The 107,735-nt window shown below is 37.6% G+C and overlaps 10 protein-coding genes across 13 annotated transcripts in view; 6 read left to right on the top strand and 4 right to left on the bottom strand.

Annotated features, from left to right (window-relative positions):
- Positions 1-4,732: 4,732 nt before the first annotated feature.
- On the top strand, positions 4,733-9,352 carry LOC132116727 (neuronal PAS domain-containing protein 4B-like). Of its 2 annotated transcripts, XM_059525600.1 has the most exons (8): positions 4,733-4,941; positions 5,363-5,517; positions 5,615-5,717; positions 5,815-6,106; positions 6,185-6,294; positions 6,405-6,540; positions 7,077-8,473; positions 8,567-9,352. In XM_059525600.1, the coding sequence occupies exons 1-8, from the start codon at positions 4,767-4,769 to the stop codon at positions 8,590-8,592; spliced, it is 2,394 nt and encodes a 797-aa protein (XP_059381583.1). In that variant the 5' UTR covers positions 4,733-4,766; the 3' UTR covers positions 8,593-9,352. The 2 variants fall into 2 exon arrangements, with proteins under 2 accessions (XP_059381583.1, XP_059381582.1); XM_059525599.1 differs by having other exon boundaries at positions 4,754-4,941; positions 7,077-9,352.
- Positions 9,353-12,072: 2,720 nt separating this feature from the next.
- Positions 12,073-12,949, top strand: LOC132117247 (small ribosomal subunit protein uS12m-like). Of its 2 annotated transcripts, none has more exons than XM_059526411.1 (3): positions 12,073-12,231; positions 12,331-12,398; positions 12,490-12,949. In XM_059526411.1, exons 2-3 carry the CDS (start codon positions 12,350-12,352, stop codon positions 12,870-12,872), a joined length of 432 nt encoding a protein of 143 aa, XP_059382394.1. In that variant the 5' UTR covers positions 12,073-12,231; positions 12,331-12,349; the 3' UTR covers positions 12,873-12,949. The 2 variants fall into 2 exon arrangements, with proteins under 2 accessions (XP_059382394.1, XP_059382395.1); XM_059526412.1 differs by having other exon boundaries at positions 12,074-12,231; positions 12,325-12,398.
- Positions 12,950-13,083: 134 nt separating this feature from the next.
- On the top strand, positions 13,084-18,637 carry si:dkey-17e16.9 (hydroperoxide isomerase ALOXE3). Its single transcript, XM_059526410.1, has 15 exons — positions 13,084-13,638; positions 14,101-14,254; positions 14,378-14,582; positions 14,984-15,065; positions 15,159-15,281; positions 15,369-15,472; positions 15,592-15,764; positions 15,853-15,996; positions 16,628-16,825; positions 17,010-17,096; positions 17,168-17,337; positions 17,514-17,635; positions 17,723-17,823; positions 17,919-18,089; positions 18,184-18,637. The coding sequence occupies exons 2-15, from the start codon at positions 14,105-14,107 to the stop codon at positions 18,361-18,363; spliced, it is 2,010 nt and encodes a 669-aa protein (XP_059382393.1). The 5' UTR covers positions 13,084-13,638; positions 14,101-14,104; the 3' UTR covers positions 18,364-18,637.
- A 277-nt stretch (positions 18,638-18,914) lies between these two features.
- Positions 18,915-22,868, bottom strand: LOC132117245 (protein NLRC3-like). Its single transcript, XM_059526409.1, has 6 exons — positions 22,408-22,868; positions 22,082-22,183; positions 21,734-21,829; positions 21,074-21,200; positions 20,745-20,985; positions 18,915-20,666 (listed from the first exon to the last, which is right to left on the bottom strand). The coding sequence occupies exons 1-6, from the start codon at positions 22,554-22,556 to the stop codon at positions 19,084-19,086; spliced, it is 2,298 nt and encodes a 765-aa protein (XP_059382392.1). The 5' UTR covers positions 22,557-22,868; the 3' UTR covers positions 18,915-19,083.
- Positions 22,869-25,863: 2,995 nt separating this feature from the next.
- Positions 25,864-67,861, top strand: LOC132117244 (connector enhancer of kinase suppressor of ras 2-like). 2 transcript variants are annotated; one of them, XM_059526408.1, is made up of 22 exons: positions 25,864-26,358; positions 37,535-37,698; positions 41,424-41,626; positions 44,137-44,224; positions 45,816-45,857; positions 46,477-46,596; positions 47,397-47,456; positions 47,597-47,665; positions 48,586-48,732; positions 50,626-50,759; positions 55,414-55,604; positions 55,827-55,916; positions 56,516-56,721; positions 56,840-56,891; positions 57,685-57,860; positions 57,986-58,059; positions 58,167-58,238; positions 58,458-58,525; positions 58,859-58,962; positions 59,577-60,099; positions 62,377-62,576; positions 66,882-67,861. In XM_059526408.1, exons 1-22 carry the CDS (start codon positions 26,295-26,297, stop codon positions 66,930-66,932), a joined length of 2,898 nt encoding a protein of 965 aa, XP_059382391.1. In that variant the 5' UTR covers positions 25,864-26,294; the 3' UTR covers positions 66,933-67,861. The 2 variants fall into 2 exon arrangements, with proteins under 2 accessions (XP_059382391.1, XP_059382390.1); XM_059526407.1 differs by having other exon boundaries at positions 44,119-44,224.
- A 1,609-nt stretch (positions 67,862-69,470) lies between these two features.
- Positions 69,471-75,805, top strand: LOC132117243 (spermine synthase-like). Its single transcript, XM_059526406.1, has 11 exons — positions 69,471-69,662; positions 70,903-71,023; positions 71,605-71,692; positions 72,927-72,991; positions 73,106-73,281; positions 73,375-73,529; positions 73,622-73,711; positions 74,772-74,886; positions 74,969-75,048; positions 75,125-75,240; positions 75,552-75,805. Exons 1-11 carry the CDS (start codon positions 69,527-69,529, stop codon positions 75,580-75,582), a joined length of 1,173 nt encoding a protein of 390 aa, XP_059382389.1. The 5' UTR covers positions 69,471-69,526; the 3' UTR covers positions 75,583-75,805.
- Positions 75,806-81,142: 5,337 nt separating this feature from the next.
- LOC132117242 (protein phosphatase methylesterase 1-like) lies at positions 81,143-86,478 on the top strand. Its single transcript, XM_059526405.1, has 14 exons — positions 81,143-81,437; positions 82,779-82,872; positions 82,967-83,059; positions 83,540-83,597; positions 83,701-83,752; positions 83,833-83,987; positions 84,235-84,325; positions 84,988-85,053; positions 85,167-85,299; positions 85,423-85,546; positions 85,625-85,669; positions 85,765-85,829; positions 85,901-85,967; positions 86,085-86,478. Exons 1-14 carry the CDS (start codon positions 81,349-81,351, stop codon positions 86,093-86,095), a joined length of 1,143 nt encoding a protein of 380 aa, XP_059382388.1. The 5' UTR covers positions 81,143-81,348; the 3' UTR covers positions 86,096-86,478.
- Positions 86,479-101,418: 14,940 nt separating this feature from the next.
- Positions 101,419-102,605, bottom strand: LOC132116726 (odorant receptor 131-2-like). Its single transcript, XM_059525598.1, has 2 exons — positions 102,399-102,605; positions 101,419-102,135 (listed from the first exon to the last, which is right to left on the bottom strand). Exons 1-2 carry the CDS (start codon positions 102,603-102,605, stop codon positions 101,419-101,421), a joined length of 924 nt encoding a protein of 307 aa, XP_059381581.1.
- A 1,657-nt stretch (positions 102,606-104,262) lies between these two features.
- Positions 104,263-105,246, bottom strand: LOC132116725 (odorant receptor 131-2-like). The gene has a single exon (XM_059525597.1). The coding sequence runs from the start codon at positions 105,235-105,237 to the stop codon at positions 104,263-104,265; it is 975 nt and encodes a 324-aa protein (XP_059381580.1). The 5' UTR covers positions 105,238-105,246.
- Positions 105,247-107,351: 2,105 nt separating this feature from the next.
- LOC132116724 (odorant receptor 131-2-like) overlaps positions 107,352-107,735 on the bottom strand; it is a 972-nt gene continuing 588 nt past the window's right edge. The window contains exon 1 of the mRNA XM_059525594.1: positions 107,352-107,735. This exon is cut by the window's right edge and continues 588 nt beyond it. Within this exon, the coding sequence (XP_059381577.1) occupies positions 107,352-107,735 (384 nt within the window).

Below are 107,735 nucleotides of genomic sequence, written 5' to 3'. Positions count from 1 at the left end.
TTTCAAATATCTTGTATTGTGTTTGGCAGAAGTAAGACATGCATACTTTTTTAAATTTGACTTTTTGTTGTGACTATGACCGCTTTCAATGAAAACTGAATTAATATATGTTACATTTACATTTACATTTGTTTAAAATTAAACAAATGCTCATATGCCTGTCTATAAAAAGCTGAATTTCCTCTAACAATAAACAAGGTTAGCTATTTTCATTAGCAGAGAGGAAAATCAGGGCTTTGGAGCTATTTTTGTGGTTTCGAAGAGTAATGTTCCTGTCCACCCCCTCAAATACACATCACAATCGGGCCATTAAAACATATTATTCTCTGATCACCACGAATGACTGAAACAACACATGTACACTCTTGTCGTGAAATTCAAAATATTACCTTTCCCCTCATTTTTGCTGGTAATTTGAACTCATTTCCATCCCACACATCAGGTTTACAAGATGACAAGGTGAAAAATGTTTTGTGAAATTGTGAAATGACCTCCCAAGTAATTTAATGTGCTATAAAGGTGTGAAAGAAATGACAAGGTGAGTTAGTTTTGTGTCAAAGAAGCTTGTTATATTGCCAACGTGTGACTTTTTAAACATATAGGATGATTCCCCTTTACTTTTAGTTTTAGGATATTAATAAAAGCCATTTAATTGATGGAGGTTAAATGTTGCGACTTCTTCAGTTCGATTCAAATTGCTGGTGTGTTTGAGAACAACCATCATTTCGCATCTCTTACAATGTGCAAATTTTGTTACTAAGTTACTGCAGGTCCGTTGCCATGGATGCAGAGATACAGAGATGGTCAAGTATCAGCTTCTAGTATAAACCCCTAATTAAATAAAAAAAAGAATAGAAAAAGACAGGAATACTACAAGTGAAACACACTGTGCAAGTCGTTATCAAAATTCGGTTTTGATAACATTCTGTGGCAACATATTGTCCTGAATATGGAGTCCAAATTAGGATGGATTTTTTTGTGTGTGTGCCATACTTAACATAAGCCAAAAAGACCTTGAGATTTTTCCTGGAAAGCTGAGATTTCTTCGTGGATTCAGTGTGAGATGATTACCCAAGTGTTCTTTCAATTCTTAAAAAAATGACCAAAGTTCAATGCATATTAAAAGATGTCCATGTGAACAGATTATGAGCATTACACATCTTCTCCAAGAAACCCCATCTTTCTGATTTCAGCAGATGGCTGTGCCACCCACGTAATAAACAAAAACGTCCAGTGGGAGCTCAATGGTTAGGGTGACAGTTCCCTCTCTGCAGAGATCTGTCTCCCAAGGGCCAGGTCCACATCATCCAGCAAAGGTTTCATCAGTATTGATAGCATATGTTCTGAGCGACGTAAAATGCTGTGGCTGTGCAACAGTCCTATATCATCCAGCTTCCTATGTACATCCATTATAGTTCAAAGGCTAAAAGATTTTGTTATTTGATCAGTAATAGCCATAATCATATGGACATAAATCTGTTCACATGGACATAAAAAAGAGGAAAAATACAGTATTGATGCAGATAATGGCAGTCAGATACCACATCGGATGTGAAATATTAGAAACAGGAAGTGTGACTCATTTAACCTCAGGACAAAAAAACAAAACAAAAAACTGACACATCACCTCTAGAGGGGATGGATGGATGCCAGAACCAAAATACAAGCAGGCATCTGATACCCCATAGTATTCTCAATTTAAAAGTTGCAGAAGACCATCGAACACATATGGATATGTCTGTTCTTGAGCAGTATATTTAGAATCTGATAGAAAACTGAGAGCGATTTGAAATAAATGAGCACTGTTGCTAGGTGTTAAAAATAGCCTGAGCGACGACTAAGTAGAAAGAAAAAAAACAAGCGCAGTTACAAGGTTGCAGTTTGAACAGGCTTCATCAACCGTAGGAGATGTGTAGGCGAGAACTTAGCTCACGTACGATCGCTGTTCGATGTTTAAAACTTTTATAAACACACCAAATGTATGCATACACTTCTCTACAAATAAAGAAGCCATAAAAACATCTTTGGTTCCCCAAATCATTTTTCAATGAGCAGTTCTTAAAAGATTTTAAGAAAAAAAAAATATTTGCTGAAAATATTCTCATCCTCAGGTCATCCAAGACATAGATGAGTTTGTTTCTTTATCAGAACAGATTTGGAGAAACTTTGCATCACTTGCTCACCAGTGGATCCTCTGCAGTGAATGGGTGCCGTCAGAATTAAAGTTATTATATAAGAACAGATAAAAGCATTTAAATAATCCTCAGGACAGACATAAGAAATTCATCAAGTTAGTAACTTTTTTTTTTCTTTTAGCCATAATATTTCTTTCTGTAGTTAAAAAGTGTCCCATCTGAATCAGGTGATGCACTGTTTATAAGATAAGCACTGTTTATAAATGAAGAAACACAGCTTTTCACATCACAAGATATTAACTGTTAGACTGGAGTCATGTGGATTACTTGTGGATTATTATTATGTTTTTATCAGCTGTTTGGACTCTCATTCTGATGGCACCCATTCAGCATTTTATTTTTTATTTTTGAGTGAAATCATACATACATATATATATATATATATATATACACACACATATATATATATATATATATATACATATATATATATATATATATATATATATATATACAGTATATTCTTTGTAGCATGAGGGACATTTTAAATATCTAAAGAACCTTATTTGACTTTTAATGTGATTGAAAGGTTTCATGTTCTAAATGAAATCCATGGATGCCAAAAAAGAGCCTTTATTTTTCGAAGTGTATGGAACTAAAGTCTTAATAAGCTCTTAACTACAGTAAAATGCATTCTTGTTATGAATCAATGGGCTAGGTCATGATGTCACAGATGAATGATCAAAGCACATAGGGATGAAAATAGAATAATTTGGCCATATAAAGGGCTCAGCAGATAAGATCCCACTTTATCACAATATATTGTTTACAAGTGATATGGCACGTGCCTTTTAGTACATGTTACTTTAGATAAACAAAGTTTGTTGAGTTCGAGCTCCAGATTATGAATTAAAAAATAATTTTAAAAGAAGTGTTGCCAAGCAACAGATTATCCCTGTTCTTTACAATAAAAGAGTGAGGACCTTGACTCTTCTGGTTTTAAAATAAACATGAACACAAAGAAGAAACTGTAAAACCAGACAAGTGTCCTTCAAACTGTTCATTCACTGATTTCTCTTTATCTTCCCCTTCCTCTCTCTCTCTCTCTCTCTCTCTCTCTCTTTCTCTTTCTCTCTTTCCAGTGCAAGCTATTTTCTGTTTTGTTTCGTTATTCACATGCAAGTTTACTAAGAAAAATGAAAAAAGGAAATAGAAACACTGAATATGAGTTATATTGAATTTTCAAATGTAAAATGATTTTCTCAAGAGATTTAAACTCCTAGTATAAAATTTGATTTGTTAATAATCAGTAGGCTAATACTGTTAATGATATCAACTTAATGCTTAACCATGTGCATGACTTAGCCTACATTTTGTGGCCTGTTTATTAAAAGTATAAATATGTTTAAATATATTACAATTATTTGTATCTCTCTTATTATTTCTAACATTTATTTTATTAAACAATTTTTTCATGTTATCAAGTATTCGAAAAACATAGTTTTAATATGTTTTGACAGTAGGGGGCGATCTTACCATTATTTTCTGTAGTTAAATTATATATTTTTTTTTAAATGCTATTTTGAAAAAATATCAAAACAAAAATCGAACGTGATCTTAAAAATGAATCGTATTTTTAATATAACAATATACTACTACATGGCTTGTTTAAACTTAAAAGTATATTACAACATATAATACAGTATATATATATATATATATACAGTATATTTACCAATAAATTTTCTCTTATAATCATACAAGAAATCGTTTTCAGAACTGTAAACCTGTTTGATGGAATGACCCACCACAGCCAATATTCATGATCCGTCTCTTGATTTAACTGCAGTTTGCTGTAAAATTGTAATTCAACGATCATTTTGTGTGTGGGGGCAGTCGTAGGATAAAACACTTATTTTCTTAATCGTGGTTATTGTTTGCTTTCTATTTTCATCGCATGGGTGGCATGATGTAGCTAATTGCTGTTTGTGAGTTATCAGCTACTACTACTACACCTACTAATTAGATACTTTGATGAAGAAGCAATAACCACAGTTTTCAATTAACATATCACTGAAATGCATTGACATGAGATAGCCTATAAATTCTTACTCTTAACCCTGTCCTCAAATAACAGCATTTAGCAACAAAATTCTGTTTTTGCACCTGCTCTGAGCGCGCAACAGGGTGGAGAGTTTGGACAACTGCCTTCGTCTAGATTTGTCCAAATCTGGCTTTATGCGTTGAAAGGGATCCCATATTTATCCTACGTCACTATCACAGCAGCAAAATGCAGAGATACTTGGAGAACAGATTTAAATCCATTTACGCACGCCCCCTCCCAACATTTCTTCAGGCGCCTCTATATAAAGGATCTGGGGGCAATGTTGCCTCAGAAGCTTCACGCGAAAGTGATAGAGATCCATAGCATACAACTAAAGAGAGGACAGAGGATATATGGGCAAAGAAAAAATGTTTTTCTCAATTATTGGGTAGTTTTTTTTTTAAAGATATTATCCGACACTTACAAGAAGTGGCGTCTGCCCCAAATGATGGCTGAGTAGCTCTAACCGCAGGCAGTTTTTACTCAGATTATTCATCCTTTCCAACGGTTTTTTTGGTGGCGACAAAATGTACCGGTCCACTAAAGGAGCATCAAAGGCTCGGAGGGATCAAATCAACGCAGAAATTCGCAACTTGAAAGATCTTCTGCCCATCTCAGATGCCGACAAAGCTCGTCTTTCCTACCTTCACATCATGTCCCTAGCCTGCATTTACATAAGAAAGTCCGTCTTTTTCTCTCAAGGTACGGTTAACTTAACAAAGGGTTTTGAAAATGATACTGAGAGATCATACAGAGTTCATGAGTTGCCATTCGAATATAAAGTTATGGATGTTGTGTTAGCTCTTCAGTGTATTTGCTTTCTTGAAAGGTTAAAAAGTTATTGACCATTACACGGTTTTCTAAAGAACATAAAAAGCTGAATCGAAATCATTTTAAAACCTTTATTTATTTATCTTACAAGCATAAAGCAGACATGTCATTTCTGAGGAATCTCTGTCTCTGTCCAGAGTTCTGAAAGTTGCTGGTCTCTGTCTATGGTGCTGATTTTGAACCATTTGTGTGGATGTTGCTTTAGATTACTTCCTTATTTCTTGAGACAAAGAATTTGTACTATGTACATGCAGATCTTTATTTTGAGATTTCCATGTTTTGTCTTGTTCAGTGGCAGCAGGTCATGACGTGAGCGGAAGCGTCCTGTCTTTGCCAGAACTCTCGGATCTGCTGCACACACTACCAGGGTTTCTCCTAGTGCTGACGAGTGAAGGAAAACTCCTGTATCTATCGGACAATGTCGCAGAGCACCTTGGCCATTCCATGGTAAGAAACAAATTGTAAAATAAACATTTCATCTAACTTTGTAGTACTTTGTTAGGTACTGGGGCATGCTAAAAATAATTATTTGGGCTTTGTTCAGGTGGACCTGGTGGCTCAGGGTGACAGCGTGTATGATATAATAGACCCAGCCGACCACTTCATCATGAGAGGCAACCTTGTGCCAATCACCACACCTGACACAGGTCATTTACACTGTTGGTTTGACACTAAATACTTTGAGGTATATTGTACATGATGTAAAAAATTATCCCATAATTTGTTACTCTTTTTTTTAAATAGACCGTCTGTTTCGCTGCCGCTTCAGCACTTCAAAGTTTGTAAGGAGACAGGGATCAGGCAACAAACTGACATTGGTTCGGGCATGCTGTCTGACACCTCCATACCACACATCTTCCTACTGGACCTCCAATCCAGTATGGGTGTGTTTTTGCTCCCCGCTGGAGTCCAGTGTCCCTCAAGTTTCGTCAGCTAGGAATCCTCTCCCCACCCCTCCTGCGGAGCAGTCTTTCCTCCTGTCCTGTTTCCAGTCTCAACACAGCCGGGACATGAGAATCCATGCTGCTCAGGACAGGTACCGTATGATGTCCCTGTCGGTATTTGATTATGTATTTGAGAGTGAGGGAATAATCCTGTTGTCTCCCTCTGACAGTGTAAGCCTGTACCTCGGCTATGACATAGAGACTCTACGTTCTCACTCATGGTACAGTCTGATTCATCCTCGTGATCTCTCTCACGCTTCTGCACAACACTGCACCCTGTGTGAGTACACAACTTTATTCATTTATTTTCATTTTTAAATTTGAAACCATATATCAAAAATCTGGTCTAGTACATGTGGTTTGTTAATTGGCCAATGTGTCCTATTTCAGTGCATGAAGGTGGAGAGAGGCAGGTGGAGATGGTGGTCCAGGTAGAGGCAGCAGATCATTCATGGGTCTGGCTTTACATTGTTCTTCAGCTGGAGAATGGAGAATATCCCATCAACAGCCACAACTATGTTATAAGGTATAAAGGCTACCAGCTTTTAAGCTTAATATACTGTAAAATAAAAACAATTATATTTACAATTGTAGTAAAATTATTAAATAATTTGATTTTTAATTTGATTAAACATACTTTCATACATTATTATTATTAATGTTATTATTATTAATAATAATTGTAAAATAATAATCATTTTTATTGTATATAATATTATTATTATATTAATAATAGTGACATCATTGTTTATGTTTCTAATAAATTTTCAATAATGGTAATATAAAGTATTATTATTATTCAATTAAAAATAGTTTAAATTTTTACTGTCTTTCATAAAATTAATAATAGTAATATTAAGTGTTGTTGTTGTTAATATAATAATAATAAAAATAATAATTTATTATTAATACAATTTAATATTATTATTGAGAATTTTTATTATAGTTAATATATTTAAATCCTATAATTTATAATAATAGTATTTATTTTTCAAAAAAATCTATCTTAAACACATTTATAAAATAATTAACAATCTGTGATTTTCTCTACCCTTCTCTCAGTGAGTCTGAAGCCTGGTCGGTGCGTCAGCAGTTGTATTCAGAGCAGAACCAGCTGGCTCTCCTGTACCAGGAGACACGCCAGAGCTCCGACTCCCTGTCCAGCCCGGACCAGGTCTTCACACCCAGCAGCGGTGGCCTGTCCTCCCAGTCCTTCGACTTCAGCTTCACCACTTCTTGCCGGAGCTCCTCCGAGGAGCTCCCTAGCACCTCTGCAACCAGCATGGCACTCGACCCTCTTCAGGGCTTTTCTCACGATGAAGAGAGCCATCCACAACTTCATGGCGGTCACCAGATGTGGAGATCAGCCATGACTGTTTCCCCTGAACATCAAAGCAACATCCCGAGTCTTTCTGCAGTTCCCCAAACTCATGTCGCCCCTCCGCCCCTTCCTCCGTTCAAACCTCCTCCTAAGTGCCAAAGCTCAGAGGAGTTCATTTGCACACCTCCTTACACCCCAAGACTCGGAGGGGGGAGTTTCATGTTTGGTGATGAGACCTTTAAATCAGACCATAGCAATGTAGTCAAAATGAGGCAGTTTATAACCTCAGTGCCCCTTCCTGCAAGCATCGGCCCTACTCAACACTGCCGCAAACGCCTATACGAAACACTACCGCCCACTCCAGACAGCCCAGGCAGTGATGAATGCATTCTCATGGTGCTGCCGGAGATCAGAGGACCTCTGTATATCGACGTCCCCCATTTCCCATTCCACAATCACCCCGAAGGCCTTTTAACCCCCGAGGCCTCACCGACTAAAAAACCCTGTTTGAGTTTCTTCCCTCGGGAAGATGATTCAGAAAGAGAACGAATGGAGATCTCACTCCTGGCTCAGTACATTAGCACTTTAGCTGAAGGTTTCTGTCACAGCCACCCACAAAACACATCGGCTCCCCCTCATCACGCATCGTTTGAGGGCCCAAACTCCTCGCTGGCTCACATTGATGTCTTTATGTTTGAGGAGAAAGCAGTAGATGGCATCCCTCTTCCAAATCTGCCATCCACCTCCCCCGTACCTCCCTCGCCTTACTCATCAGCGCCATCCTACACTCAGTGCTCTCCGAGCCGCAGCTCCCCTGTCCATGCGCAGGAGGAGATGGCGACTCTGAATGTTGTAAACCACCTCTGTAGCGTCCAGCCGACGCACTGTAATCGCATGGCCAGGGGTGGGCTGCAGGAAGCCGAGAGACCTGACGAGGATGAGGAGACGATGTCCACCCCAGGGTCCCCTGCACTTCCTGCCCTCACTCCTGCTCTGCCTTGTGCTCAGTCCCTGCTAGAGGAGCTGGTCACCATGGAACCTGTGTTTGGGGCAGCCGCCCCGATGACTCCTGCCGAGAGGCAGCAAGATGAGTTGTATCAACTCCCTCATCAAAGCGGGCAACAGATCTTCTACCAAGGTGAGAAACGGTGGCATTTTTTGGAATTATAGCATGTCAGTATCTCAAAGTTTTTTTGTCTAAACTGTGCTTTTTCTCTCTCCTTTCCTACAGATGGAACCAGTGATCACATGTTTTAACATAAGTCTGTGACTTAATCAATGAAGTATGGCATATTGTCATCTTTTACAAAGCTATTTTTCTGGGATAATGTGGTAGATTTAAAACAAAGTGTGTAAAAAAGGATTATTTATGTTTATATTTCAATATCATGAAGTCACATGAACATGCATCCTATTCATATTGGACTGTCACTTTGGGGAAACGTACTTAAAGTAACATTAAGGCAATTGCCACTTTGTATTCACTTATAGTGAAGTCTGTGTTTTACTGAATGAATATGTTTATGAATCACAAGTGTATCTTTAAACCATCGTAGAGTTCTACGATCAAGTAGAGGATTGATTCCTACCTACAATACTCTCTTTCTATTTGCTCTTCATTGTGCCATTGCATGAAAACCATAGAGAAAACTTAATAATAAACAATATTCCTTTATGTTTTGTCCTTTGTTTGTAGAACAATATAGGATTTGCTTACAGTCTTAAAATTAAAGGTTACTGACATTAATGGTTCCTTGAAGAACCTTAGACACTTCAAATTGCATGAAAGGTAGATATATCTAGTAGATATACAAATTTTCTTGAAATTAAAAAAAGTTTGACTGAAAATTCTTTGAGGAACCCAAAGTGGTTCTTCTATGCATTGCTGTGAAAACCTTTCTTTTTAAGAGTGCATTCAATGTATTATTTGTTCTTGTCCACAAAGAATATCCTTGAATTTGATGTGCTCTTGTTTTCCAAATATGTATATGAGAGTCAATTAAATGCATCAAAGCAAGGTTCATCGGTGTGTGTTCATTGTTGCTGCCCCCTCCATTGTTGCCTTTCATTCACTGCCTTTTTAGTGTGTCTCCATGGTTTCCTAGGACCGACTGACGCAGATGATGAGGTGCTATCTATTTTTCCTGACGTATGCTCTTGACTCAGAGGCACATTGGAGACAATTAGACTCCTACACACACACACACACACACACACACACACACACACACACACACACATGCGTATGTCCACAAACTCATGCTGTACAGTGAATAGTCAGCCCACACTTTCCTATTATACCTGGAAGCTCACGATAATACCCTATATGGCCTTTCCTGTCTTTCCATTTTTTCCTCTTGTTGCTGGGGAAGCGAGATCTTCCTTTCGCAATCTCCACCTCTGGTGCCCCTAAATCATTGTTTGCTTTTCAGTTATCCAGTTACGCACCTTTTTTATCGAGTCAGCTGTGCTGACCATGCCCAGAAATACCCCACGAGTTTCATCTGAATAAAACTCTCTTATGTCCTCACTTGCTGTCCTTGTGAGAATGATGCGCTTTCAGCAATGAAGAGGAATAAAAATAGACGGGAGTGAAAAGAGGAGGAAAAGAGGGAATGGGGAGCGCTTGGAAGGTGCACAAGCACTTTTATGTGCTTATTCATCCTGCTTTCCTCCCAATCCTCCAATCAGTCAGCTGAATTTCTTTTCATCCTCCCTCTTTTACACATCTGTGCTTTCTCACTGATACCATCCCATTCATTAGGACCCTCTCTCCTTATGACTCACCCTTACCTCTTTAACTCGTCTCTCCCTTCTCTGCTCTCTCGCTCTTCATCATCCTCCAGATATGTTCACACAAACAGGCCGTGCCCACTTAAATCATAATAGAAATGCAAAAATTAAGATGCGCTCATTTTATTTTCTTTAAGGTATGATGAAAACAACTACCTACATTGTCTGTATACTATTCAAACTTACAAAACATTTTTATTCTTAAGCTCTAATGCCAGGGTGCAACATCAAAAGAACAATTTTCTCAACAAATAAATTATATTGGCAGATAAACTTAAAAACAAACCTTTGAAATAAGTAGGCAAGCTGTCTTTATCCTGGGGCTTGAGAAGATGTCCTCAGTTCTCCTCCACTCACGAAGGCCTGCAGTGCACCAACATGAAACTTTATTCATTGTCTTCACTTTTGATTTGTCAGTATATACAATAAAGACTGCTCAGTGCTGACGTTCAGTGGTCAATAATGGAAATTGTATAGAATGCTTGTGAAAAAAAGAGTATTTATTATCAAAATATTGTACTTTAAAAGAATACGGTTTAGTGCAAACTGAATGTAATGTTTAGGTAGGATGCTTAATTGCATGTGTTCAACACAACGTGTAGGTCACCTTTAATTTTACATTATTAAATTTAATTTTACATTATTAAATATAATTTTATGGTAAAGTGCACTTTTTGTGCTTTAAGTGTTAGTTCACCCAAAATGAAAATTCTGTCATTAATTACTCACCCTTATGTCACTCCAAACCTGTAAGACCTTCATTCATCTTCAGAACACAAATTAAGATATTTTTGATTAAATCTGAGAGCTTTCTGACCCTACATAGACAGCAATGTAACTGACATCTTAAAGGCCCATAAAGATAGTAAGGACATACTTAAAATAGTCCATGTGACATCAGTGGTTCAACCTTAATATTATGCCATAATTTTCATTTTTGGATGAACTAACCTTTAAGTGTGTTAGGAAACACAGCCATGAAAGTATACACACTTAAGTGTCCTTTTAAGTCATAAAAGGGAAAGTTCACCCAAAAATAAAAAAGTTAAGATTTAGACCTACGCAAAAAATTTTCAAACTTGTATGAATTCCTTTATGTGAACACAAAAGGAGATATTTTGAAGAACATGTGTAGCTAAACAGTTGATTGTCGCTATTGAAATCCATATATATATATATATATATATATATATATATATATATATATATATATATATATGGAAGTAAATTCAGACTATCAACAGTTTGTTTTCCCATATTCTTCAGAATATCTTTGTCTGTGTTGAACAGAAAAAACTCATACAAGTTTAGAACAACTTGAAAGTGAGTAAATAATGACAGAATTTTCATTCTTGAATAAACTTGTCATACAACTTCCAGAAAGTTACACCACAGAAATATTTTCTTCAAGCCCCACAAAAATATCTAAATAATTCCTAATTCATATTTTAAGACGTGTTCATCACAAAAGAAGTGTATTCAAATCTTTTTTTTTTTATTATTATTAATTGTATTAATGGCAATTTATATAAATGGTAAATGGACTGCATTTATATAGCGCTTTCAACAGACCCCTTGGCCATCCAAAGCGCTTTACAAGTTGCCTCACATTCACCCATTCACTCACTCAGCATACACCGACTGTGGTGTCAGCCATTCACGTCGGGAGCAGCTGGGATTAGGTGTCTTGCTCAAGGACTTGGTCAGGTGGAGGTGGGGATTGAACCACCAACCTTTGTTGTTGTAGACTTTGTTTGTTTGTTGGGGTTGTAGACAACCTACATGAACCACCACTGCCGCCCAAGAATATAAGAAATACTTAAAATCACCTCTTGATTTATTTGTAAAAAACCGTTTAACATTTAGTACTAGATTTACCATTTACCAGTGATTCACTAGATGGCGGTATTAAGCAGTTCTGTCTTTCACTGGTCCAGGATCGAGGAAGATTCCTCAGGTTCAATGCATTTTCAATATGGCGACGCGCATGTCGGTAACATAACAGTGAGGGTGAAAGAGTTAGTCCTGTTTTCCTTGGACTGAAAACTAAAGGCAGCACTTAAGAAACCTTTTACACTTTGTTTTAACATAACGTACATACAGGTAAATTAAAGGAAAGGAATAATTTTACACTAGCGCAATGTGTTTCACCATCATTCATAGTGACCCTGTACACATCTTATGATTTGATTGTAGTTACAGTTCCTACAGGTGAATTCAAATGTCTTTTCTTGGAAGTCTGAAACCAGTGCTGTCGTCTGTTTTACAGGGTAAGCCTCAGCAACAGAATTTTGATTAATGTCCTATTAAAATAAATGACTGAAATCAATGATGCTACTTTACATTGTGTCGTTTTGGCAGCATCACACTCTGCACCTTTCTGGTCTGGACCTGTGTTCACCAGGACCATGGCCACTCTCAATCAGATGCACCGTAAGGGCAGACCTCCCCCACCTCTTCCAAAGATCAGTGCCACTTATGGGCATCCACAGCTCAAAGCAGTAGTGCTGAAGACCATGATCAGGAAACCCAAGAAGCCCAACTCAGCCAACCGCAAGTGTGCACGAGTCCGTCTGTCCAACGGTCAAGAAGCTGTGGCGTACATCCCTGGGGAAGGACACAACCTCCAGGAGCACAATGTGGTGCTGATACAAGGAGGGAGAACACAGGACTTACCAGGGGTCAAAATCACTGTGGTCAGGGGCAAATATGACTGTGCACATGTTGTGAAGAAGAAACAGTAATTACTAGAACTGTGTATAACTGCATATATGACTGTAATAACTTGGATGCCAACAAATAAACTCGATCTGAAATGTAAGTAATGATGGTCAAGCTTAATTCATACAGATATCCCAATCCAACAGTGATCTGATTCTGTAGTGTTATTTTCACTGAGTTTGTTCAAGGAGTATTTCTGGTTCTGTGTCTTGTTTTGCAAGAAATGTTATCTTTGCTGATCAACTTTGCTGATTTGGCAGATGTAAGAGGTGTTTGTCTCAACTTTTACTATTTCCGGACATGTTAAATAACTTGTGTTTAACAGCCGATTATGAGTTGGTTTGTCGTTTTGTACAAAATGTCATCTGCATGCCTGATATAACATGCCGTGCAAACAATGCCAAAAATGATTGAATTCTAAAGAAATCATGTTCACAAGAAACAGTTGTCTTCAGAGAAGTCGTCCGTTCCTGCTGTAAAAGAACTTGTAAAAATTATTTAAAACCCTGTTAGTAAGTGCAACTAAAACAACTACATGTAAGTTGTACATGTACATGTTTTAACGGGCCAAAAGTCATTGATGGGGGAAATACTTACTGTAGGAATGTCACGTTATGATAGGCTACAACTCGTAGTATTATCAGCAGTTTGTTTTGCGTAATACTGGTCTGAGCTTTTCACTATTGGAAAGCCAGAAACCAGTTTGGCAGGGTCCTGTTACTACTAGGCTTTAGATTTTCCTCATTTGACTTCAACAACTCTCAGGCTGTGATTCAACATCAACCCCAGGTATTTTTTTCTTCGAAAGTGCATGATAAAATACGTTTGTATGTTCTGTAATTTTACATGTAACTATATTTAGCGAGGGTTATGCTTACAATAATATCACCAGCATATACTAAACAATTATGTCATACAGAACGCATTGTAAAAAAAAAAAAAAACATCTTTAGCAAGTTTGCTTTGCAAGTATTTTGTTGTTCTTGTTGTTGTTAAAGTGGCAGTTCACCCCAAAATAAAAACGTTATTGTTCCAAACCTGTGTGACTTTCTTCTGAGGAACACGAAAGACATTTTGGTATCTTTTATTCTATGGATAAAAGCAAGTTTCTTCATGTTCCGCAGAAAAAAAGAAAGTATTACAGGATGTAATTGGTGAATTATACTTTTACAAAATACTTTCACAATTTATAAACTGGATATTTAGATATTTCTACTAGCAAACAAGACATAATCTTGTATTGATTCTCAGAGCAATGGAGGCCATATATGATGTAGAGGTGACCACAGGCTCCATGACCCATGCAGGCACTTTTGACAATATATTCATTACTTTGATTGGCACACAAGGAGTGAGTGAGCGGACCAAGCTTAACGGCTATGGAAGAGACTTTAAGACTGGAATGGTAAGATATTTTTTTACATCTTATATTAATTTTTACATTTTCAAAAATTCTAATGTGCTCAGGAAAGTCATGACTGAAATAAGCCATCAATTTCTCTAACTGTGGCATTTTTATTAAATCTAGAGAGTGAAGTATAAAGTGATTACCAGTTTCACTCTTGCCAACCTGCTGCTCATCAGACTCGAGAAAAATCATTTCATGTTCTTGCCAGAGAATGACTGGTTCTGCTCTCTGGTGAATGTAAGAACCCCTGAGAAAGATGTGATCCACTTCCCATGCTATCGCTGGATGGGAGAGGGGGAAGTGATTGAGCTGCGAGAGGCCAAAGGTTTGTATACGTATCTGTTATTGCATTGTCTTTTTTTTTTTTTTTTTAATATATATAAAGTCATGTTTATCATAAAACTATTAACATGGCTGTTTTTGATAATAAGAAATTTTACTTAAGCAGCAAATCAGTATTAGAATGATTTCTGAAGGAACGTGACACTGAAGACTGAAGTAACGGCTGCTGAAAATTCAGCTTTGTTATCAAAGTAATAATTGCATTTTCAAACATTAAATTAGAAAACTGTTGTTTTAAATTGTAAAGATATTTCACTTTATTACTGGATTTTAACAGGATTTTTTTATTCAAATGAGTATAGCCTTGGTGAGCATAAGACACTTCTTCAAAAATGTTCTATTTGTCTACATACATTTCAGTAACTCTTTTAAATTGTCTGACAGCTACACACATCTATGAAGAAAAATATTCACAACTGAAAGAGCATAGAAGAAATGAGCTAAAGCTTAACAAACAAGTGTACCAGTAAGTTTGCACCAGTAAGATGTGTATTTGCATCATTTTGTGGCCTCTTCATTGGTTTAGTGTAACTCTTTGCATACCTTCTTCTTCCTCGAGGTGGACTGAGTTTAAAACAGGTCTTCCGCAGCATGCATTTTTTCAGGAGCCCCTGTCTCTTCCCTCAGTGGTCCGCTTCTCTTTCACTAAAGACATGGACTTAGCTTTCAACTGCTCCACTGCGTGAGTTTTACCTAACATGTATTAGTATAAGTGTTAGTAAATCCTGTCTGGTCATTTCTTTACACCAATGATGAATGTGTCTTCTAGGCTTGGTGAGATCAAAATGAAGAAACTAGTGAAAAAAACGGATCAAAGGGTTCAAATGGAAGACATGAAGAGTGCCTTCTGGTCATCCAGAACTGCTGTCTCGGGTAAGATGGCTGCTAAAGTCATCTGTTTCACAGATGTGTTGACACTAGAAGATGTGTTTGATGTGAAACGAGTGAAGTTAAACTGTGACAATTTTGTTATTGCAACCTTTTAATAATAGAATATGTGCAGAAGCACTGGATGGATGATGATTTTTTTGGATATCAGCTCCTAAATGGCTCCAATCCAATGATGCTCCGTCGATGCACTGAGCTTCCTCTGAACTTTGCCGTTACTAATGGCATGGTGCAGCCTTTTCTAGAGAGTGGAACTTCCCTTACTCTGGAGATGAAGGTAAAACAATATCAAATTTGCTCTTTTGAACTCTCCATGCTCTCAAAATATGTATGCAATTATCTGTTTATTTTTTTAAACTCAACAGCAAGGAAACATTTTCTTATGTGACTATAAAAGGCTGGCAGATTTATCAACTCAGTTCATCAATGGGAAGCAGCAGTATGTTGCGGCTCCACTTTGCCTTCTGTACAAGAACCAAGTGGGCAAACTTCTGACTATTGCCATCCAGGTACAGTAGATTTGATGGGTTTCATTAACTTAAACTTATAAAATATGTACATTAATACTGGCATTTGTACATTGCATTGCATTGCATAAATTGCATAATATATTAAGAATTGTATATCTGAATAAAGTATTTTTAATTATAAAATATTAATCTTAACCCACTGGCTATTTCTTATTTTTACATATAAATCTAACAAAATTATTTTTTAAGCTTGAAATAAAAATAAAAATAAATAAATAAAAAACTTTTATAAAATAAATAAAATAAAAACATAAGAACGAAATGGGGTAAATTCATTTAATTCAGTTTATTATTTTATTTTATTTATTTAAATTTTTGTTATGTTTTTATATTTGCCAAAACATTACCAAAAGCTTATTACAAACGGCAATTTTTTTAACCCCACATTAACCACTTTCATAAAAAAAAAAAAAAAAAAAAAACTTAACAAACAAATAGATACAATGTAACATAAATATACAAATTTGAATACAAAAATATTCAAAAAATACAAAAATCAATCCAAAACTTATGTGTGGCTGACATGGTCAGTAACATAATAAACAAAAAACAATCCTTGTATAATTAATTTTACAGATAATGATTAATTATTTCCCATTCTGTGTTTCAGTTGCAGCAACAGGCATCAGAGGACAATCCAGTTTTCCTGCCTAGCGACTCAGAGTATGACTGGCAGCTCGCCAAACTCTATGTGAGGAACGCCGACTGTCTTGAGCATCAGTCATCTTTCTATCTGCGCACCCATCTGGCTGAGACCTTTACAGTGTCATTAATGAGAAACCTCCCGGCAGCTCACGCTATACATAAGGTACTCAAGATACGAGTGGTATACTGTTTGTTGTGGCTATACTTCTTTAATACGTCTGCAAAAACATATATGGGCCAAATAAATAAGTCCAGTCCATCAGTAAACATCTGAACAATGCATAACATTTTGCATTAAACTGGATCATAATCATCACTCACAACTCATGTATGTGTTTCTCTCAAAGTTGCTGGTGCCACACACACGTTATACCCTGCAGATAAACACTCTTATTCGGAATAGACTTCTCGGTCCTGAGGGAGCTGTCACTCAGGTATTGATTCAGGATTGCTTTTATTTCATTTTTGAACTTAAAGACGATTTTTTAAATAATCTTCGCTTCAGAATACTAGTATTGGAGATGAAGGGATGACCAATCTCATGAGGAAGGCACTTTCGGACCTGACTTACAGTTCTCTCTGCTTGCCTGAAGACATCAATGACCGTGGACTAGAATCTATTCCCAACTTCTTTTACAGAGAGGATGGATTTCGGCTCTGGAGCTTCATAAATGAGTAACATGATTTTTTTTATCTATATGTGCACCAGAAAAAATATATAAAAAAATAGAATAATAACTCAGAGTTGCATCAAATCACTCGTTATGTTTATTTAATGGCTTCTTGAAGGCTTTCTTTAATGTATGCAATACAAATCAGTTGCCTTTGTTGCTTTTGGTATGGGTTGGTAGTTTTGTAAGAAGCATGGTGGAGTTGTATTACCAGAATGACAGTGATGTGCAGCAGGACACTGAACTCCAGGACTGGATCAAGGAGATCTTTATCCATGGGTTTCTTGAGCAGAGCAGCACAGGTGAATCAGATGATATAGCTTTGGTTATCACAGCTGTGATGTCATAATAGTTTTTTAATCATCAGTGTTCCTTTTCTTCTCATTTAGGAATACCTCAGTGTTTTAGCACAGTAGAGGAGGTCATTAAATTTGTGACCATGGTGATCTTTACAGTTTCAGCTCAACATTCAGCTCTCAGAGCAGGACAGGTAAGTTAAAATTGAACTTAAAATGATTCTACTTATTCTTAAATGTATTATATGTTGCATACATTCTATTTTGTTCTCCACATATTTGCACTTAGTTTGACTATGGTAGTTGGTTTCCCAATTCCCCTGGCTCTTTAAAACAACCACCTCCTACGTCTAAGGGACGCTCTGACAAAAACACCCTGTTGGACACCCTCCCTGACATGAACACCTCTGCATATCTAGTATCAGTCTTTTGGCTCCTGAGCAAACCCTCATCAGATTTAGTGAGTGTTTCCTACTCGACTGATTGGATTATCCCATGTTTTGCATATATTGTACATGAAAATCTTTACAAATCATCTCTAATCTTTTATGCAGGTTCCACTCGGGCAATACCCGGAAGATTACTTTTGCCAGATGGCTCTCCAAAAAAGGATCAGAGATTTTCAAGCAGAACTGTCCTTTCTTAGTGAGTCCATCAATGATAGAAACAAAGGGCTCCAAGTGCCTTACACATACATGTGTCCTGGTAACATCAGCAACAGTGTCAGCATTTGATTTGACTGAAGACTTCTAAAACATCATGTTTTAATATACTTATACTGAATATACTGTAAACCAAATGTAGAATCATTTTTATATTTAAATGTTGGATATTTACTTGCTATATACTGTAATATTCAGATAAATATAACTTTTTTTTAACTTTGAGTTCACTGTAGATTGTCTCAGTTGTCAATATTGATTTGAAACATCTAAAATTTCTAAATGATTCAAGATTAAATTTTGAACAAATATATTTTTAAAACTACTTTGTTTTAATTCTCACTTGTCAATACTAATGTTTAAAAAAATAAACATATTAAAAGAAAAGCAGCAACACAGATTTTTAAAAAGGTCTTTATTTTACAGGCATGTGTGTTTTAGATCTGATAATTCCCTTTAATGCTATCACTTCAAATGTATATACTTTCACAGCACTGTTCTTTTTAGAATTTAAAGTAATGTAAACTGTGTCAAGTAATCTACATTTTATTTTGATAATGAATAAGTATTGAATACAAAAGCTGCATTACCAATATCCCAATGCAATCACACACAAGAAACATTGGTGAACATTATAGTTTATTTGTATACAGAATTTGTTTGAAAAAAGTGCATCCTGAAGACAATACAAGACCTGGATGGTAAGCATTCATCACAGATGATATTTCTACCACCTCACACTTATAGCACGAGCCAATGCAACAGCATCACTCTCAGAAGTTCATCCCAGTGTTATTGTGGGTTAAGTTCATCAATGCACCGCCAAAGGTTTTCAGTCTTTTCCAGAAAGTGGCCTTCTTTGATTTTCTTACTAATGTAGCGAGTTGTCTCGTCTCGTGCATTCTGGCTAGAGCTGCAGGAGGTCTGCAGGATGTTCTTGAGCAGCTCCTGGTTGGCCTCCACAGACAAACCCAGCAGAAAGCGGAGAAAGATATCATAGTTGCTATTCTTGGAGCTTAATGCTTTGTCAACCGCACTCTTGAGTAAGTCTGTCAAGGAAACCTTTAATACTTTGCTTAGCTTGCTCTGCTCAAGGGCATTCCTTCCATGTTTCTTGAAACAATAGAAAACATGAAGAGCTGCAAGGTATTCCTGAATGGTCGGATGAGCGAAGCAGCTCACCTTCTCTGTGTAGATCATGTACTTCTCTCTGTAAAACTCTGTGCAGAGTCCAGTGCAGGCCATGGCAGGGTAGGAATCCGGCAATCTAACTTCGTCCCAGTGCTCTTTCTCAATCTGAAACTTATTCTTCTCAAGCATGCTGTAGGACAGTTTTGCGAGCTTAATGAGCAGCTGATCAGCAGTAAGATCCTTGGTCTCTTCGGTGGGGTCGTTCTTCAGCTTCTCAACGGATATTAGAGTGTGACCATGGAGCATAATAGTATACAGATTGGTGAGAGTTCTGGGCAGCTGTGCCAAGGATCGAAGAGACTGGAACTGCTGCTGCAACACTTTAGATGCCACCCAGCAGAACAGCGGCAAGTGGCACATAATAAACAGCGTCTTGGAAGACTTGATGTGAGCAATTACCTTCTCAGCGAGGTCTCGATCTGCGATCGTCCTTCTGAAATAGGCCTCTTTCTGATCATCGGTGAAGCCACGGACCTCCAGAAGCTGATGGACGTGTTGTGCTGGGATCACATCCAGAGCTCCTGCCCTAGAAATGATCCACACGTAGGCGTCATAGAGCAGGTTGCCCCTGATGAGGTTGGTCATCAACACTTGCACAGTCGCAGGCCTGGTCGCATCACACCAATACACCGTTTTCCGGAAATTAAATGGGATTTGGGTGTCATCTAGGCCATCGCATATGAACATTACCAGGCAGCCTTCGAATTCGAGAGTGTCTACTTCCTTCATCTCTGGATAGAGGGTGCTGACTAGACTCATGAGACTATACTCTCCTTCCAGCATCTTATTCAGCTCCTTGAACTGCAGAGGAATAAGAAAGAAAACATCTGGGTGGACTTTTCCATCCGCCCAGTCGAGGATGAAGCGCTGCACTGCAAATGATTTGCCACATCCTGGGACTCCTCTGGATAACACCGACCTCACGGGCCTTGACCTGACATTCTGCTGGATATATAGGTCATTTCCTGTTAATGGCGTCCTGTTGACTCTGCCAGTCTCTTCGAGCACTTCTATCTTTGATCTGAACTCGTGCTCACTGTTGATTGATGCATTAACACCATCGGTAATGTAAAGGTCTGTATAGACCGACTCAAAGGGGACGGGTTGTCCTTGTTGATTAAAACCCTCATATACCATCTCATACTTCCTCTTCAGAGTCAATTTCAGTTCATAGCGCACTTCGTCTGCGGAACATCAAAAGGAGAGATTTTTAAGTCAACGGTTAGAAAATGTTTTGGTGAGGACAAAATAATACAACTTACTTCTTTTGCATAGTCCTAGCAGATATTCAGCCAGCTTCTTAAAGTTCATGATATTAAAGAGCGCCAGCGTGATCTTCAGAGAGATCTCAATATTGCAAAGCTCGAGCATCTTATCCACCAGATCCACAAGATCAAGTCCATCCAGCGGATCACGGAAGCGCTCTGGATAGCGATCCCACAGCAGTTTTTTAAAGTACTTTAATTCGTCCTCTGCAAGTTTCTTTAAGCAGCTTGTGAGGGCCTGTGATATAGCCAGAATGTTACAGAAAGGTACTTATTGGAAATATTGTTATTGCTTTGAATGAATGATCACTGGTTATAGGCCTCACTTTAAATGCAAATTCCACTGTCATTGCTGGATGCCTTTTCTCATTTGGATCTACTACCAACTCTGGTTTTACAGGAACAGGAACATGCTGTTTCACACCACCTTCCTTCTTGCTCTTCTTCCTTGTGCTTAATTTAAAAAGGAAAGAATATTTTAGAATATTTAGATGACAATAAATGAAAAACTACACTACTGTTCAAAATGTTGGGGTCGTGAGTTTTTTTATGTTTTTGAAAGAATGCTAGTACAATTTAAAATAACGCTTTTCTGTTTTTTTAAATGTAACATTCCTGTGAAGGGTCGCTGAATTTTCAGCAGCCATTACTCCAGAAATCATTCTAATATCCTGATTTATATATTACTTAATGAATGTTTTCAAAGAATGAAAATTATGTATTATATATGATTCTCTATAATTACTATTTTAATGAAAATGTAAGCATCTTACAGTAACTAATTATGTGAATATGGTGAAATATTATAGGCCTGGATTAAAATTCAATTAACTTTTTTTTTTACAATATGTATCATCTGCCCATCAAAGAGTGGTCAACACCCATGCCTAACACAGTATTTATTATGACCTCTAAATTGTATACCGATGTATTGTATGACCATGGACATGGTAATGGATTGGATGCATCATGTAACTTTTACTCACCTTTCTTCAGCATTGCCCTCCATATTGACATCCTCATCATCACTATTAAACTCTTCACTGCTAGAAGCAGATGAGTCCCGTCTGTACAACTGAACCCTGTAGAAAGTCAATAGTTGACTTACAAGAATGACACCTTTAAGCACACAGAGAGCAAAGTCTCTTTCAATCTTTCAAATAAGTATCATTTTCACTCTTACAGTATGCTACTAATAAAAGCCTTTCTTTAAAATGATAGGCAAAGACAAATACAATATATAAAACCTGTCCCAAAGCATATGTTATATAATCTAAAATAAATAAATAAGTAAAATTAGTCTTGAGGGCGAAATGAAGATTAAGTTAATTTACTGAGTGCAACTGGGTCCATGCTCGTCTCTTGTTTCTGACCAGCTGTCACTCTGCATGGATGCATAACTGTTTGCAGGGGACTCTGCTCTGTCCACGTACTCTCTGGTGAGAACAATCGATATAAATGACAGAAAAATAAATATATATTAGGTTAAGTAGTTGCAAATCTATAAATACCATCTTGACTACAGCGTATTCCTGGTTTTATCAGCAGGTGTCGCACTCACACGACAACAGACAATCACGCATGCGTCTGTCATGGTCGTTAACATGGCTATTCCTTGCTGATCCCTATTACAATAACAGATCACCGAAAACCATATTACCCCACAGGACCGGAGAATCCGAGGATGAAGGGAAGTGTCCTCGGAGGAATCACGTCCTCTTCATCCCCATTTTCACTCCCGAAGGCGGAAGCCCCGATTCCCAAAGGCAGACTGTTGTCTGACGCCATGTCTACTGCGTCGTCATCCATCTCGGATTTACAACGTTTCCCCCGCTTGTCAGAAACAGCTAGCCGTTGTTACCCTGATGAAAGCGATACATAAATATTGAAAAATCCCAATGCTTTAATTTGAGCAACCCGTGCATTGCTGCTGTGGAATGAGTCTAGTAATGCGTTATGAACGCTAAACCTAAAGATATATATTTTAGAATAGGGTTTAACCCTTTATAAACCATGATTTAATAAGGGGTTAGAGCAATTTGCTGTTACAGTGATATATGCATTGTGAAACAATGGAGCTCGAATGGCAGTGAGCTGTTCTCCAACTGACAGCCAATCATAAACCGCCTCAGTGGTTGCGTAATTAAATATTCATGTGCTGTGTACGCTCTGATACACTCTGTTACTCTGGTGTTTGTACGAACTGTTTTATTTTTAGCGATTGCAAGAAAAAATAACAGTGATGGAAAATGCGTTAACTTTGGGTTTAGGGTTTAAGACTGTAGGCTACACACAGCAAAAACAGATTTACGTTCCGTAATTTCTGCATAAGTAGGCTAGTTATTAAAACAAGTTATACTGGTCCAGTCATAGTTGTTGGGTCTCATGAACATGCAAGCATTAGCACAAATTTTACAGTGTGAAAAAACAACAACAACAACCATATTAAACCCGAATACTTGAAAAATGGGAGAAGTCAATATTTGGCCACATTGTAGACTACGATAAACCTTTTGTACTCTCTTTACATGACTTTATATGTAGTCAAGTGAGTATGCATATACAGTATGCTAATAACAAGAGCTTCAGAGACACAGTGAAGTGTAGCTATAGCGGATGTTTAATAATTTTACCCAGCTTTTTTTCTGTAGCTATGCTCCTGACTCCGCAGTCCTCTCGATTCACGCCTGGCTCCACAAAAAAAATGCGGAAGACGGAACAAATTCGGTCGCTTAACTTTATGTTAGCCTAATTGTTTAGCATGAATTACTTTTATGTTTTTATGATTTCTGGGCCCGTAAGCCAATACAAGACCGTATATGCTAAAGTTCAACATAAAGCGCATCAGAAGTCTCTGATAAGGATCACTTTCGGTTTGAAGTTGTGGATGTCTACTTCCCTGTTTTCTTAAAGAGACAGCAGTAAGAATATTTAGTGACGTCGATAGCCTGTAATTTGAAGGTTTATATTTGTGTTATTTTCTTTATTCTATATGTGTATTTCATTAAGGAATATCATGGAATTTAAAGAAAAATTATCTTAAGTATTAAGGAATATTATAAGTTTAGTATAGTGTATTTTCCCTCTTTTTCATTTCCCCATTTTCCCTTTCTATTTTGCTCACTGGCACATCTTGTCACCTATACCAGAGGACTTCAACAGAGGCCTGACAATAGCCAAACAAAAATGAAAAGCTACAAAATATTTTTACCTATAAAATAATTAATGGGGGTGCCTGTACTGTCTTTCTATGCACTAAGGGGCTGTTGTCTGGAAAAAAAAGTAGAAGACCCTTGACTTATAACCTATTGACACCACTGGGGTGAAGGAGCCCATTTTGAGATTGTGTTGTTTCTATGTTTAAAAGGCCTGAAGTCCCACTGTGAATGGCACTGATCTCATATGCTGTAGATTTGTTGTAGATGTTTAAGCCCCGAACTCTAGCTGCAGATGGTGAGTCTGAGTCTTAATGGAGCAGCTCTTGAACCTTGATCCCTTCTCCTCCCCTTGTCCCTTAAAAGCTTCTTCTCAATACCCCTGAAGGCTGTAAGGAATCTCAACATCTGTCAGCAATGCACACTCCCCTTATGTTCCCATGAGATGTGAATCAACATAAAGCACTCTGTGAAATACATCTCTGTTCATTTGTTTAGGTAATCATTTATTTTATGTCTCAGATTGAGATGCATGAATTAATTTGTCTGTAAATTGTTTAGTTAAATTAGTGTTATACATACATAATATACCCCCCCCCCCCCAATATAATCACATTTCAGATCTGCATGGAATATCTGCATAGTTGTAATCTAATGCTGTAATGTAAAAATTCATTAATAAAGAATTAAAGGTACACTCCACCTAAAAATTTAAATTCTGTCAACATTTACAACCCTAATGTTGTTCTAAACCTGTATGTCTTTCTTTCTGAGAAACACACACACACATGTACAAAACAAAACAAAAAGATATTTTGAAGGATCAACTTCACTGACTTCCTTTGTATGGACAAATAAACATTATGACTTTTTTTAAAATGTCTTGTTTTATGTTTGACAGAAGAAAGAAAGTAAGTTAGTTTGAAACAACAAAAGGATAAGTAAGTGATGACAGAATTTTAATTTTTGGGGTAAACTATCCCGTTACATAAACCAAGCTGACTTGTCTTCACATCACAGGGATTTTTCTTTGTTGAGTACCGTGTTTCTTTAAAGAAAAAGGGCTTAATTGGGACAGGCTAGTGGCATGAAAGTCAGCCGATGGCATTGCATGTTTCCCCTTGAATGATCATGCACAAAGCCTGGACTATAGGTCACTTCAGTTTTGAGGACAGCAGGCATTTAAAACATCTACTTAAAAAAGCATAAAAAAAATGGAAATAAACATTAAGTAAGATTTTATTAAATTGAATGCATATCTTCATAACATTACATAAATATTAATAATCATTTAGATTAACTAAATGATTAACTAAATTAATTAAAAGATGGTCACTTCAGTTTTGATTACAGCACGCAATAAATGTTTTTATGGAAATGCCATTAAATAAAGATTTTAATAATGCATTCAATTGAATACATATCTAAAACTACATAAATATGAATTATCATTTAGATGCATGTTGGGTTAAAGGGATAGTTCACCCAAAAAATTATATTATGTCACCCTCATGTTGTTCCAGACCCATATGACTTTCTTCCACTGAAGACACAAAAAGAGGGGTTAGGGACCGACAGTATCAGCCACCATTCACTTTTGTTGCATCTTATTTGAAAAAAAAAAACAATGGAAACGAATAGTGACGGAGACTGTTATTCTTTTCAGCATCTCCTTTTTTGTTCCACAGATATTATTTTCACTACCCCTTTAAATAAGAAATAATAACTGATCATTTATAAAAATTCATTCAAGCACTGAAATAAAAGCGGCTTTCCTAATAAACAGTGACTCATTTGATTTGGGGAACACAATAAAATAATAGAGCATTCCAGTCCCAATGTTATCTGTAAGGGTGTATTTATTACTCTGGTTTGCACACAGCTCAATTATGGAGATGTTTCCGCTGCTTGGCCCTCATGACGGCTCATTTGCCAGAGCCAACGACTGGCAAGAAGGGACGAGGCGCGAGTCATACGAGTGTGCGCGAGGGGCGCGCGTGCAGACTACTGTTTACTGGTAACAGCTTGAGACGAGGCACACAGCTGTGTGAATTCACCTTTGTCTGTCGTCTATGGCTCGATATATGGGATGAGGAATTGAGATATTAAAGGCATCGCAACGTGAGTGAAAATGATAGAAAGGAGGATAAAACCTCGCGCGAAAGCAAGCGAAATCTAACGTTATTCTGACAGCTCTCTCACAAAGACCACTGCGAAGGAATGCATAGCAATGCTTTAAACTTGAAAGACCGCCAACGCCTCGTTTGCAAGAACCAGAGCAGAATTTGCAGGATAAACATGCAGCGGGTGTGAAACGGGCAGAAATCTGCCTGAGTGCGCTGAAGAGCTGCTTTCGAACCGTTGTTTGGCAGCGTTTGCAAAAACTTCCACGATGGCTCTGGTCATGGAACCTTTGAGCAGGTGGTCAACTAGCCAGGTGGTCGACTGGATGAAAGGTATTCATTTACATTCATATGTATTTTGCTATAACAATGGAGAAAAATACAGTATACCATCCAATTAGGATCACATGCGAACATTGGTTGCGTTTATAAAATGCAAATGTCACGTTTGCCCAGGCTTTGCGTGCGTGCAAGATTTAATTGAACTAGTTTTGAAGAAACATCACTGTGTATCAAGGCGCGACAGTGCGCGCATTCAAGCTGTCAAGCCATTAAGATATAGTCTGTCATATATTGAGCTTATCGCAATGGCTGTAATTACCAGATGTTAATGTCGGCAGTACACGTGAAAGAAAGGTATTAGAATTCGTTTAAAATGATATTAATGAATGAAGTTGGTTGAGTAGTCACGTCATCTCATCAAACAGAATGTAAAGTGATGGGTCACGTGGAGGCTGAGTGATCAGCTGGGACCCCTCTGGCAGTCAAATGCATAGTCACTTAAAGTTCATGAAAATGGGTCTTTTCCTGAACATTGTCTAATAAACACACACACACAAATGACACACCACTATAATAATGTAAAAAAAACACTGTAACATATACAACCATTTGCATAGATGGTAACAAAATAACTATTTAAATAATACAAAATATAACCAAATATGTTATTTTACAATTTGGTTGCCATTTTATTTCACTGTAAAGTATGTATTTTACATACAAAATATGCACTTTAAAAATATTTTTTAAGTTATAAATAAAACAATTATTTGAGTACGTTTTACAAGAAAATACCTTTTCCTATATTTGTAATGTTTATTTGAATGTGTAACTTGTCGTTTTACTTAGTAATGATGAAGTAATGATGAAAATTGTTTCTACCCCAATTTTTTTTTATTCAGCGTATAATGATTGGAGTATTTTATGGCAAAATTACAAATATTGTCCTGTTTATATACAACCCGAATTCCGGAAAAGTTGGGACGTTTTTTAAATTTTAATAAAAGGAAAACTAAAGGAATTTCAAATCACATGAGCCAATATTTTATTCACAATAGAACATAGATAACGTAGCAAATGTTTAAACTGAGAAATTTTACACTTTTATCCTCTTAATTAGCTCATTTAAAATTTAATGCCTGCTACAGGTCTCAAAAAAGTTGGCACGGGGGCAACAAATGGCTAAAAAAGCAAGCAGTTTTGAAAAGATTCAGCTGGGAGAACATCTAGTGATTAATTAAGTTAATTGATATCAGGTCTGTAACATGATTAGCTATAAAAGCTTTGTCTTAGAGAAGCAGAGTCTCTCAGAAGTAAAGATGGGCAGAGGCTCTCCAATCTGTGAAAGACTGCGTAAAAAAATTGTGGAAAACTTTAAAAACAATGTTCCTCAACGTCAAATTGCAAAGGTTTTGCAAATCTCATCATCTACAGTGCATAAAATCATCAAAAGATTCAGAGAAACTGGAGAAATCTCTGTGCGTAAGGGACAAGGCCGGAGACCTTTATTGGATGCCCGTGGTCTTCGGGCTCTCAGACGACACTGCATCACTCATCGGCATGATTGTGTCAATGACATTACTAAATGGGCCCAGGAATACTTTCAGAAACCACTGTCGGTAAACACAATCCGCCGTGCCATCAGCAGATGCCAACTAAAGCTCTATCATGCAAAAAGGAAGCCATATGTGAACATGGTCCAGAAGCGCCGTCGTGTCCTGTGGGCCAAGGCTCATTTAAAATGGACTATTTCAAAGTGGAATAGTGTTTTATGGTCAGACGAGTCCAAATTTGACATTCTTGTTGGAAATCACGGACGCCGTGTCCTCCGGGCTAAAGAGGAGGGAGACCTTCCAGCATGTTATCAGCGTTCAGTTCAAAAGCCAGCATCTCTGATGGTATGGGGGTGCATAAGTGCATACGGTATGGGCAGCTTGCATGTTTTGGAAGGCTCTGTGAATGCTGAAAGGTATATAAAGGTTTTAGAGCAACATATGCTTCCCTCCAAACAACGTCTATTTCAGGGAAGGCCTTGTTTATTTCAGCAGGACAATGCAAAACCACATACTGCAGCTATAACAACAGCATGGCTTCGTCGTAGAAGAGTCCGGGTGCTAACCTGGCCTGCCTGCAGTCCAGATCTTTCACCTATAGAGAACATTTGGCGCATCATTAAACGAAAAATAGGTCAAAGACAACCACGAACTCTTCAGCAGCTGGAAATCTATATAAGGCAAGAATGGGACCAAATTCCAACAGCAAAACTCCAGCAACTCATAGCCTCAATGCCCAGACGTCTTCAAACTGATTTGAAAAGAAAAGGAGATGCTACACCATGGTAAACATGCCCCGTCCCAACTATTTTGAGACCTGTAGCAGAAATCAAAATTGAAATGAGCTAATTTTGTGCATAAAATTGTAAACTTTCTCAGTTTAAACATTTGCTATGTTATCTATGTTCTATTGTGAATAAAATATTGGCTCATGTGATTTGAAAGTCTTTTAGTTTTCATTTTATTAAAATTTAAAAAACGTCCCAACTTTTCCGGAATTTGGGTTGTATTTCCACTAGCATGAAACTTATGATTACCATTTAAGTTTTTATTGTATGATTTTCAAGGTACTTTTTTGATTAAATGCAAAAGGTCTAATCCACATTGCAGCTCCCCCCCCCCCAAAAAAAAGCCAGCTTAAACAGATGAACATGTCAACAAAGCATTCATATTATTTTATTTTTATGTCCCATTTTCTATTATAACAAAATTAGAGGGGCATGAAAGGCAGTCGAATGATCCCTTTACCAGAATTTGGTTATACAACATTAAACACAGACATCCTGTCCTTTGATTTTGTTCAAGAGGATGTGATTGGGAAACGGTCTCATTATGGAACAGCTACATTAGGTCTATTACAGCACTAAATATCTTTGGCATTAGATAAGGTGAAGCCCTTCGAGAAAAATCATTTGGGTGTAATTGGCTGGTTTATTTAGCTCAGGAGTTCTAGATGAAGTGAGAAAAGACAGGAAGACAGTCATTTGTAATTCAAATTAGGAAAATGTTCTACTTGGCTGAATGTTTTGCCTTTAAGTAATTATGTGGTTTTTTTTTTTTTTAAAGATAGATCAGCATCTCCATCTCATTCCTCCCTGTGAAGATAGGAATTCGGTCTTCAGTGTGTATGCTTGTGTGAGAATATGACTGCAGGTGTGCTTTTCAGCCGTAACCAGCTTCAGTTAAACGAACAACAATGTGCACTTGTTTGCCTGCACGTGTTATCTTGTTGTGTGGATGTCTTGGCTTGAGTTTTGTTATGTGTCAGATGGCGTGCCATGTGTTTGAGTGGGTAAATAAGGTGAAGGCTCATATGCATGATAATAAACTGTGCTTTAATGTGTTATTTATTTATTTATTTTGCTCATAGGCAGGAATATGGCTGATGCACATTAGATCACAGCCTATACATGCAATAAACACATGTAGTTAAATACCTAGAGGCAAGGAACTGTATAAAGTACAAACATCCTTATATTTGTGCAAATCTAAACAGTTAAGGAAGGATTAACAAGATGCAGGAAGACAAGGAAGTGTAGGAATCATAAGAATTATAGTGAGGTGGTGTTACTCCCTAACGGGATGCCAGAGAGGCTTTCTTAGGCTGTTAGCACACTAAAAGCATGCTTACAAGTACACACCATCACTCTGTAAGTAAACCTCTCCTGAGGGTCACAGAGAATTTTAAGAAGCTTCAGACGTTTTTTAGACGTGGGCAATGCTTTGCTTTTAAAAGCTGGAGAATTTTACTGGCATCTGTCTGTTATGTGCAGAAAGAAACCCTGCAAGCTGCTGTATCAGCTGCTGAGACAAGCTGAGGAGCAGAAAATAACGTGTTTATGTGTGTGTATCAGTGTAAGGCTGTGTTAAAGCCCCATGGGCTGATAGTGTCTGTTTGTATCGTGTGATCATTCTGATCAGCAGCGTGCAACAATGAGCTCAATGTTTCACACACAAATACTCAATCCATGCACAACTAAAGAGGGAGAGTTTAATAAAAAATGACAATTCTGTCATCATTTCACTTGTTTTTTTTCTGATTCATATATATTCTGTAATGCATTTGTTGTGTGTTTTGTAAGGCTGGGTGTTTACACAGATAGAATTCATGATTCGATTGAAATCAAATTAAATTTAATCCAGTTCTGTTTGCGATTCAGTTCGGTTCCAATCTTGATTAAGTATCGATTCATTTGAATATATATCAGGGGCAGCACTTTTTTTCCACTTCATGGGAAAAAAATTGATGCGGTCACATTTATGAAATTTAGGCAGGGTTGGGGAGTTATGAAATACTTGTAACGGCGTTATACTTAATAAGGGTACAAAAAAACAGTAACTGTAATTCATTACAGTTACATCAAAAAAACAAAGTAATTCGTTACAGTTACATTCAGGATTAAAATGGGCTTTAAGTAAGGAATAATTGTCTACAGGCTGTTGAATTCTTAGAAAATAATGGTCCGAGGTGGTGATGTAGCCAAAATGCGAAACAGACTAATGCAGTTATTAATGCAGTTTTGTGTGTGTGAGACAGAATGAGAAAGAGAGTGTCACAGTAATGCATTTAAATATAGTGAGAGAGAGAGAGATTAGGTGAAATTTCTATGTATTAGTTGAAAACTATATATTTTAGCAATGTATGAGGCACTTCTCACACAGATATCACTTTCAAACCAAGCAGTTTAGTGTTGGTCAGCGCCGCAAATTTGTGTTACCTACTTAAATGTCAGCTAAATTCCCAATTGCACAGATTTCTATTTAAATGAATGGTATTTGCTATGGCATGTGTGAAATTTCACAGAGTATTGATAAATGTGACCGCACCTTAATCCTTTAAACTATAAAGGGAACCCTAGTAAATCTCTATAATATTTCTATAATATTAAATGTTCAAATTAACACATTTTTTATAGTTATATATATTTATATTATATTTTATAGTTTTATAGTTATAGTTTTTAATGGTATAATTAATTGTTTTATTCCAATTATTATTATTATTAGTAGTAGTATTATTAGAGTTTTTTTAAACATGCATTAAATAAAATCAATATTTTTAGCCAAACCCTACTTTTTTGTCATTTTTGGAGATTAGTAGCATCGGTCACCGTTTACTTTCATTGTATGCAAAAGTGCAGCTTGAACATTCTATAAACATATTTTTTGTGTGTTTTCCGAAAGATTTGGAATGGCATTAGGATGAATACATGGTGACAAAATTCATAACTATCCTTTAGCAGCATTTATTAAGCTAACACAGCATGTGTAGGCAACACGTAGTACAGTAAACCTATAATCAGTGTGCATGGCTATATGCTGCCCACGTAGCCTCTATGAGCCACACACAATATGTTGACTAGGACTGCAATCATTTTACTTGTGTGTGTCTCAGAATTATGTGCTGCTGTATTTATGAAAGTGCTTCAGAACAATCTTTATGTATTTGACCTCTGTCTAGGTCTACAGCCCTGCATACCTTGCAGCAAAGCATATTTCCATGTATGTAAGCTTTGGATGTTGGGTGTGTTTATTGGTGTGGCTTGCATGTCTGACATCCTTTGTGAAATGTTTGAAGGCACATGTTGACTACGGCTAGGTTTTTTTTTTAGCTGGCATATGGATACCATTAAAAGTATGAGAAATATCTGAAAAAAAGCAACTGCTAGTGTCATGCACCCTCTTCTGCCAAAGAATTCTTTGCTATGCCTATACTCATGTCCTGCTTTAAAAACCAACCTGTAACTAGTTTTATGATGGTAAAACAAAAACAAATTAAAAACAAAACTGGAAGCTGTGGTTGCACAGCCATATCTGGAGGCATTTTTGTAACTGTATATTTCACAGTAATCATTTCCATCTTTAACTTATATTTTGTTAATGCAAAGTTAGCAACTGCTAGGAACGGCTTTGCCTGTTAAAATATACTGAAAATGTACTGTCATTGTATAGGTCACAGTAAACATTTTGAGTTGAAGTTCATAAATTCAATGTTAATTTTAAACATGTATAAACCATATATAATTGTCAGAGACACGACGATAAAATATGTAAATATTAAATGTAACATAAAACACCTAATGTGCATAAAAATAAGATTTTCTTTTTCAATTATAAGTTAAATTGTATATTTTACTTATACTACCATTCAAAAGTTTGAAGTTATTGCGATTTTGAAAGAAATTATTGCTTTTTTTTGACTAGGGTGCATTAAATTGACCAAAAGTCACAGTAAAGACATTTCTGTCATGACAACTCTCAGACAGATTGGGATTGTAATGTACATGACAATGTTAATGTGTTTGTTCTTGGCAGAATAAACCTGCTATGCTGCTGCTGCGGCAAAGCAAGTATTGAATCTTGCTACTGCCAATGCATCCACAACATGCTGCTGTGAGCATGTAAGAAATTCTGCTACTGTACATATAACATATATGAAATACCCCCCATATATAAAAAACACAAATCACCCTGTCACAGAACTATGCAGGTGGAGCTGGGGAAGGTGTAGGGTTTCTGAAACATTCTGCATCTGCTACGGCAAGCACTAGCCAAGAATTTAAATGTTGAGCAGAAAGCTCATTGGCTACTGATTCAAAAAGATCCAATCAGCTGCGCCATGTGATGATGTCTTTATGTCAGATTGAGTTAGACCTATCGAACTGCGTCATCTGTTTCATCACAGATGGATTTATAATGTTACAGAAGTTTTATATTTCAAATAAACACTGTTCTTTTGAACTTTATATCAAAGAATTCTCAAAGAATTCTATATTTATCAAAGAATTCTGAAAACATCACAGTTTCAAAAACATTAAGGAGCACCTTTATGGCCATTAAAGAACAGCTTTGTCATCACAGTAATAAATTACATTTTTAAAAATATATTCAAAACAGTTGTTTTAAATTGTAATTTTTTAAATCAAATATATACAGCCAGCCTTGGTGAATATTAGAGACTCAGAAAATCCTGAATGTTAGTATATTTTATAAAACAAACTTATAATATTTTTTTGTTGTATATGGTAATATTTGTATATTATCAATTTTTGTTGTTTGCTTGTTTGTTTGTTTTTTTTTGTTTGTTTTACATGTGTTTTTTTAGTCAGTGGCTTCACAGGCAGCAAACAACAAGCAGAAAGATTTTTATTTTTTGAATATTTTTATATTCATATTCTCTGTATAAATCCATGATGCACACAGTGTCTCCTGTTCCCATATTCACAGGTTTCCTCGCACACTGCAATTACCATGTTGCAGCTCTAACATTAGCATACAGTTCAATGGTGATGCCCCCAGGTGATGCCACTGAGGGCCAGACAACAGCCTTCCCAGTGCAGAGGAGCCCTGTGACCTTCCCACAATGCTCTTTTTTTCCTGCCCCCCTCAATGCTTCCTGTGACTCACTCCTGTGCCCCCCTCTGAGTGGTGCCATGGGCATTCTGAGCAGAATAATAGCACTAAATCACATAAAACAGCACACAATGAAGCTCAAGTACAGCCTTGATTAAATGCATGTTGTATTAATCTATTTAACTAAACAGTTCAACAGGATTTTACACGTATTGGGCAGACACAGCCTCATGCTGTTTGTTAAAAGACACTGTAAAATAACTACAGTAGCTGTGTGTAGCAGTGTGCAAGTGTCAGACCGATTCCTGCATTATACCCCAGAGAAATATCATTAGGCTTATCTGTCTGGAAATGGGATAGCAGTGTGTCATCAATAGGGATAGTTCACCCCAAATGTAAAATTTTGTTAACATTTACTTCCGCTCATGTAGTTACAAACCTGTAGTACTGACTTTTGAAATAATTTGAACAAGGGTGCACAAATGAGTGGTTTGAACTTATTTACCGCACATTTTTTATTTTGGTTGCGCAAACATTTTAGTGCATCAAGTTAAACTAAATTAAAATGAGTAATGTTGCTGAAATATATATATGTATGTATATATTTTATTTTCAGTTAACATGTATTTTTTTTAGAGTAAAATCTTTTTCTTTTTTTATGGTTTTAGTTTTAGATAACTGGTAACTCTTTAGTTAAGGCAACACTATTCACTATTAACTAGTTGCTTAGCATGCATATTACTTGAATATTGGCTGTTTATTAGTACTTATAAAGCATATATTAATGCTTTAATTCTGCATGAGCACTACTGCAACAACTTACTAACTATTAAGCAGCAAACTGAGAGTTTATTAAGACAAGACTTAGTTTATTGTGAATTTGTGTTCCCAAATCTAAAGGTATTGTAATAACCCTTTTCCATTCATTGCATGTAAAGAGCAACCAGAACAGAAAGCCCCAAATTAAATTTTTTGGATAAAATAACCCTTTGATATCTACAAAGCATTTTTATTTTACCTATATAACTCTGGTTATCTCTATGTATCTCAAGTAAGCATCGATTGCTTAGAGAGTTACGAAGCTCCTGTTCCCTCTTTCGGTTCTGGGCCACACCGTATGCCAAATGATGGATTCAGGACAGTTTAGAGGTTTTCAGGTCATGGCTGAAGTGGCCCAGCTTCTAAGCTGCTTTAGTCAACATACTATAAAGCTATACGATCAGATTTTCTTCTTCAGTACAACTTTCTGTCATCACACACTTATTCCTTAACCTACTTACTCTCTCACCCTCTCACTGCATCTTCCTCGCTTCTGACTGTTGGCCGACCACCCGCCTTGCTTGACAGAGATTAATGGTCCCATATGAACTAGCAGCGCTCCTCTTTGTAGTATTTAACACATCTTAGCCACAGCGGCTGCAATTAAGAGCAGATTAATGTCCTCCTAATCAATGAGTTTACTGTTTGTGTACACTGGCGCTGTGTGAGCTGGACAGTCACAGGAAGAGCAGCACTAACTATAGACATTACTGCTAAAAAAGACACTTGGTTTCATGTTGCTATTTCTAATTATTAAGGAAATTCTTCTAACAAAATTTGTTTTTTCCTGACTTGTTTCTGTTGTGAATCTGTCACGGAAAATCTACTCAGTAGAGCTACTGAGAGTCTTAATAATAATATTCTTATAATATTTCATTAGCATTACAATGCAAATGCCACACAAAAGCTGAAATCTCTGAATAGTCTATTGATGTAAGTATTAGATCTTTCTTTATTTATTTATTGGTCTGTTCAAACATAAGTCCTATATATAAGCTTCTCATCTCACTGGCAGTTTTGTCTTGGTGATGAGGTCCTACTCAAACACTCTTGCCATACCTTTACCGTCTCTATAGCAGCGTGCAGTGACAAATGTGACAATTTCTTTCATTTGGAACGAGTTTAGATCAGCCTGGTAAAGAAGCGGATTTGTTATACCCTCTGATTGTATGCTAAGCTTTGAAACGCTCGCTTTCAGCAGTTTTGAATCGTGCCGGTATCTGAACTTTCTCCTCACGGTCCATTAGATGTATGCAACAGAGAGATGAATATCGGGGATTTGATGAAAGGGATATTTTACATGCTCTGCAGCCTTGTCTTTTGTTGTGAAATGAGCATGCAGATGATAATATAAAAGAGTCTGAAAGTCATGGAGGTGAAAACGCCAGTTTGTGAGGAAATTTAAGGGAGGTTGAGAGGAAATGAATTGTGCTGAGGACAGAAGGAGGGAGCTGGGAGGAAGTGAACATGGAAAATGCTGAGGTAAAGGACCTGCATACCATTTTCTATAGAACTAGTCACATACATACATATTAAAGGAGATAAAAGACAGTCAAACCTGCAGAGTCAAAATAAAAACAACAACAATTAAAAAATAAATAATATTAATGAGATTTAGCAGCCAAGTTACATTTTAGTTGCTAAATTTTTTTAGTGAAAGATTTCATTTTAAAAAAAAAATAGCATTAATTGATTTATTACACATGTTGTATCTTTAATTACACTTGTGGTTCAGTGAGTCAATTGTGAATCCGATTTTCGACTCACTGAGTGAATCTGATTCACGCCATTAATTTACAAGACAATTCAAGGCCTTTTCATAAATCTTTTTAAACTGAATCAGACATGATGTGCATTATTTTCTCTTGCTGACAATAAATATTATAAATGAAGAAACAACATATGGATGTGTGCAAAGTTTTTCTGATGAGCGTTTGTTAAATTTTTTGTTGCTTTAAATTTGCAGCCTGGACCCCCAGGAATGTTTACATAAAATATAAACGTTCTAATAATGAAATACTATTCATTAATTGAATTTATAATTGTTATATCTTTAATTGCACTTGAGGTCTAGCGAGGGAGTCAGTGAACCTAGTACGACTCCCTGACTGAGAGAATCTGATTCAAATCACTAGCTCATAAAGATATTTGAGGATTTTTGTGAATCCTTTTGTCTGACTCATTAAAAAATGTTCATGAATTGGACATTAACTTTGTTGAAACACTTATGGATTCTGCTAACAAACACCACTGTGTCACAAGGTTTTATTTATGATAGTTTATATATATTATTTTCTTTTTTTCTTTTTTTGAGACCATTTTAATTGCACATTTTTCAGTTTGTAGTCCTGAGAATGGTTGGATCACACTGTATCTGAAAAATTACCTGCCTCCTTGTAAATATATATATTTTTTTCAAACAACATAATTCTTTTGGTTTAGCTGAACGTGTGAAACAATTTCCGTCTCTCTTCTATAAATATATGATGTTTTGTTTTGTGTGAATCTGTGGGAGAAGAAAACAATTGCGAAGGATCAGTATAGAAGGCTAGGGTGCACAGAGGAGGCACGCGTTTCCCAGACAACAGCTAGCTCTTGCCAAACAGGTCTTCCCTTATTAGTAACAATAAGGCTTGAAGTCCACTGACGTCTGTTCATGACAGCAAAGCGTTTCAAAGTTGTGTGCCTCGGTCTGTGCCTGTCCACAAAATGAGGCCTGTTTAAACAGCTGTGTGCCAACACTTTCCCAGTCCCTCACTACTGTCCTAGAGAGCTTTTTTATGTGTGCTCTACACACTGTTTTGAGGGCCACCATGAAAACACTCAGTTGGCTCCCACACTCCCATGTTAGGAGACATATGTCTGTAGTTTCTTATAACCTCTGTTTTAGTAATATTGTAACTCAGATTAACTAAACTGTGCTGTAAATTAACACATAGTTCCCAAGATGCTCTAGCAGCTTGAATGATGTCTTCATTTTGCCGTGTGTTGCTCTATTCAAGGTTTGGATGACTGTCTGCAGCAGTACATTAAGAACTTTGAGCAGGAAAAGGTGGGTGGTGAACAGCTGTTGAGAATCACCCATCAGGAGCTTGAGGATCTGGGCGTTTCTCGTATCGGCCACCAGGAACTCATTCTGGAGGCTGTGGACCTGCTTTGTGCACTGGTGAGCACATACACAAACACACACAGGTGTATTGTGTTCTCACGGACACTAATTATAGTTTCAAATTATAAGTGGGTTTTATAGCGTCTTGTTGAAATGGTGGTATATTGTTTTTATAATAACATAAAGGAAATGGCATAATATAGCAATTATAAAATGCATAGTTACCAGTGTTGGGTATGTTGGTTAAAAAAAAAGTAATCCACTACAAATTACTAATTACTTCTAATTTGATTACATTACTGATTACTGCACTTAAAAAGTAATCAGATTACTAATTACTTTACTTTTAGTTACTTTCAAGTTTACTGTAATTTTCAAGTTATCTAACCTAAAATATGCACTACAAGGAGAAACATAGTTCTGTCATTAATTTAATATTGACAGAAAAAAAATACATAGGTATTATTTTTAAAGCCTACACTCCCAAAATCAACAACAATTTATTTATTTATAAAAAAAAATTGTAAAATAAAGAAAACAAATTGGGTGTGCTTTCTGCATTCTCAGTCTCTACGAATATCTTCCTGATACCAGTCACTAAAATGAATGAAAATGGCAAGAGAAATACAGTAGGCTATATCTAAAGAAAGCTTGAAGTGTCTATTATTAAATGAAGCAAGTCATGTCAAAAAAACGAATATTCTCTAATAAAATAATCCATATGAGACCAACATGAGGTACAGACTCTCCCATCTGAGCTCACCTATAATGTGTCCGTGCACATCGCATGCTATAAGATCATCATCTACATAGATAGATACATACGTAAATACATGTACACATACATATTTGACAAAAAAAATGTTAAAGGGGTCATAAACTGAGAAATCAAAATCAAAAACATAAAAACAGCCTTCTAAAAATGGAAGGCAGTCTGCCAAAATGGCAGCTTGTGGAATATTCTACTCTATGATGTAATAGTGTGGCTAAACTCCACCTCCACAGAAGAAGATCAACGCCTGCTTCTAAATCGCTGCCTTTTTAGCCCCGCCCACCGATTCATGTTGTAGGTAAACAACAAGAGCTGTTCTAGGCAGAAACCAAACAATAAACTTTATTTGATTAACTTTATTTTTAATTAAGTGTCAGACCCCGTCAGTAAGAACTTGGTCCTTTGTTCACTTCATTTTACCGTGTCAAAATTCGACCCAGGATTTTCAGAAAGATTGAAACTAAATGACAATGCTGTGCCGGCTATATTGGATTCAACTGTAATGTCGCAACACAGAAGTGTAAAGTAACTGTTTTTATTATGTGCTCACTATTGCTTTCTCTATTATTACAGATTGTTTGATATGTATGGAGAATTTGTGTTATTTTAACCTAAATCACAGCAGCACTGCATTCATCTGGAAAGGATGTAGGCTGTTAAACATACACAATTATTAGCCAATAATAGCAGTGGGTGTTTACTTCCAAGTCTACAATCAACTATGCCTATTCAAACAGAGCATTCTGAATAGGGGGATTAAAAATAGGACAGAAATAGCCAATTACTTCTAAATTATGATGTTTTTTAATGTAAAAATCTCAATAACATTAAGTGGACCTCAGAGAACAGTACAAAGTTCTATGACCTCTTTAAAAAGCTATACAAATAAATAAAAAGTTAAAATATACAGAATTTGACAGTATTACATTTTCACTCTGCTTTCTAAAGATATTCTAATTTTTTTTTTCTATTCACAGTCATCGTTTAAAGTTGCTCTTCAGGTTTATACATATAATTTATACCTATTATGGGTAAAAAAGTAAATATATTTTACAAAAATTGTTCTGTGTAATATATATTATTTATTTCTAATATATTTTCACACTGAAATGTGTGTATCAAAAGGAATAAAAATAGCATGTAAGCATAATTAAAATTTACATTATGCATATTTTCATGTATCAAGATCATTTATACTGTAAAGAAATTAAAGTATTATGTGTTAATTATTATATGGAAAATATTTACTTTTTATTCCTATCATCAGAATACTGTTAGATGCATCAAGATACAATTAGGAAGGCAAGGGACCTAATGTATTCATCAAGAGGATCATCATATTTGAGGGTTCATGCCATCAAAAAGTTTGTTTCTTTCTATAATTGTGTATTAAAATATCCAAATTGATCTAATACTATATGTTTATCTTTATTCCTAAAGCACCTGCCCCTGTTTTCGCTATCTGTATGTTTATGGTAATTGCATCCTGTGCAATTAATAATAGCCAAAACAAACACTTTAAATCCTTGAAAATCCTTTGGATTATCCCTCCATTTCCCACTGTCATCCTGCACACAGTTTCCAGGCTGTTCTGACGGGGTACAAGAGAAATAAGGACGCCGATGCAGAAGGAGGGAAAGAGAGGCGGAGCAACTGAAAGATTGTGTGGGCAGAGTGGGTAGAAAACTGGCAGCAGTCGGGTGAGAGAAGGATAACAAATTAAAACAGGAGAGAAAGGCTCAGAGGGAGAGTGAAGAAAAGTGTGAGAGAAGGAACACAGTAGTGCTGAGCGGATGAAGGAAGAGGGTAGAAGAAGGAGGGTGAATGGTGTATGTTAGCCAATGCATTCGCAAACTGGCCCCCTGTGTTCCTCTTTTTTTGTTCCCACCATTTGTTATGTCATGTGCTTAAGCCCAGCTAGTGCCTAAAAGCCTCTTATGTAATGCTTCTCTGGGTTTGTCCAACATGGAGCCCTGCTGCATTAAATATGATTACTCATCTATCCCTCATGCTGGTTCTATTGCAAGACAAACCCCCTCTGGCTTTTGTGTGCAGCAAGGCATTCTGGGAAAGCCGTACTTTGGTGTCACAGTGCATGACTGTAAGGGGGTTTCGGGAAGAGGGGTTTGACCATTATTCTTACACTGCCTTTTAACAGGCCAATACCAACAGCAAGCTATGCATAATGTAGATCTTACTTATGCTTATCTGCATGCTATTTCTATTTATTTCAGCATACCAAAAATAATCTGAAATCTTGCATAATGTATGAAATATGTTCGGAAAGTTGCTGTGACTAGTTATATGCATTCAAAATGTACTATTGTGTAAATGTAAATGTGATTAAAAATGGGGAAAAACACAGCCACTTTAGTCAAATAAAGGACTTCTTTCAAAAGCATTTAAAAAAATCTTATACTGGCCCAAACCTTTGAACAGTATGGATATGCAGTATATTTATATATTCATATATGTTTTTATAGCAAGGAATTTAGCAAGCTTCATTGGGACTACAACATTGTGTTAACATAGCATGAGTTGTGTGCCACTAAATGACCCCTTTCTCCTTCTCCATTTTCTTTCCTCCATTATTTAAAACTACTCAAACTACTTTTTCCCAGTGAACTTGGGCTCTATCACAGAGTGCCTCTGACCTTCCCTTTACCCTAACTTGTTAACCCAGTCCCTTTTATTCTCTCCCTCCGTTTCATTTACATTTACATGTATATTTAATCATTCAGTGGATGCTTTTATCCACAAAGCTACTTACAAATGTAGAACATCACAAGAAGTTTGTCACACAAGAGCCAAAAATACATGCAGTACCACAATGCAGAGTTTCCAGAGTAAGCTACAGTATTACAAAAGCTGGAGCTTAAGTGACAATTCTAAAAAGTTTATTTATAGGAAATGCCTTTTTTAATGTCATAGTTTAGCCATGATTATAAAATGTTTGTCTTTAGCTGTTTCTTTGAGGTTGTGATGGTCTAACTTACTCTTTCTTATACAGAACTATGGACTAGAGACAGAGAACCTGAAGACTTTGACCCATAAGCTGAATGCATCAGCCAAGAACCTGCAGAACTTCATAACGGGCCGGCGGAGGGGTGGTCACTATGACGGCAGAGCCACACGAAAACTTCCTAATGACTTTCTGACCTCTGTAGTGGACCTCATTGCTGCCGCCAAGAGCCTGCTGGCTTGGTTGGATAGGTTAGTCTTGCAAAGAGCCACAAACACAGCTCACAACAAACAAAGATTATTAAACAGTGCAGCTGCATATATAGTGGCCCTAAATGTATTAGGACACCTGTACTATTGTTAAAGTGTTTAATCACCCAAAAATGAAAATTCGGTCATTAATTACTCGCCCTCATGTTGCTCCAAACCCATAAGACCTTCGTTCATCTTAGGAACACAAATTAAGTTATTTTTGTTGCTGTCTATGCAAAATCAGAAAGCTCTCGGATTTGCTCAAAAATATCTTAATTTGTGTTCGCAAAATGAATGAAGATTTTCATAGATATGGAAATACATGAGGGTGAGTAATTAAAGGGATATTCCACCCTAATTTTGTCATTAATCACTTACCCCCCATGTCGTTTCAAACCTGTAAAAGCTCTGTTCGTCTTCGGAACACAATTTAAGATATTTTGGATGAAAACCTGGAGGCTCGAGACTGTCCCATAGACTGCCAAGTAAATAACAGCGTCAAGGTCCATAAAAGGTATGAAAAGTCGTCGTCAGAATACTCCATGTGCCATCAGATGTGCAATCTGCAAAAATCACTTTTTGTAAGCAAAGAAAACAAAAATAATGACTTTATTCAATAATTCCTTTGTCAACGGTCTCCTCTGTCACTCCATATCACTGTGCTGCGTATGCTCTTCTGTGTCATCTGCGCCACAAGGATGCAGTCTATGGGACAGTCTCAAGCCTCCAGGTTTTCATCCAAAATATCTTAAAATGGTTTTTAAAGAAATATACAACAATCACATTTTTTGAACAAATACTTTGATGATAAAACAATGCATATATTGATCAAATTTAAGACAATTTGGACACATAGGTACTAAAATGTCCATAATGAGATGAATTACACCTGTGCTATGACCCCTGTGTAATCTTGAGAGGATCTACTGTCACATATGTACTAAAAAAATCATTGCCCAAATGGTTCAGAAAAGCAAAGTTACTTGGCATAATTTGTTTGCAGATTTGTAGGTGTCTTTTAGGGCTGCTGTATTTATTTACAAGCAAATGTGAAGTTCAATCAAAGCAGCCTCAGTGATCCCGCTCCTTTATCTACCCTGCGTACGGTCACATGACCCCTCATCTCATCTAAAAGGCTCCATTGTTTCGAACTCATCAGTGAGGTCATGCAAGAGGCCACAGATGAGACGATCACACCAATTTCCTTATGTAACACCCATGAGCAATCAGCTGACAAACAAAAGATGAGTAAAGCGCTTACGTAAGTCTCTTCTGTTTCAGAGGAGCTGGCCCTGAAAGCGGCCAGCGTGCCTGCTTAAGCGCTTCTGTTTATCTCTCAAGTGTGTGCGCGAAGTCGCGTTTTGTGGGTTTGCCTCAATTCCTTCATCATCTCTCATCAATGCTGTATCTCTCTAGATTTTTCCTGGCCTCTGGGTCTCCCTCATTTATTCTCTCCAGACAGAATGACAGCAGGAGTGCGGCCCTGGGTGATCGACTTTAGTTTGGTACAGTCTTATTATAAAGTGTAAGATAAGAACCCTGGAGTCAGATATGTGCGCTCAGTGCACTCATTAAGATAAACGATGCCCTTGTGCTTTCTTCTGTGTAGAAGATTTCTGTATTACTGTTTGCACCATCTAGTCGACTAGTTGACCACTTCTTCTGCTGGTCAATGTCTTGGGTCAGTCACACTGCATGTGTTGTAGATGTCTAATATGGTTCATTTGGAGTGTTCACATTACCTGTACAGGTTTCTTGTGAACTGATCTAAAGAAAATTAAGTTTTTGACTGAAACTATAAGCAGGACTTGTTTTTTTTTTGCACCATTTATGAAGACATCCATACTTGTATATTGCTGATCATGCATGTTTGTTATTTTAAAAAATGTTCTGTAATATACTAAGCATTTTTGTTGGAATGTATTTACAGTATTTATATTTACATATATTTTCTTACCCCAAATATCTCATCAAATATTTTTGGAACACATATACTACTACCTTAAAAAAAATCTATTTTTGCACACCAAGGCTGCATTTATTTAAAGTCATTTCAAAAATACATTAAAAACAGTTATGTGAAATATTAACAAAAATATATATTTTTTATATTAGAATATTTTAAGGGAGAAGCATGGTCTAAATGAAAGACTTTCATGATAATAGAAAGACAGTGATCTTTGCAGTCTGTATGATGGAGCACGTGAGCAGAGCTTCCTCCTGCCACCCGAGCCTCTGTGAATTAGTGCATTAGAGCGAGAAATCCTCTCTCTCCTCTCGCTTTCAGCTCTGTCGGTCTCTCCCTGTTTTTGTTAATCTTCATCTCCCTCCGTCTCCACATCCTTCTTGGGTCACCTCCTTTAAGCTCTCATTCCTCATCCTGAATGTCCTGCATTTCCTGAATTAGACACATTTGGCAGTGCAGCAAGACTAAGGAAGGTTAGACATAAAAATGTGGTTGTGATTAGAAGTGATCTAATGGTTAATGGCAGGTGTTACTTCTTCATCAGGTCTCCGTTCGCTGCTGTGGCAGACTATTCCATGACCAGGAATAATGTGATTCAGCTGTGTCTGGAGTTGACCACAATAGTTCAGCAGGTATGGACTCAAACACTCAGATCATTACATACTACTTTTATGTGTTTTGAATAGTTCACCCCAAAATTAAAATATTGTCATTAATTTACTCCCATGTGGCATCAGACCTGTATTATTTCCTTTCTTCCATCTTGGTTTGGTTTCATTGATGTTTCTGTTAAATTAAAATTGATAGTATTCTTTTACTGTAAACTTAATTTCACCCTCACCAGTGTCACGCCATATTTTAGCACTATAGGGCTGAAATCTCTTTTTTGAGGATACTTGAAAAGCAGGGTAAAGTTTCTAGGGCAGAAGATTCTTTAGAAGGAGGCCATGGGTGTTTTTTCTCCTTCTCAATTTTCTGTCCTGGATTGAAATAGTGCTGCTCTGGCATGGGGCACTGAGGGCGAGGACAGACTGTCCCAGGTGGGAGAAAAGCAATGTGTCCCAGAACATATGAAATACAGATAAATGAGGGCCTGTGTTTGTGTGAAAATTCCACAGCATGCAAGTCTCATATTGTTTCATCTACACTCTGAAGGGCCTTTCACACATTCAAACTTTACATAAAATTGTCCTCTCTTAATTAAACACTAATGTATTAGCTCAGCTTTATTTACTCTCTTTTGATTCATCCTGCTGTGTAGGTTGTGTGCTGAGGGAGATTCCCAATATGTTTAACATTAATCATGCGTGCAGCCATTCAAGCTCCTTCACCCACAGGCTGGAAATAAGACTACCGTTAAGTAGAGTGATGGAGAGTGGAGGAAATGAGCAAATGAGAGGAGGAAGAGGAAAAGCATTGCACCAGGTTCAGTGTGGGAGGATGACTCATCTCCTCCTCAGCTGTCTGCTTAAGACAGAGAATGCTGCCTTTGGCTATTTCAGATAGGTGCAAAACTCTGTGCCAGCAAGCAAATCTTTTTCTCCAAGTGTCCTACAAGCCAGGCTCGGCTTCCCATCTGAGATATCCCAAAACTATGTTTACGAATTAGAGCAAAAATTATATCATTTGCTCATACGCATAACTGGGATGTATTTTATAACTTTTGTTGATTATGCCATTGGCAAATATTATGTAATATTTGAATGTATATGAATCAAAATTACATGATATGAATGCACATTAACTATAAAGCATTATATACTAATTTAGTATTATATAACACTACAGAAAAAAACAAGTAGTTTTTTTTCAGTAAAAATATCTTAAGACTTAAACTTTAGAAGCAGAATTACATCAGGGTGCTATCTAGACTATTATATTAACAATTAACAAATAATGTGCAGTATAAATAATAATAGTATATTACATAAATTAACATTAAATTTATATATATATATATATATATATATATACACACACACTATTATTAAATATTTAAACAATATTATTGAAAGTAATATTTTAAGACAAAATAAGACAATATGTGTTTACATTTCTTAAGTATGTTTAATGTATGGTTGCATATTTTTTGCAAGTTTTTTTTTTTTGTGCTATGAATGAAATGTATTAGGAAGTTCCAATTATATTTCTAGTCTTTCAGACTCTAAGTAATGGTATCGGAATGGAATTGTTAAAATGACATTTTGTCTTCTTGTGTTTTAGGACGGCACAGTGTATGAGACAGAAAATAAGATACTGCATGTGGTAAGAGTGACATTTATATTTTCACACAACCTCTTGATACATTTACATAAAACTCCTTATCTAGCTCCTCTGTTCAAAAATAGAAATCTGTGTCAAAGTGAGAAAAAGAGAGAGAGAGTGTGTATGTGAGGTGAGGTGAGTGTGAGAGAAATAAATTCACATTTGATTCATGGAGTCTAGCCCATGCTACAGTGTCAGTCGTGATACAGCTGGCTCTCTGCTATAAATACCAGTGCAGGCCACATTTCATATGAGAGTGACAGAGAGAGTTTTCGTTTGCAACACTGGGAATACATTCACTGATTAGTCACCAGCAGCAGATTGAGAGTGAATCGTGATTAGATCGATCAATTCAAAGAAGACAGCAAGATCATAGAGAATTATGCTTATGAGACCATCCTGGTCACATGGTTACATTATAATAAGGTACATCCTGGCGACACTCGGTCTCAGCGCAGATGGTGTTTACGAAGCAGCACGGTGAACATGCAACAAAATCATCAGCATATTGTAGCTCATCAGCAACTTCAGCTTGGAAACATTTTCTGTGCCTCTCTTGGTCAAGATATGTAAAATAATGAAACTTTTCTCACATTTGTTTTTTCCCCTCTGTCTTCAGTGTAAGACACTGTCAGGGGTGTGTGACCACATCATTTCCCTCTCTTCGGACCCCATGGTGTCCCAGGCTGCCCATCTGGAAGTGGTACAGTTGGATAACATAAGGTCCACAGAGGGACTGGTGGGTATCTGGATGCCTGGATTTCTCATCTCTCCTCCTTATGTACAAAAAGAATGAGATTTCCAACTAGGATGTTTTTAAACAGTGTTAAGAGTTCTCCTATATGCTGGGCACAGTTTTTTCTATATATTTATCTATTTATCCAAAAAAAAAAAAAAAAAATTAATTTGCAATATTGAAAGAATATTAACAAAGGGTTTGTCTGCAAAATATCAAAATGACTTCAAGATGGTGAAACATATATTATTAAGACTAATTTAAGGCAATTAATTCAGTAGAATTAATTATAAATATGAATTATTTAAAATTGAACTTCTTTTAACTTCTTAAAGACTGTTAGACAGACAGACAGACAGCAGACAGACAGCAGACAGACAGACAGATAGATAGATAGATAGATAGATAGATAGATAGATAGATAGATAGATAGATAGATAGATAGATAGATAGATAGATAGATAGATAGATAGATTGGATGCATACAGTAGATGGATAGACAGAGAGAGATGGATGGATTTTTTTAACAGCATTTAATGATTTTCTAACTGCATTTGATGATGGTATTCTGGTAGATGTGATTGTATGAGCTTCAGGGCAGTAACATAAGCCTGAATAAAGATAAAAATAAACATTCACACCCACCCTCTCTTTCTCTCCCCCTATATCTCTGCTTTATGAGACCGTGTGTCAGAGAGGATTTGTGCTTGCTTGTCATGTCAGCAAGCTTCTTTCAGTGTTTCCCCAGTATGTGTCCGATATTTTCAGGCAATGACTCTAAAGTGTCTTTCTCCTTGCCCTAGGGCATGTACATCAAATCAACCTACGATGGCCTACATGTCATCACGGGCACTACAGAGGGAGTGAGCGTTCATTTTCAATCTTTCACTAAAATCTCAATATGACATGGACAGTTCAGCTGATGAAAGTACATGTAATCATAAAAACAATTTTGTGTTTTGCCATGTGTAATCCAATAGCTTTCTCCCTCTCCCTCTCTCAGTCACTAGCTGACCGCTGTAAGAAAATCCATGCTGGCGATGAGGTCATACAGGTCAATCATCAGACAGTAGTGAGTGTATCTACTGCACACAATAATTTTATCCTATAACTGATAACATGGCTGGATCATTCCTATTGGTCACTGACCTGAAATTGACATTATATGAAATATATGTGAAATTGAAGTCATCTGATAGTATACTGTTATTTTCCCACCAAAAATGATGTTACTACCTGGAGGATAATAGTTGTTAGTTAGTTAGTCCAAAAATGAAAATTCTGTCATCAATTACTCATCCTCATGTCGTTCCAAACAATGTCGTCACTACCTTTCTGGGCCTTGAATGTTACATGTCACTTGCGTTGCTGTCTATTTAGGGTCAGAAAGCCCTTGGATTTAATCAAAAATATTTTCAATTGTGTTCTAAAGATGAACAAAGGTCTTACAGGTTTGGAACGAGTAATTTATGAAAAAGTGTAACATTTTTTGTGATATTCACAAAAGACTGAAAATGTGGTCACTGGGGGGAAAAAATAAAAACAAAAACAAAAATGTTTAATACATTTTTAATAAGTTGAGTTTTTCATGCTGGAAATATCCTACCATTCAAAAGTTTGGAGTTGGTAAGATTGTTTGTTGAAGAAATTCATATTTTTATTTAGCAACAACATATTAAATTGATCAAAAGTAACAGTAAGACTTATAAGTCAAATATTTGTTAATATTTCACAATATTACTATTTTTACTGTATTTTTCACAAAATAAATACAGCCTTGTTGAACATAAGTGAATCTCACTGACCCCAACTTTTGAATGGAAATGTGTATAGTTTTCCATATTGTTCATAATTTAACCAATATACTAAGACATACAGTAAATGTTGGGGACATGAAGAATGACCCCGTTAACAAGACAACATAATGCTGGTATGTTTTGAATTCTTTTCTGATTGTGTTATGAGGTGAACAGGTGCGTTTGTCTTGTGTAGGTGGGCTGGCAGCTGAAGAACCTGGTAAACTCTTTACGTAGCAATCCTGCAGGTGTGACCCTCACGCTGAAGAAACGACCTCAGAGCACTCTTACATCAGCCCCAGCCTTACTCAAGAACATGAGGTGGAAGCCCCTCGCCCTGCAGGTACTGATGGCGTGTGTGAATTGATGATATGCCGTAGTGTAGTCCCCCAATCTGTGCCTGTTCTTTTTTTAGCAGCTTTTAGAGCACTCTTCCCCTCCCTTAGGGCTTTGGCCAACTAGATTGCATGGCAAATCTTCGCTCCACTCTTCCCCCACCCACCAACCTCCCTTTTTTTCTCTTTCATCTTTTTACCTCTAATCTGGTGCTTATCCCTCCTTCCTCAATCTCCTCTCCTGCTCCACTGAAGCCTCGGCACATCAGGAAGCTTTACTGTGGCCCTGAGAGGAAAATGTGGAATGTCATTTTAGACGCTTGACTGTGCAGTGTATAAATTGCACGTATTTATTTCCTCTTTGCCGTTCCGATTGCACAGCTGACAGCGAACAATATAGGCTGATTGTCATGACAACAGCAAAGTAAAAGACAGTGAGAAGACATTTTATTTATGCAGAACCAAAGCCGTTACAGAGTGTTTTGTGTCTTGAATACATGAAAGCAAGAGGAAACAGAATCCGCATGACTGAACACCTTTTTATTTTGTTTGTTTCTTTTTTTTTTTTTTTTTTTTTGCATGTCTTCTTCCACAGACACACAATGGGCAGATTATTCTGCCATTGGGATGAATGCTTAATTTATAGGGAAATTATTATATTATCAGAGCTGGTTAGTAATTGAGTACATGTAATCTGGATTATGTAATTAGATTTAAAAAATGAAGTACTTGTAAATATTTGAAATTGTTTTTTCACTCATAATCAGACTACAGTTACTTTTTTATCGATTACATATTTATAATTTATTGATCCTCCTTAATTCCTCTTTTTTATCTTTTAAAAAGTCTTCCAGTTTTGTGGACGTTCACTCAAGGACCAGTCATTAGCCAGGTGGCTACATAGCATTTTGATTTACAAAAATCATTTCAAGTTTGAGAAGTGTTTCAACATTGCATCAACTACTGATAAATTACTTTTTATTTGAATTATCACACAGTTGGTTATTTGACCATCTAATACTATGGCACTGGAAGGCCTTTGTCTCAAACTATTTCTTTCCCAAAGGTATTTTTTTGTCATCTGAACCTATTTTCCCTAATATATTTACTTAAAGTACCCCTGAGATTTTAAAATAAATATTTTAATAATTACGCATTACATTTACACGTCCACAGTTCTCTGACATTAGTTAACGGTCATATGACATGCAGGTAGACATATAAAATATTTAATTTTTAGTAGGTGTTTCATTTTGAATGATGTAATTTTAAAATAATTCATTTTAATTTTTTAATAATTTAATTACTTGTTAGTTTTTCATTTAACTCACATGCTCCTGCAGTGTTTTTACGAACCCCAGTTTGGCAAACCTTGATGTAATCTAATGTTGACATAATGTAATATTTAATGTACTTCATGTTGTTAATTACAATGAATGGAATATATTTTCTTACTCTTTTTTTTTTTTTACAATATGGTACAAGATTATCCTATTTAAATCAATGTGGTAAACGATTTAGGTCAAAAGTAATTTAAAATAATCAAAAAGTAGTCTTATGATGTTACCTTAAATGTGTAATGTTATAGAGTATGTAACTACAATTCTTTTCATGTAATTTGGAATCAGTAATGGACTACAATTTGTAAGTAATCTACACAGCTCTGTATATTATTATTGTTGACTTTTATTTTCTTTAGTAGTTGTAATGTACCATATGTATTTCACGTATCACTGTGAAATGGAGAAACTGACTTGCTATGAAATGATGAAGAATGTAAGCACTCTTCACCAACAAGTACACTTTTGAAAATGGCCTGGGTCAAATCACAAAAGCATATTTGAACAACTTTCCTAAAAGATAATGGAAATGTGAAATCTAACAGTACCACTGTTTTGTAGCCCATCATCCCTCCCAGCCCCAGCAGCAGTGTGGCCACACCGTCCAGCACCCTCAGCACCCCATCCAGACGGGACAGCTGCGCATTACAGGACCTCTACATCCCCCCTCCCCCAGACGTGCCCTACACACCCAGGTACAGTATCCACACATGCACTGCACACTATATATATGCATGAATATGCATGAAACACCTCAAAGTGCACTTTTTGAGGACAGTACAGAAGTTTTTTTTATATATATATATATATATGTATATGGGTCAAAGACGTTAAGATGTCCGCATCAAAAGAAATGTACAAAAGTGATTTTGTGTCCATAAAAAGCACATTAAGTGTAAGTAAAATGTCTACTTTTAAGGTTTCAAATAAGTTTTTGGAGAATAAAATGTCAAAATTTGGTTGAAATAATGTTACATTGTCATTCAGTGTAACACAATATTTATGCAAAAATTCAAACAACATGCTTATCCTGACGTGTACATATTAAAATATCTAAAAGAATAATGGAACATACTAAATTTTATTGTGTTTTAAATTAGTACAAAATTCTTACTGACAAATGGGCAAAACCTAGGATAGAGGCAAAGGTTAAAAGTGTAAAATTACAACTCATTAGTATTTGCGGTGAAAGTAATTAGTCTTTTAATATGTCATAAATTGATTTTTGTTGTAAATATGCCTGACAAGATTGTTACACTGAATGACATTTTACTGGGTGTCTTCTGTAAATCAGGGGAAAATGTATTATATTTATTTTTTGCTCAGAAAAACAAAAACAAAATTGCAATTAAATAAAACAGAAAACTTTTTGCATTTTTTGGTGGGAAAAACTACAACAGTTTAACCCCTTAACTGTCACCCCCCTTTTTGAGTTTACACTTAAAAAGGGGATGTCTAAATTTAAATGGTTGTAATTCTGGAATGCTTTTTAATAGAAGCTTGATTCTGGTCTTGTTTTTAAGAGAACACTTGGAGGTTTATGGTACAAGTGTCTGCAGTTGAAAAAAAATAATAAATCAAAAGTTATAGCAATTTAAGTTTATTATAATAAAAAAGGTTTATAATAAAAACATATTTATTTTATGAAAAAATATATAATCCAAAAGAGGTTTTACCCTAAAAATGCTAGGAATTTGAAGCCCAAAATATGTACAAGTTTTGTTCCAAATTTGGAATTGATATCACAAACCTTGTAGCTTCTGTGAGACTTTTAGCTGCTGTAACAACAAAGGTCACTAGGTGTCATTTTTTCCTCCATTGGGGATTCCCATGCTTCATTGGTGACACTTCTTTACTACTTGATCTCACAACACCACAACACACAAAATTTGATTGTGTATAAATTGTTTATCTCACAACACCACAACACACAAAATTTGATTGTGTATAAATTGTTTTTGAACATAGGAATAAAACAAAATAAAAAGTATATAGTATCTACAGTGGTTATATAGATCGAAATGACAAACTGTTCATACAACTATATGAGAATGAAATATTCTTGTTGCAATTTGATAAATTATTGCTCCTGTGTAATTTATTTTAAAAAACAAATACCACATATGAAAACTAGAGATTGTAAGCTTTCAAATGATATATAGTTTGTCAATATTACTTAAGGTTTTTACTAAGATATTATTGTTTTAAAAATATAATGGCAAACGTCCCACCTGTGGGACGGTGACAGTACACTTTTTTTATGCTTAAACACTTTTTCGTCTTTGACCCATATATTTATTGAAAAAATATGTACTGTATGAGTTACACAATACATATACACAGTACACAAACTTAATCACAACTAATCGTGTGACAGCACTAATTTGAATATATTTTTAATTGTAATTCATTCCTGTTATCCATAGCTGGATTTTCAGCAGCAATTTATCCATTCTTCAGTGTCACATTATTCTTCAGAAATCAATCTAAAATGCAGATTTGATACTCAAGAAACGTTCCTTATTATTAACAATGTTAAAAAAAGTTGTTCTCCTTAAAATTTTTGTGGAAACCATTATGTATTAGTTTCCAGGATTCTTTGATAAATAAAAGTTCAAATTAAAAGCATTTATTTAGAGTAGATTTCTTGTAACATTTTAAATGCCTTTACTGTCACTATTAATTAATTTATTTCAGCCTATATATATATATATATATATATATATATATATATAAATATAAAAGATGTCTTACTGACCCTAGACTTTTTCAATTGAAGCCATACAGAGCAAAATATCATGACACCATTTGGAGGTGGATCTTTTTGGTTGAACCAATTATTAAAAACTGTTGGTGGTGATGTTTGCACCAGAAATAATTTTTCTTTAAGAATGGTCAAACTCTAATTCACATTCAATTGTGGTATAGAAGATTATAGAGGTGCATCTCAATAAATTAGAATGTCATGGAAAAATTCATTTATTTCAGTAATTGAACTCAAATTATGAAACTTGTGTATTAAATAAATTCATTGCACACAGACTGAAGTAGTTTAAGTCTTTGGTTATTTTAATTGGGATGATTTTGGCTCACATTTAACAAAAACCTCAACAAATTAGAATATGGTGACTGGCCAATCAGCTAATCAACACACCTGCAAGCTCAAAACACCTGCAAATGTTTCCTGAGCCTTCAAAATGGTCTCTCGGTTTGGTTCACTAGTCTACACAATCATGGGGAAAACTGCTGATCTGACAGTTGTCCAGAAGACAATCATTGACACCCTTCACAAGGAGGGTAAGCCACAAACATTCATTGCAAAAGAAGCTGGCTGTTCACAGAGTGCTGTATCCAAGCGTGTTAACACAAAGTTGAGTGGAAGGAAAAAGTGTGGAGAAAAAAAAGATGCACAACTAACCGAGAGAACCGCAGCCTTATGAGGATTGTCAAGCAAAATCAATTCAAGAATTTGAGTGAACTACACAAGGAATGGACTGAGGCTGGGGTCAAGGCATCAAGACCCACCACACACAGACATGTCAAGGAATTTGCTGAACTACAGACAACGTCAGAGGCATCTTACCTGAGCGAAGGAGAAGAAGAACTGGACTGTTGCCCGGTGGTCCAAAGTCCTCTTTTCAGATGATAGTAAGTTTTATATTTCATTTGGAAAACAAGGTCCTAGAGTCTGGAGGAATGGTGGAGAAGCTCATAGCCCAAGTTGCTTGAAGTCCAGAGTTAAGTTTCCACAGTCTGATGATTTGGCGTGCAATGTCATCTGCTGGTGTTGGTCCATTATGTTTTTTGAAAACCAAAGTCACTGCACCCGTTTACCAAGAAATCTTGGAGCACTTCATGCTTTCTTCAGCTGACCAGCTTTTTGAAGATGCTGATTTCATTTGCCACACTGTCAAAAGCACCAAAAGTTGGTTAAATGACCATGGTGTTGATGTGCTTGACTGGTCAGCAAACTCACCAGACCTGAACCCCATAGAAAATCTATGGGCTATTGTCAAGAGGAAAATGAGAAACAATAGACTAAAATATACAGATGAGCTGAAGGCCACTGTCAAAGAAACCTGGGCTTCCATACCACCTCAGCAGTGCCACAAACCGATCACCTCCATATCACACTGTATTGAGGCAGTAATTAAAGCAAAAGGAGCCCCTACCAAGTATTGAGCACATGTACAGTAAATGAACATGCTTTCCAAAAGGCCAACAATTCAGTAAAAATTAGTGCTGTCAACGTTAACGCGTTAACGCATGCAATTAATTTTTGTCTGGTTTAACGTGTCAAAATATTTAACGCAGCATCCGTATTTTCTGCCATCCGTTGGCTAGCTTTACATTATATGATCACGCTCTTATTCATTTAAATGCTTTTAAACATTTCAAGCGCGGCAAGACAAAAGAGAATGCGCTGTCTGTGAATGCCCTTATGTGACACATACACACACACACACACACACACACACACACACAATGCATAGACAGGGCGCCAGAATTCAGTTCTCTTAAGCGCTTGAACTAACAATAAACATCCCAAAGTGCCAGTTTTGTCGATTATCCTCATAAGAGCAATCTTAAATGATTTATATAAAGTCTAAAATTAACAAAAAGAGTTGTGAGAGAATGAGGCGAGATCCATAGACAGTATATAAACGGTGAGATCCGCGTGTCTGTCTGCTCTTAAAGGGACAGCAGCCAATAAAGCTTCCTGTCAGTAAAGTTAAAGAACAAAGGGAACAGAGAAAATGACTTGCTGCTCTTGACTAAATAACTTTTGTAGCTTTAATAAGGATTAACTATTTAATTTATAGTTTATGCAGTGCAGACTGCATATAACTTTGATAACTTTATGAAATTTCTGTATATTTCCTAACTGTTAAGACAGGAAGGGCAGGAGTCAACATGACATTTATTATGGGTTTATGTTAGCATTGTTTTAAGTTTACTTAAATTAAAAACTGTTATATTTTTGAAGCCTAATAATAAATGTAAAAAAAAAAAAAAATCAGTAGCTGTATTAATATCAGTAATACTGGCCTTCATTCATAAAAAGATGCCATTTAAACAATTATTTAAAATATACTGTCTTTATGTTGTTTCTACATTAATTTGATTAACTGTGAAATTATTACATTAAAAAATATATTAAAAACGTACAAAAACATTTCTTTTTTTATTGCGATTAATTGCGATTAATCACAGAAAAAATGTGTGATTAATCTAGTTAAAGTTTTTAATCGATTGACAGCACTAGTAAAAATGTTTTTTTATTGATCTTATGAAGTATTTTAATTTATTAAGATGCATCTTTAATAGATTTCTCTTACCATTACGCAGAGATGACATAGGAAATCTGACCAGCAACTGGCAGCAGGCCACTAAGGGTTCTGATTCGCCCAACTCCTTCCTGGATCAGGAGTGCCGGAGGCGTTTCCCGCTGCTGGATGAGGATGCGGTCCTGTACTGTTACGAGTATGATCAGAATCAGGGCCCTCCACCTGTACGCAGGGACAGCACTCCTACATATGGTACATGCTTTCATACATGATGATATTCAGTCTTTCCAGGCTGTTTTTATCTGCAACACTGTATATACTGTGTACACAGAAGTAGATTACATTAAATTGGCCATAAATCATTGTAAACATAACAATCGAGCTAAACTTAATCTTCTACTCCTCTAATGGATTATTTTTGGATTATTATAATGGATTATTATGTTTTTCGATTTCTCTGTGCTTATGTGCTAGGGCGGCTGAGGCCTATTTCTATGCCTGTAGAATATAACTGGGTTGGAGACTATGAAGATCCCGCCAAGCTGAAGAAAGAGATCAGAAGAGGTGTGTATGTGTGTGTTTATATGTGGGTAGATGAGCATTGAGGAGGATGATGTTTTGATATCTTTACCTCAGGTTACACAGAACCAATTATTTCATCACTTTAGCCCTGACCTCCCCGTTGGCACATTTTTAAATCTTTGGACATTGTGTTCAGATTGTCCCCATCTCCCTTATATTTACCTAATTTGTGCTGGGATCAGTCTGCCAGTATCTCCCTGGCTCTTTGTTTGAGATTTTAGGATTTTTTGGTTTTGCATTGCCATGGTAACTCCAACACAGAGGTCTTGCCAAGATGCTGACTTCTCATTGGTTGAGACCAGGCTCTGTTGCTGAAGGAGTGGGAGCAGAGAGAATGCTTTCTTTAGTAACGATGGCAAAATTTATATCAAATTTGTACATGTGCAACACAGCATATTACAGCCATATTCTTTGATCATGAGATCCCTGAATAATTCGATTTCAGCTCTAACCATTACATTATTTAAAAGGAAGACTCAAAACTGCTTTATTAAATTTTAAAAACAGACAGTACATTGAAAATGTGCTTTGTCCCATTTTAAAATCAGCATACTGTAGTAATCCCACATGTTTATTAACAGAAAACTCCCTGCTGCGATATGTAAGTGAGGACAAGGCAGGAACAGAGGAGTACCACACTGGACGTCGCAGCAGTCGGCTTAGTAGAAGGAAGAGTGAGAAAGGTGGTAGCCCCGCCCACTACGCCCTAGTCCCCACCCTTCAGATGGACATGCTGCAGCAGGACTCGCTGGCCACACCCCTATCTGAAACCTCATCTGTCTATCTCGTGAGTGTACTGAAGACAATGTATAAATTACTGTATTAATCTGTAACTGTGTAAATACTGTATTAATGTATAAGTCATTTATGATTAAGGGATGCAGTATTTATATACTGTCTTTCAGACATTTGATCGATCATCCATGCTTTCCCGGTCAAAGAAAGTGAAGTTAAGAGGTAAGATGTCAAATGATAAATTCTGCTAGTATTTGCAGACATAGTTTCTGGGAAATACCATGAGGAACGTATGGACCTTTTCAAGGATTTAATAGACTGGTTTGGAGAGGTCTTACCCTGTGCCCCTGAATCTCCTGTGTCTCCGCTGGTTCCGCCCAGCTCAAGTCCTCCTGTGTTCCCTCCCGGCCACCCTCTCACCTCTCACCTCTTCTTAAACCAGCCAGTTCCTCAGCTCAGCGTTTTTGAAGCCAAAAGTAGCCGGAGCGGCAATCACCATCTTGGCAGCGCGTCACTCACGGATAATCGAAAATGGGCAAAGAGGCCATCTTTTGTAACTTTTAACATTTCTTTACTATCACTTATGATCACTGTAATTCATATATATGCTATATATTCATATGTAATAAAAAGGTTTTTTATTAAAATTTTATAAATGTAATATAATAGTATGTTATGTAAAAATTTAATTTTGAAGCAATTTAAAGTAAAATTATTCAACTTAAGATAATTTTAAGAATTTTTCTTTTTCTTTTTTTTTGCTTTCCTCAAAATACTGATTGAGAAAGATTTTTTTTGTTTTGTTTCCTACACAAATCCAATCACACATTCTCACTCAATAATTGTTGTCAAGACATTTCTCTGATGACATTTTTTGATGGCAGTACATCAAAAAGCCACTGTTTTGATAATATTCCTGCCAGTCTTTTTATTTATATTGCCCACGCTGATGTCTCTTCTCTCTCTCTCTCTCTCTCTCTCTCTCTCTCTCTCTCTCTTTCTTTGTCCTTCTCAGCTGGATCCCTGCCCTCCATTAGTAAGCGGCGAATTTCCTGCAGGGACTTGGGTCAGGGTGATTGTGAGGGCTGGCTCTGGAAGAAGAAGGATGCAAAGAGTTACTTCTCTCAGAAATGGAAGAAGTACTGGGTTGTGCTGAAAGATGCCTGCCTATATTGGTACACCAATGAAGAGGTGAGGTCACGAGGTCATTCATCTGCATGATGAAATGCCTTAGCACAAAATGGCCCATTAGGCTGCCTACATAAACTCCCTGCTTCATCAGTATATCTCAGTTTTTCATCTCTGTCCTTTCTCAGGACGAGAAAGCAGAGGGCTTCGTCAGCTTGCCTGAGTTTAACATCGATCAGGCCAATGAATGCCGCAAAAAGTTGTGAGTAGTAGAATAAACTAGAAATTAAACAGCTTTCATTAAAAAAAAAAAAAAAATTATACAGCTTTGCATACAATAATGACTTTGTATCTCTTGCCTGTTTTCAGTGCTTTTAAGGCTTGCCATCCTAAAATCAAAAGCTTCTATTTTGCTGCGGACAACATGGATGATATGAATAGGTAAGATGTAAAGAAAAATTCCTTAATGCCTCTAGAAACATAAGAGACTTATAATGTAATCTGAAACATTGTCAATTCCTCATGAATGCTCTAGTCAGGCTCCTCAATCTCATTTAACTTTCCATGAGCTGATCAAAGCGTACTAATTTTAGCGACCTCTCGAAAGACTCTTTCAGCTCGGCCCAGGTAACTTTAGTTTTTTTTTATGTTTGCTCGCAGGTGGCTCAGTCGACTAAACATGGCAGCAACAGCTCACTCAGAGCAGAAGAGGATTCGACAGGATCATGGTGAGAAGATGCCTTCATGCTCCGCTAAGCCTGTCGGATCAATTATTCTCCCACACTAACTTTGTGTGGTGTGGTCTGCAACTCCACTAAATATATGCATTTGAAGTACAACATGTTGGATGCATGTATGTGGTGTTTGAGTATAGAGGAAGTCATTTTTGTTATTCTGTCAGTATAATTTATACTTCCCTATCATTTGATGAATAAATCCTAAAATGATACAAACGCAAGCATCTTTTAAATAAAGAAAGCTGCTGCTTTCCACAGCCTTCAAATGGCATTATTCTTGGACTCCTCGTTTTGTTTAATGGATATTTGCTGTCGTTTTCTCAGACTACTGGAGCGAGAGTGACCATGAGGACGCTGATCACATGTCCTCAACACCCAAACAGGATAGCCCTCCACCTCCATATGACACTTACCCTCACTCCACCTCGGTAAGTCTCAACTTACTTTCTTTTATTTGTTTGGGTTCCTGTGTTCACACTATGTGAATTCTTGCTGACATGTAATTACATTAAGTGTTACTCGTGTAAAATGACTGACCCCAAACTTTTGAACAGTAGTGCATGAAGCTGAAGGAAACAAATGAGGTGAAACAATGCAGAAAGACAAGAGAAGGGCAGAGAGGGAGGGAGAGCAGGATGAAGAATGATGTGTGAAGGGGTGGAGAGAAGGTGTGGAGACACATTAATCACCCAGGGGATGATTGTGGCTGCTGTAAATTCATAGTCAAAAGGCACTTTTTTTAAAGAGGTCCTCTGGTTCCATCCTTAATGAAGGAGACTTAAATCAGTCCCATAATACTAAGAGAAAGAGTTGTGTGTGTGCGTAATGTTTTGCTGTCTCAGATCGTTCCATCCAGGCAGAGCATAACTAAGGGTGACAACAGTGAGTCTGTAAAAGAAGACAGCAGAGAAAATTGAAAACAGGGATATAAATACCCCTCTTTTTATAGATGTCCTTCGTTCTGGATTTATGCTTCTTGTTGCACCAACCTCCAAGTTGTAAATATACCAACTAAAAGGACCTTGCATGATGTTAATTACAGGCAAGTCCATTCCAGGAGTCCCAACACATGCGGCCACCCTCCACGGAGACCATCCAGTCCCGCTCCCCACTCTCCGAAACACAGGGGGGCAGTGTGAGCAGTGCAACCTCCCCTGGCAGAAAGTCTTCCAGCCAGCGGCGTTCGTGGCAGGACCTCATCGAGACGCCCCTCACCAGCTCCGGCCTCCATTTCCTGCAGACTCTTCCATTGGATGACTCTGTGTTCATCGATCCCAGTCGAGCCATTCCCGTGGAGCTCCGCCGCCAGTCGACGCTCCCCAGTCAGCACGGGCTGCCACCAGAACACTATGTCCCACCCATTACACCCACCCAGTCCAGCCAAAAGCCCATCCCATCTTTAGGAAGAGGAGAGGGATTAGAAGGTGGTGGAGTAGGAAGCAAGCACCGCAGTTTCACCTTGCCCCGTGACAGTGGTCTTCATGCCATCCTGGCTGCCAGCAGTGCAGCTGAACACGCAGATGCACAGCGCTACCACCTGGGCCGGGACCATGCCAGAGACGCAGGTCAGGAAACGGAGAACTCGTGAGAAGTGTGTGTGTTTCTAACTGTGCCTACATATGCAGAGGCAAGTTAGTGGGTGAGTTAGCATGTGTAGGCAAAGGTATGTGAGTAATTTGTTTAAAGGTTTGCCTGCTTGTCAAGATATCCCTTCAGTTTCAAATTTTTTTTTGATAGTGGTAAAAAAAAAGCATTTTGAAGATATTTTATAATAATAATAATAATTATTATTTTTATTATGTAAATATGCAATATTCAAAATATTTTAACACTATAAATATTTTCAGATTATAATTTTAACTATTGTAAATAATATAACAATTCTTAAAATGTTATCCAATACTTCGAATTATTTTTTATCAATATTCAGAGCTGGTTTTAGTTCTAGTTATTATATAAAAATTTAATGAAGAATATTATTATCACTATCATTATTCTAACTACTACTAAATATGCATATTGTTTATTTAATAATAATAATAGTATTGTTGAATTATATATATATATATATATATATATATATATATATATATATATATATATATGTATAGTAGTAGTCAACATTTGAAGTGAATCAAAAAGTTTATATTCTTTAAATAACATACAGACATTATAATGACATTATAATTTAGCTAAATGGGGGGAAAACTTTTGTCTTCCACAGAAAAAGGTTTTTGGCTGTGTTTTTTTTTTTTTTTTTTGAGGTTTTTTTCAGACTAGCATTTACATTAGAGTGACATAATATTCACTGATCACTGAAGTGATCTTCAGTGGGTGAACTTTAATTAAACAGATCAAGAACATACTTTTTCTTTTTTACTTTATAATCAAAGATCCAAAAATGTTTTTGAAAGATGCCATGAAGCTTCTGCTTGGCATTTTTATATGCACTATATACCTATTATGTTTACCAGAGGCATTTTTGGACACAATTGCACATAAAAAAATAATTTTAAAAACTTGTCTGTTTCAGCTTTGAAAAAACATCTTTGTCATTTTATAATTTTATATTATTTTCATACTGACCAACCAATATACAGTTTGATAAAATGTTATAAATATAATAATAATAATAATAATACTTTTCAATAATCTGTAATTATTAATTAATCTGATAGTGATTATTTTAACTGTTATTTTAAACCTTATTTTTATCCAGTATTAATATCTTGGAATAATAATAAAAATAATATTAATAATGTTATTCATATATGTTTATATATTATTAATATATTATCATCATTAGTATCTGTTTTTTTATATATATATATATATTTTATTTTTTTCATTATATGTATGCCAAGTTTTTGTTTGTGTATGGAAAATCTTTTCATCTTTGTTTTGAGCAACGTCTAAGTGTTGAGTTTTACATTTCTTATCCAAAAAAATAAGTAACTTATTTTGGCTGTGAATGCTTTTGTTGGATCAGCTGAAAAGTGTAAAAGTGTTGGTGAAATATTGATTGATTGTATTTTGTGTACTCTAGAATGACTTATAATAGATTTTATTAGTTTTTTTGTGCAAAATGTCATTGAGAGGATGCTGCATTTTGCTTCAGCACTTCAGTTATTTGTATCGAAGCCTGTAATGATGAACATATTGCTGCTTGATTCAGATGCACTGCACTGTAGCTGCAAATCTCAGCTGAATACCCATCTCCCTTAAGACCTCCAATAGCCTCATATTAGGTGCAGTCCTTCTAATCCAGCCTGACAGCTCTCATCCCTGTCTATCCTTTTTCATCCCTCCTTTCTGTTCCACACATTCACTGTTCCTCAGAACTAAACTGTGCCTCAAAGCACACGAGGAGGAGTCCCTTCAGTCCGTGTTAATGTCGTCTCAGGATGAAACGGAGGAATGTGGCTTTAGGGCCGTTCTCTCTCTTTCTTCCAACCTGGGATCCCCTTATAGTCATTCTCACGTGTAATTCCCTAATGAGAACAGCTAATGTGATCATTACAATAAGCACTTACTCTGTTGTGTTATACTATAGCAAGGGTTTTAAACCTTTGAAGAAAAGACAGAGCTGAGAATCCCTGTTGTATACTATATATATATATATATATATATATATATATATATATATACATATATATATACACACATTTATTTTAAACCTAGCCTTTAATAACATTTACCATATTAGTGTATATACATGCTTTATGATAATTATTTATACAACAATATTTGATACCATTACAAAACCATAAGTTTCAAATGTATGTTGTATTTAATCATTCTGGTCTATTGGATTGTAAGTACCTCTTCACCGCCCTCTGTAGGTCCAGATCGAGAGCGCAGGCAACAGGCTGACTCGTTGGGGGATTTGTACAGGGTTCTGGAGAGGACTAGTCTGTCGCCTGTCAATGAGCACAGGTCCTCTTCACGATTAGAGTACAAGCGATCATTCGTGCGCCGCTGCAATGATCCGTTACTCAATGAAAAGCTGCACCGCCTGCGGATCCTTCAAAACTCATTCAAGGTACAGCTTTCATCTGTTCACGTCCTGGCTTACTGCTTTCCTCAAGCAACCTGACCACAAAAAAACAAAACAAAACAAAAAACCTAGTTCATAGCATAATTGTAAGATGTAGTTAGTTTAGTGATTGTGTTTTAAAATCCCCAAATCTTAACCTAATATTTATACACATTACATTATTATTTTTTAAGACGTCCCTTTTGCTCACCAAGGCTGCATTTATTTGTTCAAAAATACAGTAAAAACAAAAACAAAAAAATTGTGAAATATTATTTCATTTTAAAATAACTGTTTTCTATTTTAATATATTCATTAAAATGTAATTTATTCCTGTGATTGAAAGCTGAATTTTCAGCAGCCATTACTCCAGTCTTCAGTGTCATATGATCCTTCAGAAATCATCCTAATATGCTGGTTTGGTGCTCAAATCATATTTTTTTCATGATTTTATGGACAGAAAGTTTAAATTAACATTTTAAGTAGAAATCTTTTCTTTACTGCCACTTTTGATTAATGTAATGAAACCATCCTTGCTAAACAAAAAACTGTACCAATCACTATCTGAACTTTTTTTTTTACATTTACTAATGTATTAAGTGAATCAAGAATATTATTATTAATTCTTGATTCACTTAATACATTAGTAAATGTAAAAAAAAAAGTTCAGATAGTGATTGGTACAGTTTTTTACAGTATATAATAATACAGTATATTTCAAAAACTACCCATAACATAGATTAAAGGGGGCATATGATGTTGCTAAAAGAACATTATTTGGTGTAATGAAATGTGTTTATGTGGTTTAAGGTAAAAAAAAAACATTATTTTCCACATACTGTACATTATTGTTTACTCTCTATGCCTCATCTTTCTGAAACCCATTGTTTTATACAAAGCTCATCGTTCTGAAAAGCGAGGTGTGCTCTGATTGGCCAGCTATCCAGTGCATTGTGATTGGCCAAATGCCTCAAGCATGTGATGAAAATGTTACGCCCCTTGACTTGCTGTGATGCATGTCCCGGTCAAAACACCGGCGCCACAAGACAAAAAACAAAACCGATTACAAACAAGCATTTGTTGCATCCAGTGGGGACATAATTACTGATTATAATGACTTATACTGTGTTTTACGCGTTGCGTAAACATTACAACATGTCTGCATTTGTGATCAGAGAAACTAACCAGAACTGTTCTGGAACAGTGTTGTAAATACAACTTAACCACTGATTTCAAGTCGTGTCCTCTTTTTGAAGGCCAAACAAAGTATTTTTGCTTTCACAACGAAAAAGTGTCTCCACAACATGGCGCCGGTGACAACAGCAAGAATCAGCCTTCTTTCTTTGTGTGAACATTTGGGAGGCGTAAGGGCAAATCTTCCCACAAAGTGATGCACACATGTTTAAACTAGGCATTTTAGGGGGATGTAGACGAGTCTTAACTTTTATAAAGAATATCTCTTTGGATTTGAGACTTTAGTCTTTGCAACTTTACAGATCTTCTTTATGCACGAAGAGCTTGTAACACTCCAAAGAGAAAACTTTTCGTAAAGTGTTCCCAGTTTTTTAACATCCTGACATCCAGACATTATAATGCTGTAGTGAGTTCGTGTGAGGAAAGGAAGAGGACAAGGGTCGGCTGGACTGCTGACGAGTTTATAATGGAGCCAGGGAGCCATCCGGCCTGCAGTCCTCCCCCCCCCCCCCCCCCCCCCCCCAAATTTCTGGAGAGGAAGTCGGCCACAGCCATCTGAACACCCGGCCTGTGGATTACCTTGAATTTAAAAGGCTGTAGAGCCAGATACCAACGTGTGATCCGCACGTTGGTATCCTTCATGCGGTGGAGTCACTGCAGTGGAGCATGGTCTGAACAGAGGGTGAATTCCCGTCCCAGGAGATAATAGCGGAGGGTGAGGACGGCCCATCTGATGGCAATTCTCGATGGTGCTGTACTTAGCCTCTCTCTTTGAGAGCTTCCGGCTAATGTACAGCACCGGCCGTTCCTCCCCCTGTATCTCCTGTGACAGGACTGCACCCAGCCCCCTGTCCGACGCGTTAGTCTGCAACAGAAAAGGGAGAGAGAAATCAGGTGAGTGTAATAACGGCCCGCCACACAGGGCAGCCTTTACCTGGGTAAAGGCCTGCTGACACGACTCCGTCCACTGGACCGTATCTGGTGCCTCCTTTTTAGTAAGGTCAATCAAGGGGCTGGTGAGGTCAGAATAATTAGGAACAAACCGTCTATAATATCCCACCAGCCCCAAGAACTGCCTTACCTCCTTTTTGGTCTTGGGACGTGGGCAGGTCACAACAGCGGCTGTCTTGTCAATTTGGGGACGCACCTGTCCATGCCCCAAGTGGAAGCCCAGATACCTAACTTCCACACGCCCAGCATTGTGAAAGCTGTCTTTTCTTTGGATAATGGAGACAAGGGGATCTGCCAATATTCCTTCGTTAAGTCCAATGTCGAATAAAAATGAGCCGTGCCTAGCCGATCAAGCAACTCGTCAACCCGCGGCATTGGATACGAGTTGAAAAACAAGGGCTCTAGCCACTTATCCCAATTCTTGCCGTCTTCTTGGACGAATTTACGGATCATTGATTTAAGCGTGCGATTAAATTGTTCGACCAGGCCATCGGTCTGTGGGTGATAGACACTAGTTCGAATCGATTTAATGCCCAATAATCCATATAGTTTGCGTAGTGTACGTGACATAAACACCGTGCCCTGGTCAGTGAGGATTTCTTTTGGAACCCCCACCCGGGAGATTAGACGAAACAGGGCGTCCGCAACACTCTTACTGGAAATGTTGCGGAGAGCCACTGCTTCAGGATATCAGGTTGCATAGTCAACTATGAGTAATGCAAAGTGATATCCCCGTGCAGATCGCTCTAATGGCCCGATGAGGTCCATACCAATTCTCTCGAAGGGGACCTGCATTAAGGGAAGGGGGCGCAATGGCGCTTTTGGGCCGGCTGGTGTATTCACCAACTGACATTCCGGACAAGACGCGCACAACCTGCGCACATTGTCATGAATGCCCGGCCAATAAAAACGGGTCATGAGGCGATTCAGTGTTGCTGCCTGTCCCAAATGGCCCGCCATAGGATTAGAATGAGCCGCATGGAAAAGCATTTCCCTGCGGGTCTTCGGAATCAACAACTGGGTTGTATTTATTTTTGTCCGAGCATCTTGGGTCACTCGATACAACCGATCTCATGGCAAAATACGGATAGGTGAGCGGGTGGGCAGGATGGAGAGGCTGACCATCGATAGAGCGGACCTGTTGGAAAGCATGTTTTAATGTCTCGTCCTGAGACTGCTCCAGAGGAAAGTCATCACGCTCCGAGAGAACCAGTCTCCCGATTTCGCTCGGTTCCCCTGAAGCAGAACCCAGCTGCTTCAGGGGCCTCAGTCTCAGTCTGGGCCTCAGTCTCTCCCGCCTGCACACGCGCATTCCCCTTCCATGCCTTATTTCCCCAAGAGGCATCCGCACATAACGACCCCAATAAGACAGTAAATGCGGGCCAAATCGTTCCCAGAATTATCGGATGCCGGAGGTGGGGACTAACCCCCACCTCCACACTATGCTTTTGACCCCTGAATTGAATGATGATCGGGACCACAGGGTACTCCACCACATCCCCGTGTACGCACCGCACCTTAACCACGCGGCTTGTATCCAATGCCCCCGGTTGCATCAGGCTTTGATGGATTGAGCGATGAACTGCTCCAGTACCACAAGGTCGATGATGTGTTCCACGTCACTTCCCTCGGCCAGTAGCCACTTGCGGCAGGAGTCCCGGAGCTAGTGGGCCATCGCGAAGGGCCGACCGGATTCCCCCAGGTCCAGGGAGCGGAACCGCTGATGATGTCCCCTGCCACAAATGCAATTTAGCTAAATGAAAAAAAAAACTTTTGTCTTCCACAGAAAAAAGATGTCTTTTTGATTTTCAGAGTGGCATGTACATTAAGAGTGACATAATATTCAGTTTAAAGCAAGTGATCTTCAGTGGGTGAAATTTAATTCATCAAAAAACTTTTTGAAAAACTTTTTTTTTTTTACTTTATAATCAAAGATGCTAATATATTTTTTGAAAGATGTCATTAAGCTTGTGCTTGGCAGCTTTAAATGCACTATATTTCTTTTTATGTTTACCAGAGGCATTTTTGGACACATCTGCACTTCAAAAAAACTAGCCTGTCTGTGTTTCAGCTTTGAAAAAATGTCTTTGTTTTATGTCTTATGATCACAGACGTGTGTTGCATAATTTAATACACATCATTAATCATGGTGTCTTGTTTTGACAGGACATCCCTCTTCAAGAGGCAGAGACTAAGATCATCCATCGGGATGTGTAGCCAGAGATACAGAGAACACAGCAGGGCACAGCACCAGTCATTTCAGCCATATCTGCTAAAACAGCTCCGCTCTCTTTCCCTGGAGGGTTCATCTAGTCGCTTTTATCAAAAATCTACGTCTTTCCTAAGGAATATTTCTCACTCTTACTCTGTTGCAGCATTCATGAATTTCCTCTCGTTGCACTCACTTTCTTTGCTTTATGTTCCTGCACATGCTAATATTGGCATTATTTTGTATGCAATGTTCTTTTCTCTTGAATTATTTGTGTTGTAATAATGACTTTGGCCTCCATCTGAGACCAAATAACTGCACTTCCAATGAACTCTACCCTACAATAGTCTCTCATGACTGAAAGAGAAAAAAAAAGCACAGGGATAAAAGAATTAAACTACTGAAATATAAATTATTTTGTTCTAAATCTGATTTGCATGGCCATTGTCTAGTCAATAGATTTTCTGTCTGTGATGTGTCTTAACCGAGAGTGTTAATTCCAGCTTCACTGAAACTAACATTTTTCGATGGTAAATGTAACTATGAGTGTGAGAGCAGGACTGACAGGATGCAATGATTGCGTGTCTGTGTTCGGGTGAGTGTTGAAAGCCTAGGTTTGTTGTATACAATGTATGTTGTAATATTCTGACCGTTTGCACCCTAGCAGCAAGGTTCTTGCAATAATGTTGAACTAAAACGATTAATTAGTTTAACACTGTCTATTTTTGTAAGCATGATATTTATTGAGATGTTTGTACATTGTTTTGTATGCTCAACTACGTATGTGTTATCTAAAGATAAATGCAAGCATAAATTCCTTTTCATGTGTTCCTGAAAGATTTTGAACAAAATGAAATTTTCGTGTGAAAATACCAGTGTTCTAGTATCTCCGAAAAAGTAATTTTATCAATAAATTGTTTGATGTTTTGACATTATATTAAGTACCAGTTTGACTTGTTTGGTACCCAGTGTGTGAAATGTTTTATTTATTTCTTGGAGGGTTGGGCGATCAGGATAGTCCAATGGATATAGTTTTTATTTTTAAATTATAGATGACAATAGATTAAAAATAATAATAATTCGTAATATGTATTATCACTCACTGCATAATCATCTGAGGTTGACATAGGCCTACTGATGATGACAGCTGGGCTATACTTACAGTAACCTAGATTTATTCTCTGGTTAGATCCCAGGCACTGCCTATTCTAGGCATTTGATTCCCATAAACGTGCAACTCATTCTAGTTCAGTTGGCAATTAAAATGCTTGGATTAAGGCCAGCATTATGAGGGAAATGATAAGGTCTTGAATGAGGGTACTCTTATGGAAGAGTGGTGAGAGGTTTACTTTCAAATCTGAGTACTCTTTGCCCTTGGATGACACAAACTAAAAATCAGAACTGATCAAAGTATTTAGTGCTCAATCAAAATTACTATGGTTTTTGGACATGTACCATGATGTTTGAAATTTTTTGGAGAACATTAAACCCTGTAGCCTACTCTGGTACAATGTGTTACATCAAATTATGGAATTATTACCATCTGAAACTGCCACAATAAGTGTAGTCATAATTGTAGTGGTTTCAAAATAATCCAATGCTGCACCCTGGATTGCAGCAGTACGAAATTGAGCCACGGTTTTATTATAGTAAAAGTGTAGTAACCATGTTTTATTGACATATTGATTAACCACAGTTTTACTACGAATAAAATGTTTAAACTATTATTATGTAGGGAAACCTTTGGTTAATTTGTGGTTAACATAGTTTAACTTAAGTAACCATGTTTTTTTTTATGGTTTTATTTGTACTAAAACCATGGTTAATTTCGTAAGGGGTAGGCCTATACGCAAACGCCCTACATGTGTGAAACCGGGCTTGGGCGCTTCAGGGCCACTCTACCCACAAATCGATGTTATTGAACGAATCGTTGTTCACTTCTGTGCACGGAATCACATGTTCGTCCCTTACAGGGCCACATTCAAATGAGTTATTGTAGCTTTACCTTTCAGTTTTTTTGTCAACGTATTTGCAGCAAAGCTGTTTTAAATAGTACAAAAACAAAACGCAAAATGTTCTCAACAATCCCTGAGTCGAGTCAGTGGGTAAGATGCACCATCTGGGTGTAAAATAAACCAGTGGTTTGAGCAAATAGTGGCAGAAAGAGTATTAATCCCACATAATAGGCTAAGCACAATTAAAATGACATTAAAGGCGTTACTATTGTTTTTCAGTTTTTTTTTCAAATCCCAACAGATGACAAAATAAATGTCTATAAAGATAAGAGATTAGACTGGTTTTGATCAAGAAACAAGAATCGAATAAAAATGACTCATTTAAACTTCCATGACTCATTCACTTTTGCCGCCACCTATAAGGACATTTCATGCTGAAAGGCCCACTGAAAGAGTTCCAAAATTGAAATTATCACATACAAGTATTGGTGAACGAATCTTCGTTAACAAAGGATAAAAAAGATTCGATTCGCTGAGATGAATCAACCCCCCACCAGCACTACCTCCCACTTCCGAGCTCGCCTCGAGTCTGTGTCAGAGACAGAGCGTATACACAGCACACACCTCCCTCCCTCCCTCCCTCCGGCATGACCGCTCTCTCCCTCTGTCACCACAGACTCTCCACCGATTCACCACCGGCTGCCTCATCCAGGCATGGCAGACGGCTTTACCCCATCATGGCAGTGCTACATTACACCCTTGACTTCAAGCTCCGTGCGCCAGGTAAATGTGAATGAAATGAATGAAGGGGGCGAGTGAATAGGATGGCTCGTGTTGCACTGCAGACGTGCGGGCCTCCTCGCAACTGCTCTGTAAGCGATTTTTTGTCTCTCTAATAGCGGCGAGACTGCAGTCCCACTGCTGCGTTACCGAGACGGCCACGGGATGCATGTGTTATTGCAATCGAGCATATGGCTTCTTTTGTTGTGCACGTCCTCCTGATGTTTGCTCTGATAAATGACCTTCTAGGCAGGGGGTAGCATAGCGCTGTTAGCGGAGGCTAATGTCGGCTGTTTCTTGCATTTGAATGAAGCTCATATGAACATACATATGCATGCAGTCGCAGACGAACTAACATAAATATTTCCTATTACATATTATATTACCTATTGTTGCGAATACACAGTGCGTAACTCCGTTAGCTGCCAACTTACTACTTTGTTTATATGACACATTTTTAATGAGTGTTTTTCTGTGAATGTCTCTCATCCTATGACAGTCGTGCCTCTATTTCACTGGCTAATAATAACGCAAGCCGATAAAATGAGTGATCATACTTTGATATTACACACAAACATGCCTTATCTCTTTTGTGAGCATTGTGACAGCTGCAGGCTATCATGTACTATGTTTTTGGATTTTTATTTGATACATTTGCTGCTGCATATCTGTATGTTACAATTCTACCCTGCTTTATACAGTAGGATGGATAGGAATCAATATGGATTGACTTGTTTGGGTAAATGTGCGTAACTAGGTTAAAGCTGATTGTTTTGCAAGATACCCTTTTATTCAAGAGCAATTTGAATTCCACAATTATATTAATTATTATATTTAATGTACAAAACTTATTTGTGATTTGTGAGTTTTAAAGGGAACATTTTATAATTTATTATAATTATTTCAGTTATTTTAATAAAAATATGTAATTACTAAACCGATCTGACTTTCCTCTGAGATGTTGGGAAGAATGATAGTCTCAGTCACCATTCACTTTCAGCGAAAAAAGATGTACGGTTTGTATGTCATGCCTTTCTTTCGTACATATTTTGAAGAATGTTGGTAACAAAAACATTTTGGTTACCACTGACTTCTATTGCATGTAAAAAAAAAACAAAAGAAAAACCAGACATTTCTTAAAATACATTATTTTATGCTTCACTCATACTGGTTTTAGGGGCAGTTGTCTTCAATGAAAAGCTTAGAGGATAAATTAATCTGTCTGGTATTTCTCTCTGTTTAGCTGATGTTTCTGCGACTGTGCGTGGCCTGCAGTCTATATTTCAAGAGCAGGAAATGACAGAGAACGTCCATGACTCAGAGGGACTCGGATATCTGGCAACCTTTGTCGGCAAGAATGGCAGGTGAGCACTTTTGCCTCTTTCGCAGCATGCCACAGTATGCAAAATCTCTTCAAGAAGTTTTGTTTAGCTGAAAGGGGGAGGGATCTGAATTTGAATGATTGCCCTCTCATTATATCGATTATCCACTCGTAAGCTAGAAAAAAAGCCACCAGTTTCCTTTCCATCAGGCCATTCCATGGAGCTTTTTCATTTTTGCTCTGTAACAGCTAAGCATAATGTTAAATCTAACTGACAATAATGATGCCTGACCACACAAACGCCCCACTGAAAACACCAGGTGTGCTCCTGTATTCAGACACTCTTTAGGATGACCACTGATTGGCCAGTTAAGTGCATCCCCTGTGCAACAAAGGAATGCATTTAGAAGAGTGCAGGGTCATTTTAGTGGCTTTGTGCATCTGATCTAAAGGCTTTGGCACTCACTTCCTGTTTTGTGTGTGGCTCGCTGTAAACACAGCTGTTAGGGCTTTGTGTAGGCTTAAGCTGGGATGAATCTGGCCTGAGCGCCGCATATCATTTTTTGGTTTTTGACTGCAGTTTTGAGGTTTTAATTGTGCTTCTGATATTTTCCTTGTGATCAGGTTTGCCATCTTACGAATGCACTCCCATGGTCTGGTGACCTTTGACCTGCAGTGTCTTGAAGGGGATGATGTAGCGCAAGTAGACAATGTGAGTTAACAATACTGAAAGAGATACTAGGGATGCATGATAACTTAATGTTAATCTAAAAGGGATAGTTCACCCAAAACTGAACATTCTGTCATTAATTACTCTCATGTTGTTCCCAAACCTGTAAGACCTTTGTTCATCTTCTAGAACACAAATTAAGATATTTTTGATGAAGTCTCATGAATGGCGGCGGACAGTAACACGAAAGAGAAGAAATTGTTTGAAAGTCGTTAATTTCTGTTTTCTTTGCTCACAGAAAGTGTTCTCGTAGCTTCATAAAATTAAGGTTGAACCACTGATGTCACATGGACTATTTTAATGAAGTCCGTACTACTTTTCTGGGCCTTGAACGTGTCAGTTGCATTGCTGTCTATGGAGGGTCAGAAAGCTCTCGGATTTTATCAAAAACATCTTAATTTGTGTTCCAAAGATGAACGAAGGTCTTACGGGTTTGAAACAACATGAGGGTTTGTTATTAATGACAGAATTTTTATTTTTGAGTGAACTGTCCCTTTAAAAATACAAATAAAACCGTAAAATTGATTCTTTAGCAAATTTCACAATAAATGGCAAATGTCATATATTTCCAGTCATACTCTTAAGTCTATGTTTATTAGGGCTGCATGATAAATCCCATGTGATATTTAATGCTCATCTTGTCAGTAAAGCCGGTTCTGTAATCAGCGGTAAATCTCTACACATGCGTGATTTCACATGGAGCAGCATCAACTACACAGAGCCATTGTTGTAAAGATTTACCGCTGATTACAGAACCGGCTTTTCTGACAAGACGCGCATTAAATATTGCATTCAATTTATCGTGCAGCCCTAATGTTTATATACTATCCTTCAAAAATTTGTGGTGCCATTTTTTTATGTTTTGGAAAGAAGTCTCTTAAGCTCACTATGACATGCTCAAAGATACAGCAAAAGCAGCAATATTTTGATAAATTCTGACTTCAGCATTTTCAGTGCCATTACTTGTTTTCAGTGTCACAAAAACCTTCAGGAATCATTCTAATATGCTGATTTGCTGCTCAAGAATCATTTTTATTTTTTACATTTGATGATTTGTATTTTTTTTTTGATGAATAGAAAGTAAAAAATAACAACATGTACATTATTCTGACCTCAGATCAACCACAAGGCATGAGTGCTTCAACCATTCCAGAATGTTTACTTTCTGTTTCTCTTTAGTTAGAAGCTCATAACTAAGACATTGTTTTCTTTGTAGCTACTGAATGCACTGGAGAAGAAATTAAAAGCTCTCCTAGATGGAAATATCCATAGGATCAAAAGGTATTTTCATTCTGAATCAGTTTCCATAAATAAAACATCCTCATTGTTTATTCATTTGAAGCATGCACCCTGTGGGAAATTATTTAGATCTGTTAACTGAATGTTTCCTGTCAGACTCCCTGTGCTGTTTCGAGGAAGTGATGTGGACCGCTACTGGCCCACGGCTGACGGCAGGCTGATGGAATATGATATTGATGAAGTTGTGTATGAGAAGGACTCTGCCTACCAGAACATCAAAATCTTGCACTCGCGGCAGTTTGGCAATATACTCATCCTTAACGGGGATGTCAGTAAGTAAAAAAGGGTTAGGGCTTGTTTATTTAATAGGTTTATGGTCATTGTGACGTGTGAACATGTGGTAATTTAGTGACACTGAATGTCAGATCTGGCAGAAAGTGATCTGCCCTACACTCAGGCCATTATGGGCAGCGGCAAAGAGCACTATGCTGGAAAGGAGGTACTGATTCTTGGAGGAGGAGATGGTGGAATTCTCCATGAGGCGGTGAAGCTCAAACCAAAGATGATCACCATGGTTGAGATATCCTTTATGCTTAACAGTTAAATGGAAAACAACACAGTAATTTCTAACTGTCTGACTAGTTTTTACTTTCCTTAATTGAATATTTGTACATTGATGAGCTGGTCATTGATGGATGTCGGAAACACATGAGGAAAACATGCGGGAATGTTTTAGATAACTTGAAGGGAGATTGTTATGAGGTAAGGATTGAATTGAACAATATACAAATATTGCATGCGTAACAGGCATTTTGAGAGCTGTTTTGACAATTCAGAGCCACCGTACAAGCGAATGCCAGAATGGCCAGTGACAAGTTGATCCACTTCCTCTCGCAGCATAAAGCACTGTATGACAAAGTGCGGAATACAAAGAGACAGATTGGATGGACCCAATGTATCCTCTTTAAAAGAGAAAAAGAAAAAGGAAATATTGGGTCCATCCCAGACAGAGGACAACAAAATCATCCACACAAGACTCTATTTTGCCTTGTTTTGAAAAAAAAAATTGCAACGGATTTGATAATATGCATAGGACTCAATGTGCAAGGTTTCTGTGCGTTACAAATTGTTAGGATGACGGATACGAAAAAAAAGCATACAAAAATGTCATGCCGGAAGGACCTTTAGACTGCATTTATTTAATCAAAAATACAACTAAACTATTTGAATATATTTTCGAATCTAATTTATTCCTGTGATGGCAAAGCTGAATTTTCAGCATCACTACTTCAGTCTTCAGTGTCACCAGGTCTTGTAGAAATCATTCAGTCAAATCATTCATATCAGTTTTGAAACAGTTGTGCTGCTTCACATAATAGAAACCGTAATACATTTTTGTCACGATTGTCTGATGAATCATGTTAAAGTTAAAAATAACAGCATTTATTTGAAATGGAAATGTTTTGTCACATTCTAAAATGTCTTTACTGTCACTTTTGATCATTTTAATGAATCCTTGTTTTAATGTCTTCCGTTAGATGACGTTTAATGTGTTCTATTAGACTGTATTACACATTTCCATTTGTTTGTCCTTTTTTGGCTCTCTCTCAGGACCATTCAAAAGTTGCTAAACCTGTTTGTATGCTTGAAGTTACAATGAGGCCCCTTTCCTGCTTTTGAAACAAGTGCAATTTGGACAGTTGAGGGAAATTACTCAAACTCTGGTCAACTGCCAGCCTCTTTATGGCTAACAATGAAAGTATATTTCCCACAATGAATATCATTTCAAATTGTTTTCTAATTTTTCCCTTTTTTGTTTTAGGTTTTGGTTCAAGACTGTGTTCCCATACTTAAAAAGTTTGCAGAGCAAGGGAGGACATTTGATTATGTCATAAATGACTTGACAGCTGTCCCAATTTCCACGGCACCTGAGGAAGGTAAGTGTACAGTATATGCATCTACACTTTTCTGACTGAGTATTAAAGTACATTGATTAATTTGATCTGGATTTGTCTATAGATTCAACATGGGAATTCCTGAGACTCATCCTTGACCTCTCCATCAGAGTCCTGCGTCCTGGTGGAAAGTACTTCACACAGGTGAGTTAAATTTACCATTCATTTTTTGCTGTTATTCATTCCTTTGATATGCTAATATGTTATTTTCTGCCTGTAGGGTAATTGTGTGAATCTGACTGATGCGCTCAGTGAATATGAAATGCTTTTGGGGAGACTTTCGTGCAAAGTGGATTTTTCCAAAGAGGTGGTCTGTGTTCCCTCATATATGGAGCTGTATCCTTTTTAAATTCAGTTCTCTTGTGGTGAAATACATTTATCACGAAGATTATATGTTAATAATGATTAACAGTTTTGTTTTTAAAAAGTACATCTATTATTTCAGATTTGTTTTTAAATTATTATTTTTTTCTGTCAAAAATTTGCCATCATAGCTGGAAATTATAAAAATTTCAAGATAACCGTAAATTTATAAATGCTTTAATGTTATTTTTTTTTTCTTGTTGCAAACTGACATTTTGTCAAGGAAACCCTCATAGATGGCCTCATATCACATTAACTGACTTTTCCTTAACATGTCCACTCAGCTGGGTGTTTTACACCATCTGGAAGAAGTAATGTCTCTTCCTTCTTCACTCTCTCCTCCAAGTCCTGCCGGAATGTGAAGATTTCCCCCTCACCCTCTGATGCACTGTGGAGAGACGTGCACATATCTCTCCAAGCACTGTTTCCATTTCTACTGTCCCTTCACGTCCAACAGTTAACAGACTTCCCTGTTTTGAGATGGCTAGTTGCATCTTTGTGTTTGAAATTTCACAGAGTTCCTTGTTTAGTTTGTGCGGTGTGTGAGTGACACTGAAGCCTGGAGGGTGGCGAAGCATCCAGACACATTTCTGACTCCTGCCTTTGAGGATTTGCTCTTCCGATTCAGATTTTACAAAGCAATTTGTGTTTTTCTGTAGCTCCACCGTTTTTCTTTTTGTTGGCCTTTGTGTTTAAATTTTTTGGCATCCTTTCGTAAAAGTGGCTTGAGTGTGATTTGATTCATGGTGCTTCACAGAGAGTTCATTGACAGTGTTGCATTCTGGGATTTCACTGATTAGAGGGGAAAAAAAAGTAATTTTCTGTGGCAATTTTCATTCTTGTTTTCTTTTTACTGAACTGTGAATGTTGAATTTTTAATAATTAGCACAAACTAGGTCCAAAGTAGGTTTCCCTGCTCAATGTTTTTGCGAGGATTTTTTTTTAAATAATATTAAGAAAGAAGTTTTTACTGAATGTAGGCCACTTAGATTCACACCCTTTTATCGATAAGGTGCTTCGTTGATATTATTTATTATTTGATTTTATTTTACCATATACCAGTGATCCTGCCCTGAAAAGTAACTTCTGTTAATGAGTAATAATCATCTATTAAAGCAGTTGAGGAGAAAAATGTCTAGTCTCTCTCTCTCTTTTTGTGTCTGTTCTCTGATCCAGTCCTAAGAAAATACTGTGCACAATTATTATTATTATTATGATCATAGTGATTGCTATTTCTCATAGCACTTCACAATCACAACTGCTATTAAAACTAATGTCAGTAATAATAACTGCAATGCAATACGTTTACACTGCATTATGAAAATGGTTTTCAGTTACAAATTTAATGTCTAACATTTAATAAAATAGAAAGTGAATACAAAATAAATCGTCATGAAATCTGCCATTTTTAATTAAATTAGGATTTTCTTTTACATTTTAAATAAAACAAAATCAAATGATAATATTTATTTTAGTGAAAATAGTGAACACACGAGAGGAGGTGGTCAAGGGTTTCAGAAAAGGTGCACAAATCACTTTGCGATATTTAGGGAGCAGTCCTTTACAGGGCACCGACAATGACCAATTTCTCTATCATCCTTCGTATTGCATTACGTCATATTTTTCAGGCTGGATTATGTGCCAATGAGCTAAAACATCTCGGTTACGTATGTAACCACAGTTCCCTGTATAGGGAACGAGATGCTGCGGTGACGTCACCGTATGGGAACACCCCTCGGTGTGACGAATGTCTGAAGCCCTATACCATCCCGCCAATCCTATTGGCCAAATAGTGCTTGACACCTACGCATGCGTACGCATCGTATACCTGAGTGCCGCGCGCTATTTCGCTCAGATTTCATGAACTAAAGAAATGCTATCAAGGTACGGAATGGCCGGGACCGCAGCATCTCGTTCCATATTCAGAAAACTGTGGTTACATACGTAACCGAGATGTTCCCTTTCATAGGTCACTTCAATGCTGCGGTGACGTCACCGTCTTAATGCCACTGCTCTCGTGGAATAAGTTCTAACTCCTAAGGGCGAAGCGAGTCCGCGCGCCTCATAGGCTAAAGATATAGTCTCCACCAGCCAATGGGACATGCGCTGCTTTGTGACAGCATGGCCTCTATTTTGTGTCCTAACAGACAAGTTGGTCAGACTCAAGCCATGGAGCTGTTCGATCAACATAAGTCTTCAGCGCTCTGACAGGGCAAAGACTCAGATCTCCTGACCCCGCCTCTGCAGGGGGCAAAGCCTCCAGGACCACTTGTTGAAAGTGAAAAGGGTTCGAAGCGACCTAGGGACATAATTAGGCCTCAGTCACAGCAATACTTGTGAGCCTGTAATTCCCCAACAGAGCCTGGTGCAAAATCCATGCACGAGGGCGAAACAGAAAAAGCCTGTAATTCCCCAACTCTCTTGAGGGAGGATAAAGCCACAAGAAGAACTGTCTTAGTCAGGATTCTATCCGGTATAGTTTCAAAGGGCTCAAACGGATGACCTGATAAACCTTGCAACACAATGGATAAATCCCATGAAGGAACTCGCACAGGGCAGAAAGGCCTCCTTGTATAAAACGAGAGACCAGCGGATGACGGCCCACTTAAGCACCATCTATATATACGTGGTTAGCTGAAATGGCTGCCACGTAAACTTTCAGAGTGGCTGGCGTTACTCCATCAGAGATCCCGATGGGAGTGTGCTTGAGTCTGCGATTGTGCTTAACACCAGCCAATCGTCCAGGCAATTCAATACATGAACGCCCTGGAGCCGCAACAGGGCCAGAACTGCGTCCATGCGTTTAGAAAATACTCGATGAGCCAAGGCTAAGCTGAAAGAAGAACACAGTATTGATACGCTTTGCCCTCTAAAGCGAATCTGAGAGGGGTCTACTTTTATAGCCCGCAGAGATGCTCCTGCCGCAGCACCACGATTTGGTTAACAACCATGGGAGATTTCAACGGCAAAAAGGCGGGCCTTTCTGAACTGAATGGTGTATCCGTGACGAATTGTGCGTAACACCCATAGTGAAAATGCCGGGCAAGCGCTACCCTGCGGCCCATAAAACGTAGTGGTTTCCAAGCCTCCGCCTGCAGCGTTCCCACATGCATTAACGTCCGAGCACGGAGAGCTCACAGCGTCCTTAAGCAAGGAAAGCGCATGTGTAAAAGTCAATACGTTTCGTTGTGTCTAAACCTGAAGTGTATCCACGGCAGAATTAAATCCAACAAAATGAACATCGGGTCACGCCGCTAGCGTGATTACAGCAGCTGTGTGATCCGTCATAAACAGGCTGTCTTAGTCAGCCTCTTGTGCCGTCCCTCAAACTCTGAAGGCTGGATTGTGCAGAGTGTCTGAGGGGTCGCTCAAGTGATAGCTCGATCCAATGATGCTGCGAGACAGTCAGTGTTAGAGCATGGGGACTGCAGTGAGAGGGTTGGATGTGCATTAGCTGTCCAACAGCGCTCTCTAATGGAGGGCACAGTCCCTGGCAAACAGGAAGGGTAGCGTATGCATCAAAGTCGCTGCGTTTCGTTGTGTATAATCCTGAAGCGTATCCACGGCAGGATTTAATCCAACAAGATAAACATCGGGCCACGCCGCTAGCGAGAACGCGGCAGCTGTGTGAGCCGTCATAAACTGGCCGTCTTTGTCAGCCTCTTGTGCCGTCCCTCAAACTCTGAAGGCTGGATTGTGCAGAGTGTCTGAGGGGGCGCTCAAATGATAGCTCAATCCAATGATGCTCGAGGTGCCTTTGCTGCGAGACAGTCAATGTTAGAGCGTGGGGATTGAGGACGAGAGGCTTTTGCCGTCCAACTCAGGTTTTTGTAATGTCGGCGAGATTAGCCAAGGTGGCGCTCGACCGTTAACATCCCCGTCATAGAACGGTTCACTTCTCGGGCAGTATGTTTTGTAGCACTTAGAGCCAAATCTGTTGCCCCCGCAGCTTTTTCACAGCCTCCTGTTGTAATATCTTTCTAGTTAAGAACCGCCATAAGTGAAGTAAATTTGCCGAGATTAGACGTGACTCGACACGCCTTCGACGAGACTTTAGGCCGCGGCCGAGTTTGGTGCGATCCGTTCGGATAGAGAGTCCGTCCACAGCGGCATCGCTGTATAACAGCAGTCCGCCATTTGTCAGCAATGGTGGCGAAACCCGTGGCATTCGTGACGTGCTCTAATTAAAGCTGCTTCCAGGACCTCGAAACCTCTTGGTGGAGGTCAGTGAAGAAGGGTAGCAGCTCACGGGGGGGATAGTTTATCCACCACGCGGGTAACCACATTCAACAGCTCACTGAGGAAGGGGAGGCGCGTTTCTCGTATGTGCCGGCCAGAGCCTACTCTGAGTCCGAAGCCGAGGTGGACAAACATAGTTGAAAAAGCAAATCTGCTGATAAACACGCTCGAGTGGGGGAGAGCAAGCAAAGTGGAAAAACTCCAGTGCATCACTGTATTCATAGTCAAAGCCGCACAAATTGCCCCAAACCACCACTTCGTGCGGCGCCTCGGCGACCGCAGAAGCGTAACGGTGGGGGTTAGATGCGAGGCGACCTATAAAAATACACTCCAGAGCGCAGATTCTTTTTTTTTTTTTACTGTAGCCGTAGGCTATCACGGAGAGAACATGTAGAGAGGCTGCTAACGAACCTCTCATGAATGCCTCCTCGTGATAAACCCATTATACGGCTCTTACCTTTCGTTGACTCATCGCGTCTGCGAAGAGGAGTTGAACACTGCTCGAAGAAAAAAAAGCTGAGAACGTGAGATGGTTTCCTTAGGGCACAGATGATTCGCTTTCCTGAAGGAATGAAATCTGAGCGAAATAGCGCGTGGCACTCAAGCCGCTTGTCCACCAGCGTCTCGATTTCTGACGCGACGTCGAAGCCCATTCATTTCCTATGGAACTACGTCAGGCAGCAAAAACGCCCCGCCAAGCATGATGGGTCGCGTCGCATCGATTTGGTCAACAGCAGCGCATCAAAAAAGTATCTCGGTGGATACTTTATGCAAATGAGAGCGTCAAAACGCGGGGCAGCAGCCAATGGAAACTCGGCGGCGAGAATTTGTGTATGGCCGTTGCTATGGTTTCATATTTAAAGTTCCAGGCGCGAAAATGGAGTAAAAATTAATTATTGCGGTCTGTGCAACTTACCGAAGGCAGATGGCAAGGCGCTGGGCAGGAGAAATAGCCAGTCGGAAAACCGTATCTCTCTTGGCGATCTGCGGCCCCACTTTCGCCAAAAGCTCGTCAAATAGCTCTCTCGACAGCCTGAAATACTGCTGAAACCGGTCATTATCCAGTCGCAGCTCCTGGACGAGACGGTGATATTCCTCACTCTGCTGCCGGCCAAGCAGGATGGGATGGACCCAGAACTGCCGTCTCCCCCTCTTCCAACGCAGGTACAACACCGCAATGCTGACCACCCGGTTCCTGATAGCGAGTCTTCGTCGTCGATCCATTGCAAAATGATAAATAAATGATAAAAAAGTATTTTTCCCTCCAAAACTTCACAAATGACGTCCGTACAATGTCCAGCCCACAAATTCCGCCCCCAAGCAGCGAAAACGTCACAGGCGTCGCGTCGGAACAAAAATTGATCCGACGCTGGTGGACAAGCGGCTTCAGGTATACGATGCGTATGCATGTGTAGGGCGGTGCCAATCGCTATTTGGCAAATAAGATTGGCGGGATGGTATAGGGCTTCAGACATTCGTCACACCGAGGGGTGTTCCCATACGGTGACGTCACCGCAGCATCGAAGTGACCGATGAAAGGGAATGGTGTTTTCTGTTATTGTAGTTCTTTCCCATGCGCCGTGACATCAGCATCAGCATTAAGAATCCGTTAAATAACTACATTTCCCATAACGCACACTGGGCAAAAATACTGATGGGTGGTGACTACTTGTGTGAACAGATTTCTGTAACGTTCCCTGCTGTTACGTCTGCTGATCTAGTCTGATTTATCGTTAATTTGTAGTGTACAACTGTAGTGTTTATAGAAGAGGACTCGTATGGTGCAAAGAGGGCTAGACGCTTTAACGTTACGTGCTCAAAGGATATTGATTTTCTCACACCATGGAGAAACAGTTGCATTTGGATTTGCTAGCCTCCAAACACCCAATGGCAGGTTTGCAGTCGGGATCTAACGTTAAATTAAGAATGGGGTGAGTTTAGTCTTTAATCATATCTTGTAATCATCATATGCACGTTAGTTGCATACAAGCGGTTTAAGCAACCCTATAGCTTAGAGCTATTAGCTGTCTGTCACGATCTAGAAGATCCATAAAGTGTCGAGTCACAACTGTTATCGGGGTCTATTGCCTATATGAGTGTTTAACTATTCCCATATTTATCGCACGGAATGACAAACCTGTCCTGGTCGTGCTGAAAGCTATCAACGATTAAATGCTGCTTTTCTGGCTGTCTGCGGTCCCCTCCTGCGTCCTGTGTCTAATCCAGCCACCGCGATCACGACTCACTCGATAGCGATGTCCGAATAGTTATTTTGAGTAACGTTAGGGTCTTTTCAAATAATCGATTGAATACATTCACAAAACAAGATTAAATCTACTCAAGCAGTTCGCTCTTCAACGACCATCTGACATATACTACTCTTATTAACCCAGAACCAAAAAAGTGAGAGGGCGAAAAGAAAGTTGCTGTAAATGTTGCTAAAGTATTAAAATATGTGTGATACCTAACTATACTTTATTTATAAAACCACATACGAAACAGAGTTGGTAAATCAACACCTTATACGAAAGACTTATCACCCAAAAATTAACATTTTCCTCAAAGTATACTCACCCTTAGGCCATCCGAAGTGTAGATGAGTTTGTTTCTTCATCAGAACAGATCTGGAGAAATGTACCATTTACATCACTTGTTCACCAATGGATCCTCTGGAGTGAATGGGTGCCATCAGAATCAGAGTTCAAACAGCTGGTAAAACCTAACCGTAATAGACAAGTAATCCACATGACTCCAGTCCATCAGTTGACATCTTGTGAAGTGAAAAGCTGTGTGTTTGTAATACACAAATCCATCATAGACATCTTTAACAAACAGTTACTTCCAGTTAAATTAAAAGTCCTCTATCCATATATAATACTGTATATCTCATATTTAATCAGGAGAGAAATATGCACATATCGAGCACTGTTTAAGTGAAAACAGTCCAAAATAGTTCTAAACAAATATCTTGTTGAATTTTGATGTGAGAGGACAACAGGAGATGGAGTTTTTCACAGGATGAAACATTATTATGGATTCTGAACCCCCTTTTAGTCAGAAGCGATGGTTTAAAGTTAGAACGCCTTAATGATGGATTTGTTTCTTATTTGTGAATTATCATCACTAGCTGGCCTTTCTTGATTGATGATAATTTGCTCTGTATCTTTTTGGTCAGTCATTTAAACCATGACCACTAGTAATAATAAAAAAAAGTACAAATATATTTAAAACAGACGTTACTAACTGTGTTTGATTCTCCCATCTCTGTGCAGACCAGGCAGAAAACGAGATTTTACTCCTCTGCTCTGGAGTCAGTACTTTGAAACAATGGAGGACGTGGAGGTGGAAAACGACAACAGCAAAGACATATCCTTTGTTTATTGTTGTGAAGACCCTTTATGTGCAATGACATTTCAGATTCTCCCATTCTGTTATAAACCATTCCTTTACACCTTTGTACGCATTTAGAATTTACAGCAGTGGCTCTCATGGGCCCGTCCTGATGCTCCTTCACGGAGGAGGTCACTCTGCACTGTCCTGGGCAGTCTTCACTGTGAGTTTCTGTCATCTCACAAAGCTGAATCTCACAACATGACTTCCAGTACTTTGTTTTTATGGTACTTCATGCATGTTAAATAGACAGATGTGGAAAAAGATGTGACATGTTGTCTGTAATGTGCACTATTATACAGTGTATATAATATTTGTGTATAAATATGCATCGTTCAAAATTTTGTGGTAGTAGGTTTTTTTTTTGTTTTTTTTTAAGTTTTAAATAATTTTTGTAGAAGAAATGAACAGTTTGATTTAGCATGGATGCATTAAAACTTTGAACTTTTTTTTCTAATTCAGCTTTTCTATCACAAAAATACATTTTAAAACAAATACTTCATTTCAATAGAAAACAGTACTAATCTGTAATGTTTCAGAATATTACAGGTTTACTAAAATAGATAAATAGATAATATTAATATTTAATTTATATGTTTATATTATTATAATGTATATAATCCCATGTTTGTATTCTCCTCAGTCTGTTATATGCAGCCGAATTAACTGCAGGGTTGTAGCTATGGACCTCAGAGGACATGGTAAGGGATTTCAAACTCTTTTATTTCAGAAAACGTGTTTTTTGTTAATTATCTGATTACATAAGCATAAGCATTTGGTTTTATAATTACACATATAATTCAGGTGATACTAAAGTGAAGAATCCTGATGACCTGTCTGCTGAAACAATGGCCAAGTGAGTACGTACTCCTCTCTCAAGGTCTGTGCAAAGCAAGATTTTGCAGCATTTAATTTAGAGATGTTACTTTATCTCAGGGATGTTGGAAAAGTGGTGGAGGCACTTTATGGTGAAAACCCACCTCCCATCATGATTATTGGTCACAGCATGGGTGGAGCAATAGCAGTTCACACCGCTGCAGCCAATCACGTGCCATCACTGCTTGGCCTTTGTGTTATTGATGTAGTGGAAGGTAAGTTTTCACCCCTTATTCTTAGTTTACCTAGTTTCATTCTCTACACAAGAGAAAAAAAAGATGAGAGAAAATATTTACTAGTGCATATTCACACCTCAAGAGTTTCAATCACTGGAGTTTGACAGTATTTTCCATCCATTATGAAACTGCTATATGTTTTGAAATTGATTTTCAGTGCAGTTTTAATAAATGTGACCATGCTTTATATTTATGGATGCATTTAATGCATTTTAACTCATTTCAGGTACAGCTATGGATGCCTTGAACAGCATGCAAAACTTTCTGAGGAGTCGACCAAAAACTTTTAAATCTGTGGAGAATGCAATCGAATGGAGGTACAAAGCTTTCAGTATGCTGTAGAAAATATCCAGTGACAGTTGTTTAAAACTTAAATTTGTCCAGTAATGTCTCAAATCTAGGACTGTCATTTAAATAATTCCACATATTGATTAAAACATCTAACGTAAAAAATTTTTACGAATATATGTGTGTGTGTATCTCCAAATTGATGTTAAAAACATGTTTAAAATGAGTAATTATAGCTTCAGGCCCGAATGCCAAATTATTGTTTCTGTATAGAATTGATCAACAATTTGATTTAAAAGGCCATAAAATAGTCACTTTTAGCTGTGCTTTTTATATAGTTGAAATATTAATTAATATTAATGAATACAACCTTTTTTTATGGAAGCGTATATCCGCCATTGAATAAAAAAATGTGAAAAAGGTAATTGTGACTTTATCTCACAATTCTTTTTTTGTCACAAAACTTTTTTCTCGCAATTGCAAGTTTACATCTTTTGAGTTTGTATCATGCAATTCTGAGAAAAAATTTAGAAATTGTTTATAGCTTATATTTATCATATATATTACAATTCTGAGAAAACAGAATGTTTTTGTGAGAAAAGTCAGAATTGTGAGATAAAAACCCACAATTACTTTTTTTTTTTAATTATTATTATTAATTCAAAGAATGATATTCTTTTTCCCTTACCAGCGTAAAAAGTGGTCAGATCAGGAATGTTGAGTCTGCACGAGTGTCCATGGTTGGCCAAGTGAAAAAGTAAGTCTTCCCTAGTATTGGTTCCCTTAACTAGCTCCAGGAATTGTTGTCCATTTGTAGAAATGTTTAGCTATTGTATATATGGTACTGATTAGGTGTCTTCGGATGTTTAGATGTGAAGAGCCTTTGAGTAGTCCAGGGGTTTCCAGGAGTATCAGTGAAGGCATTATTGAAGAAGAAGAAGAGGAGGAGGATGAAGAAGGAGGTGAATCCAACCACAAAAGGAAGAAAGAGGATGACCAAGAGGTATTATAATCTTCAATTGAACGTTATCACTTATTTATTGTACATCTAAGAATGTTTCACAGTGAACATTAAGCATTATTTAATGTGCAAATGTTTGACGATTTTCCAATTTGGCGGATAAAGAAAGAATCTCTGTACACCTGGCGTGTTGAACTCTCAAAGACAGAGAAGTACTGGGAGGGCTGGTTTAAAGGACTTTCTTCTCTCTTTCTCACCTGCTCTGTGCCAAAACTCCTCCTGCTGGCTGGTAAGAATGCTTAGACATTTGTCTTTTAGACTTACTCAGTGTAAAAACAGCTCTCAATGAGTAATGTGTCTCCCATAGGTGTTGACAGGCTTGATAAAGATCTTACCATTGGGCAAATGCAAGGTAAAGCATTTATATTCTTGCTCTTAATAGTACAGCACATCACATTGCTGTGGACAGAAGGTTCTTCATGACTCCTGTGGTTGTTATTATAATAGGAAAGTTCCAGATGCAGGTTCTGCCAGAATGTGGCCATGCTGTTCATGAAGATGCCCCGGAAAAAGTATGTCTGTTTCACATCACAATCATGGAAAACATTTTTGCTTCTTCTTATCTATGATATATCTGATGCAGGTAGCTGATGCTCTAGCCACCTTCATGGTCCGTCACAAGTTCACTGAATTCAAGGAGGGTTTCCCTAGTAAGACGTCAAGTTTTGATTGAATCATATAAAAGCAAATTCATATTTTTTTTCATATTAATTTTTTTGTTTTTGATCTTGCCCTTTGTGTTCTGCGTGTGTGGTTTGGTTCAACAGACGACGTGTAACCTTCACTCATAGTCTTCATCCAGCGATGTGTCGTCCCTCTCTGCTCTCCACCGCGGATTACATTACTACCAAAATCACGCCTCTGCTGCCAACTCATTCTTAGCACTTCATTCTTAAATTATATTCAGTTTTGTATGACTTTATGTATGTTGGCTGTAATCATTACGATTCTCTTGGCTATTTTGGCAGGAAATAATAATACAGAAATACTTATAATTTCAAATAGTTATGTATATTTAATATGAATTTTCCCCCGCACTGATTTCTTTTGCATTTCCTCTGATGCCATGCTTGTTTGTTGTTGTAATTAGGATTATTGCATTATCTTAAAAGTGTTGGTTTTTGCTGATTTCATGGGAAATAATAAAGAGAGGTTTCTGCAGTCTACGCTCATTTATAATTTACAGTGTTAGCAGAGAGAACATTTAATTCAGTGGAAGCAAAACGGATATTATAACTGAAATATACCAAAATAAATTGGAATAAAAATTATATTTTCTAAATCCAAATCAATAACCAGCCCTTATTTGATGTGCGCATGATGTAAAATTATATTTTTTGCTCTTTGCTTCTGATTTACGGGTTGCATCATGCAATTTTATACCAACAAAGCAGTTTCACATAAACATTTCTTTTTGGTGAGTGGTGTAAGAGAATCAGTTCTGTCTTTTACTCGTATGTAAATCTAGCGATAGAATCAATATATAAAAATGATAAAATACAACAAGAAGCACAATCAGAAGATATATTGCTATATTAAAACTTTTTTTATATTGTTAATAATTCAATACAGTATTGCACAGCTTTAAATCTCAGATAAATGTGTTTTATTTACATTTGTATATACGTAATTTATGCTGTTGATAAATATCTTAAAAGTATGTTCTTTTTACAGTCAAAAGTGTATTTGTGCATAAAAAGCTGTCTGAATATATATTAATGATTATTATTAACCTGTTATCAATTAACAGAGAATAATTTATTTTAGCAGCAAGACATGTAAAAACCTGTGATCTTACATTTTTCTTACAAAAAAAAAATAAAATGAAAGCATGAAAAATACATCTATTTTCATTTTATCCTAGCCAGCACCCCCATTATGGGACTCGCAGTTGAAAGTGCCCTACCTAACTTAAAATTTTAACAGTTCCTTACTTTGTGTTACACACAAAATTTTGGTGTCTTTGGAAAGAAGACCCTTTTTATCAACCAGAGTTGATAATGCTCAAAAATATTAAAAGTTATAGACACTGAAGTGCCTTGAAATTAATTAATGGATTTTTTATTATTATTATTTGATATAAAAATACATTAAATCAGTCCTGGAGCAATCTAAGGCAATGGGTTGAAACTCAAATGTCTCATGAGTTTATATTTCAAATCTGAAGAAGATACCATGAAAAATAACATTCCTGCAACAATTTTTATGTAATTTATAATGTCTAGCACCCCGATATAAAATATATTTAAAACTATTTTAGTCATTAAACATACCACTGCATTTTTTTCAATATAGACAGAAACTTAGACATCCTATAAGTTATTTATTTGAAAAGTAGAAAAATACAATAAAAATCATTTGAATAAAGAAAATTTAAAATTTTTTTAACTTTGTAAGCCGATTACAGAACATCATAGAGATGCGCCATACAGTCAATAATCACACTCTATTCATATAGACAGCGTTCACATTGGTAGCTGTGATTACACAGTAATAGCATGCTGATTTGCGCTCAAACAGATAGTAATCATGCAGACACATTCAACATAAAACACACTCACACAAAAATCGTCCAAAAAGGGGCAGTACTTCACAAAACGCCACTCGACGCTGATTGGACTATTTAGATGCAGAAACAGTGAAAGCTAGTGTAACAGTGGACACTATATCTTCCTATCTAAACCGGGATTTACAGCTGTGGATGTGTTTATGACTCGTTATTACGATGAATCTGGTATGTACTGCGTTTTTATTTTTCATGTTTTGATGTGTACTGCTTGCACAAATCTAGTAAATACTTTGATTCATAAGCCTTCCATTGAAAAACGTCGATCTGTCGTCGATGCTTGAGGCTTAGATCTTTATAATGATATATCGTTTGTCAAGATAAAATTTGTCCCGTTTCATTTAATCTATTCGTAATACTTGACACGTGCAAACAAGGAGAGTTCAGTGCGAAAACGTCCTGGTGCATGTTAACAGGTTCTAAACAACAGATTGGTGCAATTTAATATTAAAGTATATGGTTCTGTTATCTTTTCAGATAAACATGTTTAAATATGGCATTCATTATGATGAAACAGTTTGTTGCAACTTTACAATTACCATTGTGCAAATTATTATTTCATATTGTCTCATATCATACAGTTAAAGCTGCAGTAGGTAACTTTCGTAAAAAAAATGTATTTTTTTTACATATTTGTGAAACCTGTCATTATGTGCTGACAGTAGAATATGAGACCGATAATCTGTGAAAAAAAAACAAGCTCCTCTGGCTCCTCCCAGTGGTCCTATTGCCATTTGCAGAAATACACCACTCCCGGTAAGAAACAACCAATCAGAGCTGCTGTCCGTAACTTTTTTTTGTGTTCAAAATTTACAAAATGTATATAATAAGCGAGTACACCATGAATCCATTTTCCAAAGGCAAGGCAAGGCACTTTTATTTATAAAGCACATTTCAAACAGCCACTGCAGACCAAAGTGCTGTACAATCAGTTCAGACCATATAAAATACATAAATACATCAGCAGACACAAACACAGCATGACCCCTCATAAAATTAAATTTAACCAAAAGCCAAAGAGAAAAAATAAGTCTTTAGTGAAGATTTAAAACTATCAACAGTGGAAGACAACCTTAGGTGTTCCGGCAAATCATTCCACAGATGCGGAGCAGCAACAGAAAAGGCACGATCACCTTTTAATTTCAATCTAGATCGTGGCACAGTGAGCATCAAATTGTTCGAGGAACTTAAGGATCTAGAACATTTCCGATCACAAGACTTAACTTTAACCTTTGAAGTATTGAGTACAGTGTTAAACAATACTGGCTTATGATCTGATACACAGAATTCATCAATCTCTATATTACTGACAGAGAGACCTGCTGAAATCACCAAATCAAGAGTATGGCCTTGTTTATGAGTAGCTTCTGTGATGGACATAGAGGTTAAACGAGTCAATCATTTGAAGAAATTCCTTAACCAAAGGATGAGAGGGACAACACACATGTATATTAAAATTGCCTAAAATTAATAGTTTGTCAAAATACGGTACCATAGAAGATAAAAAATCAGAAAATTCCTGCAGAAACATCTTATTATGATAGGGAGGTCGATAAATCAAGGCACAGAGAAGGGCATTCTCTGTACTTATCTCAAGTACTTGAACTTCAAAACTGCTAAAACTATCCACTGATAATAAGCAACACTTAAAAGTGTTCTTAAAAATTGTAGCTACCAACCCCCCCTTTGAAGTATTGAGTACAGTGTTAAACAATACTGGTTTATGATCTGATACACAGAATTCATCAATCTCTATATTACTGACAGAGAGACCTGCTGAAATCACCAAATCAAGAGTATGGCCTTGTTTATGAGTAGCTTCTGTGATGGACATAGAGGTTAAACGAGTCAATCATTTGAAGAAATTCCTTAACCAAAGGATGAGAGGGACAACACACATGTATATTAAAATTGCCTAAAATTAATAGTTTGTCAAAATACGGTACCATAGAAGATAAAAAATCAGAAAATTCCTGCAGAAACATCTTATTATGATAGGGAGGTCGATAAATCAAGGCACAGAGAAGGGCATTCTCTGTACTTATCTCAAGTACTTGAACTTCAAAACTGCTAAAACTATCCACTGATAATAAGCAACACTTAAAAGTGTTCTTAAAAATTGTAGCTACCAACCCCCCCCCCCCCCATGAACCGATGTCCTAGGAGAACTAACAAAATTACAGTTCTCAGGTGCTGCTTCGCCAAGAGGGCCGAGTTCATCACAATTTAACCAAGTTTCAGTTATAAACAAAAAATCCATATCATGTGATGAAAAGAAGACATTAAAAATGTCTTATTTGAAATCGATCTTAAGTTCAACAGAGCCATTTTTACAGTCGTTGGTTCCGTAGATTGAGTCAGTGATGCTTCTGCACCGCCGCCCAACATCTGTGAAGGAGCACGATTAAAAGTTCTGAGGTTGCCGAAGTTTACCCCAGCCTGCGGGCCTGATTTAAAAAATGCTTGATCCGGTGACAGTCTGTACAGTACACCAAATCCAGAGAGGTACCCCTGTGGCCAGAGAGGTACAAGGCACAAAGCTCTTAACTCGGATGTATTAAAATAATCCATTGTTAGAGACGTAGCAGAGAGAGATTCTAATGGTTCAACACGATTGCGACAAGCTTATCTTTAATCACACCATAGTGCCACCACGCTTTCTGCATCTTCTCGCCCGTCTTCTTCTGTGCAAAGAACAGCCTGGGACTCGACAAATGTCCAATGGAAGCCAGGCTGAGAACGGCGGATTACATTGCATTACATTTAGCTGACGGTTTTATCCAAAGCGATTTACAATTGCTATATATATGTCAGAGGTCGCACGCCTCTGGAGCAACTATGATGAACGTTATGATGAACGTTCTCGTTCATCAAAACCATCGCGGCGATAGTCTACAGCCAGAGTACGAAATTGGTGATCATATGTAATTTAAGATGTAATTACATGTGTCTTGCTCAGGGACACATTGGTGTCTCACAGTGGATTCGAACCCGGGTCTCTCACACCAAAGGCATGTGTCTTATCCACTGCACCGACACCACCCCATATTAGAATATCCGCGTTCTCGTTCATCATAACCATCGCGGCGATAGTCTACAGCCAGAGTACGAAATTGGTGATCATATGTAATTAAAGATGCAGCCTTATGTGCTGACAGGCACATAAACAACACAGTTACGAACAGAAACAGCGGGACACACTGCACACACATAGAGCGCCGATGAACACATCAGCCTGGAATTGAACTACTGGTTTCGTCTGGTCAGAGGAGAACTGGCCCCCCAACTGAGCCTGTTTTCTCCCAAGGTTTTTTTCTCCATTCTGTCACCGATGGAGTTTCGGTTCCTTGCCGCTGTCGCCTCTGCAAGCCAGTTAGTTGGGGTCACTTCATCTACAGCGATATCGTTGACTTGATTGCAAATAAATGCACAGACACTATTTAACTGAACAGAGATGACATCACTGAATTCAATGATGAACTGCCTTTAACTATCATTTTGCATTATTGACACACTGTTTTCCTAATGAATGTTGTTGAGTTGCTTTGACGCAATGTATTTTGTTTAAAGCGCTATATAAATAAAGGTGACTTGACTTGACTTGACTTTAGCAAACCGTGTTTTTAGCCTGTCCTGAATCACTAGGGTACACCTATAATAAGTGTTTATATTCTGACTATTTTAGATTCCTTTGGGTAGGTACTGCGGCGAAGTAAACCAGTACCATTGTGATTCTTCATAGACATAAACAGAGAGAAGTAGCTCTGGCTACAATGTCCTTCCGCAAGACGCAAGCAGTTCTGTCTGTTTATTAACTGCTAGAGTGTCAAAAGTTATGGACTGCAGCTTTAATGTACCTTAACAGAGGGCCTTATTTTGCCTGAACGATAGCAGAAATTATATTTGAATAAGGTCCACATGGCTTCATCTCTCATACCACAAATCAGAGGACTTGAGCACCTGCCTTTTCCCCTTTATACCCAAAGTGCCCTTTTATCATGGGATTTTTTTATTTAGTTATATTTTTTAAAGTTAACACACTTTGGTGAAGGCCTATCCAATTCAACTATCAGTAAAATGAATAAATAATAATTTAGCCGTAAATAAAATTATCTACATGATGACCTTGCACCTAAGGATCACATCCGGGATGATCCCTCACGAGCACTACACGTCGGTGGAGTGGAGTTCCGTTTCATAGGTCACTTCAATGCTGTGGTGACCACTAGCAGCGCCAGGATTTTTATTGTAGCTGGGCCTCCAGAAAACTGGATAAGGGGTTTCCCTTCATCTCCGTTCCAGCGCTTTTCTGCGGCACTGCAGGAGTTTCCTCCTGCTGTTCCTCGGAGCATTTATTTAAAAATTTTAAATAAAATAAGCTGCTTTGTTTTGTTTTATGTTTCATATTAGCAAAACTGTCTGTGTCTGTCTTGAATGAATGACGTCTGCCAACGTCATTCATTTCATTGGATCACTTGCTGGTGATGATACAGAGTCCACACGTGGGGTAGAAGCCGCTGATTGGCTGAGAAGCTTTCACTCAAAGCTTTCCTCGAACTGCTTATTGGATAAACCGCTAAAATGAAAATCACTCACTACTCATAGGCCTGGGCCAAAATGGGTGGGCCTGGGCCCAATGGTAGCACCGCGGCTGGCGGTGACGTCACCATATGGGAACACCCCTTGGTGTGCCGAATGTCGGAAGCGCTGTACCATCCTGCCAATTTTATTGGCCAAATAGCGCTTGGCACCTCCCTACGCATGCGTACGCATAGTATATCTGCGTGCTACATGCTATTTCGCTCAGATTTCATTTCCTTCAGGAAAGTGAACTTTCTGCAAACTAGGAAAGCATCTCGCATTCTCAGCAACAATTATACAAGCAGTGTTCAATCCTCTGCGCGGACACGATGAGTCAACGAAAGGTAAGGAGCCATGTAAGAGGTTCATCAAGGGGGGGGGGGGGGCACTCATGAGAGGTACGCTTAGCAGCCTCTCTACATGTTCTCACTGTGATAGCCTGCGGCTAAGTTCTGTGCTCGGGAGTAGAAATTTTCTCTAGGTCGCCCTCCCGTCCAACCCCCGCCGTAACGCTTCTGCAGTTGCCGAGGCGCCACAGAGGGCGGTGGCTTGGGGCAATGTGTGACTATGAGGACAGTGCAGCGCTGGAGTTTTTTCCACTTCTCTCGCTCTCCCCCACTCGAGTGTGATTAAATCAGCAGAATTGCTTTTAACAAACAATGTTTGCCCACCACAGCCTGGGCTCAGAGGACGTTCTGGCCGACACATGCGGTTCTCTCCCTCTGAGCGGACAGGAGAAATGTACCTACCCTTCATACAGTGAGCTGTTGGATGTGGTTACCCGCGTGGTGTTTATTAAACTACACTACAGGAGAACATGCAACATTAGACTAGACACAAACACACACACATTAAACATAGATGCCAATGCAAGGAAGGCACAGATAGAGAGAGAGAGAGAGAGAGAGAGAGAGAGAGAGAGAGAGAGCGAGAGCGCACAAGAGAGTGGAGAGTCATGGTATTTACTTATAATCTAAATCACAACCTGTTAAGAACCATCAAAGAATCTCATCACCTTAATTAAAAGGGGTCAAAGCCTAGAAGCTCATCTAAATAGTTAACAAGCGGTTACTTGCATTGGTTCTGTAGTTGCTGAGTAAAGTGTCACGGTGCATGTATAATGCGTAGATTTCTGTTGAATCCAGATAGGAGTAAAACCTTTGTCATTTCATCCATGGGTTGACTGCTCCGAAGTGTTGCTGAAAACTGCCAGATGTCTCCAGGGTGTCTTCAGGGAACTGTAAGTAAAGAGAAGCGCACTTTTTGGGTGTGGAAGAGGTTTAATCTGGTTTCCCTGTAACCCTCATTTCGGTTAGATTGACCAGTAATAAGGCATATAGTTTCGGCGGGAAAGTGTTTCTTTGTCCCTGTGACACATCATTTGCATGCTTTATGACAGGCATGATTGACTGATGTAGTTTTACCCAAAATATGGCACAAATGGTATGATGCATTTCATGATCACATAGAGTACATCATGGTTTGAGGAATAAAGGGCAGGGCCCGTTTCCCCGATAACGCTCACTCTTAGATCGCTAAGAAGACTCGAAAGATATATCTTACCAAATAGGGCTGTGCAAAAAATCTAATGCGATTTTCATGCTCATCTCATCAGTAAAGACGCTCCTGTAATTAGAACTATATCTCCAGCATGTGCGAATCCTGCCCAGTTGCTTCTCAAAACTAGTCCAATCGCGTTTCCAGGATGTTCCCCGATTAAAAATTGTTTACCGGGATTAAAATATACGTTTTTGGCAGGGTTGCCTTGGTAAAATTCACATTTTAGGGGCTAAATATGATGTTATTGGTATTGTCGCTTCGACCCGCGGACATGAAAAACAACCACAGACTTGGCAACACTGGTTGGCATTTACCGTAATTCACTGACAATCAACACAAAAACGATTTTAAAATCGCAGGCTATTCTTTGTCAATTTTGAAAGCGATTTTGTGTTAGTTGTCGGTTGACTACGGCTCTGTGTAGTAACTGCCGCTCTACCTGAACCAGTGTGCTAAGTCCGCGGTTGTTTTTCGTGACCGCGGTTTGAAGCAACCCCAATACCAATAACGTGATATTTAGCGCCTAAAATGCGAATTTTACCAAGGCAACCCTTCCAAAAAATTTATATTTTAACCCCGGGAAGCAATTTTTATCGGGGAACCACCTGGAAACGCGTTTGAGCTAGTTTTGGACTAGTTTTGAGAAGCAACTGGGCAGGATTTGTCATGAAAACCTGGCAACCCTGTTCTGAACGCACGTGCTGGAGATATACTTCTAATTACAGGAGCGCCTTTACTGATGAGATGCGCATGAAAATAGCATTCGACTTTTTGCACAGCCCTATTACCAAAGTTGTTTATGTTCTTAAATGTGTTCCCTGAAGTGTCCCTTAGGAAGCTTCTTAACATGCTGCCTCTTACGTTCGACGTTACAAAGGTGCTCTCCCAAGTGAAGGTGCTGAATTAGTTGGCATCGATTGCTCAGGAATCGATTTTCCACTTCACGCGAAGGTGCATTACACCGTTAAGAAAGACAACACGTTCTATGCAAATGAAACATTCCTCAAATTATTCCAGTAACATTTATTTTAACATAGTTTAAGTTATCAGTAAAATATAGACTATAAATTAAATTATCAAGTTGTCATTAATATGTTCTCACGATATGTTGTGACGGATAGACAAACCGGGTATCCCTCGGTAATCATCCACCCTTCTTACCACGTTGTGCCACTTGTGCCGCTTCTTGACATGGGTTTAACGACTTCTAAAAATTATGTAATACACTTTTATATTAATGGTAAGGTACTTTACAATCAGAATTGATTGGCAAGCAGCTGCAGTTATTTCTGTTTAATGCGGTATTGATTGCCATTGATTAATGTTTTCAATAAAAAGCAATCTACAATGAACAGAGAGAGAGAGAGTTAGATACAGAATATGGTGGGGAAGAAATGTAAAAAAAAAAAAGGGCACCAAGCTTCTCGTCAGAGGAACTTGAAATTTTGCTGGACCTTGCCACCAGGTCGGAGATCACTATGGTCCACTATAACCTGCACGTTTATGGCCGCATATCCCTTTCGCGATATGTACGCCTGATCAATCACTGATGGATTGGCGATAGGGATGAGTGTGCCATCCACCAGGCTCTGGGGATGCCAGCAATGGCATGACAGCCCTGCTGCACCTCCTGATGCGTTGCTGGCAGCCAGATGTAATCCCCGGCATGGCACAGAAGGCCGTTGGTGACAGTGTGGACGCATCTCCACGCCGAGGTCTTGCTTAGGCCATAGCCCTCTCTCACGACCTTGGTGAAGCGTTGCAAAAAATCTTAGCGCTGCAAGTAGCTGGACTTCAGGGCTTAAAGCAATATTCCGCCACGTTAGCCTGGCAAGCGCAGGTCTGAGAAGGTCCAGCAGCTCCATAATGAGTTTTCTTGGGAGGCATTTTTTTTTATATATAACCACATCAGGCAAAATGTCAAAAGGGCATAAGTTTTGCTGAATAAATAAAGTGACATGGACTAAACGGCTCCACTGCTGGCGCCATCTTTGATTCAATACAAGGACATGTTGGATCACTGACATAGTTGGTCGCTTACTGGACACCACCATGGTTACCCATTTATAGATCTTAGCCATTTAGAGCCAAATTGTTTGCCAGATTTTAATTATCAAAAATTATGCCAATGTAAACGCTTTAGTGACATTACGAAATAGCCTAGGCTAATTACCACCATATTAGTTCTGATCCCACATAAAGTCAACTTCATAAATAGGCCTGTATCCATTGTGAACATATTTTATTATTAGTCTTAAAATGTCCATAACATAAAATCATTGTTGAGCCACAACATTGTCAACATACCATAGTTTGACTTGCACTGCGCTACGCTGATTTCTAAAGACTGCTGCAAAGTGGCGGCGACTAGCTTCTTGAGCTCAAACAACGCTAAGAGAGAGCTTATGAATGGTCCAGACCAACCTTATGAAAGTCTGACTTACCGAAGATATACTTAGCGTATGAACGTGACGGGAATCGTGCCATAACGTTTAGAGAGAGGTTAAGGAATAGGTTAAGAACTACTTAGCGATAAGAACCTTTTGGGGAACCGGGCCCAAATCATTTTGATACCAAGTACGAAACATTTAGAAGATATTAAACCAGAGATACATTCATACACCTAAATATTAGCATTTAGAGCTTAACTAATGCAAATAAACAGTGGTAACTAGACTAATGTAATAGGGAAACATACTGACAACACATGCATATTCCAGATGTATTTGTAACTAATTGATTATAGTCTAAAATAAAGAAAACGTCTTTGTGTGTGTGTGTGTGTGTGTGTGTGTGTGTGTGTGTGTGTGTGTGAGTGTGAGTGTGAGTGTGTGTGTGTGTGTGTGAGTGTGTGTGTGTGTGTGTGTGTGTGTGTATGTGTTAGGTGTTTTGAAATTGTGGAGTCAGACCACTGGTTTAGTCAGGCCATTGGTGCCTGGCACAGGGGTCATTTGCTCCTCCTGGAATGAACTTGAAGTCTGATGGAGAGGAGCATAGAGTTGCTGTTTAACATCATCTTGATAGTGGGGGGAAAATAAACCTGGCAAGTTAGCACCCATAAATGTAGGATGTGAGGCCATGTCTACAATTTATATGCAAATGTCACTAGGCTAAAAGGAATTTCTAAGATATAAAGCTAAAACGATCTTACATGGTCCAAAGCAGATGCTACAATGGTAAGGGTTACACGCTTAGCTTCATTCCCTTTCATCGAGTTGGTTATACCTTGGTTCCTTGGGCTCCACTCAACCAGTGTGGCTTTTAATAATAAATGTGATGTACCGCTCCAGAGACATCAGTGCTAGTGTCAGAGTAGCATTACGGAAAGTACAGTGAAAGATCAAGACTAACAGTGCAAATAAATTTAGGTATTGGAAGAAAATAGAGCGCTAATGTGTATGTAATAGTTATGAACAGCAAAAGCAGTCATTCATAAGCATGTTACCAAAAATAATGTAGCACGGCGTCTCCTGGAATATGCGCTTACTTTTTAGAACAAAGAGCATCACACAGTTTACAAAACAGAAAAACAGAGATGTTAACACAGTGTAGGATTATCCTTGAACAGTCCATTTCAGTAAAGAAACCAACACCGCATTCCACAGTTCGGAACGATTTCCCATCGAACCATTAGTGCGTCATAAAACACAGTCATGGTGCCAAGATGGCTAAAGGAGATGTCAGTTTGCTTATTAAAGCGTTTAAACTAAACTCTCAGGAGTTTGGACACATGCGATCACGTGGACATTAAATGGTAAATGGGCTGCATTTATATAGCGCTTTCAACAGACCACATGGCCATCCAAAGCACTTTACAAGTTGCCTCACATTCACCCATTCATTCACACACACCGACTGCAGTGTCAGCCATTCAAGGCACCATCCAACTCGTCGGGAGCAGCTGGGGTTAGGTGTCTTGCTCAAGGACACCTTGACACTTGGTCAGGTGGAGCCGGGGATTGAACCACCAACATTCCGGTTTGTAGACAACCTACATGAACCACTGAGCCACTGCCGCCCACATTACACCAATTACATGCAATGGTAACGAGATGCTGCAGTTCTATGGAATTACATTTGTTTCAACAATAATGAATGAAACCTTATAAAACTGAAAGTAACTTTTTCAGAAAATCTAAAAAATATGCCATTACAAAAGAAGAAAAAAACAATGAAAACGAAAAAAATTAACTCAGTCGCACAAATTTAACAGGCTCTTCAAATATACTTCATTCTTTGTTAATGTTTTTCAAAGATTCGTTTTCGATAATCGTGGATTCTGAATTCATTGCCTCAGATTTTGCTTACGTTTCGCAGTTTTTCATTCGGTGTTTTGACACAAACCTCTCGTGGGGGCGGGCTTAACAGTGATCTACTCTGATTGGATAGTGAGCTTTTGATGGACAGGTGCTCTCTGACCGGGAAGTACAGACGACACCCAGTGGCGCGCATATTGGAAAGCTCTCGTGATTGTGATTTGTATTACTAAATATGTAAATAATATTTGACCTTCGATCGTCTCAGTCTGTAAAGATGAGCTCTTGTCCTTCAAGGCAGCCTGAAGTAAGCTTGTGTTGCTGAATGACAATAATAACCCGCAACAAACTGTAGCACACTGTAACATGAAAAACTTGTATCGATGTTAATGGTTACTTCAGTAACACAAGCTTACTTCAAGCTGCCTTGAAGGACAAGCGGAGGAGGAAGCTGATCCCGCTCCGTGTCTCTGTCTCCTGAAAGCTCATCTTTACTGAGACGATCGAAGGTCAAATATTATTTATATATTTAGTAACACAACGCACGACGTATTGCATACAAATCACCGCTAGAGCTTTTTTTTTTCTTTTTCTATTTTTATTAATGTAGAGAACAAAAACATACAAAGGTATAAACATACATCACATAATATCCACCACAAAAAAAAAACATAAAGAATAAAAAGAGGGCCAAAATCTAAACAAAAATAAAAAAGGAGATCAAAGGCAGAGCAAATCTAACAGACCTTATAGCTTTCTTATTAGACACTGAGATTACATTAAAATAGTTTTCCATTTCTTTTAGGAAAACAGAGAAGACAGGTTTACAGTTGGAGAATTTGCATTTGTGAATGTGAAATTTGTTTAGGATTTTTTTTTAAATAATAACAAAACTGTTATTTTCGTTTGTGGGGTCAGAGTCATAATACCCAAATATAATGTTTTTCATATGTACACAGAAGCCTGGCAAAATCTTACACTTGACAAACACCAATATCATCCCAAAGTTTCTGAGTGTAGTGACATGACCAAAATAAGTGTACAGTTTCTTCAGAACTCGAACAAAAAGAGCATGTAAGATCAATGGCATATTTAAATCTTTGTGTACACTTCTTTACAGGGTAGAACCTGTGTATGAGCTTAAAATAAATTCAATGGCAGTTCAATGATGAACTGCCTTTAACTATCATTTTACATTATTGACACATTGTTTTCCTAATGAATGTTGTTCAGTTGCTTTGACACAATGTATTTTGTTTAAAGCGCTATATAAATAAAGGTGACTTGACTTGACTGTTAAGCCCGCCCCCATGAGAGGTTTGTGTCAAAACACCAAACGAAAAACTGCGAAATGTAAGCGAAAATCTATGGCAATGAATTCAGAATCCATGATTAGCGAAAACGAATCTTTGAAAAAAATTAACAAAGAATGAAGTATATTTGAAGAGCCGGTAAATTTGTGCGACTGTGTTAATTTTTTTCGTTTTCATTGTTTTTTTTCTTTTGTATAGGCATATTTTTGATATTTTCTGAAAAAGTTACGTTCAGTTTTATAAGGTTTCGTTCATTATTATTGAAACAAATGTAATTCCATACAGTTCAAGCCGTTCGGCACCTTCATAGCGTTTCTTTAGATCATGACATCTGAGCACGGCAGGCAGGTATACTATACGTACGCATGCGTAGGATGGTGCCAAGCACTATTCGGCCAATAAAATTGGTGAGATGGTACAGGGCTTCAGACATTCATCACACCAAGGGGTGTTCCCATACGGTGATGTCACCGCAACATCTCATTCCCTATTAAGGTATGTCTTTTTTGGACTTTCTGCGTGAGAGCGCCCTCCAGCTTCCAATATGAATAAAACATACACTGCATGAAAGAGTTCAGTGCTCCATGAAGTTCACATCTCCTCATTTTGGATACAAATACAACATCAGATCATGCATAGACTATTGATACTGTCTCTTTGAATTTAAATCTATATTTAAGTCTAAAAATCTCTGTGTGAACACACCTGCCTGAATAACATTTCTTTTTAATTAAATATTTATTAAAGATTAAAAAGGCAGCTAATGTACTGTAGTTCTACACACAGCTATAGCCAATAAACAAAAGTGCCTGTTCTCTTTCCTTCTTGCTGTTTCTTTGGGAAAAGTTTAAAGTTCACCGAGGGATCTTGTCTTTTTTATGTTATCTGACTAAAAACTATTCATACTTTGAACTATTATTATTACAGTATTTTTTTTTTTTAAACATAGAGCCTTCAAAATAATGATCACAACATTGGTAAAACAAGCTTATACTGATTTTCTCACACTCCAAATTATACTTATTAATATCAATCCTGTTTTTATTATCATTATCATTAAAAAAAATGAATAAATTCAGAACAGGATTAGAACAGAATCCCATTTTAAATAGGACAGATTTTTTTTTCTACAACACATATAAACTCAATAATAATAATAATAATAATATAATTCAGATTCCAATCACAGAGTTATTAAGGTCTTTTAAACTTACTACAACTTTTAAACTTAAAATGATAATTATTTTCTGTGATTCTTTTTCATTTGCTGCTGTATTGATACAGATATCAATACTTAGCTGTTAAAATGTTTGCTTACAAAGATGAGTGCAGACTGTTAAAGAGAAACATAGAAAAAGTACAGTTATATATTAACTAAATTATTATTATTTGTTTTTTTTTGGAAAAAAATAAAGTACTCAACATTGACTGGCTGTAAAGGATTTGGAAGACCGTTGTTTGTTCAGCACACAAGCAGTTTCACCCAGTGACAAGCAAAAGTGTGTCAACCTCATAAAAACCAAATAAATAAATATATAAACGTTGAAACTAATTGTAAGTTAGTGAAATGGTTTAATATTAGGCATCATATGTGTTTAAAAATAAAATGAGCGTGGATTATTTACATTTACAGTGTACATGATAAACTATACATATTTATATGCTGAAAGAGCCTCCTAGAAGAGTCTTCCTTTAACAGACCAAAGTGTACGAGTATGAAGATTCTTATTAGGAGAAATTGAAATATTGTTTCTGTTCACATCCTCTTGCTAGAGATTTAATGTACATTAACAGTGGGCCTTACTTTACCTGAACGATAGCAGAATTAATATTTAAATAAGGGCCACACAGCTTCATCTCTCAAACCATAGATCAGAGGACTGAGGCAGCGAGGCAGAATAAGAACAATAAGATAATTTAAATATCTCAGATTTATGAAGAGAGAAGAGTTGCTTCCGGTCATCATGTATAGAATTCTTTCTATTATAGTATACAGGAAAGAGGTGAGACACAGTCCCAGCTGAATTAAGTGCAAGAGCACCGTTTTGAGGGCTTTCTTAGCAGAATCTTTATCAGAGGAAACAGACCTGGCTGTGATCATAATGCTAATGTATGTGAAAATTATGATCACTGCAACAGACACAAAATAAAGAACATCAAATGCTTGATATTTATCCAGCTGCCATCTGAATAAAAATAATTTTTCTAATGTGCAAAATATAACACTGGCTAAATAACTGGGGTCAAGAACTAAAACCAAAATAATGTCTGTTATAATATTAATAGAACTAAGAAACCAGATGATTCCTATGGCGATTCCAGTCCTTTTTGGTGTGGCAATGTTGCAGTGCCTCAGAAGGAAGCAAATTGCAACGTACTGCTCCAGAGACATCAGTAATAGTATCAGAGGAGCGTTACGGAAAGTACAGTGAGAGATAAAGACTAACAGAGTGCAGATGGACTTAGGTATTGGAAGAAAACAGAGAGCTACTGTGTATATAATAGTTGTGACCAGCAAAAGCACAGAGTCATTCATAAGCATGTAGGTTGTCTACAAACCGGAAGGTTGGTGGTTTGATCCCCGGCTCCACCTGACCAAGTGTCGAGGTGTCCTTGAGCAAGACACCTAACCCCACCTGCTCCCGACGAGCTGGACGGCGCCTTGAATGGCAGACACCGCAGTCGGTGTGTGAATGTGTGTGTGAATGGGTGAATGTGAGGCAAATTGTAAAGCGCTTTGGATGGCCATGTGGTCTGTTGAAAGCGCTATATAAATGCAGTCCATTTACCATTTACCATAAGCATGTGGCCAAAAAGAATGTAGTGCGGCGTCTCCTGGAATATGCGCTTGCTTTTTAGAGCAAAGAGCATCACACAGTTTACAAAACAGAAGAAAAGAGAAGTTAACACAGCCACTGCAGTTTCAGTGCTGGTAGCAGCATCCATATCCATTTTAAAGATTTGCTGATGAATGAAAGACGCATCCCCATTTGTGCCATTGGACCCCGCCATGAGCTGAAAGACAAGAAACAGAGAAACGAGGGTAATAAGAGCAAGTTATACAAAGATCATGCCCAATGCAATGTGATCTTTTTTATCTTTTGCTTATGTGAATGTAAGATTATCCTTTTTAAAAATCTGCATGAAGTGCAACAGATCCAGACATTAACCTTCCATCTGCTCCAGCTGCAGATTCCACAAACGACTGCAATCCTATCCTCAACCTATATAGTTGTTTTATGTTGGCAGACAGAACCACGTGAGTATACTGTGTACTATGTCACTCAATGGGTGGGAGTCTTTTTTATTTAATGATACATTTGTAATTGCCAATTGTATTGTCAACAAAACAACATGGTTTTGCAAACCTGAACCCTTTTTTTTTTTTTTTTGCCGGTGAGCAATTTATGTAGACATGTAAACACTGGCATTCTTGCACGTGTTTAAAGAGTTCACCTCTGTGTGGGAAAATTAAAGAAATAGAAAGAAACAGAAAAAGGTTGGCTAGTATGCATTTATGATGAGGAAAACGTGACAGAGGATGCTGATTATTCTACCACACGTTTTATTAATTCAAGATTATTAATTGTCAAAGATAAATATTTAACTCCCTCATATTCTCATGCAGAAAACAAGCAAACAAAACAAAAAAAACATTGTAGATTATACCAAAACGTTTTTTTTTTCTTTTTATTTATTTTTTGCTCGTCATTGCTCGTTGTAGATCTTTGCAATCTTGGTGAGTTGATTTAAAATAGCACTGTTTTTTTAAGCCACCCCTTTTTAATCCACATGGACAGGAAATACAAGGTTTTTCTTTATTTATTTGAAATTTTCCAATAAGTTTGCCAGGACTGCATAAAAATCTTTCCCAGATTCAAAATACAATCAGCGCATACTATATGTGCACTGATGAATCCATAGGGGCTGTTGCTGCTGCAAGGCAAGGTCACATCTAGACATGATAAAAACAAGAGAAATGTATGGCAAGTGTAGCTGCTTAAGCATTTCTCACATAAACACAAATGATATAGAATCACTATGACTATAGATTTTTAGAGCTGTTAAAATGTTTGCTATCAAATTTGAGTGCAGACTGTTAAAGGGGAATGTAGAAAATAGTACAATTATGAATGAACTAAAGCCAGATGTAATAAACAAAATTAAGATAATAAAGCAGGAAGTCTGTTTTAACATTAAACATAAAAATCTGAGTCATTACAAGTTATTAAGTTACATGCTTTAAATAGTGTCAATTAAATACAAGTAGATTTTTTTAGCACATAAAAAGTACTCAACATTGACCCTGAAGGATTTTTAATAAGACATTTTATCAACACACGAGTAGTTTCACCCACTCGCAAGTAAAAGTGTCTCAGCCTCATAAAAAACAATAAAACAGAAGTGTTAGTGACAAAAAAGCCTAAAAGAGTCTTCCTTTAACAATCCAAAGTGTACAAGTGCATAAAACAGGTTGTCTTTATTACCTATACACATTCTTACAAAAAGAAATTTTTGAAATCTGTTTTCAGTGATCTTTTCTTGTTTAAGAGAGGCTTTAAAAGATTTTAAAAGACTTTAACAAATCTATACAAACAGACTGATTCTTTACCTGACATTACCACTGTGAATGTCAAATTTTCATTTTACATCGTCTTAGACTACACATTTAATGTACATTAACAGTGGGCCTTACTTTACCTGAACGATAGCAGAATAAATATTTAAATAAGGGCCACACAGCTTCATCTCTCATACCATAGATCAGAGGACTGAGGCATCGAGGCAAAATAAGAACAATAAGATAATTTAGATATCTCAGATTTATGAAAAGAGAAGAGTTGCTTCCAGTCATCATGTATAGAGTTCTTTCTATTATAGTATACAGGAAAGAGGTGAGACACAGTCCCAGCTGAATTAAGTGCAAGAGCACCGTTTTGAGGGCTTTCTTAGCAGAATCTTTATCAGAGGAAACAGACTTGACTGCCATCATAATGCTAATGTATGTGAAAATTATGATCACTGCAACAGACACAAAATAAAGAACATCAAATGCTTGATATTTATCCAGCTGCCATTTGAATAAAAACAATTTTTCTAATGTGCAAAATATAACACTGGCTAAATAACTGGGGTCAAGAACTAAAACCAAAATAATGTCTGTTACAAAATTGATAGAACTAAGAAACCAGATGATTCCTATGGCAATTCCAGTCCTTTTTGGTGTGGCGATGTTGCAGTGCCTCAGAGGGAAGCAGATTGCAACGTACCGCTCCAGAGACATCAGTGCTAGTGTCAGAGGAGCGTTACGGAAAGTACAATGAGAGATAAAGACTAACAGAGCGCAAATAGATTTAGGTATTGGAAGAAAACAGAGAGCTACTGTGTACATAATAGTTGTGACCAGCAAAAGCACAGAGTCATTCATAAGCATGTGGCCAAAAAGAATGTAGCGCGGCGTCTCCTGGAATATGCGCTTGCTTTTTAGAGCAAAGAGCATCACACAGTTTATAAAACAGAAAAACAGAGATGTTAACACAGCCACTGCAGTTTTAGTACTGAACCCAGCATCAATGTTTAGCTTAAAGATTTGCTGATAATTTAAAGAAGACACATCCTCAGTTGTGCCATTGGACCCCGCCATGAGTTGAAAGAGCAATTTATACTAAAGATCATGTCCAAAGCAATTTGACGCAAGAGCAAAAGGTGCAACAGACTCCAGACATTAACCTTCCATCTGCTCCAGCTGCATTCAGCTCCAACATTTTTATAGCTGATAGCTGTTATATGGTTGCAGAGAGAAACACATGGGTATTCTGTACGTGTCACTCGGTGGGTGTGAGCCTTAGGGGGATCTCTTATTAAAGTTTACTTGCCTGTTGTGTTCCATTGGCTTCATACGTTTGATGAATAAAACCCCACAAGTGAGTTAATCCCCTGTATCTACCATTAGGCATTAGGCATCTCCAATAACAGAAAGCATTACCTTGAATGAGCTTATTAATGTCCTTTGGTTAAGAGTTTCTAAGTCCGGTGGTCCCAAGTCCAGTCCCAAGCCTAGCGCTCCCAAAGCTTCCAAGTGTACTACATCTACTTTAAAACTACTTTAAACTACCACCTTAAATGGGAAAAAAGGCCAATACTACTACTACTTAAGTAATGGAAAAAGTAGAGAAGTACTTTTACTGAGTGCTCTGCCTGTACACAACAAATCACATTGGAGCAGATCAAGTACAACCGAAAGGGTAAGCTTGGTGCCTTGACCCAGAGGGGAATGAGTGGTTCACTAGTCTGCTAGCACCTCATGGTCTCCTGCTTGTCTGGCTTCAACATTGGGGTCATTTGATTAATCTTCTCCTCCTTGGCCTTTCAGTCCTTGGGTTTCATCCTGATTTTTCACACCACCTGGTCAAGCCACTGTCTCCAGCCTCAGTGGTGCTCTATTCTCTAGAGCAGGGGTTTCGAACCTGTCCTGGAGGATCCCATCACTGCATTATTTTGTTAGTCTCAATCATCTAACATAACAGATTCCAATCATCAGCTTGTTAATAGAAAAAGCAAGACCTGAATTGAGTGTGTCTGATAAGAGAGACATACAAAATGGGCAGTGCTTGGGATCCTCAAGGACAGGTATGAAAACCACTGCTCTTCAGAACTAACCATACACACTTGACACTCATCACCTCCCTAATCAAGGACTGGATTCTCCCCGTCTTAATCTAAATATCTTTAAAAATATACTGTCAATACATTATATCATTATAAACCATTTGTATTTATTCAATTAGTACATACATTTGCCAGGAGTACATGACAATTTCTGCTGCATTCAGATTAAAATGAATGGGCCTACATGAAATAATCCAGGGTCTGCCACTGCATAATGTTCACAACATATAAAACAGCAATGGAAGTCCCTCTCTACACTCCTATGATGTTGTCATAGATCTGAGAGGAGCAGTTCTGTCTCTTACTCACATTTACATGTAATGCAATAATAGATATCATGTATGAATAGAAGGATATGCATTAAAAAAGAGCAACACCTGCACATTAATTTTGTTCAGAATATACTGCAAGTAAGCTTAACTCTACAGAAAAAATGAAGTATTCAATAAATGAAAGCTGAACTCTTTTTAGGATCACTATGTACAGTATCTTTTAATATACTACTTATGAAATGAGGTCAGATAAGGGTAGATTATTTATATACTGTATGTGTATGATCAACTATAAATAAATGTTGATGATAAAAGCCAAAGTCCAAAATGTACAAATTAATTATACTGGCTGTCTGCATATCTTATAAAGATTACACACAGTTTTTTGTTTCTATGGTACTTGTACGTTTGGTTAAGACACATTATTATTATTTTCATAAAAGTATTTGTATTTTGCTATTAGCGTTACTATTAGTCTTCAACTTATGTGTGTGTGTCTGATAGATGTAATTTCAGCAGCCAGGCATGTAGAAACTTATCAATAACAGCTTCTTTATTCGAATAATAATAATAATTAAAAAACATACAAATTATAGGAAGAAAAAATTAATTTAAATAAATAAAAAAATATTACATTTTTGCACATATATATTACTCACTGAGATTACCCAATGACAGTCTTAATAATATTTTTGGCAGAAAATAAGTAGATCTGAGAGTTTGGCAAACATATTTAATATTTATATGATTATGATTGCATCTTACAAGCCACAATATCTTTTTTATATTTCCATTTGCATGTCAAATTGCCATACAGTTAATGTACATTAACAGAAGGCTTTACTCTTCCTGAACGATTGCAGAAAAAATATTTGAACAAGGGCCACAAGGATTCATCTCTCATACCATAGATCAGAGGACTCAGGCAACGTGGTAGGATAAGAATAATAAAAAAATTTAGATATCTCAGATTTATGAAAAGAGAAGAGTTGCTTCCAGTCATCATGTATAGAGTTCTTTCTATTATAGTATACAGGAAAGAGGTGAGACACAGTCCCAGCTGAATTAAGTGCAAGAGCACCGTTTTGAGGGCTTTCTTAGCAGAATCTTTATCAGAGGAAACAGACCTGGCTGTGATCATAATGCTAATGTATGTGAAAATTATGATCACTGCAACAGACACGAAATAAAGAACATCAAA

Source organism: Carassius carassius, chromosome 36, assembly GCF_963082965.1.
Source record: "Carassius carassius chromosome 36, fCarCar2.1, whole genome shotgun sequence".
Classification (NCBI taxonomy): domain Eukaryota; kingdom Metazoa; phylum Chordata; class Actinopteri; order Cypriniformes; family Cyprinidae; genus Carassius; species Carassius carassius.
Note: the sequence above shows the minus strand (reverse complement) of the source record. Positions and strands in the feature narration are given on the sequence as shown.

What these genes read in the sequence shown, in the direction of transcription:
- LOC132116727 (XM_059525599.1), top strand. Translation starts at nt 4,767, where the DNA reads ATGTACCGGTCCACTAAAGGAGCATCAAAGGCTCGGAGGGATCAAATC. An exon ending in GTCCGTCTTTTTCTCTCAAG is followed by an intron (nt 4,942 to 5,362) that starts GTACGGTTAACT and finishes TGTCTTGTTCAG; the next exon opens with TGGCAGCAGGTCATGACGTG. An exon ending in AGCCACAACTATGTTATAAG is followed by an intron (nt 6,541 to 7,076) that starts GTATAAAGGCTA and finishes CCCTTCTCTCAG; the next exon opens with TGAGTCTGAAGCCTGGTCGG.
- LOC132117247 (XM_059526411.1), top strand. Translation starts at nt 12,350, where the DNA reads ATGTCTTTTCTTGGAAGTCTGAAACCAGTGCTGTCGTCTGTTTTACAG. An exon ending in GCTGTCGTCTGTTTTACAGG is followed by an intron (nt 12,399 to 12,489) that starts GTAAGCCTCAGC and finishes TCGTTTTGGCAG; the next exon opens with CATCACACTCTGCACCTTTC.
- si:dkey-17e16.9 (XM_059526410.1), top strand. Translation starts at nt 14,105, where the DNA reads ATGGAGGCCATATATGATGTAGAGGTGACCACAGGCTCCATGACCCAT. An exon ending in ATCCAGAACTGCTGTCTCGG is followed by an intron (nt 15,473 to 15,591) that starts GTAAGATGGCTG and finishes TTTTAATAATAG; the next exon opens with AATATGTGCAGAAGCACTGG. An exon ending in TTCTGACTATTGCCATCCAG is followed by an intron (nt 15,997 to 16,627) that starts GTACAGTAGATT and finishes TCTGTGTTTCAG; the next exon opens with TTGCAGCAACAGGCATCAGA.
- LOC132117245 (XM_059526409.1), bottom strand. Translation starts at nt 22,556, where the DNA reads ATGGATGACGACGCAGTAGACATGGCGTCAGACAACAGTCTGCCTTTG. An exon ending in GAGGGCAATGCTGAAGAAAG is followed by an intron (nt 21,201 to 21,733) that starts GTGAGTAAAAGT and finishes TTTTAAATTAAG; the next exon opens with CACAAGGAAGAAGAGCAAGA. An exon ending in CAGTGGAATTTGCATTTAAA is followed by an intron (nt 20,986 to 21,073) that starts GTGAGGCCTATA and finishes GCTATATCACAG; the next exon opens with GCCCTCACAAGCTGCTTAAA.
- LOC132117244 (XM_059526407.1), top strand. Translation starts at nt 26,295, where the DNA reads ATGGCTCTGGTCATGGAACCTTTGAGCAGGTGGTCAACTAGCCAGGTG. An exon ending in AAACCTCATCTGTCTATCTC is followed by an intron (nt 56,722 to 56,839) that starts GTGAGTGTACTG and finishes ACTGTCTTTCAG; the next exon opens with ACATTTGATCGATCATCCAT. An exon ending in ATTGGTACACCAATGAAGAG is followed by an intron (nt 57,861 to 57,985) that starts GTGAGGTCACGA and finishes GTCCTTTCTCAG; the next exon opens with GACGAGAAAGCAGAGGGCTT.
- LOC132117243 (XM_059526406.1), top strand. Translation starts at nt 69,527, where the DNA reads ATGACCGCTCTCTCCCTCTGTCACCACAGACTCTCCACCGATTCACCA. An exon ending in CTTCAAGCTCCGTGCGCCAG is followed by an intron (nt 69,663 to 70,902) that starts GTAAATGTGAAT and finishes CTCTCTGTTTAG; the next exon opens with CTGATGTTTCTGCGACTGTG. An exon ending in CATCCTTAACGGGGATGTCA is followed by an intron (nt 73,282 to 73,374) that starts GTAAGTAAAAAA and finishes ACTGAATGTCAG; the next exon opens with ATCTGGCAGAAAGTGATCTG.
- LOC132117242 (XM_059526405.1), top strand. Translation starts at nt 81,349, where the DNA reads ATGGAGAAACAGTTGCATTTGGATTTGCTAGCCTCCAAACACCCAATG. An exon ending in TGTCCTGGGCAGTCTTCACT is followed by an intron (nt 83,060 to 83,539) that starts GTGAGTTTCTGT and finishes TATTCTCCTCAG; the next exon opens with TCTGTTATATGCAGCCGAAT. An exon ending in TACCATTGGGCAAATGCAAG is followed by an intron (nt 85,670 to 85,764) that starts GTAAAGCATTTA and finishes TTATTATAATAG; the next exon opens with GAAAGTTCCAGATGCAGGTT.
- LOC132116726 (XM_059525598.1), bottom strand. Translation starts at nt 102,605, where the DNA reads ATGGCGGGGTCCAATGGCACAAATGGGGATGCGTCTTTCATTCATCAG. An exon ending in ACTACATTCTTTTTGGCCAC is followed by an intron (nt 102,136 to 102,398) that starts ATGCTTATGGTA and finishes TAGACAACCTAC; the next exon opens with ATGCTTATGAATGACTCTGT.
- LOC132116725 (XM_059525597.1), bottom strand. Translation starts at nt 105,237, where the DNA reads ATGGCGGGGTCCAATGGCACAACTGAGGATGTGTCTTCTTTAAATTAT.